The sequence below is a fragment of the Phragmites australis genome, chromosome 5, assembly GCF_958298935.1.
Source record: "Phragmites australis chromosome 5, lpPhrAust1.1, whole genome shotgun sequence".
Lineage (NCBI taxonomy): Eukaryota > Viridiplantae > Streptophyta > Magnoliopsida > Poales > Poaceae > Phragmites > Phragmites australis.
In genome coordinates this window covers 32,420,582-32,564,760 of record NC_084925.1, presented here as the reverse complement: position 1 = coordinate 32,564,760, position 144,179 = coordinate 32,420,582, and the positions used below count along the sequence as shown (strand labels likewise).

Genomic DNA, 144,179 nt, shown 5'->3' with positions numbered 1-144,179 from the left:
AAACGGGTAAAAATCCATTTGTAATTAATATAGCCACAAACGGTTTTCTTACACACCCGTCTATGATTAAGACTAATCACAGACGGTTTTCTTAAACACCCGTCTGTGGGGTTTCCACTAAAAAACAAAAAAAACTCTGTTCGAGAAGACACTTGTTTAATGTTCGCTTCGACTATATGACAAATTCAGATGACACTCCACTGTATATGATACTCCACTATATATGACTATGATTTAGAGAAGGAAAACACCGTGATACTGATTTAGAGGAACATAGAAACTCATAACACTCTGTACGACTTTCCTATGGTGCTCTTGATGTACAGGCTCATCTGGATGTTCTACTAAATCTGCTTCTCCTCCATGGTCAGGTTACCGACCGCAACGCCATGCAAATATTGAAAGAACTTAATTAAGCTGAAACTTGACCATCGCTTTCGTCTCGTTCACCTTGGCTTCCAGGGTCTCCTAATGAGTAATCAAAGTTGGGAACTTGCCTGAAATGCCAACATAGAGCAATTCATTAGCAGGACCGTATGGGCAGCAAAAGCATTTATATTATAGCAACCAATTTATGTAAGTAATCAGGTAACACCTTAAAAAAGAAAGGCATGATACTTGCCTGTCGAATAAGATTATTCAGACGTATTTTCTAGATTTCCTCTTCCTCTGCAATCCATGATTTGGAGATGTAAACCAGCAAATCAGTAATGATTTGACTAATAATCAAATAAGAACCAGAAAAGACGAAAATTGGAATTAAAATTGAAGCAATGATGATGCTACTTTAAAATGGGATGGTATTCTTGTTCTAATGTAATCATTTCTTGGTTCGCACAGAGTATTGTGAACCCATAATCAAGTTGGAAATAGCATGCTAATGTTCTATAATTCAGAATTCTATACTATATCTTCCAAGTGAGATTTCAGGCATACCTTCTAAAATTAGAGCTGCAGCTTCAATCTACATTTTGTTCTGAAATCAATAATCAATTCTGCAATTCATCATCAATCTCCAGAACAATTTGAAGTATATGCCTACAAAAGAATACGGCAATTATAAGAATATACCTACAAGTGAGATTTTTGCTATGCATGTTGTTGTTGTATTGAACAAAGACTAGCTGTTTGAGGTGCTCACAAGTTCCTGGAGCTATTGCAGTAGCAGAAGTACAATTGAACTTGAAGGCATCCAGCAGTACAAGACATATCGAATTGAACTATCAAAGGGCAAAGAAGTCCAGCAGGCAGCAGTGCAGCGTTAGCATGATAGCATCCAGCAGCCTGCAGTAAGCAATCAGCATTAGCATTAGGAGTACAAGACATACTGTCTACTAACAGAGGCACGGGCGCAGGGCACAAGCACTGAAGCACAAGACAGAACAAATCGATTGATCGAATCGAAGATTCATTGATTCAAAGGCACAAGCACAAGCCTGTCAATGCCTTGGCCCTCTTCATTATGCAATTCTAGAACAAATGTACTACAACTACAAGATATGTCCTGTACAAGATGCAAAATGAATCAAATCAGATTCCAATTTCAATCGAATTGTATTGCTGCCTATTGGACAAGAGAGGGATGGTTGGATGGGGAGAATTGGATAAAGTCATAAAGAGCAACAGTACCTGAGCAGGCAGCGGTGGCCTGGCAGAGTGACCTTCGGCAGGTGATGGCGGCGACCTGCTAGCTTCTGCTGCTGGCCTCTCACGCCACCCAGGACTTGCTCACGCCATCAGCCCGTCACCGCGGCCGCTAGGCTAGGGCGCAGCTGCGCCTGCTGCCGTGCCTCCTGCGTTGACGCGCACTCCACCTTCAGTTCCATCTGTAGCTCGCGCGACGCCTACTCCGGGGCATCCTTTTCTGGCAGCTGTGCTACGCACGCCAGCGGCAAGCTTGACCATGGGCAACGAGCTCGCACCACCGCCATCACCTCCCACCACGCTGCGAGGAGTCTCCCGTGCCTGCACCTGTGCCTTCGTGGGGTTCCGCCTCCATGGATCAGTCGCGTGGAGATCTGGCGGAGGGGCGGGGAGGGTGGCTCGGTGAAGTGTCATGACCCAGAGGACAGGGGAAGCAACGATCAGGATGAGGTGATAACCCTTTGAGCTGGTGATGGACGGCGCACAACTAAGCACCCGGTGTTGGATGATTAACAGTGTCTTAGCGTGCCAATTTCAATTCAGTTTCTGTTATTTTAGTTAATCAGTCGGATTATGGTTAATATGTGATTAGCTTAAGCATAATTAAGTTGTAATCGGATTGGATGTGTATAACCAACTGAGAAAGAGATGGGGAGGGGGATATTTCAGACTGGCTGTATGAACTTTTCATCCAAGTAGTACTAGTTCATCGTTCTTCCTCCCTAAAATTCATCGGATTTGATTGTTCTATGTTTGAATCCATTAGACTCCAGTAGTGTATGATAATTGGTATCAGATTCTAGCGGTTCTCAGCCAAATTAGCAGCAGATTCATTCTTGGTGAAGGTTATCCGGTAGCTGTCCGGGTGTAAAATCCCTGGAACCGAGGTTGAATCGGAGCTTGCGGTGGTCACAGCGAGTGAGTGATTGGATTCAGATGAAGGTTGTGCGGCTCGTCCGTGTGTAAAATCCCCAAGTCGATCTCTAATCCAGACGGCGGTAGACCATCGGCAGAGAGTGGCAGCAGCACATCGGGGCGGAGCGGCGACTTGGCGAAGAGGTCAATGGTGGCTGGGCGAAGTGGACTTGGCGTCGGTGGACTGGGGATAATATATAGGCTAGGGTTTTGTGATGTTGGGCTTTGATGGGCTGAGAGATAATGGGCTGGCAGGGACATAGTATGGACGGTTTTAAAAGAAAAACTGTCCCTGACTTCCAAGCATATCACAAATACTTATTTTAAAAAACCGTCTGTGTTATATCACAGACGGATATTAATATAAAACTTTCTGTAGCAATCAAGTATCATAGATGATTTTTGAGGTTCTCATGTATCACATACATTTTTTTGTAAGAAACCTATCTGTGGCAATCTAGTTATAGATGGTTTTCAAAAAGCCATCTGTGACATGTTTTCTGAGATAAGTCTTTTTGTAGTAGTGAAGGTTGAACATGGAATTGTAATAGGAGCTGTGACATACACAGTGGCATATACGGTACACGATCGTTATAACCTATCTATGTACCGCTTCATGCCCGATGTGCCCTCTGGCGTTTCCTCTCCCTCTCCGCCTCACGGGCCTCCGCCATCATACAGTTATGATCCTCCCTCATCTTGTGTTGCTCCTTCTAAATGCGTTAGCGCGTAGCCTCCCTTCTCTCGTCGGCTTCCATTTCATGGAAGCGTCTCTAAGCGGCCCAGTGTTGAGTGTGAAGGAGAAACACATCTGCTTGCGACTGCTAAGTATCCAGCCACTGTAAGAAGTCACATAGTGGTGGTGAAGACTGCAACGGATACCAAAATGTTCAGTGGTAAATCTCAATTGTATTTGAAGTAGTTTGGCCATATGTGATTACCTAACGGTGGGAGCCAACATTGGTGCTTCCCCAGGGTGGATCGTACTCGTAGTTGCAGCACATGAAGAACCTCCTTCAGTAGGTGTCAGAGAACTTAGAGGACTTCATGACCCTACAAAGGTCTCCACACTAGCACATGGGCACTTCAACCCCAACAAGCATAGTATCTGACAACTATTTCTTGGAGTAAGGATCGGACGTCATTGTAGCAGGAATTATGGAGGTTGAGGCTAGTGGTTTGGTTCTACATGTGGCTAGGAGATCATCTATTTATATTGCAGTTTCAAGTTGGTGCATGGACTAAGTCCACGGAAATTAGCCCTGGGAAAGCAGTTGATTCTGCTGTAAGGAGTGGTCATGTCAACTGAAAAAACTATTTCTGAAAAGCCTACATCTGAAAAGGCTAGGTCTGAAAAAGCTAGGTCTGAAAAGGCTACTGCTGAAAAGGCTACTTTTGAAAAGGATAGGTTCAAAATAGCTAGGTCTAAAAAGGCTACTTTTGAAAAGGCTACCATTCAATCGAGTACAAGTTTATTAATGTTACGAGTTCTATTACAAGCCATCAATTTTATTAGCATGGTTGGATGTCTGTGGGTAACACAAAGTTGACGGTAATATTGCACTAATGCAGATAGGGAAAGGCTTCTACTGGGTGGATTGGGGATATCTCCCCCTTCTTTGATGTGCCGCTTCACGCTCAACCTTTTCTTGATGATGCAGGAGTGCTTCATGCCTTTGTAGTTCTTCATCACGCCACTGAAGTTCCTCGTCATGTCGCTTGCGTTCTAGTTCTTGGTGTTGATGTTCTTGTTGGCGCTCGTGCCATGCCTCCTGCCGCAGCCGTGATTCCTCCATCCTAATCTCATACTCTCGTTTGGTTTCAGCCTCTCTAATGTAGCTTGATGTTAGAAGTGCTCTAGTCAATGTGTAGTTGGGAGGTGTGGACGAAGTGTAAAAGAGAGACGCACCATGAAATCATCATCAAGCTTAGGACACATGAAGAACCTCCTACCAAAAGTCTTGACCTTGAAATACGTCGACATTAGAGCTCAGTTGCCACACCTGCACAATAGATGCTCATGCCATTATGGCACTCCCATGGGTGGTTCCTCCAGGGATCCATGATGAACTGTTTTGAGACGACAAGAGTAAACAATTAGCAAGCGAAATGATGGAATGTGTGATACAAAAATAGTTGCAGTATGCCAAGTCCTTTCAGATGAAAAGACAAGTCTTATATGGCGCAACCAAAACAATTAGGCCATGGTAAAATGAGCTATGTTGCTACCATGCATCTATAAAAGGCTCATGTATCTTGAAACTGAAGCCATAGCGACCAATGAATGCTAGGAGAGGGAGGGGGCGAGGAAGAAGGGGGGAGAGGCAACTAGCGGTGAGATGGGATGGTTTGTTTGGTCCAACAGAGTATGACGAGCCTCTCTAAAACTGCCCATTGAAAGATAAGAGTGATTTTCATCCTCCAAGTCACCTAACAATTTACGACCACCCAAATGAGCTGTGGCTCAAGTGTTCCCATGGCTATGACTGCGATGACATATAGGCCCAGGACCCACATGTGATCCTCACACTGATGGTATTTTTCAACTTTTACAACTTTTGTGATGGTACCCAACAACTTTTTTTGAAACATTCTAGATTATGACCTCCACATTTCTCTAGCCCTCGGACGACAACCCCAACAATTGTCAATACACGAGATGGGTCGATCCTCCTATTTTGCAGCAGATCCAAGATTACATCCACCACCTGCAAGACCACATCTTTGACTTACAGATGGAGGTGGAGAATATGATAGGTCCTCCTATAATACACCTTGAGGGCCCTATTGTATGCATCAATACACGATGCCCTTGCCCATGTCACAAGAGGGACGCTCCTCCTTCTCCTCCTACTCCATCAGTGCAATATGGTGGTGTAGCATATTGGGACTCACGAGGCTCCTCGCAATACATTCTAACTCAATACAATTTGAATCACTATCAAGACACCGTTGTTATTTGTGTATCGTATGTTCGATATGCGCCCTTTTACATTCCCTAAGGCATGTTAGCAGAAACTCCGGTACACCATTAGGTGTATCATACATGCCATTGTACCTTAGGTCGATGTGTTTATTGTGATTGTTATGGAATGCTCGTGGTATGACTCTATGGTCTAAATAGTATCACAAAACAAAAACATGGTAGATACAAGATATTATGACACTGACAATAACATAGTAGCATGAACATAGATAATTAAGGTACTACAAAGTCATAGCCAATAAGTACATAGAGCGGCACAATATCCTAAAGATTAGGTCCCCTCTTGGGGATGACCCACCAGGTCTCACCTCCCACGGAACCATGCGCCTCTGCACTCTCACATGGTGCACTGAGTATGTCAGCACGTTCGGTGGAATGATCGGTAGCGTAGGCTGTCCAGCGGGCGGTGGAGTCATGTAGTTGTCCTGAGTGCCTTGTGACCCAGTAAGTGGTGCACCAGGTAGCAGTGACACATCGAGCTTGTCCCCCTAGCCGAAGATATAGTTGTACCCAGGGACCTGAGTACTGTCCCTGATGAGTTGCTCCATGTAGCTCGCCTGCACATCTACGTCCCCAAGATCCTCAATCGCTGCACATGGAAGAACGAAAAAAACATGTTAGCACTGATAAAGCATGAGTTATGAAAAAATTGCTTAATCATGAAGTGAGTGTCGTACATGAAGTAGGGATGCGAGAAGGGGAAGGACCCGCATCCATAAAGGAAAGCTATGTCGACCCACTACCGGCGTAGAAGTGGTCACTAGAACCAGTGAATGCTGGCCTCGATGCTACGACGCCATAGTGGGGGTCACTAGCGCTGAAGCACCAGCGCTGAAGAAAGAGTGCCTCGTTGAGGTGTCGCTATAGTGCGGGTCACTGCTGTCGGTGAAAGACTGCCTCACCAAGCCACCACCATAGTAGGGGTTAGCAGACGGGGTGAAAGACGGCTGGGAGGGCTTGGCGAAGGTCAGATGTACTAGTGGCTGCGGAGGGGCATTGAACATGGCAAAGGGGCATGACAGGAGAGGAGACGGCTCTCATGGTCCCGTCAAAATGTCTGAGGAGGCCCTGCTACTAAACAACCTGATCACATGCATCTGCCGGTAGATCCGGCCGAGTGTCGTGCTCAGCTTGCCCTTGGGTATGCCGAGGCCACAATCCAACCGCTCTAGGTTCATCTGTGCCTCGACCCCAATCTGGCGTAGTATGTCCTTCTGCAAAAAAAAAAATTATTTGAGTAGACAAATGTTTTGGTACCTATAATTGTAGTAAATGACAAGTCGCGTACTGCTCTACATACTCAAGTGAACATGCTTCGTCCCTGTGCATCGGGTACATGTCGCTCACGTTTGCCACTTGCGACGGAGGCTCGGTCGGTGTGTACGTGACCTAGATCTACATGCAAGCCATGAACCAAGCCAAGTACTCGATGTACTTATCATCTGAGTGGGGCTAGTCCTCGTCCACGACGTCCACAATAACCTAGTCCCATTTTAGGACACATGGCTGCGCACGTGTCACAAACGTTCTCGTAGTAGAGCCCCCTTGCAGGTCAACCTGCATAAACATAAGCACATGACATATGGTTCAACAATGACAAAGCAGAAGAGCTAAGTACAATGTTACACACTTGTGTATGTTACTGAGCACCATCCTAGTGAGCGGGAGCAGGAACACCTAGAACCCACCGAACGTAGATATCGCACACGAGGGTGCACCGCGTCAGCCAATACTCCTGGTCTAGTGTGCGCAGCACAGAAAGTCCAAGTGAGGCGTGTAGAAGTACCTCCTCCTCCATGTACAGCCTCCACCTGACATCGTGCACCATCAACTCGTCGAACTAGTGAACGAAGTTCGGGTAAGTGTTGTGGGTCTGCACACTAGCCAAGTCAATTGTGCAACAAAACTAAGTTAGAGAAACATAATAATAGAAGGATTTAACAAAAACATGCAAATTTCTTAGCTCTTACCCGACATCAACACCACAAAGAGCCCATGGATGGGTCATTGACGCCATCGGCAGGAAGCTGGTACATGTTGTGGTCGACAAAGGGCCTTCCAATGGTGAACTACTCATAGGACCACAGTTGCAGCAGTAGCGGACACCCGGTGAGGATCGTGTTTGCATCGATCTTCATGCTGGCATCACACAGGTCCTAGTATGTTGCAGGTAGCACAGCTGAAGCCCAGCTCTACTGCAAGACCTCCCTCGATCCGGTGTCCGCAACCTCTTTGGTGTAGGGGATCATGCTCTGCGAGATCGTGTTGTTGTGGGGCTCGGTGAACAGGATCCACCCAAACAACCATAGCAGGTATGTCTCCAAGTGGCAGAAGATATCATCATCGCCTGATAGTGGGTGGATGTTGTTCGCCTGTCAATGAAGAAAGATTACAAATAAGTTCATTGGTTAGTAACATAAATGACATGACAAAATAGTATAAGTGGAGTGTACCACAAACTGAACAAAAAAGGCCTTCATTGGGCCATGCTTCTCCGACCCCCAAAAAGGCCTAAAGGGGCCTAGGCCATCCCTCTGGTGAACGACAGAGAAGCGGGCAAGCAACTCGTCATGCCCGCCACGCCCACGTCCCTCGCACCAACAGCAACACCCGCATAAGGCAGGCCCAGCAGCAGGGAGAGGTCCTCAAGCGTGGGTGTCATCTCGTTGCGCGGGAGGTGGAAGGTGTGCGTCTCAAGATGCCACCTATCCATAAGGGCCATGAGTAGGGCCCTGTTGTAGCTGAAGCATGTGGCTGACTTAGCGGCCCCCATCAACACTTCCACCTCCACCATCTGACACAGTGGAAGAAGCCCTACAGCATGCAACCTGCAAATAAAAAACATTTAGAGAAGCATTGTGACAACAAGCCGTAGACAACATTACATTGAAATGATACAAACATCGGGATACAGCGAGCGTCAACCCTCATGAGCTCATCCGACACATGGGGTCATAGTAACAGGAGGTCATCACCTTGCATGGTAGTGAGTTACGAATGGTGCCTCACGTCAAGGTGAGGGTCAAGCAGCTCTAAGTGCTCCATACCCGCAAGTTCAAAAGTTATTTATAGTTTGATAAGCAAAACAAATACAAAGTAACAAGTAAGAGTGCACCATATGACATGAGAGATTAAATTGTTCAATGCGTACACAAGTATGTTAACGTAGTCCCATAATACATTCCACATGATGCAACGTACTCGCCGACAATAACAATCACAACTAAACATAATACAATATCAAACATAATAATAGTCTCACTACTACAATAGCAAGCTACAATGTTACAAAAATAAATATCCATCACACCGTGAATTACAACATGAATCAAACTCAATGAGTTGATGATGCCATCGATTGATGAGAACGAGGACATCTCACGTCTGCAGCTGAGCCAAAAGGACCTGCTTCAGTGGGGTTAACATTTGACACACCTACGGTGCATGTCTTGAAAGTGTGCCCTATTTTGTTGCACTTGCTGCACCATTTAATGTGACGGCTGACTTCTACTTCGTCTATGTCATTACGAATCCTTGTCGTCCTGCGCCATCCCATCTTCTGCTTCATCTTCTTGGGATCAAAGATGAACACACAATCAGGCCCAAGATCCTTCATGAAAGAACCATAAATCCTGAAACCATAGACCTCATGGTTCCAAGTGTTGAACAAAGCTTCCTTCTTGAAGTAGTCTGTGATGTACCTTTTGAGTTCGCATTATCATCACAGCACACATGGCAATCACATGTGAGAATGGCATATGCTGTAGCATCGACTTGTAGTAGTTGCAAACGCACATGTCATCGAAGAGGGAGCACTCTTTGATAACTCTCTCATGCTTGCCCCCCTTCGTCCTTTGTCCCTACAAAGAACTTTGTATCTGTGCTGTGCAATTCCTATGATCTTCACCCAGTGAATCTTTGCCTTCTGCATCTTGTCTTCCATGTACTTAGTCATCTTTATCCCATAAATCAGATGAGCATCATTTAGCACCGGCTAAGCTAATGAATAACGTTATCTAAAATACTTGCAGGTTCCTTGAAGTATGAACTCTACAATCCCAACTAGCGGCAAACCTCTCACACATTTTATCACCCAGTTCTACACCTCCACTAAATTTATAGTCATAATGCTATACCTAGCCCCATTTATGTCATAGATCAAAGCCCACTTCTACTTCGGCTCATTCTCAATCCATTCGCTAAATGACCTAGTAGATGACCCGGTCCTCCGCTTTATGCTAGCTTCATTATCTGTAGGCAGGGACACAAGAGCTACTGGTTCGTCCTCTGGTCCCCTCACTGGAATCCATGCATGCTCCTGTGTTTGCATCTTCATCAACTCATCTAGTGTCTTCGAAAGTGCATCAAATGTCTGTTGCTGATTCTGACCGCACAACTTTTTGAACATGTTCATGAGGTTCTTTTTCTTGAATTATTAGAAGAAGTTTGCACCCAAATGCCTCATGCACCACCAACACTGCAGATCTGGCCACACAGGACCCATCATACCACCTCCGCATTCTGTAGATCCTGAATAGCCTTGAGCATCCATGCATGCCGATCATATATAAGGCACATGCCCGGCCAAGCAGCCACAATTATCATCTTGACACGATACAAGAATCAATACTAACTGTTGGTGTTCTCACTCTCCACAAATGCAAAGGCCAACAATAGCACTTGGTTGTTCCTATCAACCCCAATAGTAGTCAGAATCTGACCCTTGTACATGCTGGTAAGGAAAGTGCCATCGATGTAGAGGACATGCCGACATTGCTCAAAATCTTTGATACATGGTCCTAAGGCAAAAAACTTTGCTTCATGATATACTTGCTAGGTTTAGACAACAATGGGTACTTATCAAAGTCGTAATATGTTCCCAGGTTCTTTCGAGCAACGTCTGCAGCAAACGTGGAATATTGTCATATGACTCTTTGTAGGTCCGAAACCTCATCTCAATTGCCTTCATCTTCGCCCTCCATGCCTTGTTGTAGCTGATAGTGTACTTGTACTCCTCCCCAATTATCCTGATTACGGACCATGATTCGTAGGTCATGTTGTTCACAATTTGGGCGTACATCACATTGGCAACAAAGGCTGATGTGATGTTCCTGTGGCTGGGCTCAAGTTCGTCTAGCGTGGAAGTGTAGTCCACCATAATCGATATCTCCTAGTACTCAACCCACTTCTCATTGAAGCTGTGCACCCGCCACGGGCAACCCTCCTTCATGCACTTCACATCGTATTCCTTCTTGCTTGACTTCACAACATAAAACTACCATCAAAGCGATGTCACCAATTGACTCACAATATCCTTCATGGCCTGGCTGGTAGGGTACCTAGCCCTCTCGGCCACCTCATTCTACGTATACTCCCAAGGCACTTGATTCTCCACATTCACCATAAGGTTGTTAAAGCTCGGATTGTTCTAGTCTGCAGGAATAGGAACATCATCCTCATCATTTAACATGTCATACTTAGGAGCTTCGCCAGCCCCAAGATCATTCCACTCCATCTGTTCAATTAGAGAAGTGATTCATTCCCCCCTCGTCTACCTCACTGGTGGGTTCAATCAGATCAATCGATGACTGTCCAGCATCCCATTCGTCATCCTCATCACACTCTTCCTCACCACTCTCCTCCTCTATGTACCCCCCACACTGCATCTTCCCAACTCCCTCCTTATTCTTTCATTGCACAAGCAACATAGGTGGTCAACCTCTTTCCACTACAACCTACAGGTACCTCCTCCATACGTACTTTCCTTAAGCAGGTACACCTTTCAGTACACACCATCTCTTCAATAGTTACCCACAATGCTAATGGTCATCTCTTGAACCTCAGGGTCTATTTTAAAACCCCGCATCAACCAGTTGTACAAATGCTCGACACTCTTCTACATAAGTCTAGAAATACTCTTGTCGATTGACTCAAAGACCGACAATACTACCCCTCCTGATCCATAAAATATTTCACTGTCCCCATAAAAAATCCTAAACTGTACTTATCTGACATACCTACCAACCATCGACATAAAACCCTACCATTATTCCGACAAAACAAGAATAAATATATGTAAAGTGACATCTACAATATTGCAACATGGATCAAAAATATGGTACAACATTTTCTCTACATTGCAAAAAAAAAGTCCCCAGGTCACTACATCTAAAACCTCTAAATACTACATCTATTACCTACATTCTATCTAAACTATGTTTAAATCCGACATCTAATACCTAACCTATGTCAAAATACTATATCTAATTGCTAACATATGCCTACAGACTAGATCTAATTGCTAAACTATGTCTAACCCTAGCTCTAAACCTAGATATACATTCTAACCTATGCCTAAACCCTAGATCTAACATTTAACCTATGTCAAAACCTACCACTAGTGGCTATCCTACCAGGTTTGTAAAAAAACCAAATGAGCTATGACGTTAGACCGGGCGCACAATGCTCTTTTTATATTGAAAAGGTCTCACCCGTTCAACGGACGACACCTTTTTGGTGGGCCCATGAGGGCGTGTAGCAACGAAGATGTCGCCCGTTGAATGGGTGAGACCTTTGGTGTCGCCCATTCAACGGGAGAGACCTTGACGTGGCCTCTAGGTCTGTGGCCTTAATTAATTCGGGCCGATTTGACCATGGGGCCCATAAGGTCTCACCTGTTCAATGAGTGACACCTTGCTCTCGCCCATTCAATGGGCGACAGTAGCCTATTCATGCAAATTTTTTAAACAAGCATGTAATTTTGATAATAATAATAATAATAATAAATAAATATATAAAATTTCATGCGGCGCTGCATGTCACGTCTTTGCTCGCGGGGCACGTATGTACTCGACTGCCACATGAATGATACGCAGTCCCCCAGCCACCTTTGGTCAGTGTAGCTTGGAAAGTAGTTGTTCTTCTGGAGTTCGCACTACTACAAAATACATTTTCCTTGTCCCATATCACTATCGGATAACTAAAAACTAGCAGTAATACAATTATCACTGTCGGTTGTAAGAAAATACCATCACTGCATGTATTGATAGTATCACTGTTGGTTTTTATTATGAACCAGCAATAAAACTCGGTCCTCACCCCACCCGATCGTTCCACACCCGCACCCTGCCTCAAAAATATCTAAGTGTCCACTCAAGCACCCCCCCTCTCTCTCATCCTCATTTCTCATCTCACTCTCTCCTCTCTCTCTCTCGTCAGTACCAAGAGCACATAAATCCATGGCTGATGAGCCCATGGCTCCCTCGTATACACGCATGGTGAATCTGTTCCTTATTGTTCATATTTCCTTCGTAGAGAATAAAATACTACTAAGTTTTGTATTATTTTGTTGCTTAGGAACATGGGAGAAGCAGCACAACCTTACCCGTATGTCACCCCTCCAAAGCCAAGTCTATTCGGACTCGAAGTTAAGCTCTAGTCATGGTCGAAGTCGAAGTCGAGTTCCAGGACAACACATCAGTAAAACGGGCATAACTCTCTCATACGAAGTCTATTTTAGGCAATCTTGGACATTTTGGAAAGCTTACGACAAGCCATTTCCAATGGATATGAGATCAACCAAATATTCCTTATAGTTTAGTCAGATTCAAAGAAATAAGGTGCTATGCCACTGTTTTGGACCTAGTTAGGTCTTGTAATCATGTCGGGGTCGGAGTCCAGGTTGTGCACGCCTCTTTCCATGATCGCACAACCCTAGGTCGACATCCTCACGTCCCCTCTATATATACATAGTAGCCGTCATAGTTTAGGCTTGGGTTTACTTAGATTATTCTGTTTTATACAGTTTTGTCGCTTGTTCGGTTTGTAGAATCCCAACTCGAGTACTTCATTGGTAATTAGCAATATTCAGATTGCATCTATCTGTTCTTGCTTGTGTTCTCGATTTGCTTGCAGGAAAAGCCTTCTTGGCAAGGTCAACCGCGTCTTGGCACGGTTGATAACCATGGAGGTGTAGTGGTTGCGAGGGTTCTTGATTTGTTCTGTTCGGAGCCTTTGGATCATCAACGTCGAAGCTCCACCAATCGACTTATCATATTACCTTTCGGAAGATCAGGCAAACGTGCATCAAATGGTATCAGAGCCTCGATTGCCTGTTAGGTAATCTCAGTTATCCCCTTTTTATTTCGTCATTTTCCATTATCTAAAGTTCAGAAAATTACCCCACAAAAATATTTAGATCTTAGTTTTCTGCTATCCAAAACACTTTGACCCTTTCGCAATTTTGTTTTCAGTGTTCGCGTTGTTAAGTTTGAGTCCATCGTCGATGTCTTTGTTGTTGGTCGAGTCATCATGTTCTTGTTTCTAGCATCTAGTCTTTGCTAATTTAGTCATCAAGTTACTCGGCTTGCCCTAGTCTGCTATAGCCGAGATTGTGTCTCTACTCGAGTTCGACCACTAGTCGAGTCGACCATCAACTCGTGTTCGACCACTAGTCACTTTAACCATCTACTCAAGCTCAATCACTAGTCGAGTCGACCATCTACTCAGGTTCGACCACTAGCTGTTTCGACCATCTACTCGGGTTCGATCACTAGTTGTTTCGACCAACTACTTGAGCTCGATCACTAGTCGAGTCGATCATCTACTCTGGTTCGACCACTAGTTGTTTTGACCATCTACTCGAGTTCGATCACTAGTTGCTCCGACCACCTAGTCAATCCGACGAGTCACTCCGACCAACCACTCGGGTCCGACCACCCAATTATCGCGACCACCTAGTCGGATTCACCCACCTTCTCGGATCCGACCACCATAGCCAAAACAGAGGTAGCTAAAGTTTAGAGAGAGAGAGAGAGAGAGAGTATCTTTTAATTACCTTTATACCCTGCTCTCCAGAAAAAGTTTGTGACCCACGTACCTCATTGGTCTTAGAAAAGACAGTAGAAGAGTTTTGAGTTTGTGTCACATTAGCAAAAAAAAAGCAAGCAATAAGCAAAGAGTGCAAAAAAATAAGAAGCAAAGAGTGCAAAAAAGAGAGAATCAGTTTGCATTGCAAATTTTGTTCCATTGTGCTTGTGTCTGTTATAGTTTTTGGCTTGCTTGAGCTAGTTCTAGGAATGTGTTCAGGCCAGCAACTGTAACGAGTATTGTGGACTTTTATTTTGCTTTACTAATCTGATTTCAATTATTGCTATTCCTTGCTACTAAATATTGCATGTCCAAGCTACACCTTCTCTCGATCAGAACGATTTCTCCCCTTGCAACTACTTCACTCGCACTCGATAAGGTATCACGAACCAGCCATTGGTTGTGCCAACTGCAGTGATTGATAAGAACACTTACAAGAGCGTGGTAAGACACTTGAGAGTGTGTATTCCACTTCAATCTCCACCACGTAGTAGTCGATAGGGATAATAAGTTTTTGTTGTCTCTTGTTTTCTAGTAACCCTGGCAGGTGAAGCATCGGATGTTGATGAGGACATCACTCCCTCGGATACATACAATGATCCTCCATTGAACTTTCAAGGTCCAATCACAAGAGCTCGCGCACGACAATTAAATTTAGAGGTGAGCTCGTTCCTAAGCAACTCTTTATATAATTTTGAGAATAGATTACTACCTAATGATTATGTGTTGTTTAGGAATCATGGAGAGGACAAGGAAACACATAGAGGAAGGCTTGGAGGCGTGGAGGAGCAGCTAGGACGTCCAACAACAGCAGGAGGTCCAGTCCAACTCGAGTCCGAATCAGCCTCGGCCTCCAGGACCAGCGATCAATAAAACGGACGCCCAGGACGCATCCGGACTCTGTTTTCGACGATTCACATATGGTTGGAAAGATAATTTCATAAGGAAACCAATGGAGTTGGTTTGAGGTCCAAATTCCTTCTGAGTCAACGGGAAACGTCGAAACAAGTCAGCGTCCAGAATCTGTCCCGGTGCTGTGTCCGTTTTTGGTCCGTTGGGCCATGTATCGTGTTGGAGTCCATTAGGGACGCGTCTAGGGGTCCTTGGCCGACCCTAATCCTTTATATACAGTAGCCGCCGCCCTAATTAGGGTTGGATTTTGCTTAGATTATTCTGTCAAGAACAGTTTCGCCGTTTCGTCGGTTTGTGAGACCCCAACTCGTGAGATTAATCATTCATCTGCAATTTGGTTGCATTCTTCCTTGTTCTTGCTTGTGTTCTTCGATTCGCAGGCAAGGATTTTAGCCTTCTTGGCGAGGTCAACCGTGCAACGCCGGTTGATAACCAGAGGAGACGTGGTGCTGCGATTGCGGGGTTTCGGATCGTGTTGTTCGGAAGCCGGATCGACTTGTGTCTCGTTTCCACCAAATCGAGAGTTACCAGAACCTTTCGGAAGATCGGGAACCCTTGTTCATATTAAGTGGTATTCAGAGCAACAGGTATACCGTCAGGTTCATATCTACCCTTAGTTTCGAGTGTTTTCGCCTTCGTTCCATAGTCCACTGCCATATCATTTTTTTTTCCTGTCCTACAACCCTTCCGCGCCTTTAGCTTTTGCATATTTCAGTTTCAGAGTTCGTCGTGTTGAGTTTGTGTCCTGGTCAAGGTCTTGTTGCTGGTTAGGTCGTGTTAGAGTCCAGTTCGAGTGTTTTCCCCCACCGTTTCCATCAAACCCTAGCCTCCGTCGCATATTTTCCCCACTTTCTTCCCGTTTTGTCCTCTAATTCGGAGTCGTTTCTCAAATCGGGCATAACTTTCGCATACGAACTCCGTTTTCAGAAAAGTCATAGAGTTTTTCGCATCGAAACAGCGTTTCGGATCCGTTCGTCCCCGCTTCGTCGGGTTCGGCGAAATCAGAATTCCCAAATTCGCCTCCGAAGTTTGAGTTTTCAATTTCCAAATATTTTTCTCATTTTACGGCTGAACTTTAGAAAATTCTACAGGCCACGTCTTTCACTTGTTTAAGCTCAAATTTTCTGTGGTTCCCTCTTGTGTGCTCCTAAGTGAAAAAAAAATATCAAAAAAATAAAAAGAAAAAGTCGAATTTTCCCAAAAAAACAACGACAGCCCAAAAAAATAGAAAAAAGAGAGGGGCAAAAGAGGAACAATATCTAGAGGAGCACATAGAGAAGGGCAAAGTGAGCTGTGTTAGCGTGTGCTGTTTAGTTCTTTGTTTCTGTTGCTCTTGCTATCCATCATACTTGTTTCTCCACCTTGTTTAACACACATACTTGGTACTTGCAACACTTTAGGCCAGCAACGAGAACAAGTACTTGGGACTATAATTCAGCATTACTATCTGTTTCTGATTTGTGTTCCACATATACATATTTGTTCTCTTTATGTGCCTTCCAAGCCCCACAGATTCTTCTGAACAGCACTGGTTTGCATCCCTGCAATCGCTCGCACGCCTTCCAGGTATCCTTTGCTTTGCTGGTAAGAACCCTGGTAAGAGCTTGGTAAGGTGTCTACCTTTGCTGATCTTGATTGAGAGGCACCACTCCACCTTTGTAGTACGATTATTAGGGATAACCTTCACTGTTTGTTGTTGTGTTTGTTTCCACAATGTCAGTTGAAGGAGATAAAACGCTAAAGGACTTCAAGGAGTGTGTCAGCCAAGAGCAGCTACAAGCTGTTGTAGACAATGCTCAGAAGGAGATGAGGGAGACAGTCATCAAGGCTGTCACTGAAGCGATAATTGAGATGAAACTCGCAAACGCGGTTGAGCGGGTGGACAAACGGTTATCCGAGCTCACCGACAGGGTAAATGCTTTGGAAAACCGTCCTGTGCACAACGAAGATGTGAATGGAAGCAACACCGGTGATGAGTTGTATGATGACGATGTTAATGTTGATCCAGCGGTGACATTGCAAAACAGATTACGGCGTCGTCTTCGCACTAACACCACAGGTATGGGTGGCGTTCCACATCACCACCACCATCGAGGTATGTATAATCGAGCTCCTGAAGATCCTTATGCTAAGGTTAAATTTACTATACCTTCTTTTTCGGGACATTATGATGCTGAGGGATATCTTGATTGGGAGATGACAGTAGAGCAAAAATTTAGTGCCCATCAAGTACCTGAACAACATAGAGTTAGACAAGCCACTAGTGAGTTTAAAGATTTTGCTATTATTTGGTGGACTGGTTTAGCTGCAGATGGTGCCACACCTCGTACATGGGAAGAGCTTAAGGTTGCTATGAGTGATAGATTTGTTCCCCCATCTTATCATAGAGACTTGCGTAAGAAATTGATGCGTTTAGAACAGGGAGATAAATTTGTGCAGGATTATTATGGTGAGCTTCAAAAGGGCTTGATGCGTTGTGGCATAGTAGAGGGAAACGAAGATTCTATTTGTCGATTTTATTCGGGTTTGAGACGTGAAATCCAGGATATTATTGATTATAAAGAATTTAACAATGTCAACCAGTTGTTTCAGTTTGCTATGCTTGCAGAGAAGGAGTTGCAGGGGCGTGAGCAGCAGGGCAAGTACAAGGCCAGCACCACATACACGCCGCGCACAGGACCATCCTTTGGGCTGTCCAAACCATCCACTTACAGGGCTCCCTCACCAGCGAGCAAGCAACAAGCAGCTACGGCACCAAATCCTGTCACTACACGACCTTCAGGCTCAGGTAAAAATTCTGTTTTGCAGGGACCTTCCAAGAGTGCTTCCTCTGTTGCATCAACGGGACGCACCTCTGGCATTCAATGCCGTCGCTGCCATGGATTCGGTCATGTGCAGAAGGATTGCCCAAGTCAGCGGGCATACATTGCCACGGAAGATGGGTACATCAACGCCTCTGACATTGAAGAAGAAGAAGAACCAGTTGTTGAGGAGAGCAACGAAATCTTGGGCAGTGATGACACAACGACCTATAGGAGCATCATTGTGCAGCGGGCGCTCAGCACAAAGGTACAACAACCAGAGAAGCTGCAACGCCATAACTTGTTCCAGATTTTCTTCGTCATCCAAAATCGGCGAGCACGTGTCATCATCGATGGAGGTAGTTGTAATAATTTGGTGAGTTCAGATTTGGTCATGAAGCTTGGCTTGACCACACGCCAACACCCCCATCCATATAATCTTCAGTGGTTTAATGATGCTGGAAAAGCTAAGGTAACACAAACTTGCAGAGTTTCTTTTTCCATTGGTTCCTATGCTGATTATGTTGACTGTGATGTGGTACCTATGGAAGCTTGCTCACTTTTATTGGGTCGACCTTGGGAATTTGATAATGATGCTATACACCATGGTAGAAGTAATACATATACTTTTATGCATAAAGGAAAGAAAATTACTTTGGTTCCTATGACCCCTGCTGAAATTGTACAAGCTGATAAAGAACGAGCTGCTAATTTGCGTGATACTAAATCTGAAAATCAGCAAGTTGCTAATTCTCTTTACCCACCTAAAAAGGATAAGTCTACACCTAGTTCTAAGGTAGAGGGCATAAAATTGAAGGGTGGTGTTATGCTTGCACTAAAAAGTGACCTTGCTGAAATTTCTAATAATGATATTTGCTACACCTTGGTTTGCAAACGAGTTTTGTATTCGCTTAATGATGTTATTAGTTCGATACCTCCTGCTGCCACTAACCTTTTGCAGGAGTATGAGGATATTTTTCCAGCTGAGATACCCCCGGGACTGCCACCTATGAGAGGGATAGAGCATCAAATCGATTTGATCCCGGGAGCAACATTGCCAAATCGTGCTGCGTATCGAACCAATCCCGAGGAGACTAAGGAAATTCAGCAGCAAGTCCAAGAGCTTTTGGACCGCGGGTATGTACGTGAGAGCCTTAGTCCTTGTGCTATTCCTATGATTTTGGTTCCTAAGAAAGATGGTACTTGGCGTATGTGTGTTGATTGTAGAGCCATCAATAACATTACTATTCGATATCGCCATCCTATTCCTAGACTTGATGATATGCTTGATGAGTTGTGTGGCTCTGTAATTTTTACAAAGATCGACTTGCGTAGTGGTTACCAACAAATTAGAATGAAACTTGGAGATGAATGGAAAACAGCTTTCAAAACTAAATTCGGATTATATGAGTGGTTAGTAATGCCTTTTGGTTTAACTAATGCACCTAGCACTTTCATGCGTTTGATGAATGAGGTTTTAAGAGCTTTTATTGGACGATTTGTGGTGGTTTACTTTGATGATATATTGATTTATAGCAAGTCTTTGGATGAACATATGGATCACTTACGTGCTGTTTTTAATGCTTTACGTGATGCACGTTTATTTGGTAACCTTGAGAAGTGCATCTTTTGCACGGATCGAGTCTCTTTTCTTGGCTATGTTATTACTCCACAGGGAATTGAGGTGGATGAGATGAAAATTGAAGCCATAAAGTGTTGGCCGGTGCCCCAAAACATCAAACAGGTGAGAAGTTTTCTTGGACTTGCAGGTTTTTATCGTCGTTTCGTGAAGGATTTTAGCGCCATTGCTGCCCCCTTACACGAGTTGACAAAGAAAGGTGTGGTGTTCCATTGGGGTAAGGCACAAGAGGAGTCCTTTGACACTTTGAAGGACAAGCTTACACACGCGCCATTGCTGCAACTTCCAAATTTTGGTAAGACCTTTGAGCTAGAATGTGATGCTAGTGGAGTTGGCATTGGAGGTGTTTTGATGCAAGAAGGTAAGCCCGTTGCATACTTTAGCGAAAAATTGCATGGCCCTGTTCTTAATTACTCTACGTATGATAAGGAATTGTATGCACTTGTATGTTCTTTAGAGACGTGGCGTCATTATTTGTGGCCTAAAGAATTTGTTATACATTCAGATCATGAATCGCTTAAGTATCTTCGTTCTCAAAATAATCTGAATCGTAGACATGCTAAGTGGGTTGAATTTATTGAATCTTTTCCTTATGTTATCAAACACAAGAAAGGGAAGGATAATATAATTGCTGATGCTTTGTCTAGACGATATGCTTTGTTGTCCCAACTTGATTATAGAATTTTTGGACTTGACTCAATAAAAGAACAATATGTGCTTGATCCTGATTTTAAAGATGTATTGCTGAACTGTAAAGAGGGACGTACATGGAACAAGTTTGTGATCAATGATGGATTTGTGTTTAGAGCTAACCGTCTATGCATTCCAGTTGGTTCCGTTCGTCTTTTGTTGTTGCAGGAAGCACATGGAGGAGGATTGATGGGACATTTTGGTGCTAAGAAGACGGAGGATATATTGGCCACACATTTCTTTTGGCCAAAGATGAGGAGAGATGTTGAGCGGTTCGTGGCACGCTGTACCACATGTCAAAAGGCTAAGTCTCGCTTGAATCCACATGGTTTGTATATGCCTCTTCCTGTTCCTTCTATTCCTTGGGCAGATATTTCGATGGACTTTGTTTTGGGATTGCCTAGGACTAAGAGGGGGAGGGATAGCATTTTTGTTGTTGTGGATCGTTTTTCTAAGATGGCACATTTTATACCTTGTCATAAAAGTGATGATGCCGTTTATATTGCTGACCTCTTTTTCAAAGAGATTGTTCGCTTGCATGGTATGCCTTCTACTATTGTTTCAGATCGCGACGCTAAATTTTTGAGTCACTTTTGGCGCACTCTATGGAATAAGTTGGGTACAAAACTATTGTTTTCTACTACTTGCCACCCACAAACTGATGGCCAAACGGAGGTAGTGAACCGCACTTTGGGTACCATGTTGAGAGCTATTTTGAAGAAAAATTTGAAGACGTGGGAAGAATGTTTGCCCCACGTGGAGTTTGCTTATAATCGGGCAACACATTCTACCACCAAGGTAAGTCCTTTTCAGGTAGTATATGGTTTTACCCCTCGCGCTCCTATTGATCTTTTGCCTTTACCTACCACTGAAAGAACACATAGTGATGCTAGTGCACGTGCTGATTTTATTCGTAAGTTGCATGAAACAACTAAAATAAATATCGAAAAGATGAATGAAAAGTATAGAATTGCTGGTAGTGAAGGTAGGAAAGAAGTCAAACTTGAACCGGGTGATTTAGTGTGGTTACATTTAAGAAAAGATAGGTTTCCAGAGCTGCGTAAGTCTAAATTAATGCCAAGAGCTGCTGATCCTTATAAGATAATTGAGAAAATAAATGATAATGCATATAAACTTGAGTTGCCACCCGAGTTCGGGGTTAGTCCTTCTTTTAACATTGCAGATTTGAAACCTTACTTGGGAGCCGATGATGAGCTTGAGTCGAGGACAACTCCAATTCAAGAGGGGGAGGATGATGAGGACATCACTCCCTCGGATACATACAATGATCCTCCATTGAACTTTCAAGGTCCAATCACAAGAGCTCGCGCACGACAATTAAATTTAGAGGTGAGCTCGTTCCTAAGCAACTCTTTATATAATTTTGAGAATAGATTACTACCTAATGATTATGTGTTGTTTAGGAATCATGGAGAGGACAAGGAAACACATAGAGGAAGGCTTGGAGGCGTGGAGGAGCAGCTAGGACGTCCAACAACAGCAGGAGGTCCAGTCCAAATCGAGTCCGAATCAGCCTCGGCCTCCAGGACCAGCGATCAATAAAACGGACGCCCAGGACGCATCCGGACTCTGTTTTCGACGATTCACATATGGTTGGAAAGATAATTTCATAAGGAAACCAATGGAGTTGGTTTGAGGTCCAAATTCCTTCTGAGTCAACGGGAAACGTCGAAACAAGTCAGCATCCAGAATCTGTCCCGGTGCTGCGTCACCGTTTTTGGTCCGTTGGGCCATGTATCGTGTTGGAGTCCATTAGGGACGCGTCTAGGGGTCCTTGGCCGACCCTAATCCTTTATATACAGTAGCCGCCGCCCTAATTAGGGTTGGGTTTTGCTTAGATTATTCTGTCAAGAACAGTTTCGCCGTTTCGTCGGTTTGTGAGACCCCAACTCGTGAGATTAATCATTCATCTGCAATTTGGTTGCATTCTTCCTTGTTCTTGCTTGTGTTCTTCGATTCGCAGGCAAGGATTTTAGCCTTCTTGGCGAGGTCAACCGTGCAACGCCGGTTGATAACCAGAGGAGACGTGGTGCTGCGATTGCGGGGTTTCGGATCGTGTTGTTCGGAAGCCGGATCGACTTGTGTCTCGTTTCCACCAAATCGAGAGTTACCAGAACCTTTCGGAAGATCGGGAACCCTTGTTCATATTAGATGTGCAAGAGTGTGTTTTGAGGGAAGAACTTGCTATGTTGTTGGATAAGCACCACTTTGCTCTTAATGACAACATCGATAGGATGTTTGCGGAAACAAATAATACATTGCAGCGACTCAATGAGAGTATTTCAATGCTCAATGCACGCTTTGATTGAGTGGTTAATCAGCCACCAAACCAAGGACTTGTGGATCCTCATGGAGCAACTCATGAACAAGAGGTTGTCGATGATAATGAAATGCGCAACTGCGATGTATTTGATGCCCGACCAAGGAACCGATTGAACTTCAACTGTCAAGGTATGAGAGGTAATAATGTTCAGCAACGCAATGCATGTGTTAATGATGATCCATTTGCTAATGTCAAGTTTACCATACCATCTTTTGCGGGTGCTTATGATGCTGAAAAGTATCTCAATTGGAAGATAACGGTAGAACAAAAATTTAATGCTCATTTAGTTCCTGAAGTGCATAGAGTTAGACAAGCCACTACCGAGTTCAAAGGTTTTGCCATCTATTGGTGGAATAAAATATGCAAAGGAGGGTTAGAACCTACTACATAGGATGGTTTAAAGGTAGCTATGAGAAAAAGATTTGTTCCTCAAACACATGCACCTATTTGTAAAGATGAATATCGTTCTTGTGAGGAGCAACCCTTTGTTGTACCTCCTCCTGTGTCTAACCTTTTGCAGGACAATGTGCATAATCAAGAGAATGAGGATGTGAAGGAAAGCATTAGTGCTTTAGAAGCGGAAAATCACATGAACATCATTGCACAACAAGTGCTAAGCGCTCAAATGGAGAGGGCGGAACAAAATCAGCAACACAATTTAGTTCAGACTCAGTTTGTGGTGATGGAGAGATGTTGTCGAGTCATCATTGATGGAGAGAGTTGCAAGAACCTTGCAAGCTCTGAGATGGTCGAGGAGCTTGGCTTGTCCATGCAGCCACATCCGCATCCTTACTGCATCAAGTGGATCAATTCATGTGGTAAGTTAAAGGTAAATAAAATTGTCAGAGTATAATTCTCACTTGGTAATTATCGTGGTAGTGCAGATTTTAATGTAGTGCCTATGCAAGCATGTGCTTTGTTGCTAGGTGTTTTGTGCCATGTGAGAGATAATACATACAAGATCAAACATAAGGGTAGAAAATTTAAATTGACACCTATGACTCATGCTGAAATTTTGCAAGATGAACTAAAAAGGGCGAAGATTAAACATAATGAGACATCGAGTCATAAGAAGAATATCCCTGATGTTGCAATTAAATCCGAGATGTTGCAAAAAGAGATGAAAACAAATGCATGTGATGATTTTCTTTGCAAAGAACAAAATGAAGTTCAACCACCTTTTGCTTTGCCTCTTGTTAGAAATAATGTTTTGCAGAATGAACTACAAGAATCAAAGGAGGCCACCTTGCTGAAATTTTCATCTCCATGTGCTGAAAAAGAGATACCTGAAAATGAGAGAAAAGTGCTTGAGCAAGAATCTGAAAATCAGCAAGTCTGTGTGATGTTTACCACTAAATCTGACCTTGCTGAAATTGTTGATAATGAGCTGCCATGCTATGCTTTGAAATGCGAAAAATCCTTACTTCCAATGGAGGATATTTCTAGTTCTTTGTCTCCTGCTATCACTAACCTTTTGCAGGGTAGCAAAATCAACAAAGCAATGGATGAAGAGAAGAAGAAGTTACTTGAGAGCCCCACCACCACTGCTACATCTTCTCCCATAGGTCGTAATATCCTTTCCTCACCTCCTTCTTATGATGGTTTTGGTGCCGAGGAGTACATTGATTGGGAAATAGCGATACATAAATTGTTTGCCCAATGCCGAATGTGTGAAAAGAGGAAGATTAGGAATGCCGCTTGTGTTTTAACTTAGTTGTGCATCCATTTGGTGAAATAATTTGTGTGCATCTAAAAAGGTTTCACAAACTTGGAAAGAGATGAAAATTCTTATGAGACAAATATTTATTACTCAATCTCATGCATCTATTTGTAAAGAAGAAGGGCATCTTTCGGAGGAGGAAACTCTTGTTTCCCCTCCACCTATGACTAATATTTTGCAGCAAAAAGCGAACAAACAAGAGAAGGAAAATGAGAAGAATAGCAAGGAGAAAGAGGAGACACCTGCTGCTCCATGCATGTTACAAAGAGGTATAAATCCTAATACACCTATATCAACTGAGGAAGAAAACAAAGGTAATAAACAAGGTGCTACACTCACACAAGGTGAGGAATACTTTGATGAGTTGAAATTGCCCACTACACATGCTATTGCAGAGCAACCATTAGTGGACCATATTGTTGTTTTACCTTAGATGTTTTGTTTGTTGTTCCTTATGATAAAGAAGAGTTGTGTGGTAATGCTTTACTTATATCACAACCACAACTTGTGCATGAATGTGTTAACTCTGTTTTACAAATGAATAGTTGTTCTGAAATTAAACGTGTTCAATGCATTGCTAGTGAGAAAGAAGAGCTAAAATTGTTATCTTCCCTAAATACTTTAGGTTATATTGAATTTGATGTTCTTTGTGATCTAAATAGTTTAGAAGAGAAATTAGAACTTAATTCTGATTTGCCATGTTTGTCACAAAATATCTTTCTTGTTATTCGTAGATACAGTGATAAATTAGAATATATGGTGCATCGAGTTTATATTTGTTCAAATCTGAAATATTCTGCTATTGTGCCTGAAAGTGAACATTTAGAGGATTACAGTTGCAATATTAATGTCATGTCCAGTTTTTCTAGTCCTATTTGCAACCCACTGAGTACTTCAAAGGAATAGGAGTGTTGTTGGATGCTGCCATGCACCACAACTATTGCTTCACCTTTCTTTGTACAGAAGATACAAATTGATACTAGGCATGGCAACTTCTTTTAAAGAAGGGGAGCAAGAAAATATCACTTCTTTTAAAGAAGGGGAGAAAGAAGTGATACATGCATACATTGTACCAATGATATTTACTATGGCCAACGATGATTAGGTACAATCGTTTCAAAGAGAATTACAATTGTTTGATAAAGAACTTAGGATATTGCATAACGAGAGTTTCTTGCGCATTTTGCTTTGTGTAGAAGTTTATGAACAAGACAATGCTATACGCAAACTGAGGATGGTTTGTTGTAAATAAGGGGAGTATGATGAGCCCATGACTCCCTCGGATACACGCATGGTGAATTCGTTCCTTATTGTTCATATTTTCTTCGTAGAGAATAAAATACTACTAAGTTTTTTTTTGGTGTTATGCTACTTAGGAATATGGAAGAAGCACCACAACCTTACCCGAACGTCACCCCTCAAAGGGCAAGACTACTCGAACTCGAAGTTAAGCTCTGGTCGTGGTCACGGTCGAAGTCGAAGTCGTGGTAGTGGTCATGGTCGAGTTCCAGGATAGCACATCAATAAAATGGACATAACTCTCTCATACGAAATCCGTTTTAGGAAATCTTGGATATTCTGGAAAGCTTACGATGAGCCCTTTCCAATGGATATGAGATCGACCAAATATTCCTTATAGTTTAGTCAAAGTCAAAGAAATAAGGTATTGCACTACCATTTTGGACCTAGTTGTGTCTTGTAATCGTGTCACGGTCGGGGTCCAGGTTATGCACGCCTCTTTCCATGGTCGCCCAACCCTAGGTTGACATCCTCACATCACCTCTATATATACACAGTAGTTGTCATAGTCTAGGCTCGAGTTTTGCTTAGATTAGTCTGTTTTATACAGTTTTGTCACTTGTTCGGTTTGTAGAACCCCAACTCAAGTACTTCATTGGTAATTCACAATATTCAGATTGCATCTACCTGTTCTTGTTTGTGTTCATGATTCGCTTGCAGGAAAAATCTTCTTGGTGAGGTCAACTACGTCTTGGCACGGTTGATAACCACAGAGTAGTGGTGTAGTGGTTGCGAGGGTTCTTGATCTGTTCTGTTCGAAGCTTTTGGATCATCAACATCAAAGCTCCACCAATTGACTTATCATATTACCTTTTGGAAGATCGGACAAACGCGCATCAATGGCGGTGACCGAATCCTCCACGAATCCACAGAGGAGTTCAATAGCAGTGGCAGAGGGGACGAGACGGCATCGGCGCCGTAGTCGGTGAACACGTGCACGGACACCACGACGTGGGAGGAGGGAGGGGATATGGCAATCAGTGGGCAAGGCGTCGAGCTGGACAAGAAGGCAAGGAAGAGGCCGATGACGAGTGGGCAAGATATGATTCTCTTTAATGATGTCATTCATCTCTTAGACCTGGTTGAGGTTCCTCTAAAAGGAAGACCATGTACCTAGAGTACTACGCAAGATCAAGCCCTCCTAGAAAGAATTGATTGGGTTTTCACTTGCAGCAATTGGACCCTCTCCTTTCCTAATACTTTGCCTTTCCCTCTGGCCCGTTTAACTTCAAATCATGTACCTTACGTAGTTCAAATGGAGACCACTATCCCGAGATCACCAATCTTCTGTTTTGAGAACTTTTGGACTAAATTTGAAGATTTCTTGCCCATAGTGGAATATTTTTGGAGCCTGCCTTGTTTCAGAGCCAATGTAGCTTCTCTCCTTTCGGCAAAATTCAAGGTGCTTAGGAGAGGATTAAAAGCTTGGAGCAGAGAACTGTCAAAACTAAACAGACTTATTAGGAATTGCAGCATCGTATTGGCAATGTTGGATGGACTTGAGGATCAAAGGCCTCTCTCTCTTATGGAAAGAAATTTTAGAAAGCAACTAAAAATCCATCTCTTAAACCTACTAGAGGCCAAGAGAATATATTGGAAACAAAGAGCTACAATCAGATGGGTTTGCTTTGGTGATGAAAACACTAAGCTTTTTCAAGCTGTTGCTTCTCAAACCTATCCCATAAATTATATTGCTCAATTGCGTTTGGATGATGGGACTATAGTGGTCAATCATGAGCATAAAGCTGCTGCTCTTTGGAACTCCTTAAAGGACAGATTGGGTCAATCTGAATACAATGTCATGCACTTTGATCTAGATGATTTTATACAGCCAGTTCCCATGCCTGACATGGATGCACCTTTTCCCACTAATGATATAAACAACATTGTGAAGCTTTTGCCTCATGACAAAGCCCCTAGCCCTGATGGTTTTAATGGCCTTTTCTTGAAAAAATGTTGGTCCATCATCAAGCAAGATTGTTACAAGTTATGCTTTGACTTTCATGAAGGCAATCTTGACTAAAGAGCATCAATGGCTCCTTCATCACCTTAGTGCCAAAGAAAGCAAATCCTGAATCTGTAAATGATCACGGACCCATTTCCTTGCTTAATGGCCCTCTCAAGTTATTGACTAAACTACAGCTAATCTGTTGCAGTCGGTAATGAAGCAGTCAGTACATGAGAATCAATATGGATTCATCAAATCCAGAACAATCCAAGATTGCCTTTATTGGGTCTTTCAGTATTTGTACCTTTGCCATAACTCCAAGAGGGAAATTGTAGTGCTTAAGCTGGATTTTGAAAAAGCCTTTGACAAGGTACATGTCACGTCCCAAATTCTTAATAACATATTTAAGCAAAATCATGATTCTTAAGCATTTTGTTTAATTTTGCGTAACGGTAATTCGGAACACTAATGCACTTTATTTAAAATTATTTGGATAAGAGAAAGAAAATTGGGAGAGAAAAGAATAGAAATTGCATTGAAAATACCCATTTTTTCTAACATGTGAGCCCCACAAGTGGCCCCACCATCCCACCCACCAAATGGGGCAGCCCCACCTGCTCCCTCTCTCTCCTCCCTCACTCCCCACGCCCTCACCCAGCAGCTGCTGCAGAAGCAGCTCCCTCTCTCCCTTTCCCACTTAAGCACTCTCTTTTTTCTCCCAAAATCCGAGCTCAAGCGGAGGATTCAAGGTATGCATGTGGTACAATTGCATTCTCTAGCTCATGAGCTACTCATCTATTCAATCTTTTTCATTTTTGTGGAGGCATCGAGTAGTTCTTGAAGTTCTTGGCGTTCTTAAGCTTTTTGGAGCAAAAATGGAGTTTTGGTCAAAAAATGAGCTCTAGAGTCATGTTGATAGTTGATGAGTAAGTTTCAGGACCCTTGGACTGCCCCTGACATGTTCCCTTTAGGCTTGGAAAGGATCACAACTCGAATCAACCAAAAATCCACTTGAGAACAGCTTTTCTGGGCTGACCCAGATATTCCAGACTCACCCGGAGACTCCGGGTTCAGCAGAAATTGTCCGTTGAATTGTGTTCAAAAGTGGTTAGGGTTTAGGATACGAGATTGGTCTAGAGTCCTTTGGATGGGGCATATGCACGTTTTTGTAGCACAGATTTGTAAAGTGAGTCAAATCACCCGAGGGGAAAAGTCGTGAAGAACCCAAGTCTGTATCACTCGGATAATCCGATCAAACCTAGAGATTTCGGGTAGTTACATTATCGATTAGCCGAGAGCTTCGTTTGGAGCCTCACTCGGAGTGTTCGGCACATCCTGGATAGTCCGGACCAACCCGGAGGTTCCGGGTTAAGTTAGAGTAGTGGCTAACCGAGAGCCTCACTGGAGAATGGGCCGGCTAGATGTTCTGGATTCACCCGGATACTCTGGGCCAGTCAAATAAAAAGCGGCAACCGAGCACCTCTTCCGGAAGTTCACCCGGAGGGTCCGAGCCCGGATACTCCGAACCAATCTGGATACTCCGGATGGCTGTTATTTTTCGGATTTCGTTTAGATCGTTTAGTATTGCGTTGATTCGCATATCTTATACTTCTAGCATGTGTTAAGCTTTGTGGCATACCTTTTTGAACTTCATTCATACTCATTTGCATTGCACGCGTTGATCCTTTTTAGAGATCACCGATCCGTCGATCCCGGAGGCCGAGGGTGATCTTGAGGTGCCCCACCTATTTGAGCCAGTGCATCAAGGCAAGCAAGTAAGAATATTGATCCCTCTTGTGTAATTGGATAAATTTAAAATTGACGAAACATGATTAAGTATGTATGCATGTTTAGTGAGTCAGTGTCGGGTACCAATGGGTAGAACCTATGCCGATTGCATTCTTCTACTTTGAATACTTGTGTAATTACATTCCTTGTAGCCTTGAGATGTTGTCAATGTCTAGGTATGGGTTGACTTACATGCTTAGCCATGCTTAGGTCATTCGGTAGAAGTCGAACGACGGCTCATCCCATTGTTCGCGAGCATATGACCTTCTTATGATTACATACACTTGTTGAAGTTGAGATGGTTGTATGAGTGATGAGTATGAGACGAGGTGTGGGTGGTGCTAGGAGGTGTTTTGTCCTGCCCGGATGTGGAGTTCCCCTGGGTAGGTCGGTAGAGAAAACCGGACACCGTAGACCACTTTGTGCCGGTTAAGCACCGATCGTCGGTGTTGTTGGCTTTAGCACTTACCTTACTCACCACATGTCGCTCTAATGGTAAGGCGAGCCGAATACCTTCGCAGCTGTGGCTTTTTGGGTGTGGACATCGACGGTGTGAGGGGGCGGGCTTATAGCGGTACTAGTTTGCTCCCGGTGTAGTTCTAGTACCGCCGCGCTGAGCGATGCATGATCCAAAAGGTTGGGGCTGGTTGGGAAAAGTTGTCACGAGTACCCCGCTTGTGTGCACTGCGGCTAGTGGCACAAGCCAAATGGTCCTCGTGTCGTATGAGTCTAGAAGTATCCCCCTATAGGGTGTATAAACAGTTTGAACTGCCGCGCTCTCGATTATGAGCATGCTTCTATCCATCTGCATCGGTCGTAGAGTTTCGAGTATGGTTTGTGGTTTGGTATGTGGGAGATGGTAATGTTGGTTCTTGTTACTTATTGATACTCATGTTGGTTACAGTTTCATTTGTTCAGTTGTTAGTTGCAGGGTAGTTTTCATATGTTTTGGTTAAGTTTCAGTCGCTCACACATATGTCTAGGATGCTTAGTGCATATATTTTACCTAACTTGTGGTTCATCCTTGCTAATGATCAATGCATAATTCTTGGAGTCAAGCTATGTATATGTGCTTTGTATGGTTTAAATCTTGCGAGTACCTTCGTACTCATGCCTGCACTTTCAGGTTCTCCTGCTGCTGGAGAAGAGGCTGCTTTTGGCTACTTCGTGCCTGCCGATCCTGGTGGCAGGCAAGAGTAGTGCATCCTACTCTGAAGGTGGAGTGTTGAGATAGTGCCTAAGGGCATGTGGGGCCATTCTCTTTTATTGTTTACAAGTTTAACTTTTCGCTACGTAGTTCTTTTGTGGTTAGGAGTTGAGGGGTTTTGTCTCCTCTTAGCTCACTTTTGTTCTAAATTGTTGAAATTAGTTGCATGCTTAATACTTGTAATATATATTTATTACTCGCTCTTTATTAAGCTATGTTGTGATGTACATATTGGAAGGCATGTGTTTTGATTCTTGGGTACAAAACACGTGTCGGGACTACCGAGATAATATTCTGGTTAATCATCGAGGTTGTGGTTATGAATAATGATCCTCCTGGTGATTAATTAAAATATTATTTGGACGGTTCCCCACAGTACAACATCATGTAATTCTGAGAATTTTGTCCCACAAAGGTTTCTCAGCAAGATAGATTGGGTGGATTCAGAGTATTACATCTTTAGGGACCTCGTAGGTTTTGTCGAATGGGGTCCCAGGCAAGACCATTCACTGTAAACATGGAGTAAGGCAGGGTGACCCCTTGTCACCTCTTTTGTTTGTATTGGTAGCTGGCCTCTTGCAATCTTTGGTTAATGAAGCTCTTCACAGAGGAATCATCAGTTTACCTTTGGAGTCTTCCTATGGGTAGGATTATCCCATTGTTCAGTATGCAGATGATACCCTAGTCATTATGCTAGCCATTGCCTCTCAGTTGTTCTTCCTCAAGGGCCTTTTGCATACTTTTGCAATCTCGACTGGACTCAAGGTCAATTTTACCAAGTCCTTCTTGGTGCCGATCAATATTTCTGGTGACAAGGCAAGCACTTGGCTGCAACCCTTGGTTGTTAGGTTGCCTCCATGCCTTTCACATACCTGGGTTTGCCGTTAGGTACCACTAGGCCTGCCATTGATGAATACATACCGCTTCTAAACAGAATGGAGCATAGACTCATGGGCTTTACTCCATTTGCTTCCTATGCTGGTAGACTTACTATGAATAACTCGGTGCTCTCCTCTCTGCCGACTTGAATCATGTGCACCTTCAAAATTCCTGCAGCAGTAATAGAGCAGATTGACAAGTATCGTCACTATTGTCTCTGGAGAGGCTCTGATCTTAATAAGAAAGGTAATTGCTTGGCAGCATGGAAGAAGGTATGTCATCCGAGAAAACAGGGTGGTCTTGGTATAATTAATCTGAGAGTGCAAAATAAGGCTTTGCTCCTTAAGCATTTGCATAATTTTTTTAACAAGGCTGATGTTCCATGGGTCAAGTAGATTGGCAAGCTCACTATTCTGCAATGCTTGCTCCACAAGCTTGTAGTTCTCGAGGTTGCTTTTGGTGGCGAGATTTGTGTCAGATATTTGATGACTTTAGAGGTTTGGCTCATGCACAAGCAGTAGAAGGTGACACGATACTCTTCTGGAAGGATACTAGAGATTTTGGCTGCTTGTACATCACGTACCGCATCTTTTTTCCTTTGCGAAGGAGCCAAACTGTTTGGTATCTAGATTCATGCATCTATTGCCAGATATGCCTGGACTTTTTCACCTGCCCCTATCTGCAATGGCATCCTCTCAGTTAATAGAGCTGCTTGATCAACTTCAGACTTGGCCGTGGCAGGCAGATAGTCATGATAAATGGAAGTATTTATGGGGATCCGGTGACTTTACATCTAAAATACCCTATGATCATTTGCTGGGTATGACAGAATGTGCTCCCCCTTTGGCTGGTTATGGAAGAGCGGCTGTCAACCAAAGCATAACGTCTTTTTCTGGCTCCTCTTAAATGATCGACTCAACACAAGAAACCTCCTTCGCCATAAGCACTTTGCTATTCCTTCAGTTTTCTGCGTCTTATGCTCATCAACTTCTGAAGAGACAGTTAAGCACCTCTTTTTGGTTACCCTTTCACTCAACTTTGTTGGACGGCTCTTCGTTTTTTCTGGGATCAATCATTATCTTTGGTAGAAATTGTGCAAGAATAGCGACAGCATTTTGTTTTCCCATGCTACATGGAGGTTGTGATTATTGCCTGTTGGTGCATATGGACACACCGAAATAGCATCATTTTTTATGGTGGAGTGCTCAGTTTCCCCTTGTGGAAAAAAGAGTTTAAAGAAGTTTTTACTATCACTACGTACAGAGCCAAACCTTCTCTTAAGGATGATGTGGGCTCTTGGCTATCTAGTTTGTAGCTTGCATAGGCTTGCTTTTTTCTTTTCTTTTCTTTTGCTCTGTCAACTTTGTAAAACTCCTGGTTTTACTTAATAAAGCACAGTAGGGGAATCCCTTCCTATTTCATTTCAAAAGGGGTGCCGCCACCAGCGCCACAGCCACGGGACCACGGCGGCGGCTAGATCCTCCATGGCGGTGACCTCCCCGGCAGCACGATGCGCCACCAGCCAAGCATGGCAGTAGGGTTGAGCTACCTGGAGTTCGCACACCTGCTCGGTCGTGCTGCAAGCTCTAGCGCTGACAGCTCACACCTTCATCAGCGTCATCCCCTCCACGGCTAGATCCACAGTGGCGAGCTCCTCCACTGATGGATTCACTGCAGCGACCTCCTGAGCTGCTTTGTGGAGTGGCTTTTTTCAAAAAAAATTCTCTGAAAAAGGCATCATTGCCGGTTGAAAACTCAACACTGATAGTGCACAACTATCACTGCCAAGTGTTCACTGTCAGTTTTAAAATAGACAGTAATGCTGATTTTGAACTGACAGTAATGATATGTTCTATAGTAGTGTCATGTCAAACATCTTTACCGGTGCAGACCACGCTGACCCGATTGATGTGAGGTAGTTGCTCGATTGACAGCGAGTGGTTGGCCAGTTGCGCACACGTCCAGCCTCGTGAGCTAGCAGGCAGGCGCATCGTGTGATCAAGTAATTCACCGTAGTCCGTAGAGGTGTTTTCCATCCAGGTTGAGTTTCTTGACGTAGCGCAGACACACAATGAGGCTAAGATGGGGGTAATGGTAGTGCCAGTGATCTCGTTGGACATCTATATCTACTAGCATCTGCACATATATTTTACACACATGTAATCAATTTGAAAATAACAATCGAAGTAAAATAATATAGCATAACAAAAGAGAGATTTACAAACATGAAATTCGCAACATAATCATATAATTTCAGGAGGGAGGAGAATGGCAAGTACCTGAACAGGAGGGTTGAGGAGACCGTATCGTTTAGAGTTAGCCATCCGTAGCAACATTGTGAGGAGGATCAAGATGGTGACAAATTTGTGAGGGGATAAAAATAATTCTTACATAGTACATTGGTGTAAAGATAATACGACGGAGGCGACCTCCAAGCTAGATGGCGGTGGAGGCGACCTCCGTGGTAGATGGTGGTACGGGCGGCGGCGCACCCTCTTCAGAAATGGTGGAGGCCCACACGTCTCCTCCACCGCCGTCTATCATAGAGGCTACCTCCGTCGTGCTATCTTTACACCAAAGTACTATATGAGAATTGTTTTCATCCCCTCAAAAATCAGTCACCATCTTGATCCTCCTCATAGCGTTACTACGGACGGCCAACTCTGGACAATACGGTCCCCTCCACCCTTCTGTCCAGGTACTCATTATTCTCCTCCCTTGTAACATCCTAAATTTTCAATTTTTGTAATAGTTTAAAATTTTGCTAGAATTAAATAGGGGTTTTAAATTTTTGTTTAAATAGAAAGAAATTAATTTCCAAATTTAATTTGCCATAGGTTATATTTGTTTTTGATGCATTCATGCTGAAGTAGTTGCAATAGATTTTTTTTGTGTGGGAAAATATTTGCAAAAAATCGCTAGAAGGCGCTCGTTTAAAATCTCCTTTGAAAATGGTTCAAAAATAAAATAAAAAGCTTTTCCTAAATTCCTAAACCCTCCCGAGCCGTTTTTCTTCCCTAAGCCCAACCCAAACTCTGTTTCTCCCTTCTCCTTCTCTTCTCATGACCCGGCCCCAGCGTTTCTCCCACCCTCTCCCCGCTTGCGCCTCGGCCCGGCTGTTTTCCCAGGTTCCCGACCTCTCCCGCGCCCTGGGCCGAGCCCACCGGCTGAGCCGACCATTTTCCCCGCACGAGCTGCTACCTCCCACCGGCATGCGGGCCTGGCTCAAGCCACTGGACCGAGCTGTCTCCCCTTCTTCCTTCTCCCGTCTAGCATGATCCCCTCCGCGCCGGCTGCGCAATCCTAAGCCTCCCCGCCACCTCCCTCGCTCGGTAACGGCCGGATCCGAGAGCCTTATTGCCCATCACTACTCCCCCCATCAATCCATCCTTCAATCCCACCTTCAAACCAGCTCAATAATCTTGAATCGGATGAGTTATCTCCATAGGCACCGCCAGCTGTTTCTCTTCGAGCATTGGCTGCTCCGCTCACCCTCGTGCATATTTAAGCCGCCCTCCTCCTTCACACAAACTCTCACCCTGTGTCACACCCGGCTTTAACAGACAAAACCAGATGCGGCTTATGTGTGCCCAAGATGTTCAACACACATAAGGACGTCACAGGTGAAGTAACAAAAGCAATACTTTTATAGAATAAATGTTAAACTCTTACAGCAATTGACATATATTATCTTCTATGAAGATATTTGCAGCGGAATAGAAGCACTGGAGCCCAACAACACCGCATGCAACCGACCGGGAGACACGCGCCTAGAACGTCACAACCTCGTCTTGATAGTCTTCAACATCTTCACTCACTGAGCAGCAGCACACATGTCGCATAGCATAGGGAAAATAGCAAGTGTGAGCATATGATGCGCTCAGCAAGTGTAGGAAAAATAATGATATGCAGGCTTATATCAAGGATAGGCTAACACATGATATATTTGCGTAAATGCGAGTGAAAAGACATTTAGATTCAAAAAGCATTAAACAATTATTAAGTGAATGTAACCCATACAATCCAACACCCAGTATACAAGGCTCCCCACCTTGCATACCATAACCATCTAGTACTCCCTGTACTATAACAAAAACCACAACCATCTAGTACTCCTTGTACCAGAACCATATCCACAACCATCTAGTACTCCATGTACCAAAACCATAACCACAACACATAATCACAACCCATAATCACAACCTATAACCACAACCAAATCCATAACCACAACCCACTAATCATGTGAGGATCCAAGTCTCTCATAACCGTGAGCACGGCTGTTATAACAGTTTTTACACTCTACAGAGGTTGTCCAGCTTTCCCCACAATTCGTGATTTCCATGTTGCCGTGTTAGCTAGACACTTAACACACGCCAGTGGTGTCGATCGGAAAGTCACTTCAAAGCCGTTATAAAGTTTCATCCAGTATGTGCATGCCCGTTAGGTTTCACCACCGTCAAAGTGACATTCACACCACCCAGAAGCCCCCTTTTGCGCCTTGTAGCTCCAGAAAGTTTTCACCCTTCCCTTCCACTACACATCTCATACCACTAACCAAATGGTTCTGGCCTTTGCCATCCCCACACAACCACCCTTCCGTTTGGCACGCACAAGACTGGAATCCACTAATTAATAGGCTAGGCATGTCCCATACCAGGTCTCGTGGTTGGTACGATACTTCTTGGGTTGTCGCTCCACGAACCGGTCCTTAGTTAGGTCACTTGAGCAAACACTAAACCAACAACATAACCACGACAACCACCAATACCACTTTGTTCAAGGCCTAAGGTTTCATGTTGCTAGACCATTAACACATAAACGACCATTGTTGCATAAGTTCATTAATCAAGTATATGACACTTCTCAATATCCCAAAAGCATGGCTAAGCAATCTACCCACCAAAGGTACTTAACCATTAACCATCTAAGTTCCAAGGGATGATAAGGGAAAATCTAGGGAAAACCCTAATATAGGTGACTACCCATCATATTGACACACACTGCATGCAATTTGGTAAAACAAAACAATTTAAATCGTAGGTTCAAGATGATCAAGGACACTTGCCTTTTACCCAATGCTGCTCACTGTTGTCAAAATCTTAGTCTTTAAGTCCCTCGAACCGCTTCAGAACGTTATCGACTAATCGCGAGAACTACCGACAAACAACACAAAGCAAACACTAAGAACAACATACCAAACATAATCAAAACACTTTAAAAATACAATAGTTGGATATGGATGATTTTTGAAACATTTAGACGCAAGAATCGCCTAAATCGGAGTTAAGATGAAAAGAGAACAACTTTTGAGAGATGGATTAAACTGAAAAGGAAATGCTGATTTTTCGGAACTATCTTCCTATAGGAAAGGCTTTATTCACAATCACTGTGTCAGGCTTGACAACATCATTCCGCAAGATTCAACAAGTGTAGGACAGAGCAGACTTCGCTGACTAGGCTAAGGAGAATGATGTGGCGCTGACTTGGCATGCTATGCAAGTACCATCTTGGACTAAAGAAGAGATACGCTGAGATCTAGTATGGTTGGTTTTGGAAGGGGTCATCCGAGGTAGCGGCAAAACAGCGATGACTGCTTCTAGGTTTGGGGGTGACCGCGAACAGATTCCGAAACGAAGATGCTCGTGTTCCAGGAGATTGACTATGAAATTTGAGAAACCGTTTGAATAGAGATGTTCATATTTCCCGAAAACACAATGCTATGGCATAGTTTTGGGTAGATCATCCACTGAGAGGAAGAACGATCAGCATAGATGAGACGGTGATGGCTGCGACATGCTGTGGTTGGCAATGGCGTCCTGGTCGTGTCGCTGCATAAACGTGGATGGGCTCCTAGGGTCACCTACAAGACCCCATGAGACACGCCGTGACGTGGTTGGTGCATCCATACGGCTTTCGGATTGACAGGGAACGCAAATGCAAATTCAGTGCGCGCGCAGAATGCGTCCAGAAACCGGACAGCGGGTATGTCAACCTTGATTTCGATAGTTTGGCTGCTCTATTGGTCAAGCTGGTTGGTGAGGGTGTGAGGAACATCATGGGACATGCACCAGTGAAAGGGCTTGGTTATTTGACCTCTGGTCGGTTGGGAATGTCGATGCCAATCGGCTACAGCGCGGCTGTCCGCGACAGCGACGACCGTGGCGGCGTAGATCGGGCTTTGGCTGGGGCTAGAGATTGGCTAGGAACTTAGTAAGATGCTAAAACAGTAGTAAGGGAGGAGAAGAAGGGGTCCTCATCTTGCTTTGATGGTCGAGGAAGGAGGACTCGTAGAGAAGACGACATAGCGTATCACGGGCGGCAGCGGCGGCGGCTCCAGCGACGCACGGGCATGGCTGCAGCGACTTCTAGGGCTTAGGGGCATGGAATAGGGGTAGGAGAGGGCATGCAACTCATATATATAGGGCTAGAGGCGGCTGGATGAGGTAGAGTCCAAACCGAACATGAATCAGATTCAAGTTCGAGTCGGTTACGATTTCCTTTTTCGCAGCTCTCTATTCCGAAGATGATATCTCCATCGTCCGGACTCCAAATTGGACGTTTCTTGATTCTAAATTATAGTACTCAAAAATATCTACAACTTTGGTAGTCATTGGAACTTCTGAAAGCGTCATTTTGATTTCTCAAAATGAGCCACAAGTTAAACTGTTTGAACTCAGACTTATCTGCGCGGTACTGATTTCGGGGGCCATAACTCCTAGCTCTATTATCCAAAAGTGGACATTCATAGGTTCAAATCGAAGCTCTCGACGAGAACTACAACTTTGGTATTGTCAATATTTGTCTTTGAGGCCGTTTTGAACTCCGAAACTTCATGGAAAGATGTGGCTGTCCAGGAATCCGCGAAAATTTGCAGATTTCGTGGATCCTTTGTTGGGCCATCTAGAAGAATTGGCTAAGGGTTTGGACTTGAGCAAGATTGAGCCCAAAGACACTTTAGGTATATCTAGGGTTTAGAAAAGAAACTTTTGCAGAGAAATTTGAATATGATTTGAATTTGAATTGAGTTTGGAGTGAATTTAAGATAAACGAAAAATGAGGTTGATCAAGAATAAGAGTAGATAAGGAATTTGAATTTGTATTTGGGTAGAATTTGAGAAAGATGAGAGATTGGCTTTAAACAAGGATGTGGATAAGATTTGAATTGAACTAGAGAAGGATTAAGTAAAATCAAGGATTGAATAGATGATGAATTCAAAGATTTTGAATTCCAACCATTGACATCCTTAACTTATTCACTACTGAGTTTTGTAAAAACCTTTTAAAAATCTATTTCACTCAAAACACCAAAGAGAAAGAAAAGAAAAGAACTCTAAAACATTTACTTGGCTCCTAACAAAACTCAGCATGCAATGCACACAAAAATAATAACCTATATTGATTGATTAATTAAGAAAATAGGTTTTAAACCTATACCACTAGTGAAACTATTCAATAATCTTGGAAAATTTTAGAAATTTGAGAAATCTAAAAATCAGGGTGTTACACCCTGCTACAGTTTTGTTCGATTCTGGTGCTACACATTCTTTCATATCATCTCAGTTTGTGACTACATATAAATTGCTAAGAGCATTAATGAAAAATCGGGTCCTAGTTAGTTCTCATGGAGGAGAAATGGAGTCAAGGCATGTATGCCCTAAAATAAGTATATGCATAAGGGGGTAGATTTTCTTGCACACCTTATCGTTCTAGAATCCAAGGGAATTGATATCATATTGGGAATGGACTCGTTGACCAAGTACAATAGAATCATTGGATGTGCCACGAAGATAGTACAATTGACACACACAGATGGTACCAAGGTGGAGTTCCAAGCCGCGACGGAGTCAGCTATCAACGCCAGTCTCAACAAGGCTAATGCAGTAGAAGATAGCAAAGTGATCAGTGAATTTCCAGACGTCTTCCCGAAGGATTTGCCAGGTATGCCACCCGAACGTGAAATTGAGTTCGTCATTGAGTTAGTACCTAGAATGGCTCCTATATATAGAATGGATGCCAAATAGCTGGCTAAGCTCAAGGAGCAAATCCAAGAGCTACTAGACAAAGGGTTTATCTGCCCCAGTTCTTTACCCTGTGGAGCCCCAGTTATCTTCATACCAAAAAAGGATGGAACACAAAGGATGTGTATAAATTATCGAGCCCCTAATGAAGTAACTATCAAGAACAAATACCCCCTACCCCGCATTGAATATCTGTTTGACCAGTTGAAAGGAGCATGTGTGTTTTCCAAGATCGACCTTCGGTCTGGGTATCATTAGCTAAAGATTCGCGCCTCAGATATTCCAAAGACCGCGTTCGTTACTCGATGTGGTATGTACGAGTACACAGTAATGTATTTCGGATTGACAAATGCTCCAGCCTACTTTATGTATTTGATGAATAAAGTCTTTATGGAGTTTTTGGACAAGTTCAATGTGGTATTTATTGACGACATCCTGGTTTTCTCCAAGAAGAAAGAAGAGCATGAGGAACCCCTAAGGTTGGTACTGCAGAAGCTCAAAGAGAACCAGTCGTATGCCAAGTTGAGTAAGTGTGAGTTCTTGTTGAAGGAAGTTCCCTTCCTATGTCACATTATATTAGGAGGAGGTGTGTCTATGGACCCATCCAAAGTTAGGGATGTTCTAAACTAGAAACCACCGTAGAATATTTCAGAGATCCATAGTTTCTTGGGTCTAGCAAGATATTACCGTAGGTTCATATAAGGTTTCTCCAAGATAGCAAAGCCAATGACGGAACAGCTGGAGAAAGGAGCAGCAAGTGGACAGCCGCTAGAGAAGCTAGTTTCAATGAGTTAAAGAAAATATTAACCTCAGCTCCTGTACTGATCATGCCTGACATCCAAAAGCTGTTCTGAGTGTATTGTGATGCGTCTAATCAAGGTTTAGGATGTGCGCTTATGCAAGAGAGTCATGTGGTAGCATATGCATCCAGGCAGTTAAGGAAGCATGAGGAGAACTACCCGATACATGACTTGGAGCTAGCCGCAGTAGTGAATGCACTCAAGATCTGGAGACACTACCTGATAGGTCAAAGGTGTGAGATCTATTCAGACCATAAGAGCTTGAAGTATATCTTCACTCAACCAGATCTTAATCTCAAACAATGCAGATGGTTAGAACTTATCAAGGACTACAATTTGAGAATCAACTACCACCCAGGAAAGGCAAATGTAGTAGCTGATGGTTTAAGCAGAAAATCTCAGGTCAATGCTATAACTCTCCAAGAGATGAGTCCCGAACTATGCAAGGAATTTGAGAAGTTGAATTTGGAAATGGTGTGTAACACCGAGATAGTTGCAATAGAAATAGACTCAACACTTGAACAAGATATAAGGAAGGGTCAGCTGGAGGATGAAAAGATCTTGAAAATTAAGCAACTTATCAAATTTGGTAAAGCCCCGGATTTCACTGAAGATGAGCAAGGTACAGTGTGGTACAAGCATAAAATTTGTGTTCCAGATGTGAAGGCTATTCGGGATACAATTTTGAGGGAAGCTCATGATTCAACATATTGCATTCACCCAGGGAGTACCAAGATGTATTAAGACCTTAAAGATTAGTACGAAATGAAACGTGTAATGGCAGAATTCGTGGCTTTGTGTGATATCTGTCAGCGAGTCAAAGCCGAGCATCAGAGACTAGCAGGACTGTTACAACAATTAAAAGTATCCAAGTGGAAGTGAAAAGAAATTAGCATGGATTTCATAGTGGGCCTACCTTGAACCCAGTCAGGATATGATTCCATATGGGTCATAATCGATTGGTTGACAGAAGTAGCTCACTTCATTCCAGTCAAGAAAACCTATCAAGGTCCAAAACTAGTTGAGTTATATATGTCCAGGATTGTGTATCTACATGGAGTACATAAGATAATTATATCTGAACGTGGTAGTCAGTTTACTTCATGGTTCCGGCAACGCTTACATGAATCTATGGATACAAGGTTGAACTTCAGCTCAGCATATCACCCGCAGACTGATGGTCAGACAGAAAGGGTAAATCAAATCCTTGAAGACATGTTAAGAGCATGTGCTCTAAAGAAAAGTAACAGTTGGGACAAGAACCTATTGTATGTAGAGTTCTCGTACAATAACAGTTATCAAGCTAGCCACAAGATGTCTCCTATTGAAGCCTTATATGGAAGAAAGTGTACAACCCTACTGTTCTAGAACCAAACTGGGGAAAGCCAAGTTTTCAGTCCAGAAGTTCTAAGAGAAGCAGAAAGACAAGTACAAGAGATTAGAGATAATCTGAAAACTGCTCAATCAAGACAAAAGAGCTATACGGATCACCGACGCCAAGAGTTGACCTTCACAGTGGAAGACTTTTTGTTTCTCAAGGTGTCACCTATAAGAGATCTACACGGATTCAAGGTCAAGGGCAAGCTTTCACCTCGGTATATTGGTCCGTACAAAATACTGGAAAGACGAGGAGAAGTAGCTTACCAGCTTGAGTTACCACCTCAACTCTCGGGAGTACATGATGTTTTCCAAGTGTCCCAGTTTAAAAATTGTTTGAGAGTTCCCAAAGAGTAGCTACCGGAAGAAGAACTGGATGTGCGAGAAGATCTCCCTTACTCAGAATATCAGATCAAGATTCTTGAGATGTCGGAACGGGTTACTGGAAATAGGCGAGTTCGTATGTGCAAAGTACAATGGAAGCATCACTCAGAAGAGGAAGCCATTTGGGAAAGTGATGATGATCTGAAGGTAGAGCTTCCCCATCTCTTCTCCGGTCCTTCTGAATCTCGAAGGCGAGATTCAACCTAGGGGGGGTAGCTTTGTAACACCCTAAATTTCCAATTTTTGCAATAGTTTAAAATTTTGCTAGAATTAAATAGGAGTTGTAAATTTTTATTCAAATAGAAAGAAATTAATTTCTAATTTAATTTGCCATAGGTTATAATTGTGCTTGACACGTTCATGTTGTAGTAGTTGCAATAGGTTTTTATGTGTGGGAAAATGTTTGCAAAAACTCGAAAGAAGGCACTCGTTTAAAATCTCTTTTGAAAATAGTTCAAAAATAAAATGAAATACTTTTCCTAAATTCCTAAACCCTCCCGGGCCATTTTCCTTCCCTAAGCCCAACCCAAACTCTCTTTCCCCCCTCTCCTTCTCTTCTCTTGGCCCGGCCTGAGCTGTTTCTCCCTCCCTCTCCCCGCTTGGTCCTTAGCCCGGCTGTTTTCCCGCATTCCCGGCCTCTCCCACGCCCTGGGCTGAGCACACTGGCCGAGCCGGCCATTTTCCCCGCGCGAACTGCTGCCTCCCACCAGCATGCGGGCCCAACTCAATCCGTGCAGAGCCATCGGACCGAGCTGGCTCCCCTTCTTCCTTTTCCCTCTCTGCTTGATCCCCTCCGTGATGGCTACGCAATCTCGAGCCCCCCCGCCACCTCCCTTGCTCGGTAACGGTCGGATCCTAGGGCCTTAATGCCCATCACTACTCCCACGATCAATCCATCTTTCAATCCCGCCTTCAAACCCCTCAATCAATCTCAAATCGATCGAGTTATGGCCATAAGCACCGCCGGTTGTTTCTCTTTGAGCCTCGGCCACTCCGCTCTCCCCTGCGCATATTTAAGCCACCCTCCTCCTTCACAACGAGGTTCTGCACCCCTCACACCCGCTCATGCCCCGTTCTCTCACCCGAAGTGTCATTGCCGTCAACTTCTTCCCCATCACCGGTGAGTTGCTCCACCGCGTTAATTCTCCGCCGTCGAGCTCTCCCTGACCAAGCCGACCCCCTCACCGTGTGTGCAAGTGCTCGAGGACCCTGTAGCGCCAGACTTCGGCATTTCTCCACCACCAGAATCCACCCGCATCTAGCTTGAGGTCCACCGGCCACCCTTCGTCATCGCCGGTCGTCCACCGCCCGTCTCCGCCGTCGAGGACACCATGGTGAGACTCCCCGTGCTCCCCTCTCCCTTTCGCACCACTTCCCATTGCTAACGGAGCCTGGACACTATTTTTCGTGCCACTCCGGTGAGCCTCCGGTCGTGCACCACCGTTAACCGGTCGTGATCCCTGTGCAGCGCCGCCGCACGAGTTCAAACCCCTCCCCCCCACCATCTCTGACCATCTGATCTTGAGCGAATGTCTCAGATCGCGTACCCCTTCATCTTGGTGTAATCGGTCCACCGTGGACCATGGACCGGCCCTCTGGCTGTGGTCCTTGGGTCCATGGGTTTTTCAACAGAAAAATAAATCGGTTTTGGTTTATGATGTTAGCATGCGCAATAAAAAGGATTTTTAGTATAAAAAGAAATCTAGAAATTCTCTGGAATTAGGTATATTTGCAGATAAAACCCTAGAACTTCTAACGCTCATGACTTTTTGCTCATAGCTCCAATTTGGGTGATTTTCATGCTCAAATTCTCGTAGAGTCATGTAGAATCTTTTATATGGTTTTTACTATGTTTTAATACTGTTTGGTGTACTGTTCTTAGTAGTTTCTCTTGTGTGCTTTTTCAGTGTGCCATTTAGGAGGTGAGCAATTCGTTAACCTGAAAAACCAAGCTTTTGCAGACTTCGAGCAACCCTCCGCTGAAGGCAAGTAGCCTTAAACATTTTATACTCCGCAGAGTTTGCACACTTTACCCACAAGTTATTATCAACTCTTTTGCCAGTACTCATCGGTACCTTACACACTTCTGAGGTGTGCATCGAGAGATCACTACAAGGCCGTTACAAAGCTCCCGCCGACCCGAAGCACCCATTGAGGTTTCACCGCTAACAGTGATTCTATCACTGCAGAAGCCCCCTCTTGTGCCATTCAACCGTCCATTTCTGCCCACAGAATCAGCGGGGTGGCTAATTAATTGGCTAGGCCATACCCATATAAGCCTCATGGTTGCGCTGTTCAGTCAGGATACATGCTTCAAGAACCAGTCCTTAGGATCTCACATAGGAACAACCACAAACCACATGTGCATTTCCCGCACACGTGCATTCCCGCACCATCATCACACAACCATCCTGTTAGGATTCCGACACCATGTTGCTACAAAATTACCATACCCGGTTCATGTTGCATAATTATTAGTCAAATTTAACATTTACCCCAACCATGACAGCAACTATCATATCTACCATTCATTTCCCATGACTCATCAACAACGACAAGGATATTCATACAAAAATCTAGTAAACCCTAATCATAGGCTTTCATTTTAGACAAGTATGCAATGAAGGATAAATAACTACATATACACCCTAAAATAGGAGCAGCTGATCGATCAGCCGTGCTCACGGTCAAGAGCGGCTTGGACTTCTTCTTGATAAGCTGGGCCGTTAGCGCGGTGGGAATGGGCTTCCTAAAAAGCGAGCCCCGGCCTGGGTCAGCATAGAAATGATTTCAAACGAAAGATAAAAATCGGTTGGTGGTTTTCTGGTCCTCCGTAGGTACTTGTGGCTCGGGATCTTGTCCCCCTGGTGCGAAAGTTTCCTTCCCTAAAAAGCCCAGCCGAGCCGCACCGTAGTCGAGCCGCCCCGCCGGACCGAGCCAGCTCCCCTTCTTCCTCCTCCACCAGCTTTAATCCCCTCCGCTGGCCACCATGATTCCCGCGCCTCCCAGTCACACCCCAAAATTCCGATTTTGGGTTGTGAGCATTTTAAAACAATAAAATAACATTTTTCCTGGAATTTGAAAGCTTTTCCAAAATAAATTTAGAGTTTAAAAAGAATTTGTTTTGTGTGATGAAAAATGTATTTATAACATATTAGAATAGGTTAAGGAATTTCAAGGTTGGATAAATCCTTGTTCCATTTTTCCCTTATCATCCAAAAATCCTATGTGGACAATCTCATCTCATGTCCTTTTTGATCCAACCCAATGTGCAATGCCTGTCCTCAATGTTTTCTCTCTAGCCTGTGGCTACAGACCAGCAACATGCCATCAACCTTGCATCACGTTGGATTGCTAGCAGGACAGCCCACATATGTGCTAAAGCTAGCCCAAACCAGCTCACTTGCATGTGCATGTACCTGATCATTTCCACCCACCTCCAAACGACATCGTCCATTCACCTGGCAGCCATGGCCGTCCAGCTGCCCATCTCCATGGCACTTGACCTCCCCTCTCTCCCCATCATTTCTTCATTCAATCCCCCACATCAATCCAATCTTTATACCCCACAATTCAAGATCAAAAACTGCTGCTCTAAATGTCTCTAATGGCCATAATGGCAATTGAAGCTGGCTGCCAGTTACTCCTCGTCGCCAGTTTCGTCTTATCACTAAAATTCGGAGTTCAAGATGGCCTCAAATGCAAAGCTTGATAATACCAAAGTTGTAGGACTCGTCAGATGCTTCGATTTGCACCTATGGAAGTCCCTATTTGGATAATGGAGCTAGGAGTTATGGACACCGAAATCAGTGCTGCACAGATTGGTCTGAGTTCAAACGGTTTATTTTGTGATGCATTTTTGGAAATTAAGATGGCGTTTCTAGAAATTCCAATGAATACCAAAGTTGTAGATCTTTTTGAGTACTACAATATAGAATTCAAAAACGTCCAATTTGGAGTTAGTACAGTGAAGATATCATCCTCCAACCGAGCTGTCGATTTCATCTTCCTGCACCAGTTCGCTTCATCTTCCTGCACCAGTTCGCTTCATCTTCCAACTCCGGACTCTTCCTCTCCCCCTTCATGTCCAGCAGCACCCAGGATATAAATAGGAGCTCCACACCCTCCCTTGCCCCTTCCCATTCCTCCCAAAACCCTAGCAGCCACTGCCATCCTGCACGGGTGTCGTTCGCTGTCACAGACAGCAATGTTGTCGCCGATTGGCATCCGCGTTTCCAGCGATCTGTCTAGCCAAATACCTTGATATTTTGCCAAGATGTACCCCATGTTGTCCCCCACCACGTCCCAAGATAGTTTGTCCAGACGAGGACAGATGACGCTGGGATCTACGTCCTCATCTGTGCTGCTCTATGTCTGGTCGCGTCCAGGGTGCGAACTGAAGAATCCATCGGCGTTCCTGATGATCCAGCGAAGATCCAGCCAAGCCACCCATTTCACCATGCAAAATGTCGAGGGAACATCAAGATCTCTAAAGGGCTCGACCATATCTTCATCGGCACTATGGGAACGTGAGCTCGAATTCCAGAGTCTCCGCGAATTCTTCTTCACCGATCATCGTAGCAAGCTGAGGACCCCGGACCAACCCCTTCCCCTCCTCCTTTGCACTGCATGGATGCCATTTATGATCCCTAACCGAACCCCAACCCCGACCAAGGCCCGATCTATGTCGCCATGATCGTCGCCGTCGTGAACAGACGCACCGTTGCGGAGGGAATCGGTGTTCCCCGACTGATCAGAGGTCGGATCACCGTGCCCTATGACCAGCACGTGTCCCTAGATGTTCCCCATGCATTCACCAACCAGATCAACTATTAGAGCCCTGACACCACTGGAATCCACGTCGGCGTTGCTGCTGCCCCAGTCTGGAGTTCAGATCACGTTCCCCAGTGAACTAGCACTCCAATTCATGAGTCATTTTTCTGAGACGTACCTCTACTAGTCGTGTACATCTTAACAAATCGGTTTGTCCATAGCTACAACAGAGCCTCCATTCTCGACGTTGCAATCCCTGCTGCCCAGTGTTTGACACGTCCTGCACACCTAGAACATCAGCCACGTTCTCTGGCAAAACGGAGCTCCAATCACCAATCCCTTTCATCAGGATGTGCCCCTGGTCGTCCTCAACAACCCCTAGAAGTAGTTCGGCCAGAAGAGCATCGACGCCAATGATGTTGTGGTCGCTGCGCCGCTACCCCCATGTCTGTAAGTGTTCTGCACGTGCACCTGGAATGCATTCGCATTCGCATTCACTGACAATCCAGGAGCCATTTGGATGCACCGACTGCGTCACGGTGTGATACATCACATCTTCTATGTGGACTCATGAGGGTTCCCTCGGATCTGCAGCGACGCCACCAGGAACGCAATCCCAATTTCCAACATCATTGCACAATCTTGCCTCCACCCTAGCATTGTGTTCCTTATACGTATGAAGCTCTGTGTTCAAGTACTTTCATTGAATTCATAATCTTTCTTTAGGAACGTGCACATATTCTTCGATGCGTCTATGCGCGGACACCATCGAAGCTGAGAACGTTCATCTCTGTTTTACCAGTACCTCGAAACTTCTCTAACAAGACCAACCATAAAACCGAGCTTGTCTTCTCGCATTCTACACCCGTGCTCTCCTTGATTTGTTGAAACACCATTGCTGCCCAACGTCAACATCAATGATCGCCACCGCTGTTTCCATCTAATCGTGCACCTCACCGCCTTTAGCTCGCCGATACGCGTGTGCTTCTATACCTCGGGTCAACCTGAGCCCTCCATGAGTTCATGGCTGCGCAGCAACTCCGTTTGCACCATCTCCATCAACCTCAGACCTTTCCCCCACCAGCGATGCCAAGATCCCACCGCCGGTTGACTCCTCCATGACAAACTCCCCTGCTCTGCTCTCTGATCTCGCTCTCTTGGTGAGAATCCCAAATAACCCCTCCAGAGATCCTTTATTTCTATCTTTACTTTCCTGTTTATGATGTTTACATGTTAGCCCATGCCTTCTAAGTTAATTATGTTCCAGCCCTTATTATTCAAATAAAATACATCTATTCAAATCTTGTTCGGCGAATTTCATTCAAATCCAAGCAACACTCTATGAATTTGCCTAAATCTCGTATCCTATCCAGCCATAGAGTTTTTTATGATGTGATTCTTCTATTTGATGTATTGTCCTTAGTTATTTGTGTTTTCTCTTTTTTCGGTTGTTCCTACGAGTAGACGACTATGTTCCGAAGCAGTACGAGGATCTCCAAGACCAACAGTTTAGAAATCCATGATCTACAAAGTCACAACTTTGAGATATGCCTAAACTGAGTTTACAAATATCACTGAGCAGCAACCAGGAAAGTGTCCTTGAACATCGTGCACCTATTTTAGGACTTTTATATTAATTGTTTATCATTATTGCATGCTTGTCTAATTTGAAATCCCATGATTAGGGTTTACTAGATTTTGTATGATTATCCTTGTCGCCGTTGATGAATCATGGGAAATGAAGGGTAGATATGCTAGTTGCTGTCATGGTTTGGGCAAATGTTAATCTTGACTAATGTTTATGCAACAAGAATCGAGTATGGTAATCTTGTAGCAACATGGTATAAGGATCCTAACTGGATGGTTGGTTAGAGGTGGTGCTACACAACAGGTTTGTGGTTGTTCCTGTGTGGGATCCTATGGACTGGTCCTTGAAGCATGTGACCAGGCTAAACCGCAACCATCCACAGGGCCTATATGGGTACAGCTTGGCCAATTAATTAGCCACCCCTCCGGTTATGTGAGCACCATTGGACAGTTGAGTGTTTCAAGAGGGAGCTTCTGCAGTGATGTAATCATCTATTAGCGTTGAAACCTTAGTGGGTGCTTGCGGGTTGGCGGGAGCTTTGTAAAGGCCTTGTAGTGATCTCTTGGCGCACACCTCAGAAGTGTGTAAGTGTTTGGCCGGTATGGCAACATGGAGACTATCACCTGGTAATGCGGGTGATGAAAATCACAACCCGTGGGGAAAGATGGGCAAACTCTGCAGAGTATTAAACTGATCGATTAGCCATGCTCACAGTCAAGAGCGGTTTGGACTTCTTCTTTATTAGTTGGGATCAGGATTCTGGGATGGATGATCGGGTAGCCAGATAATGGGATTACCTGGTGAGTTTTGGTAGCCAGATATGGAATATCTGGTGAGTTTGGTAGTCGGATGAAATCCAATGAGCTATTCTTCTTGTTTAAGTACACTTAGTAAATAGGATGCCTGTTTCTCGAAGTTATAAGTTAAGTTGCTTAGTGCAGTAAACCAGTGTCTAACCTTTTCTTGACTTAAGTCCTCATGTCATACTTTCCTACACTTGCGGAGTACAATACGTACCCACACTTGCTATTTCCAATAATAAATGCTGCTCAGTTGGAGAAGACTACAAGGAGATCAAGGAAGCTGAAGGCCATAATGAAGATGGAGCATCCTAGGTCGCATTGCCCGCAGTCGATTGCCAGTGGTATGCCCAGAAGCTTTAATTGAGTTCCCTCTTGTTCTTTCGCTGCTGTTTAAAAACTCTGGTATCTATTTCAATGAAGTTGTTTTGTTCGATATAGAACTGTATATCACTGATAATGTCACCGCATGTATGATGAAACTGATCCTAGCATACATGTGGAATGCACCTGGTTATTTTTTTGAAAAAACCCAGCGTGACACTCCCCACGCCCTCTCTCCTCCCCATAACGGTCAGATCCACGGCATTAAGCACCATCAAGTCCCCTTACCTGTTTCCCCTCTTCATTACCGAATCAATGTGAAAACCACCGGCCATAATGGCCATGGACACCAGCCGTTTCTCTCTGTTGCCCGGCCGCTCCACTTCATCCCACGCCTATCGAAGCAACCCTACACCTTCGTGGCGAGGTTCCACACCCCAGCTACCCTCTCATGCTCCATTCTCTCACCCGTAGCGCCATCATCGCCCGTGTCTTCTCCATCTCCGATGAGGATGCGCCACCACTGCCTTTCTTCGCGTTTGCGCTGTCTCCGGCCGAACTAACCCCCTCTTCAGCACTGCAGGTTCCTTCAAAGTCAATCCCGTGGGTCCTCATCGATGTTCGGCCACCAGAACCCCTTTCCCTGATGCCGCACCGACCACCGCCGCCACCATCACCGTCGCCCAGCCGCCTCGCCCCCGCTCCAACACCATTTACCCTAGGGGTGAGCTCGCCGTCGCCCCCTCTCCGTGTTCCGCTGCTTGTCAGAGCTTCCCAGACACCGGAGCTCTGTTTCGGTTGCCTCTCCGGCCGCTCGCCGCCATGCCGAGCTCCGCCGGTGCTGCCAGTCCACGTTGGACCCGTGGACCGAAGCTTTTCTCTCGGTTCACAGTCCATAGGCCTGGTCCACCCTCCTTTTTCCTATTTAAAAATATTTCAAAATTGATTTATGACATCAGGTTGCAAAATAAACAAGATTTCAGTATAAAAATTAATTGGTTTACTCTCTGAAATTAAGTAAAATTTGTAAAAAAGCCCCTAGAATTTTAAATACTCATGACTTTTTGCTTGTACCTCCGATTTGGGCGATTTTCACGCTGAAATTCTCATAGAGTTTTGTAGAATCTTTTTATAGGGTCTTTACCTAGTTTTATTACTATTTGGCATACTGTTCTTAGCAGTTTCTCTTGTGTGCCTTTTCAGTGTGCCGACTAGGAGGTGAGCAGTTCCTGAACCTGCAAGACCAAGCTTTTGAAGATTTTGAGCAACCCTCCGCTGAAGGAAAGTATCCTTGAACATTTTGCTCATATTTTTAGGGTGAATATGTAGTTATTATTCCTTCATTGCATGCTTATCTAAAATGAAAGCCTATGATTAGGGTTTACTTGATTTTGGTATGATTATCCTTGTCGCCGTTGATGAATCATGTGAAATGAAGGGTAGATATGCTAATTGCTATCATGGTTGGGGTAAATATTAAATTTGACTAATAATTATGCAACATGAACCGGGTATGGTAATTTTGGTAGCAACATGGTGTAGGGATCCTATCCGGATGGTTGTGTGATGATGGTGCGGGAATGTACGTGTGTGGGAAATTCACAGTTGATTTGTGGTTGTTTCTATGTTTGATCCTAAGGATCGGTTCTTGAACATGTAACCAAGTTAAACCGCACAAATACAAGGCTTATATGGGTACGGCCTGATCAATTAATTAGCCACCCCTATGATTCTGTGGGCACCATTGGACGGTTGAATGGTACAAGAGGAGGCTTCTACAGTGATAGAATCATTGTTAGCAGTGAAAACTTAGTGGGTGCCTACAAGTTGGTGGGACCTTTGTAAAGGCCTTGTAGTGAGACCCCAACTCCACACCCCAGAAGTGTGAAGTAAACAGAAATCACGACTCATAAGGAAAGCTGTGCACACTCTACAGAGTATCAAACTGATCGATTAGCCGTGCTCACAGTCAAGAGTGAGCTTGGACTTCTTCTTGATTAGTTAGGATCAGGATTTTAGTCGGTTGGGTAACCGGGTGATGGAATTACCTGGTGAGTCTTGGTAGTCGTATGGAATCCGATGAGCTGTTCTTCTTGATATAGTTGTGTCTTCACATTTGGTAAATAAGATGCCTGCTATTGGAGTTATAGGTCAATGTTGCGTAGTGCAGTAAACCAATGTCTAGCCTTTTCTTGACTCAAGCCTCATAGCATGATTTCCCTACACTTTAGGAGTACATTATGTACTCACACCCGTTGCTCCCTTTCTTGCATTCTTCTGCTGTTCAGAAGCTGTCAATGAAGCTGCATACTTCAATGGAGATGACTTCGACCTGGAGCTCCTTTTCTAGGCTGGTGTGCCCCTGGTTGACGCATGTGGAAGATGGAAGACCCACTGGCGCTGGAGTTTTCTTTTCCACTGTGTTTTTCTTTTAGACCCTCGGGTCCTTTGGATGACGTTATTGTAATAATGGCACTGTGATGATATACTAATGATGTAACGCATGTATGAAACTTGATCTTGGCATACATGTGTTATACCTGGTTTTGTCCCTTTAAAACCGGGTGTCACAAGAAATATCCTCGTGGATTTAGTCCAAGAATGCAACGATTTCATCTTGTACCTTCAAGGTAGATAGTCTTGTTATTAATTTCCTGTTAATACATGCAGGGCATATAAAATCTTCATGATTCGGGAAATTATTTACATTTATGCCATGACCTTGTGAGTTAGTAATTATGTTCCTCATTATTCTAAGACCAGGGTGACCTAATCTATCATGTCATATGGAGAATAATTTTGCACTACGAAACACAGTCTTCAAGGTAGTGAACACTTCAGGTACTTTAATGCGAGTTTAATACAAGTCACTGCTCATAGAGGAAAGTTTTTCTAGTATTCTCACTTCACTATCACGCTTAGTGATGAGTAGGTTGTCCCTACCATCTTGTTCACCAGTTTCTACATGGAAACCGTTAGCGCGAATATCTTTAAAACTCAGGAGATTTCTTGTGGATTTAGGGTATAGCAATGCTTCTTCAATGTACAAAGTAGTTCCCATCGGTAATATGATTGTGACTCTTTCAGAACCTACTATGCACTTATCACTACCACTGATAGTCATCACTTTTTCAGAGCTATTTCTAATAGACTAAAAATACACATTTTCTCTTAAGATAGTGTTTATGGTTCCACTATCCACAATACATACTTCCTCCATGCGGACGTCACACATATTCTACAAATAAAGCTTTCAATCATTTACATGCGAGGAAGTAGCAACATGACTAAATGCTTTATTAACTATCAAACTTATTATTTGCAGCTAAGCTTGCTCTTCTAGAGTTTAGATTTATTAATTCAATCCTCCTAAATTCAGCAAGTAAATAGCTAACTACTCTAATTCTAGATAGAGGATGAAAAATATCCGGCCACTTCATCTATAATGGCTTTCTTTTCCGCTTCATCCTTCATGACATCTTCTATGGCAATGGAGGAGGGCAAAGTAGAGGTCTCTGCATCCTTCATTAGGAGGTCTTTTACTGCCAGTGTTGGGAGCATCATCAACTTTCATGTGAGATGTTTCCCTTTCAATTGTTGCTGCTTTGTCCACTTCCATCCCCACTACAATGGTAAGGTGTGCTTCTAGCTACTCCTTTTTCTTCTTCCGGTATTCTTTCACAACATACTTTGGTGCTTTGCGGATTCAGGACCAATGGCCCCAAACACTGCACTTATAGCATGTCTGGTTCTGCTCACGATATGGCTTGACTTATTTTTTTTTGTCTTGCCATTATCATCACCAGGCTTGACCTTGTCTACCACCACTTTCCTTCCTCTCTTCCCCCGCTTCTTATTGCGGTTCTTCCGTGCTTTGAAAGAGCTGTGATTAACTTCTAGGCCACTACTCTTTCCTTGCGGCTGGGATAAGAAGTTCTTGTTTATGACTTCTTCATGAACTTCATGAAGTTGCAACATGTCAATCAGTTCAGAATACTTCTTGTATTTTGATTGGTGGTGATTACGCGCCGATTCTGCCACATTCAGATGAAAAGTGGAGAGAGTCTTCTCAATTTTCCCCGTTTCTGTCATCTCTTTCCCACAGAGATATAGAAGTGTGAAAATGCAGTGCAGCGCGGAGTTGTAATCTTTGACATGCTTGTAGTCACAGAAACGGAGCCGGACCTATTCTTGCTCTGCAAGAGGCTTGATTGTGTACTTAAGGTGCTCAAAACGCTCCTACAGTGCGTCCTATAGTGCCTTAGTGTTGGTTATTTCCATATACTCATCCTTCAAAGTGGGGAAGAGATGGTGACAGAGAAAATGAAGTGCCTAATCATTCTCATCCTCCAAGGGAACCATTGCACTACTTGTTCCAAGGCTAACAGCAGCACGGAGCCTTTTGCCCTCAGTACAATCTGAACATCCAACGTCCAAGTGAGATAGTTGCAGCCATCTTCACTAAGCTCAGCGAACTCCTTGTTCCTAATGCCAGCCATCTACATATTTAAATGACACAAGTATTACTACTAGTAAAGTTGCATCATCCTACCAAATGGGATTACTGTAAATTCTTTTGATATTTTCTATGCTATTATATGAATTTTACTAAATTTAAACGCATAACATGCAATTTAAACAGTAAAAATAATAATAACATAATTAAATACTACATAATTGCTACAACAGATATAAAATTCAAATTCAAGAGGTATTTCTATGCAAAAATAGAGCCTCTGGATAATTTTCAGAACAACCAGGGGCCTACATGCAAGAGGACAGGGACTGCGCTCAAATAAATGAAAATCCTGGGAGCTAAAAGTAAAATTTCTGATTTTTTTTCTTTTTTATTTCCATCGGTTTTCATCCATTATTAGGTTGGCCTGCTAACTTGGGTCGGCCCAGCCCATTGGCCCATGTGCCATATATACAAGGGGCAGCTAGGATTTAGAAACCCTAGCCGCCACCCAGACCGGCAGCTTGCTGAGGGCGACGGTCGAGCCGAGGTGGCGTGACGGCCATCGGCCCACGGTTGGCAAAGAATCCTCCTTCCGGAGGGACCCGGCACTCAAGACAGTCGGCACAGCCCGGCGGCGGCTAAGCCAAAGGGCAGTGCGGCGGCCATCAACGGTGCGAGACGGGCGCACGGTTAGCGACAGCTCGGCCGCTTGTGAGCGGGGCGGTATTGCTACAGGGGTTGCGGCGGTGCGGTGGCCCGTGGTGGCAGCATGCCTTCAAGCTGGCGGCACGGAGCGCCTCTGGGGGGGCAGTTCGGCAGCAGATGAGCGTATAGACAGGTAATGGCACGGCTGGTGGTGTGCTACAGGCGACCGGCGTGGCAGGCGGTGGCTCTGGTGGCCCTGTGGCGCAGCGAAGCAAGAAGGTCGCCAGCTTCCGTGCCAACGGTGTGGCATGCAATTTTTTTTCTTTCAATCTATGGCAATGGTGTTCGAGCCACCGCGTTCTTGTGTAAGGGGTGGCCGCCGACTCCCGGTCGGTGGCGTGGTGGCGGCTGCGGGCCGCACCAGATCAGCTACGTACTCATACTATTCATGTTGCTATTTAGGCTACTGTTCATGCGATGTACAGGTCTGACGCAAAAACAGTAGTAGCGAGAAGACATACCGAACCGGTCGTACCTTTCAATTCTTGCGAATGAGACGATCTGATTCCCCCAATAACATTTCGCTAGCTTGGTCTCTAGCAGAGCTTCGTGTTGATAACATATTGAGGAACCACTGCTACCGGTGTAGTACAGAGATTCCTCTAGAAAACAATCATAAAAAGGAGATCCCTCTAGAAAATAATCATACGAAGGAGATACAATGTAAGGGAAAATATTTCTCTTTATTTCATCTGTATGTTCTACAATAGGGGTTTTACCCCTATATTTATATGCCAAAAACTCTAAAAGATAGAATCGAATCTTTCAAGAGATCGAGACAGGTCCACATTCAGTTGTAAAACTCTTAAGTTTCCTAACAAAAGCTAGATTCATGTGTTGATTTTATACTTAGCTTGTCGATCCTGATGATGCTTCCGCTAAAACACTTACATATTTCACGTGAATGAAACAAATATGCAGTTGCTAGTAGATCGAAAAGAAACACAATGAACAAATGAAGACATGGAATGTCGTCCTATAGTCCCGTCAGAAAATCCGAGATATATACGAACCAAATTCTATATGAATTTATGCAGCAATCAACCGCGCAAAACATGACGCTAGACGTCCGTGGTAAGCTAACTGTAATATTAGGCTGTCAAGGAATTTGGTCATCTCGTTTTTTGCAAAAAAGGGCTTCGGCCCTTATACAAAACGGACTTGTCATATTCATCCAATGTTGGCTGGCAATGTTGACACAAGCCACCGACATATCTGACAGTTTGCATGATTTAAACACCACTGAAGCGAAAACACAAGACACACCAACTTTTAATAATCACAAACGATTTTTCACGAAGCAGAGGTGACAGCAACACGTACAGAGGAAACGGACAATAACACAAGCACACCAACATGCACAAGAATACAAGATGAGCAAGTAGCACCGAGGCACTCTGTCCCCTAGTGCATGCCACCGTGGCGCCTCACTCATGCAGAGTAGCGTACGTCACGTAGCTGGAGTAGTCCCTGCCCTTTCTCTCCTCCGGCGTCGCCGCGTTCTTGGCAGCTGCGGCGGGGCACGTCACTTGAGTGCTCGCCACCGGGCATGTCTTCGGCTGGCTCAGGAACGACGCGCACTCCGCCAGCCGCCTCTGGTTGGCGTATCCCGGAATGCAGTTGTTCTTCACGTCCAGCACGCCTTCTTTGATCAGCGCCGCGCACGCCGGCCCGACGGAGGTGAAGTAGTTGCCGGACAGCGTGAGGTTGGCGAGGCGGCCGGCCGGCCCGGCGAGCTTGCAGAGCGCGTCGGGCACCTCTCCGTAGAGGCGGTTTCCGGCCAGGTTGAGCTGCTCGACGCTGCTGAGGCAAGAGAAGGATGACGGAACCGGACCGGTGAGCTGGTTCATGCCGGCGTCGATCACGGCCGCCTTGGTGAGCATGCCGAGCTCGTGAGGGAGGCAGCCGGAGAGCTGGTTGTTGAGGAGGAGCACCTCGAGGAGGGAGTCTTGCAGGTGCCCGATTGATGGTGGGATTGGCCCGGTGAGCTTGTTGTTGGCGAGAGCGAGGTAGCTCAACTTGGAGGAGCCAATATTCGCTGGAAGTGGGCCCGATAATCCATAGTTGTATAGGAGGAGCGCCGGCTTAGCATTCATGGCATCGACAGTAACTACTTCCTTCTGAGTGTTGCTTTTGACGAGTAATATAAAGCGGCAGAATGTATTGATGCAAATGTAGAGCAATTGTTTGTTTGTTATGCCATCTGCTTGCTGATCATATAATGGAGGATGTTGGGTCGTCTTGTAAGATTCTGGACGAGCAGAGCCTGCAATTACCGCAGCAGCTAAAAAGAGCAGCACGACGAGGCTCTGTCTGAAGGGAAACCTAAAGTGGTTATCCGAGCCCATCTCGGGTTCTATTGAGGCAACAGACAGCCTTGCGTTTTGTAAATTGAGTAGTAGTCCCCGGCACAACAACGGTATATATAGGGTTCTTCGACGACACGACAAGCTAGAGGTGACAGGGGATTCGCAATAATTGACAACAATGTTGCTTATTAGCTACCGATGACTTAAGCATAGCTAAACATATATTGAGAATTTAAAGACTTGACTTCTAACTATCACTCTTCGGGTGCTTCACTCACGAACAATTCCTGTTCACCCTCGGGTTCAACCTCGTGACTCTCGGGAACATCATTCTCTAAAGAATTAAAAAGGGTGCATCACAAATAAGCATGAATGAAATGCCATGAGAGATGCTCCAAAAATGCAAGCAAAATGGTTCATGTGTAATGCACGGTGCCATGGATACAATGCAATAAGAATGCTCACTTTTGATATATATTTATTAATCTAAGTATGAATTTTCCAAGTAAATCAAGCTTAATTAACCATAGTCATTAAAGGCATGCTAAACATGTACAGCGTGTAAGAAGATATTTTTCATAGGCAGTTCAAATCAAAAGAATACCAAAAAAATAGTTTCATCAATTTTAAACATGTCATGAATTAATGATGAATTAATGAAGTTGACAATAGGTAATATAAAACTACTGTATATTAGTATCCTATACGTATCCAAATCCCTTAGGGTTTCCTGTATTATCAGAGCATACATTTGTGCCTGGAAAAAAAATCACTAGACGTATGAAAACTACCCGTATGTACCAGAGTATGTCACAAATATGGAAATTTATCTCTAAGGATAACAGACTCCTATTTGGGAAGGAGTCCAAGAGCCACAAGGTAGCCCCCATATATATGCAGAGGCAGGGGACCTTGTGGGGGACAAGTCCATTGAAGTCCAACAAACAAGCCCCAAGCCTACAGGAGCCTAAGCCCTCAAACGTTCTGTATACGTGATCTACATCAACATCTTGCCAAGACTACACACAAGGAGCCCCTCGTAGGTTTTGATTCATCTAGGCTAGCCAACACCCCTCCCCCTTGTAATATTGTCTCAAAGATCGTAGGGCTATTATCCTTCGAGAGGTCTGAACCTGTATAAATCTCTGTGTTCTGAAGTGTGATTCAGCTACAAGGAGTATCCCCTACATCCTTCACGTATTTGTAAAATTGGCGATTCATAAATTGTCGACAGCTAGCGCCATCCGTAGGGATCATGACCAACAACGTTGAATCTTTATCACGCAATATGTTGCTAACTCCACTTAAGTCTTCACCAAGAACTGGCTTCTCGGATAAGGGTTCTATGACAACTTTACCCTCTCGACTGACAAGGATTCGATAGTCGATCAGGTGGATCTAGGGGATGATCTTATTGGCAATGATTTAGCAATAAGGTAAGTCATTTCATGGATCAATGTGCTAAAGACTACGGCATTGAGCCCGAATCGCTCGATGACCAAGATGATCATGCAAACGACGTTCGCCACAAGTTGAGATCTTCCCCTGCGGCTTTCGACAACATGGATTGTCAAAGAACCTATCTGGAGGCATCCTTTGATGATCTAGCCATCAAGACCAAAACAAAGGAAGATCTTATCTCCTACAATAGAAAGGTTGCAATACGCTTTGCAGCTTGACTTCCTGGCCACAAACAATGTAGCCGAGTATGAGAGTCTGCTCGTTGGTCTTCAAGTAGCTTCTACGCTTGGTATCCGCCGCCTTCTAGTGAAAGGGGATTCATAATTGGTGGTGAAACAAGTTAGCAAGGAGTACCAAATCTCAAACAAGACCATGACAGATTACCTTGCGGATGTGACAAAGCTAGAAAAGAAATTCATCGAACTTGAGGTCAGATACAGCCTGAGAAAGGATAATTATCTTGCCGATAGTCTTGCCCAACTAGCCTCCTCATGATCTCTAGGACAATCTGGGATCTTCATAGAAACACTCTCGAAGCCGTTCGTGAAATCTACAGATGACACGGATGAAGGAGTGGTGGTCTACGAGACCTATAACCAACTGAGGGGCTCACCAAGAATCGACGCTCCCAAAGGAGTTGTGGGGGAACTCGTAGCTCTGCTCGAGTACGAGGATGCATGGATGGATCCAATCCATAAGTTTCTTCAAGATCAAGCTATTCTCGAAGACGATGCACTATCTAAGCAGATTTTCCGTCAATCTAGGATATATACTTTGGTGGATGGTGTTCTCCATCGCAGAGACACCCACAGAGTATTCATGAGGTGCATATCTCAGAAGCAGCGTAGAGAACTACTCAAGTAAATCCATGGAGGAGTGTGTGGAGCTTACGCTTCCTTCCGAACTCTGGTCGAAAAGGCATTCAGACAAGGTTTTTATTAGCCTACGGTTCTCCATGATGCAAGCGAGATGGTTAAAGACACACCAACTGCCAATTCCACAGTGGGCGTGTGTACCAACCCTTCCAAGCCTTACAGACGATCTCATTATCATGGCCATTCGTGAATTAGGGGCTGAATATTCTGGGGCCCTTCCCAGTAGCACCTGGGGGCTTCAAGTTCCTTTTCGTCTTCTTCAGTATCTCTACTAAGAAATGACATAACCGAATATCAAATTCCTCTGGAGCTACTATGACCAAGACATCCGACAAAGAACCCTCTAAGCCAGGAACCTAGTTCTATGACCTGTTTAGAGCCAACGTAACATCAATAAGCTATCCCAAAGTGGGAGGGTCTCTACACAGTGATCGAGTCTACTTGCCCCGGGTCTCTTAGCAATGGAGGATGGATGAGTCTTCAAATAATTCTTGGAACGGCGACCAACTCCAAAAGTTTTATGTTTAAGTACTAAGAGTAAGTTTATATTAGTAAATGTTCATATTTTCCGTAAGGTCGCTTGAATCTCTTTGTGTTCTTTTTTGTCTTCACTAAAACTAAATGTCTGGCACCTGTAAGATGGGTACACCGGCGGTAAGCCGCAATCCGGGTACCTTTACCTATCGTGCGCACCCGGATAAGCCCGGACAAGGTCACACGGGAATTGACTTCAGGAAACAAGAGTTTCTATGACAAGGGGGGAAGTATGAGAATTCAATTTTTTTCTCTTACCCCGGTCGGCTAATTCATAATGTCCGGATGGTAGTTTTTTTAATCTTATTATCTTTGACTGCCTATCTGAGTTTTCTTCCCAGATAACTAGACGGGGCTAGATGAGTACAATATACCAAGAGCTAACGATAACATATTGTCTGTATGCTAAAGCGACTTCCTTTGCATGGAGATGATGTTATAAGTTACGAACTCACGGGATGTGACAAAGGCTCCTTATCGTGTCCTCGAGTGTCTAGGGGCTACAACACCTCCCACTCATGTCCGACCTAGGGTTGACCTGATTAGTAATGAAGTCATCCTACCCAAGTCGGAGGATGAAGCGAGTAGCACTAAACATGTTAGGTTGTCGCTATCTCCTCGGTATCGAGTTCCCAAGAAGTCCTACCGCTTTCATTTCACTACTACAGAATATGTCATAAGTAGCATCCTATCAGTGTCGATTGTGAAAAATGCTACTGAAGACGTATTAGTGCCGGTTGTTAAACTCCTGCGTGCGAACAATGGCTGAGGCACTACGAACCGGCACTGAAAAGTCACTATCAGTGCCGGTTCGTAGCTGGAACCGGCACTGATAGTGACTTTTCAGTGCCGGTTCATGCCACAACTGGCACTGATAATGAAGGGACTATCAGTGCCAGTTCGTGTCACGAACCGCCACTGATAGTTGATGTGACAGCTGATTTTTTGATATTCATAACTTTTCATACGGTGTTGGATGGAGATAAACTTTATATGAAAATTATAGCTTTCGATGAGATCTATAACTTTGTAGTTGACCACTTTTTCATTTAAATTAATTTAGATGCCGAAATAATCATGACAAACTTTCGGCAGGATGGGTCAAAAGAAAAATATCTCGTAGTGCTATCAGTAATGAGAGATAGGTGAGATGGTAAGAAACGTACGCGCGAGGGAGGAGGTTGTGGCTTCGAATCCAACGGAACGCACATGCGTGAAAAAAACGCGACTATGGCCTGCGCTTGTGGGGTAGCTCGAGCCTCGGTCGCTGGTTGGTTGCAAGAAAAAATCCTCTTTTTTTGCTTCGAAACGTCAATTTTTGGAGCCAACTATCAGTGCCGGTTCTAGTTATGAACCATCACCGATAGACTAATGGCGACGGCACTGATGGCATGTTATGTCGTTGTGTTTACATTATTTTTTATTTTTTACTAACAAAAGAATAAGTTTCTATTCCCAAGCAAAGTATATAGAAGAAAGCCTAAGTGCCCTTGATGATTTTCCAACTGGCCACCGTTGCGGTTCCGAGTACTACTCGGAGCTATGATCTTCTGTGCCAGGGTCCCATCGTATTTTATGTTCGAGATCTCTTTCAACGCAGGCGGGGGCTGTTGATACGAAATCCTGGGAGAGCTGGTGCACGACACTGACAAATGCGCTTAGTTTCCAAACTTTATCGTCATCTTTTGTCAAGAAAGATTCTTTTCACCACTACACAAAATTTCTGCTACGACGATTCAAATTTCAAACCCGGTCAGCAAAGAGTCTTTTCTCCCCGTCCTTTCAAAAGGTTGGATAACTCGGAATTCCTACTTGGATGGAATACTTACTCGGGGGCTCACATGAGTGCCTTTTAAGGTATTTGCAGTCCCGACTAGATGACCTAAAGTTTCCCAAATCCTGGCTAGACGTACCATCCAATCCGAGGATCCAAGTTACTCAAAGATGCAGTCCATCAAAATGTCTCTCTTTACTGGACTAAATTTTGATCCGTTGAAGTCTCAATTCACGTACTGGTGAGGGGCTTGACGATGGGTAGTATAAAACTACCGCATATTAGTATCATATAAATATCAAGATCCCCTAGGGTTTCCTGTATTTTCGGAGCATATGTCCGTGCCTAGGAAAGAAATCCCTAGACGTATGGAAATTGCTCGCAGCTACCAAGGTATCTCGTAGATATGAAAGTTTATCTCTAAGGATAACAGAATCTAACTCAGGAAGGAGTCCAGGAGCCATACATCAACCCCCATATATATACAGAGTCAGGGGACCCTACGGTGGACAAGTCCATTGAAGTCCAACAAACAAGCCCCAAGCCTACGGGAGCCTCAAGCCCTTAAGCCTTCTATATACATGATCTACATCGACATGTCGCCGAGACTACACGTAAGGAGCCCCTCGACTAGGTTTAGATCCATCTAGGCTAGCCAAGACCCCCTTCTAACATTGTCTTAAAGATCAATACAAGACTATAGGATGTAGGGCTATTATCCTTCAAGAGGTCTGGACCTGTATAAATCTCTGTGTTCTGGAGTGTGATTCGGCTACAGAGAGTATCCCTTACATCCTTCATGTATTCGTAAGATCGGTGGTTCACAAATCATTGATAAAAGTTTTAGCATAATTAATTCATTTAAGGAATTTCTATAGATATTTCATGAGTTTAGGAATTTTTAACAGGTAGGGCACAATATTAAGAAATAAAAAAAAGCACAACTTTTGGAGTAACCTACGATTTTCTATGCATTTTATGAGTTATAACAATTTTAAAATGTACAACAGTAGGGGTCCGGGTTGACCACGGTCTCACCGATCTAACAGTGATTAGACCATTGAGGAAGTGCCATCTGACCCCATTCAAATAGTGTCAGCGGTCAGGTCACGCAACTACGATCGTACTATTGGGTGCAATGGCCAACGGTGACGATTCCGATTGCCACTTCGGCCGAGGCTAGTAGAAATACACTCTGCATGACAATGCGGTTCCATTTGACTTGGTTTCATTGACATGCACAAAGTCGGGATCTTGGCTGACGGTGGAGCAGTGACATGGTGGTGGAGCTTGGTCGGTGGCGCTTCAGTAGGGGGGAGAGAGAGCACGGGAGGGGAGTAGAGGCAGTCAGTGAGGCTCACTGGAGCCTGTGCGATCTTGCCAGGGATTTGACTGACTCGGAGCTGGCTCGCGGGAGAGGGAGAGCACATATCATGAGGACACCACTCATTTGGATATAACCCTCTAAAGATAATGTTTTAGTTGTTGCATCTATATCATTATAAGATCCTATGATTAAGCTCATGTACGTCGATTGAATCATGAGGTGAGACTATTCTTCACTGTCCATGTTAATATTTGTGAGGATATGATGCTACTAAATTCTTATGATGTCTTATTACTTAGGAATATGGGAGCAATACCCACAACACCATCACCAGTCTGCCGTTGTTTGTTGATGGATCTCTTATTGGCACCAAGTCCCACCGGCTACCTCCACACTAAGTTGGTGGAATTTTCGAATGATGTCATCATCTCTACATGACCACGACTTCAAGTTGCCCTCAAATCATACATAGAGTTCGGTTTGACATTAGAAGATAAAATCATATTAAAATGGTCATATCAACCTCGTACAAAGTTCAATGGAGGCATTTTTTACTCTTTGGAAAGTTTAGGACCACCCATTTTCAATGGCTCTGGTCCCTTAGCCAAATTCATTATGGGTCAGTCAGAATCATCAAAGGAATCTACCGCATCACTATTTTGGGCCACGTTGGGCCTTGTAAGTGAGTTGGTGTCCAATCCCAGATTATGTGCGCCCCCTTTGGCCACATACAACCCTAGCACGACCCTCTCGCGTCCCTCCCTCTTATATATTTAGTAGCTGCTGACTTAGCATTATTGGGTTTTGCTTAGATGACATCTATACACATTGCTTGTGAGATTTCGCTTTTGTACAGGACCAAACTTGTATACACATTGGTTTGTGGAACCCGAACTTTGAGTGTATAATCCTATTCCTAATTTTTAGATTTCTTTTTCTATGTTCTTGCTTTTGTTCTTTGTACACTTGCAGGGATTTAGTTTTATTGGCGAGATCAACCGTGTTCGTGCTTGGTTGATAACCAACAGAACGATTCCGCTGCTAATATCTTTGAATAACCTAGAAGCTTGATTAGTTGTATTCTATGTTTGGGTAATAGGGAAGCGTAGCCCTAACTTGAAGAAAGAAGCAAAGTGTGCAAGAAAACCCTAGTTTGCGTAGTGTTCTATAAAATGTGTATAACTTAGGCTATCCTTTGGATCTTGGTGTCTTCTCTTGCCGTGATCCCTTCTTTTTACAGTCCCCCAAGCCAACCTTGGCTTGGAATCAAGAACTCCAAGTTGAAACCGACTCAGATCATGCCTAGAGGTCAGACCATGCCTCACAACTATGGTAAGACCTCTAGCCCCAACGGTCAAACCGCCAACCTTGAAAACAGAGACTTCTATAGCCAACATGCGTCCATTGGTTAGACTGGCCCGCTGACGGTCAGATCGACCAGTGCGAGCAGAGAGTTTCTAGCCGATCACCTGACTCAACTTGCGCCTCCATTGCACGTAGCCTCCATACGCATTGTTATCTAGCCTAAAGGTCCTACATAACATTCTTGATTACTTGAACCTCAATTCCACTCTAAACCTAGTTTTGATCCCATCATCAACCACACGTTCGCCCTCAAGCAATACCTACACATGAAAAACTGAAAAAACATACATACAAAAACAAGTTATTCTCAATCTTCTCAATTTTACTCAAGACCGGTCCATAAAATACTACTCATATAAGTATATTGCATCCAGCACAACTACGCTAACTGAAGTGTATAAACCAATCATGCTACATGAGCATACTAAACAACATCTAAACAACACATGAACATCATCATAATATCATTATGCTAAATCACTTTGCTTTACCAATTTCATCACTCATGATCTCACACATATGGTTGAGATTATATTATTGTGTGGTGCCTGTAATTTTTTTTTTTGGCATCATTTGAAAGGTGCGTTATCTTTGTTAGATTTGCCCTTTTGTTATTTGTTCTTCAAATTTTTAATTGTTGAGATAATCCAACAATATTAGTAATTAGGGGGATTGGAGATGCTAAAAATGCTCATCCGATCCTTTCAGCAATCGCGATCGTGTCCTTCTAAGTACTTCTTTCACATGTGTGGGGTTGCTCGCTTCCTGTAGGTGCCTTGTGAAAATGCTAAATGGTATTTCAATATTGTTGTCTCTATATCAGACACGTGGATTTCACAAGCACGCGTACTAGTTCAAGAAAGAATTTGCCTTGGTTATTTATAGAACAAAAGGCAAATACTTTCCAGAAATAGAATCATGGAGACATAGCTCTGTAATTTTGTTTACCTTTTAATTTTTGCCTTTGTGCATTTGTATATCTTTATTTTAATATATTATATCCAGTAAGGTTGTCCTTAAAAAAAAGCTAATATAGGTATCAGTAAATAGATCTAATAGAGTTTTAGCTGTAGACTTTTATCTGATCTGATTAATCGCCTCCATTATAACCTGGATGCACAAAAATAAATGATATATATCTTTATCTTTTTCTCTCAAAAAATGAGAGAATTTTTATCTTAATTTTTTAGGATTATTATGGTGCATTGAATACTACATGTTGCTTTGATATATATTAAGATATATGAAAATAATTGGTTGTTATCAATGCCATGGATGTACATATGAATCGGACGCCTGTTAACTGCGCACACACTCTAGTCGTGCCATGGATCTGTATAGAATTCTGCGACACCCTGCTAGTTTCAATAATGAGTTACATAGGTTTGATTCATCCATAAATCTATTGTATAATAAGAGAGCAGGTGAGCTGAGATGGCTCCAGAGGCCTGCTCTCAGGGGAGCAACCTGGGCAGACTCGGTCCTGACATTTCAGTGGTCCGAGGTGAGATTAAAAATGAGATTTTATTATTAAATATAAATCGTTCAGATCTAATTTTTTCAATTTATTTTTAGACCGATATACATAGTATACATATACTTATAGGGTCTTTGGATTTTAGGGGTCCGGGGTGGTCGCACCACTCGACCTCCCTCCGGACCGGCCCTAGACCTGGGTTCAAGCCCCCAGCGCTCCCACGAGGCGCCTATGCAGTACCTAAGCAGCTGTGTAGGTATGAGTCTCCGCTTTGAAAAAAAAAAAGATGATCAACCCTCTACGGTCACTAAGAAAATAACAAATAGGCTGAAAATTCTCACAAAAAGCAAAACAACTAGCCCTTAATTTTGGTGGACTTGTGTGACACCTTGCTAGTTTCAATAATGAGTTACAAAGGTTTGATTCATTCGTAAATGTATTGTATAATAATAGGAGATGATCAACCCTCTACGGTCACTAAGAAAATAAGAAATAGGCTGGAAATGCTCACAAAAAGGAAAACAACTAGCCATTGATTTTGGTGGACCCTGATTAAGATTGGGTCACAGACATATACTCAGGTCTAGCGGTATACTATTTTTTTTATATATATTTCCATTCAATGGTAGACCACACTAATCAGCTATTCTCATATGACGCGCACTTCACTTTCTATATCTGCCGTACGTTGTCTCGATGTCACGCATCTTCATGGCTGCTTCTCTCATGTTGATTCGGTCACTAGGGAATTGACGCGTACAAGAAAGTCCCACTTGTAGTAGAGACGACAGGCATTGGTAGACTGCATTTTCTGGCACAATTTTTTCTTGAGTGCAAGCCCTGTATTCTTCTTGGACAGAAGCATCGGTGACATGTAATATCTGTTCTGGGTAGTACTTCTCCACGAAGCTCACAATGTTAAGCCCGTCAAGAAACATAGGATCTGTTGGTCTTTTGCCAGTTGACATCTCTAGAAGTAAAACTCCAAAACTGTAGACATCACCACAAGTCGATGCTTGGCGAACTCCAGCATACTCTGAAGATAATTAAGATGTATGATGGCCAGGGAAACAAAAAAAAAAGCTGTTGATAATATGTAACACTTGAGCAAATAAAACACAAACTATACATACCTGGAGCTATATACCCTATAGTTCCCTTCACAGCAATCGAGTTACTGTCACGCGAAGCTTCGGCTGAGGCCAACTTAGAATCGAGGTAGAACCTTGCAATGCCGAAGTCTCCTAAATGAGCATTCATGTCGGCATCTAGGAGGATATTACTTGGCTTCACATCACAATGAATAATGGATCTACCACTGTCATGGTGCAAATACTCCAGTGCATCTGCTATGTTAACAGCAATGCTTATTCTTTGAGATAACCTTAGACGATTTGTATCTTTCCTGTCCCCCTTGTGATGCAGCCATGTGTCTAAGTTCCCGTTAGGCATGTATTCATAAATTAGAGCCTTGAAAGGATTGCCTTGGGCGTCTAACGTGGAACATACTGTTATGATATCAAGAAGGTTTCGATGCTGAATGCTTCTTAACGCTTGACATTCGGACAGGAAACTTCTCTCTGCACCTCGCATCTCAAGGTCAAGAACCTTCACAGCCACCTCCAATTTAGATAGGACTAACTTCCCTCTGTATACGGAACCATAGCTTCCCTTTCCAACTAGGTTAGACTCAGAGAAGTTCCCTGTGGCTTGAACTAAATCTTCATAAGAAACTTTTGGGAAATGCTCACCCAACGATAGCGATGACACATGCCTACTTCTTGGGATCTTCTTTTCGAGGAGTATAAAATATATCAACAATATGAGTGACATGAAGCCAAATATTGGGATCAATACTCTGATCAAGTAGTATTGCCTTCTTGCTCTCGGAGAGACATGATGACATGAGGGCATATGTAGATATGGTTCTCCTCCACAGAGGTCCCAGTTGCCATTGAGTGAGACAGCTGTAGCATTTTCAAATACTCCACTTATTGGAACTTCTCCTTCGAGATGATTGTAAGACAGGTCAAGCTGAGCTAGAAAATGGAGATTACCAAGTTCTATTGGGATGGAGCCTGACAAATTGTTGTGTGATAGATTGAGCAAGACCAGGCCCTTTATTGTGCCAAAAGACCTTGAAATGTTTCCTGTGAGAAGGTTATTGTCCATTTTGATGGTTTGCAAGCCTTGGCATTCACGTATAGTGCTAGGAATTTCTCCGGAAAGCTTATTTGAAGAAAGATGTAGTTCAGCTAGTTGTTTGAGATTACTAACCTCTGGAGGTATTGGACCTTCTAAATTATTGTAAGATAACGCACATGTGGTCATTGTGGTGACACTAAAAACCTCTATAGGTATGTTACCTTGCAATTTGTTATAACTAAGGTTTAACTGGAGAAGTGGAAGATTTCTGATGCTGGTGGGTATGGAACCTTCAAATCCATTTTGGGACAGAACAAGCTTTGTCAACCGAAGGTTACCAATGGAAGATGGAATCGGGCCAATGAACTTGTTTGCATCAAGATTTAAACCTTGTAAATTTGTAAGGCTTCCGACCCATTCTTCAATTGAACCAGTGAAATTGTTCTTACTTAAGTCCAGTGTATTTAAACCTATAAGTTTCCCTATGCTCGAGGGAACTGTTCCTGATAAGTTGTTTGTACTTAAGTCTAGTTTTTGAAGACCGGTGGGCAGCTTACCTATTGAATCTGGTAAGACTCCTTGTAACTGGTTGTTGAATAGTGAGAGCGCCTGCAGAAGTCTGCAACTGCTCAATGCCTCTAGGAATTCCCAGTTTTGATTATCTTCTGCTCCAAGATTGTTTGTCTGAAGATTTAGATAGTTCAGATATACAAGCTTGCCAAAAGTACTAGGAATTTGGCCAGTAAAGTAATTTTCCGATAAATCTATGATTTCTAGGCTTTTTGCATTGCCAAATGAAGCAGGGATTTGACCTTCAAAAATGTTATGGTGAACGTCAAGCATTACAAGATTAGAGAGGGCGTCACCAATGTTAGATGGAAGTTCTTTGCCTAACATATTCGAGTGCAAGTCTAATACTTGAAGAGAAGTCAGATTAGGCAAGGTAGATGGGATGCTACCTGAAAGCCTATTTTCAAAAAGGAACAATGCTGCAGTATGAGGGAGTTCCCAAAGCTCATCAGGAATGTTTCCTTTAAGTTTGTTTGTATACAAAAGGAGAAATCCTAAGTTGGTAATGTTCTTGAGGGTTAGCGGTATGGTCCCGGTGAGATTATTGGAACCAAGGTTTAAAACTTGAAGATTGGAAAGGAAACCTATATTGCGGGGGATGGCACCCACTAGCATGTTTCCAGAGAGATCGAGTGTTGAAAGATTTGAACAATTTGTAAGTGTATCAGGAATAATCCCCTGTAGTAAGTTATTTTTCAGAACAAGAATTTTCAATTGTTGGAGTTGATGAAGAGGAGGTATCTGACCGAAGAGGTTGTTAACGGAGAGGTCGAGTGTATTAAGGAACGTTAGGTTTCCTAGGGAAGTGGTGACTGAGCCAGACAAGCTTTGACCAGTGAGGTTGAGCCCCGAGACGCGCCATGGTCGCGTCTGGGTGCATGTGACATACTTCCACCTACAATAGTGGGTGTCGGTGTTCCAAGAACTCAAGGCCTCATTAGGATCGTTGGTGATGTCTTGTTTGAAATCGAGCAGTGAGTGCAGATCCGTGCTGTTATCATGAACACAATAGACGTTTTCAGCTCCATAGCACAGGAGCAGCAATGCCAATAGTATAAGCATGGCGAGTTTTCCCAGCTGCTTGGAGAGACACACAAGGCACATGACACCTGAAAAATATAAAGCATAAACTTGGTGGCATACTATATACGGCATGTTCAATACTGGAACTACGTCGTGCGTATACTCTATAGCGCGAGCCTGTCCAATTCACCTACGAATATCCGTGCAATACATGTGCTTGTCAGTTACTTAAAAGAAAGGAAGAATTTTGTCAATTGTTCACACTTTAGTCCCAGCAATTAATATTGGCAAGCATGGCTGAATTACAGCAAGTAACAAGCTAAAATGGTCTGCTAATCAGGAGGAGAGAGAGAATAGGGTACCTCTGCTCGGCTGGAGCGCAGAATACAGCAGCCTTTTCGATCTCCTTGGTTTTGCCGGGTGTTGTACTGGTGTGTGAACTGTGAGCTTTGAGTTGGATACTCACTCAGCTAGTTCAGGCCCCAGGGTTTTAAAAACAATTTAACAGCGCCATTACATCCACATACTTGCATTGTCACTCACGCTTTATCTTAGCTTGACCGCCATTAGCGAAGACCCTGAGTCCGTCAAACCTACCAGTTAGCTACTGCCACTTTTCTTTTAGCTACTGCCACTTGCGTTGTCTCTCTCTTTTCTTTTCAGCTTCCATCTCCTGAGCTGGACAAGATTGTTGCGGCATGTCCAGCCTCAAATCCCAGAGTTCTACTTCCTGTCCAGCTCCTTACTTTTCAGCAGGAACCGGACAGAGAAATTCTGCGCTGATGTGACACTTCTCTTGTGCGGTTTCGATTCTGACAAAATTCAGCTCGTGGAATGGTCTACCGGTTCAAGATTCTCGTATCCAAATCCGATTTGGGTATTTGTGATGATCGCGCTTCCAGAATGTATTGTGTGGGCATGATTCGTTCGTAGTTTTTCTTTGACAGGGTAGCGGGTCATGTGAACTTGTATCTATCCGATCTGGACAAGAATATATAGTCTGTACAGTGCCGTGCTTCACACGGTAATGGTGAGTATGATTTCAATTAGAAAAATATCTAGCCAAACAATTAGTTCTATGAAGGGTAAAATATATGCGCACTTCACTTTTTATATATATAACCGGCTCATTTGAACACGAGACAAATATAAGATGTTCTCCAAAGAGTCAAATACACTGTCTTTCGGTAATATTTCAAAGTTTAAAATCTCAAGTTTAAACTCTACTAAATTTCTATAGCTTGTTTAATTTACGAGTTTCGTGAACCGAGCAGTTCACCCAACAACAACGTTTATATTGGAAAACGCACGCAATATATACTTTCCCACTTGTCAAGTCTAAGTTCCGCGGACGTGCGTATAGCACGGTGGTTGAGGCTCCACGTGCGAGCTTTGCCAACGGGGGCTCTAGTCCCCATCTCACGTACCCTTGTAGTGGTCTCCAACGAAGACCAGGTATGGAGGCCTTAGTCTAAATTTTTTTTAAAAAAAAGTCTAAGTTCCCTCTAGCTTACAACATGGACTCGAAGCGGACTAAAAAAATTCTCTTAAACTGGGTTGCCTAGGTCTCAAATTTAGAATTTTTTTTTGTCTCTGATAGCATATTAAGTTTCAGTATAGCAATGGGTTCACTCAAACGACTATGTTACAGATAAAATGATTAGTTCAAAAGGTTTTATTTTTAGCTTCTGTCATTAAAATTCATCAGCTAGAGTTTTATACAGTTCTATATTACTTTAAGGTTTTGTTTGGTCCGAGGTTAATGGGTGGGTTAGGAGGGGTTAAGAAAATCCAATCAAAGCCTTCAGCACATCTAAATTAACCCAGTGTTATACTGACCATCAACGTGTTAGCTTTGGCTAACCCACCATTCAAAAAAAACTTGGGCTAACTCATCACTTTTTTATTGCTAACCTAGTTTAACGCACCTAAATTAACCAACTAGTAACCAAAACAATATCTAGGATCAAGTTAACCAAGCAAAGCTTAGGTTAGCTAACATGTTTTTATCGTCACCAATTTTGCTATTTTTCAAATGCTTTAAACCCATTTTTTTATTGAATCACTATCCTTGGCCTTTGGATCCTCAGGGGAAAAAATCTGCATATAGGCGCTGAAGTGGTTGGCGTATACTATGGGCCTAGAATGGTGATTGAAAATAAGTTAATTCCTAATACTTGAAAAATAATCACACTCTAGTAAACACGACTTTTACTGTTTTATTCTTTTGATGCATCTGCTTGTACCACTTGTCAGTTAACCCATCTTCAGAATCAAACCTAGTAAATTGGTCATCAGAAGATTGATGGTACAAGTGCATGCACAGCAGAGCCATGTCGGCTCCGCATGGATCGGAAGTACCAAAAGGGTTAGATCCTGCAAATTTAGTCCGGTATAGGTTAGTATTAAAATATTATATTAAAATAGGTTTAAAAGGGGGAAAGAGAAAATACCCACCTACCAGTCACTCTAAGTTGCAAATACCACCCTACAATTAAAATAGTGCATTTATCCCCAGAAAGTATAATCATGTTGCAAAATGCCTCTTAGGGTTCTAACTTGATGTAATATCAAAATATTTACTGTGTTATGACGTCGAATGCTCCAAGTAGGCTGCCAGCATAAAGAGATAGGGATGAAGATGGGTATAACCACGCGTTAAAATCTATTGGATCAAATTTGACATTGCAATTCCCTCTACAAATCAGACAAAACGAGAAGTCTTCTAGGTCCGAATATGTTGTCAAACCCTCCCATATTGCATCCTTTATATGTTGGTAGACTATACAGGATACTTGAGTTCACGTCACAACAAATATATAGATACGGAGTCAAGCAAGAACCATGAGGGAATATTTTTCACTAGAGTTAAACTTGTAGGGTGCTAAATACAACTATTTTACTTGTAAGGGGTAATTGCAACTTAAAGTGATTTGTAGGGGGTATATCTAATTTTCTCTTAAAAAAATTATGTACAAAGCCACTGCAAATAGCTTGTCCCCGTTGCCGATTCCGCAAACCGCAAGAAGCCCGCACAAAACCGTTGCAGGGAGAACAAGCACCGAGACCTACCGAACGAATGGCAAAATTCCAGCTGCTGCTCGCTGTACTCGTACGTGCACGTGCGCGTGTACTACTATACTCATCCGCAAAACTCGAGCGGCCAGCCGAGGCTAGCGACACAATTCACGGGCCTCCGGACGGCATGGGATCGAACGGACGCAATCATTGTACGCATGAGCACATGCAACACTGCCGTCGTGTGCAGGCAGGGCCGGCGCCCGACGATGTTTGGCTTGTCTCCCAATCGATCCATGTGTGCTATGTCCTATGGTTCACCTAACTGTTTGGATGGCCTCAGAAAGGTCTGAAACTGAGACCACCAATGATTCACAGATCTAGTGAGAACGGACTCAAATTGAGAGGCAGATCGCGTTGTGTGTACTGAGAAATAAATCACCGAATGATTCAAGAATATATCTAGTGTAAGTAACGCATGTCTTTCTTTGTGAGCACTTACTTGTATTTGTAGCTTCTGAATCCGTTGTCATATGACTAAACAGATAAACAGATCCTAATCATTCGTAGATTGAAGCACAAGTTATATTGGAAGTGACGAGTTTTCACGTACTAGGTTTATGAAATTCAGATCATCATTTTGGCAGCAGTTGGAAAGAGGAATGAGACCTTAGATCAGTGAGTTTTAAGTCACTTGTTGACTAGTATACTGGGGTAGGGATAGTTCTTTGAAGTTTAAAACTCAAACACCAAACTCAGTTAAAATGTCTTCTTAGGGTTTGTTTGGGGTCGCCTTCAAGGATCCTCGACGCCCCTGACTCTGTCGGCCTACGTACGTAGGCTCTTGGCCTCCATACCCCTCCAGAACTCTGAGGCTCCGGAGCTGCCCCGAAGACCACGGCCTCAGGAGCCTGTCGACCACGGAGCTTGTGGAGCCCCGAAAGACCAATGGCCCTTGGAGTCATCGGTCCTTCCAAAAGATCAGCTAGAGGGGGGCTCACCGGCCGCCCTCCACTTGCAGTGAGTCTGATCAGCCACCGACCTAACACAGGATAGTGCGACACCGTAATAAGCAACCAGCAGCTAGGGCCACTCGCCGTAATAACCACTACCACTAGTCATAGTGATATTTTACGGGGCTAGCCCTATACTCTGGTTGTACAGTAAGGACTTGTATCTCTACCAACTCCGTAGGAGTATGTTTGTACATTTACACTTTGAATATCAGTATATATACTGACCCTTCGCCATCAAGCCAAGGGCAGAGCAAGATTTTCCTTATTCCTCATGGTGTTCACTTCCTCTCTACTTCTCCTCCAAGCTTGAGCCATTCCTGTGGATCTCGCCGCATCTTGTACATGGAAGACATTTTCTTTCACCAACAACTGGCGCCGTCTGTGGGGAGAGAATATGTGTAGAAGCACAAGGAGAGGTAGGATGCCACCAAAGAAGAAGACTACTAAGGCAGCGGCACAAGCAGCCAACTCCCAGGCCACACCTGTGTGAAAGTCCGCATGGCTACCGCAACCAAGCTCATGCTATGCCGACGCCAGCCCCTTGGCTGGCCGAAATGAGGGCTCTGTGGCCACCACTGATCCGGCCACAACCTTGGATGTGGCTGACGCTAGGGGCCCCTTCGTTTCAGGGGCCCTTCAGCAGCAGCACAGCGAGGACCTTGTTGTGTCCCAAGGGGTTGCGGCTGAGGCCACAGCTGTACAAGCTGCCGTAGCCAACTAGCGAGCACACGTGGTGGCCCTCCAGGCTCAGCTAGAGGAACTACAGGAGGCCCTACGGGTCGTGCAGCTGCCTGACAACATGACCGTTGTAGCACTCGTGATGGCTAACATTGTACTAGCCCAGGCTCCGGAGGCCAGCAAGGGCTTCATCGTCATGACTCATCGCCACCACGCGCCACCCGCGGCCAACCAACAGGTGGCCGATCCCCGGGCCCATAGATGTGAGGCTCCACTCATCAACTCCTACTCCCCCCTTCAGGCGGACCTGCAGGTCGTACCCTTCCTGAACGGGTTACGAACCCCTAAGCTGCCCAAGTCTAAAGGTGATTCGGACCCGGATGAGTTCACTCACGCGTACTCCCTCGCCATCGAGGCCAACGGATGGGGGCAGGCCATCATGGCCAAGTGCTTTCCTCTCGCTCTAGAAGGAGTAACCCTTAGATTGTTCTGGGCACTAGAGCCAGGATCTATTTACGCCTGGGCTCAGCTCAGGGACGCCTTCTGTAACAACTTCCAGGGCACCTTCGTCGAGCCAGTGACCTCTGGGAACCTATATGTCGTTAAGCAACAACCGGGTGAGACCCTCCGGCAATACATCCGGAGGTTTGTCCAAACCAAGGCCTAGGTAAAGGGCATTTCGGAGTCGTTGGTCATTGACGCTGCTACCCAAGGTCTGGCCTCCGGGCCTCTTTTCGATCAACTGCATCGATGCCCGATGCGCTCGGTCAGCGCCCTCATGTGCAAGTTCGAAGAATACGCGCGTGTGGAGCGGAGGAAGAGCAGCTTCGCTGGGAGGTCATGCATATCACCACGGCCCCCTGTGTCGAGCCAGAGAGACCAACCTCACAAGCGGGGTCCTCGCATGCCCCGCCACCTTCATCGACAAAAAGGGGCTCCGAGGAGACCGAGGGCTCTGGGGCGCGTAGGCCCCGGCAACAGCAACGGCGCGGCGTCCACAACATCGCTCAAGCTCGAGGGGCCCCAAACTCACCCCATCTTATGGGGCGTGGCTAGGGGCGCTCTGAAACCCTCCCCAAGCAGTAGTGCACCCCGGGCCGAGATCCAGAAGGATACTGGTGCACCTTGCACAGGGCAAGACGTGCTCACAACACCGAAGACTGCCGGACCCTCATCACCTTCTGAGAGGAATAACTCGAAAGGCAAGCATCATGCACGGCGGGGGATAGGGTCGGCAACGAGCAGCACAGGAGTCGTAGGCTGGTGGCTGGCCGCCAGATTGATCACCCGGTCATGCAGAACCCTCCTCCACTAGCTCTGCCTCTTCCGCCTCTGCCACCCACATTACAGCATGTCAACTAGGGGGACCGTTTTAGGCAGGTGTTACTGGCCATAACAGGAGGGGGAGCCTCTGGCAGCTCCTCGAATCAGCAGCAGCGAGATTATGCGCATGACGTCCACCATGTTGGGGCCATCAGCATCCACCACCAAGTCCCCGGATGGGCCGAAGCCCCTGTAACCTTCACCCACGATGACGCTATGGGAGTAAACTTCCCCCATACCGACACGCTAGTCATCACGGCCAACATCACTGAAGTCAAAGTCTGAAGGGTGCTAATCGACGGAGGGAGCTCCGCAAATATCCTCTACGTACATGCATTCAACTAGCTCCGCATTACACGGAGTCGGCTCTCTCCAGCTCGGAGGCCCCTTCAGGGGTACAATGGGCCCCCCTTAATGCCCTGGGCCCGATAGAGCTTACAGTCACCTTCGATGAAGGCCCCGCCATGCAGATCAAGATGATCACCTTCGATGTCGTAGGCATGCCCTACACCTATAACATCATCCTAGGTTGGGGTACCCTGAACAAGTTCGGAGCAGTCTCCCATCACAATTACCTCTACATGAAGATGCCTGGGCCCCAAGTGCTGATCTCCATATACGATGATCAACACTTGGCTAGGCGCATCGAGTTTGGGCACCCTACCCGACTTGATAGCCGCCACTTGCATAATGTGGCTAAAGGCCCCCTCGAAGACCCCACTCCGACATGCCTCAAGCACCAGGTTCCTCCGAAGCCACAGCCAGAGAGGGACGTCAAGCACGTCCCTTTGGGTGCAGGGAATTCTGAACAAACCTTCCTAATTGGTGCAGACCTCACTCTGAAGCAGGAAGCCCAGCTCCTAACCATCCTAATGGACAACTCTGATGTATGTGCATGGTCTCCATAGGACCTCCCCGAAGTTAAATGCCACATCATTGAGCATGCCCTTCGAGTTGACCCGTGAGCCCAGCCTGTACGTTAGGGGCTCCGCAAGCTGTCCACTGAGCGACCAGAGGCTGAGAAGAAGGAAGTCCAGAAACTGTTGGAAGCCGGCGTCATCTAGGAAGTCATCCACTCGTAGTGGCTATCAAACCCCATCCTGGTCAAGAAGCCTAATGGGAAGTGGCGCATACGCACGGCTTCACGGCGCTCAACAAGGCCTGCCCTCAAGACCCATACCCGCTCCCTCGCATATACCAGTTGGTGGACTCCACAGCTGGTTGTGAATTGTTGAGCTTCCTAGACGCATACTCTGGGTACCACCAAGTGTGGATGGTCGCTAAAGATGAAGGCAAAACCAGCTTCATTACCTCCTTCAGGGTGTACTGCTACATTCAGATGCCTTTTGGCCTCCGGAATGCCGGTGCCACCTCCTCCTGCCTGGTTCGAAAAACCCTGAAACAACAGTTAGGCCGCAACGTGGAGGCCTACATCGATGACATAGTTGTTAAAAGCAAGCTTGAAGCAGACCGCACAGCCGACCTTCAAGAAACCTTCAATAGCTTCCGGGCTGCCAGCGTGCGGCTCAACCCAGAGAAGTGCGTCTTTGGTGCCAAAGCCGGAAGGTTGCTAGGGTACCTCATCTCCAGGCGAGGCATCGAGGCTAACCCCGGCAAAATCCATGCCATCACGGAAATGGCACCCCCTACCAACTCGAAGGGGGTCCAGCGCTTGGCCGATCGCCTAGCAGCCCTCAGCCGCTTCATTGCCAAGTCCGCCAAACACAACCTTCCATTCTTCAAAACAATGAGGGGCTCTGACCCATTCACATGGATGGCAGAATTCCAGGACACCTTCGAGGCCCTCAAGGCCCACCTTTCTGATCTCAAAATGCTCCCTATACCCTTTCCTGGCGAGGGGCTCCTCTTATACCTATCTGCCTCCACCTCCACTTTAAGTGTCGTACTCGTATCGGAGGAGGAGGGGGAAAGCTGCTCTACTGTGAGGGTGGTTTACAACATTTTGAAGGCTCTAGCTGGAGCCAAGACGCGTTATACGTAGCTTGAAAAGGTGGCATATACCATTGCGATGGCCTCCCGCAAGCTCTGGCACTACTTCCTTACCCACGACATCACCGTATCAACCTCATACCCTCTAGGCGACATGTTCCGCAATCGGGGAGGCAACGGGACTCATAGGCAAATGGGCGGTGGAACTAGACCCTTCGCGGTGAAATTTGTGGCCCGTGCGGTCATCAAGTCACAAGTCCTAGATGACTTTCTCGTTGAGTAGACTCCCCTGTCTGTAGGGCCCCCGGAGACCCCTCCTTGAGTTATATGGATAGTATACGCTGACGGAGCATATGGGTCCAACAACGTGGCGGTCGGAGCCATCCTCATCTCCTCAGCTAGCCAGCAGGCGACATTCGCAACTCGCTTGGAATTCAAGGCAACTAGCAATATCACTGAGTACGAGGCTATCCTCCTGGGGCTCTGCAAGGCTCGAGCCTTAGGAGCCACCAGAATTATCATCAAAATAGACTCTCAGGTTGTTGCCAGGCATGTTGATAAAAGCTTCTAGGTTCGGCATCCAGAGCTATTGAAGTACCTCGAAGCCATCCGCAAAGTCAAAGGGTTCTTCCAGGGCATCTCAGTGCGAAGCATACCCCACACAAGCAACCACCAAGCATACGCCTTGGCAAAAGCCGTCGCTCAAAGCGGAGTTCTCTCATCGGGGGCCTTCTTCGAAGTGCTCCACAAGTCAGCAACAGGTACCTCCGACGAGACCGCCGCCACCATCCTACCCATTGGACCTCCTGACTGGAGGGCCTCCCTCTTTTCCTTCCTAAAGGAAATAGAGGAGCCCGACGATCTGGTCGAGCTCAGTCATATTAAACAGTGCTAGGGGCTACCTCCTGGTTGACGAATCCCTTTACAAGACCGGAGTCTGCAGCCCCCTCCTTTGCTATGTCTCCAAGGAATAGGGGGCGACCTCCTAAGAGAGATTCACGAAGGGCTCTGTGATAGTTACCTCGCGCCCCGCACCCTCGCAGGCAAGGAACTCCGCCAGGGGCTATATTGGCCCACTATCATGACCAACACCGAGGAACTCGTCCGCACCTGCCAAGGATGCCAGTGGATGGGACGCCAAAGCCATCGTCCTCCGACCCTATTGTAGCCAATCGCTCCCTTCTGGCCCTTGGCACGTTGGGGAATGGACTTAATTCGACCATTCCCTTGCACCATGTGGAACCTCTGATATGCAGTTGTGGCCTTGGAGTACTTCTCCAAATGGATCAAGGCCGAGCCCCTTACGGCGATTACATCCAAAAATGTCCAGAAATTCTTCTGGAAGAACATAATATGCCATTTCGGCTTCCCACGACACCTCACCATTGACAATGGGATGCAGTTCAACTCCAGCCCATTTCGGGAATTCTACACCGACCTCGTCATCAAGATGTGCTTAGTCACGGTTCATCACCCATAGTCCAACGGGGTATTCGAGCGTGCCAATAGCAACATCCTCTCAGGACTAAACCGGCGCCTCATCAACCTCGCTAAAGGCCTATGGATTTGAAGAGCTCCCAAAGGTGTTGTGGTCCCTCTGCACCACAATCACCTGCCCCACTGGGTTTACCCCCTTCCGCCTTCTATTCGACGACGAACCCATGACTCCAACAGAGATCAAGGGACTCTCCCTCCGGGTTCAGCTACTAAAGACCACCGGAGAAAGAGAAGTATCCCTCAACCTTGCTGAGGGCACGAGGCTTCATGTTGTCTGGAACCACAACCGCTACATCACCAAAACCAAGGCTTGCTATAATCCTAAGGTCTCACCGCAAACCTTCAAGCCCGGAGACCTAGTCCTCCGAAGTGTGCTGGCTCCAGGAAAGCTCTGAAACAAATGGGAAGGCCCCTACCTCATCCTCGGGTCTAACAGGCTAGGCTCCTATCGCTTAGTAGACACGGACGAGGCCCCCCTAGGGCACACTTGGAACGCGGAAGCACTCCATAGATATTACATGTAAACAAGGAACTAGCGAAGCCTCGCCAGTGTATCGGCTAGGAAAAGGCATCTTGGTATAATTTGCTGTGGTTTTTGTTTTGTGCTTTTGTTCCTCGGAGCCGCTTGAAAAGCTAAGAGTACAGAGGGGTGACTTGCGGAGCAAGCCCCTTTTGAATAAAAAACCTATTGGCTGAATGATTGTGATGAATCTTTGGCTATCTTATATTGATCATTGTTGTCTCTTTTATATATATATATATATATATATATATATATATATATATATATATATAAGAGACAACAGGTTTTTTATTCAAAAAAGCCAACATGTTTTTTATTCAAAAGGGGCTTGCTCTGCAAGTCACCCCTCCGCACTCTTGGCTTTTCAAGAAGCTCTGAGGAACAAAAGCACAAAACAAAAAACCACAACGAATTACAAGGTACTAAGGGCGGCGCAGGCGCTTCAGATGCGGCGCCCCACCTCTGAGGCCGATGCAGTAGTGGGCCCTGTCGGAGGACAAGGAGGAACTGGGAGACACCTCCTTGGCCCCCTCTTTCACCTTCTCCCCATCCTTCTCCTCCTCGTCGATCTCCTAATCAAGAAGATACCAGTCGATCTCCTCTTCGTCATCAGAGAGGTCGATGATCTCAACTAGAGTAGTCGCTCAGACTAGAGATTGAGATGGAGCGGCAGGAGGCGGTCCCCTCTGCGACGGAAGCATGATGGTTGTAGGCTCCAGTCTAGCAAGCAGGGTCCTGTGATCACCTGCCCCCGACGGCAACACGGCTAGCGAGACCGGCACCGGCATCGATGGCAGTTCGACCGAAACCGGAGGAGACGCCATGCGAGACAAAAGCTGAGTGGCAAAAAGAAACCTTATCCAGCGCAGAGGCAACCGAGTCGCAAGACAAGGCACTGCTTATAAAGCTAGGTCACGACGACTCCCATTCCAACTCAGGAGCACGCACACAAATTCCCCGATTTTGGCGCACATGTCTCATCGTAGTTATTGCCCAACTTACTTTCGGAGCATACAGAGGTAGTAAGCCCCAGGAGCCAAACGAAAGTAGTTCCTCTAGCATAATGTCACTCGTGGCATGGTCACTTACGTATAGGGCCCACGATGAGTTGGCCCGCATATCAGCGACCACGACACGATGACAACACGACAGACCAATCGTACTACAGTCAGACGCACTGTAACGGTCAACCTTCGAGGACTTGCTGACGGAGCAACGACAGTCCCCCATGTGTTAAGAATAGCTGTCTGACCTAGTCATATCTCCTGCTTCAATTAGCTTGAGTCTTAAGACAGACCCTCCGTAATACACATCGAGATCAAACATCCTCCGCCACCTCGAAGCTATCAGCCTTGGTCACGTTGAGGTCCAAACCCTCCGCAATACATGTCAAGGTCAAAGATCCTCCACCACCTCGAAGGCATTAGTCTTGGTCGCATCGAGGTCCAAACCCTCTGCAATACACATCGAGGTCAAACATCCTCCACCACCTCGAGGGCATCGTCCTTGGTCACATCGAGGTCGAAACCCTCTGTGATACACGTTGAGGTCAAACACCCTCTGCCACCGCGAAGGCTCCTTCCATACCTAATGCACCTAAATGTTCCCATAGTGGCACCTTGCCGCTAATGACTGCACAGTGCGAGGGGGCTGGGGAAGGGGAAACTTCTGGAGCATAGGTGCAAGCAAAAGACGAGGAATAAAATCAACACATTACTGTATTGTTCATGTATCATATGTACAGAAGTTACACTTGCCGATATGCCTTACAGTCAATCTAGGCCTAACAAGTGTGCTAGGCCACCGTGTCTCCCCGAAGTACGATGAGATGAGGAGGACTGGCTCCGACTTCTAGAGCCACCGACCCCACTCGAAGACCTATACCGATGCATGGAGCGATGACGTGGGTAACCCGGGTGTGAAGACCTGTTAAAAATAGAATCCCCTTGAGTCCAAGGAGCTGAAGGTTTTGCCTGGAAAGGGTACGAGTCAAAGGCCGTAAAATTCAGCTATTCTGACCACGACGATGCCCCCATGGTTTCCGCATTCTCCATCTTGATTCATTCCAAGACGTCCATGAGGATATACTATGGCATCGTTCTGTCAAGGTCCCATGGGACAATGAAGCGCCGAGAGTTACGCAGACCAGTGGCCTAAAAAACACTCCACCACTCGTCCTTCCACGTAAAACATGCCTCCGGGGCAGACCCGGAGGGGTCCTCTGGCTCCTCCTTCACCAAGACATCGGCGGCCACCCTTGTGTCCACGTGTCCTTGAGAATCGCGAGGAAGGACAAAGTACTCCCGTTGTGAAGAAGGCAACGTAGACCCAAAGGATTGGGACGTCCGGGGCCCCCTCCGGAAGTGGCGGCCCGAGCACTTGGGATGATTCCAGCTGTTTCAGATCGCCTGGCATATCAATAGAGTAAATGGACAAGACGAAAGGAAGCATAGCTCCGCTAAAAGATTAGCCAGCAAAGTCAGGACAAATGAAGCAGGAATACCGGACTAACATGATAGGTCTCCGGACCCCGCGAAAATATAAGAGAAACCAAAAATAACATATGGGAAGCCTACTCAGAATTACACCTCCTGCGGCAAGTGCCGCGAGGCGTCACCCACACGAGGGGGTCGCAGCTGCGAAGTGGCATTCGGTTGAGGAGGCAACCCAAAGACATCCAGTTGAGGCATCAATCCACCTGAGGAGACGTCGGGATGCGAAGCCTAAACCCCCGCTGAAGAATCCGAGCGAGGAACTCCTCGGGCATTTGACCCCATGCGATCTGCTATGAATCGTAGAGTCACTGGCCATACTTCGTTCAAACGCCCCAGCGGAAGCCATCCATAGCTGTGTGGACCTCTGCTAGAGGCGCCTCGAGCCGGATGGACTCCACCACAGAGTCGGGGACTGGATGCCCCAGCACTCCGAGTTGGCTGCACCCGGCGAGATGCAGCAGCGCCAGCTGAAGCACCAAGGCCACGTGGACGCTGGAGCTGGCGAAGGCCTCGGCGACGCTGGGCGCTACCCTGGTGGCAGATTGGAGCCAGCGAAGTGTCAGACGCAGGTTGTTCGATCCGGATGGCAATAGTGGGCCCCGAGCCCCAAGGCCCCCTAAAGCCTTCTAGATGGCCTGGGCCGCCTCTGTCGCAGCTCGGCCAACCCTTGGCTTTCGGTGCACCATGTGTCCTCCGCGACTCGAGCAACCCTCTTCTCTCACTAAGCCTCAACCACCACAATCCAGAGATCATAGGCCTCGCCTTTCGCGGCAACGCGGCCCACGATGGCAGCATTGATGGCTTCCTCTGCAACACAGCAAGCATCGACAGCTGCCTAAGACACCTCCTCTGCAGCACGGCACGCTTCAGAGGCCTCCTAAGCCACCTCCTCCGCACACTTCCGGCGTGTCACCTCTTCCTGTAGATGGCCCTCCACGGTCTCTGCTCGCTTCACGGCTTCCGCCAAGGCATGACCGAGCCTGACTGCCTCGTTGAGAGCCTCATCGTGGGCTGCCGTGAGGGCTCGGTGCTACAAACACTCCAACGCCTCCACCAGGAGTAGTTGCTATCAAATGCAGCGAAGGAAGGGTGAGGTTAGCAACCAAAGGATTACAACCACAAAGGGTTCCTTACAACAAACATACTTTTCAGGCCATCACCCCAAGACGCGCCGCCACCTCCTCCGAAGGCCTCTAAGCCAGAGACCGCTCGATCTTCCCGCCTTTAAGGAAAGATGAGGCAGAAGCGAAGACACTCAACGCCTCCAGGAAGAGTGCAAAGTCGCTTGAGGTCAAGGCCTCGAAGGTCAGACCCCACTCCAGAGGCACGGAGACAGTCACCATGGAGGGTCCCGTACCCCTATCTCTGGCCGCGACGGCCAAGTCCTGATCCACGGCAATCACCCGAGGCGGTGAGGCCCTGGCCTCCGGTTTGATGTCCTCGAGCCCCCTGGGGGAGTCACCAAGACTTTAGGTGGAGCCAAATCCTCCGGGGAAGGGGCCTAGGCCAAGTCCGTGTCATCGGCCCCTGCAAACAAGAAGGCGCGAAGGTCAGGACCCTTAGCCATAAGTGCAGCAAGGAAAAAGGGAATTATGGCCCCACCTGCGCCAATGGTCGCGGTTACCACTAGACTCGTCATGTCCACATCATCAAAAGGGTTAAGGACCCCCCATGATACAAAGTCATCAAGGGAGACCTCGTCCCCTCCTCCTCTCTGGCTGTGGCCGACCAGGTCTGGACGGGCTAAAGCCCCCTCGGGGCCTCCACCTCCTATCCAGGTCTTGTCTTCAGGCACACCACCTGTGGCTCTGGAGCCCTAGGCGAGCCTTCAGTGGTTCGCCGCATCCGACTCCGTCTCAGATGACCCAGCCACCGAGCTAGTGCATGAGCCTGCTAGGATGAGAGGAATCTGAGCCCAGAGTGTAACCACGGAGCCCACGGTGCTAGCGGCAAAACTCACACACTTTTTGGTGGCTCAGGGCTCTGCCGGATCATGCCATGCTGGAGCCGCCAGTTCGAGGTGGGAGCAGATCTGGTTATAATGCTCCTAGCTCCTTGTGATGTTCCCACTCTGTGATGGTAGGTTGACCAAGGAACTTGTCCATGATTTCGACGGCTTCGTCCAACTCGAGGCACCGCTCTGGAAAAAAAGGGAGAAGGTGTCTCATGTCTGCGGATTTGAAGCTGGGCAGCGGAGAGGACTCACCGGAGTCGATGGCGAGTCTGGAGTATGCATTCGGCTCACCTTTGCCTCCCTCACCTTGCTCGAAGGCATGGTCCTAACCCGCCTAAAGGGGCCGAAGGTGCAGCATTGTGAACTCTTCCTTGAGGCCGCGCATGCTCATCCTTTGTGCCACCCGCCTGAGGCCCACCACCCTTGAGGCCAGCTAGGCCTCAGGCATATCCACTACTGAGGTCCGGACGTACTAGATCTCTTGGTTGGTATAGCGGAGAGGGGACCCAGAGCCCACATCATAGTAAAACCACCCCTCGGCCACCCGGTATACCATCACTCGTTGATGGCCTTTTCTTGGAACACGCCATTGTACTCCTGCCGAAGCTGAAAGTTCACGCTGGCAAAGCTGAGGGCCCTCTTCTCCCCACCCTCCATTCAAAGCTTCGGCTGATAGCTCGCCTCATGAATAGCGGCAAAAAACTTTGCCCGTCCCTTGCAACCCTCCACCCGCATGGCCCACTCGAAGATGGCCAGACGAGCAATGATGTTGGCCAAGAGCTGGGGGAGCTCCACAAAAAAGTGCTGAAGCACCTCTTTGAGAAGTGGCACGGCTGGGAATCCGAGGCCAGCATCAAAGAAAGCCTCGAAAACCACAGTCTCGTGGCTCTGTGGCATCGGGATCACCTCCCCCTGTGGAACACGCGCAACCGACCTGGAGATCTTCCCCTCCTTGACCATTCAATCGAGCTCAGCCATGGTGACTGTCAACGCTCCCAACGCGATGGTCTGGTGGGGGTACTTCCTGCTGGTGCGGTGGAACTCCACGCTCGGCTGCGGTCCAGGCCGCGGTGGAGGATTCACCACCGCCCTGGATCCCGTCGGTCCACTGGCATCAACGGCCCCGCCTACTGTGGACCCACTTGCGCCACCGGCGGTGGCAGCGGCCGTCAACGCGGCAGCAGGGTCCCCCGATGACGCATGGTCCCTTAGCGGGGAACTAGCTCCACCGCGGACGCCGAAGCAAGCCATGATGTCCCAAGTATGCGGCGTGGAGTGCCTAATGACCAAGGAGGCTGCAAAGGCTAGGACCAGTGGGCGCGGGCGTAAGAGCTTGTGCAACAAAAAGCAGAGGTGCCAGATAAGGACAGCTCTCAGCCAAGGCCCCCGCTTTATAGATCAGGGGATGGGTTGTTGCCTCTCGCGGCGCGTATGCACGTCCTACCTCCTTTCCCCATGATCATGGGGAGGCGAATTCGCTCCCCACGACCCTCCAATGCCGAGGCGCCATGCGTCCTACTACCACTTGGCAAGACGTGACTACACCACTAATCGCAGACCATATTTCATGTCTCCTATCACAGGTGTCGTCAGAGGTTAAGCTCAACCATTGGACTATTCCTTGGTGAAAAAAACTCAAGACAACCGGAGGCCCACAGGCTATCTGGCCACGGAGCCAAGGGTCGTCGGAGGCCCTGCTCCAAGAGTCGCGAGGCCATTCACTTCGTTGGCCGCCCTCTCGAGGGGCTGCTGTTGGGGGTCGCATTCAAGGACCCCTGATGCCCCTGACTCTGTCAGCCTACGTACGTAGGCTCTTGACCTCCGTACCCCTCCGGAATCGTGAGGCTCCGAAGCTGCCCCGAAGGCCATGGCCTTAGGAGCCTACTAACCTCGGAGCTTGTGGAGCCCTGAAAGACCAATGGCCCCCAAAGCCATCGGTCCCTCCAAAAGATCAGCTAGAGGGGGACCCACCAGCCGCCCTCCACTTGCAGTGAAACGACCGGCATTTAATGCCGGTCTGATCAACCATCGACCTAACACAGGATAGGGATGGTTCTTCTTTTTCTTAAAGGATGGTTCTTCCTTATTTTTTTTTTTTTAAAAGTAGTTCTTCAAAGTTTCAAACTCGGATATCAAACTCTGTTAAAAATTTCGTAAGGGACTGTTACATCTTTTTATCACTTATTTTACGTTGTTCTTTATTTCTGCCAAGTTTGTGGCTGAATTTCGTGAGGTGGTACAATACTTCAGGAATTCTCCTTAACTCCCTTCCGAAACCCATGTAACAGTTGTATTTATTTGACATGATTTTTTTTAACTATTTAACCGACATGATTTTCGTAATTGCAAAAAAAAAAACAACTTGATTTTCACATGTTTGTGAAAATCGGTAGTTGTAGCAGGAGTGCAGGACTGCGGGACTTGGTGCAGCCCTGGAATACAGCGTGCATCTATTCAAGTGTACTAATCCTGTGTGTTGTATTTGCAACAGCCATGCCCGCCACCAAATTGGAATCTCATCTACTACCAGTCAAATGAGCAGAAGATTTACAATTTTAAAGAGCAAATTGGACAAAGTCAGTACAGAGAGCTTGCCCTCCACTGCCAGAATCTCCAACTTGGGAGAAACGTTGGGCAGAAGGAACGACGACGAATAGTGAGGTTACATACGGTGCCCACGGCCGGCTACTGTACCCGTAGGCGCACGTGAACGCACAACGCATCGCCAGGACTCTAGTGGTCGGTCGCGACTCGCGACACATTCTTTCACGGGCCTCCCGGCGGCAAGGGGACGAGGTCGCAGCAATGGTTCCATGCGTGAATGAGGTTGTGTAGTGCCGTCTTGCGCAGGGGCGGCCGCGCAGCGGTGTTTGGCTGGGCTCATCGCGAAACGGTGAGCGATCCATGTGCGCCAGCGCCCTGGCCTCAACTGTTTGGATGGTCTCAAAAAAGCTCGAGCAGAGACGACTGGTTCACCAATAATGGTGGTATCGTGTCTGGGAGCATCCAAAAGACAGCTCCGTTAGGAGGAGCTGGAAAGGGTCGTCACAACCGCTGGAATCAAATCGATCGATCACAATTCACATTTGGTGTAGTTCAGAAATCCGTGGATGGAGCCACTGGGTGCTATGCTTAACTCGACAATGCGAACTCGAGGCCTAGTAATCTCCCAATTCCTACGGTGGATTTCTTTTGGGTAGTTGGACATGGTAGTAGCGCAATGCTACCATCCGATTGACCAGTCCGAGGAAAATTCTCCAGCAGTAGCACCAGTTCGGGGAGCTCGCTGTATGGAGCGCAAGCAAAAAGATCCTTCACGTCGGACGGCCCAGCAATCGGGTGCTGTACTACTGTGGGCCATATACGGCCCAGTAAATGGAGGCGATCGGCCCGCGATCACAGGTATGTTTTTCCTTTTTCCTTTTTGCTAATCCTTGTTATTAATTCACTATTTTGTAAAGGAAGATTAAATTGTAATATTTTGTGTCTTATATATGAATTCAATAATTTAAATTAATTTATTCAAAAAAAAATTCAAAGCTAGTTCAATAATTTGGTTTGGCATGCTCAATTTTTATGAATTTTTTTGAAACACCTCTCGTATACATTCAACATTTTTTTAAACTCAATTCAACAATTTATGAAACCAAATTCAACAATTTATATTTTATTTTTCGAAACAAGATTTTAAAAATATTGAAATAGTATATCAGAATTGTTGAAATAGAGTATTAGATTTGTTGATTTTTTTCAAGAATTCAAAAAATATTGAAAATATATGTTCATATCAGATCTCATTTTTGTTGAATTAATTATGAACATCAACATGGTTCAAACATATTTAAAAATGGATAAATGTTTAACCAACTAGAATCTGACATGTGTCCTCCAACCCATCCGACTCATGCCCACAGACCCGCTCCGCGCTCGTGCCTGCCCACCTGCACCCGCTTGAATTTTTATTATATATTTTTTAATATTTGCAAAATTACATACCTATTTCAAAATTTAATAAGAATTGGCTACTGTCGTCTATTCATCGGACGAGAGCAAGGTCTCGCCCCATGAATGGGCGACATCTTATGGACCCCACTAAATCTCCGGACAGAATTGAATAATGACGGTGACCTGGCGGCCGCGTGTACATTTCGTCCGTTCACCGGGCAAGACCTTGCTCTCACCCAGTGAACGAACAAGATCTCCCTCGCAGTGCCCCCCCCCCCAATGGGCTCACCCAAAAGGTGTCACCCCCTGTTCGGGCGAGACCTTTTGGATATAAAATGCGGCCGCGCCGCCCCTGCCGAGAGAGGGGGGGAGGGAGAAGAGACCGCTGAGAGGGAGAGGAGAGGAGAGGAGGAGAAAGGATGGGAGGGAGGGGAAATTGAAGGCGAAACCCTACCGGAGGAAAAATGTATGCTTTTTATCCATTTTTTTCTTTTACAAATCTGGTAGGATAGCCACTAGTGCTAGGTTTTAACACAAGTAAGAGGTTAGATCTAGGGTATATTCTAAGGACATTCTAATAACAAGGCAGGAGGCTGAGCTTCAAAAGCGTGAGGAAGACATACAAAGGGGTGAAGCACTCCTGCGCCAGCAAAAAGAGGCCGAGCTCGAAGCAGCACATCAACGAAGGGGGAGACATCCAGATCCACCCAGTAGAAACATTTTCCTATCCACATCAATGTAATCTTACCTCAACTTTGTGCTTACCCACAGACATGCAACCGTGATAATAAAATTGACAGCTTGTACTAACTCTGGTAACATTAGTAAACATGTACTCCATTTTCAGACCTAGCCATCTCAGACCTAGCCTTTTCATACATGCTATTTTCAGAAGTAGCCTTTTCAGAAATAGCCTTCTCATCAGTAGCATTTTCAGATCTAAGCTTTTCAGAAGTAGCTTTTTCAGAAGCAACCTTTTCAGATCTAGCCTTTTCAGACGTAGGCTTTTTAGAACTAGCCTTTTCAATTGATATGACCAATCCTTACTGCAGAATCAACTACTTTCCCAGGACCGATTTCCATGGACTTAGTCCATGTACCAACACGAATTCGCTGTATAAATAGATGATCTCAGCCACATGTAGAACCAAACCACCAGCCTCAACCTCCACAACTCCGACAAAAATGGTGTCCGATTCTTTCCCCAAGAAATACATACCGGATACTATGCCTTATAAGGTCGAATTGCCCATGTGCTGGTGTGGAGATATTTGTAGGGTGATGAAGTCCTCTGAATTCTCCTACACCTATGGAAGCAGGTTTTCATAAGCCACAACTACAAGTATGATTCACCCCAGGGAAGCACAAATGTTGGCTCATGCTGTCAGGTAATAACTTCTGGCTAAACTACTCCAAAAACAACTAAGATTTACGACTCAATATTTTGATCTTATTTGCAGTCACCGTCACCACTATGTGACTTCTTACAATGACTAGATACTGAGCAATCAGAAGCAGATGTGTTTCTCCTTCACATTGAGCATCACACCGTTTGGAGACGTTTCTATGAGATGGAAGCTGACGAAAGAAGAGAGGCTACATGCAAGCACATTCAAGAGGAGCAGTAGAAGATAAGAGAGGAGCATAATCGTATGATGGTGGAGGCCCGTGAGGTGGAGAGGGAGAGGAAGTGCAAGAGGGTACGTTGGGCACGCAAGGCATGACCATAAGCAGCGAGAAAGAGAAAGTACCCACGTTGCACTCAGTAGACCAGATGTTGTAATCTTGTTGTTTATATTCCATAAGGTATGTTAGGTTTAGACGTGGTACATGTTTGATCGTGTACCGTACATACCACTGTGTACGTTGCAGCTCCCATTAAAATCACTGTGTTCAAACTTCCGTTTCTGTCAACTCCGGGTATGTAAAATATCGCACAAACATCTAATGCCACTGGACAAATCGACAAAAAAAAACCTGAGTACGGGCACTTATTCTGCCACAAAAAAAATTAAATTTGGGCACAACCATATGTTTCCCGTTCATTGGGCGACATCTTACTGCCGCTCTATGATTGGGCAACATAAAGATATTGCCCAACTACTGGGCAAGATCAAGGTGTCACCTGTTCATCGGGCAAGAGCAAGATCTCATCCCATAAACGGGCGACACCTTCAGTCACGTTAGCCTATCACGTCAAGGTGCCGCCCGTTCATGGGACAAGACTTTACTCTCGCTCGATGAACGAGCGACAATAGCCTATTCCTACTAAATTTTGAAACAGACATATAATTTTACAAATATTATATATATATATATATATATATATAAAATTTCCACCTGCTTCTCCATGAATTGTAGCAATACTAGAGGCCCAGCGTGAATCTCAAACACCGATCCACATCGAAGCACTTTTTGGACGCGCACATGTATATGTTTTCACCAATTCGGCCTTCATACAATATGAATTGTGAATTAAGGATTCCCAGCCCACCATGGGTGGGCTTTCTGAGGACAATCAGGATAAACAAGGGTTGGATCTAGTTGGCCTGTTCAGCAAGCCTATTCATGCTGCATGTTGCAGCCAGCAACCTAGCAGGGTACGAGCGCAAGACATGAATGATCCAAACCAGTCATAGTGTCATGGCCCATCCAACCGGCCGACCTGTTCGGCCCTGCCAATGAACGGCTGAGCCGGGCACATACGCATAGCTGCGACATGGCAAGCCTTCCACGGTTCCACCGTGTAGTTGCGGAAGGCACTCTGCGCATGAAGGCGCGGTGGGAGGCAGCTACAGCCGAAGCATGACGTCCGACGGCGCACGGTCCAGCACACAGCGGATTGGCAGCCGCATGAACGATATGCAAAGGATCTCATTCGTCCCTACTCTTCGAAGTGAAATTGTAGGTGATATTTGTAGCTTCGGATTTGGGCGAAGGGATATGGATTCAATCTGCTTTTAGCTAGGCTCCAGACTTGCAGTTGGATTAGGCGATTAGCAATCCATGTAACCTATTATATGCATTATGTGTGTAGTGATGGCAACAACGAGCTATCTAAAAAACTACCTAGTACTGTAGTCACAAAACCCATCAAAGCGATCTAAGATTAGGGATAGCAATTTAACTCGATTACCTGTGGGTTAATACCCTAATAGAGTCGGGTATGTTCCAAATTTGCTACCCGTGGGTACGTTCGTGGACGAAAAACTTTGCCCGACAGGTATATGGGCACGGGTATGGGTAAGACCTTCCCGTACCCGTAGCACCCGTTTACCCATCTAAACATATGACATGTGGGCCCAGTTCATCGGTCCCACTCATGAGCCTATCACCCATTCATCCCATTTGCCCATCACCCCTGATCCCTTATCCTTGGCGCCATCCTCCAGGCTCCAGCGCTCACCCACCCAATGGCCAGCCACCACCTCAATTCTCCTTCCTCCATCCGCTGCACAAGAGCCTTGCCAGCCCATCGCCTAAGAGCCTCGCCGCCCGAGATCCTCACCGCCCTAGAGCCCTGATCACAACCGGTGATGCCGGATCCCTTCTCGTGACCGTTGCCTAAGATCCCCACCGCCCCACCACATGAGAGCACATTCACCCCGTCGCTTCAGATCCCCACCGCCCTGTCACCGGAGATACTCGCCGCCCCGCCGCCCGAGATCCCCACCACCTCGCCACCTGAGATCCCCATAGCCTCGTAGCCTGAGAGCACAGCTGCCTTGCCGCCTTGTCATCTGAGAGCCCCATCACCCGAGATCCTCGCTGCTACCGCTTGAGATCCCCACATCACCAGAGAACCGCTGCCCGAGATCCCCACCACCGGCGACGCTCGATTCCCGATCCGCTCTCACTCACGAGACACCCTATTTCCCGGTCTGGTGGGTAAACGGGTATGCCCGCGGGCAACGGGTACCCGCGGGTGATGAGTTTGTTCTCGGCTCTTTGCCCATGGTTGCCCACTGGTATGCCTGTGGGTGGAAAAAAATGGCGGGTACGGGTACGGGGAGCACTATCCGTATTCGCCATATCCAATTTCCATCCTTATCTGAGATACTTTGTCAAATCCTTGATGCTTTATCAAAGACTTATTTCCAAATGTTTTTTTCGAAAGGACAGCAAGAGCACTGCCCATTTTTTCATAGAAGAAGAGAAATGACCAAGTTTATAAGGAAAAATCGGCCCAAAAACCTCACAACTGCGCGGTTTAAATGAAAACCGGTAGGCAACCCCGAGACGGCAATACGACCTCAACTCGAAACAGATGCCTACACCAAAAGGCGCAACCAGACAACAAACAGGTCCAACCCAGCTCAACTCGTGTGCTAACCAACCAAATGACTATCTCCTTCACAACTCGGTCAGCAGAGCTCTGCTCCCATGCCGCCACACCACAACTCGGTCGGCAGAGCCTTGCTCCCACGCCGCATCTCTCTGTCACACAAGTCGGCAGCGCATCACTTCGGAGGAGCGCACATTGGAACAAATTGCTGTCGAGAAGCGCCAATAAAGAATGAAGAGCCGCCGTGAATCAAGAACATAGGGGAAAACCTACAGAAAACTGACAGCTCAAATCGAACCCGACCAAGTCGCCACTAAGCCGATGGCCACCGTAACGCGAGAACTGCACCTCCAGAGCGAAGCCTCCAAGGAGGACGCGATGTTGAGTCACCACTGCCGCCCATTCGGTTGCCTGAACCAGGTTTTCACCCAGAAGGTCCAGGGGAGGGGAGTGGGAAGACGCCTTGACAACACCTCCAAGAAGGAGAACGACACCCGAGGGCGTCGCCGACTCCCACTTCCCGCCCCTCGCGCAGGTCCAGCCTGCGCAAGGGCCATGCCCAAAGTAGCAACAACGCAGCCACCTTGCAACCACGCTATCCCACGATCATCCCAGCATCACGAAGCTCCCCACGGGTCCAACCTGCAGAAGAGGGGGAGGTCGAGCAAGGGGAGGAGAAATGCAAACGCCAGGCGCCGAGACCGACATGGTGCCGCCGCCACCTGACGCAACACCACCACCTCGCAACCGTACCGTCTCATGGCCATCCCAGCGTCACGAAGCTCCCTACAGGCCTAACCTGCAGAAGAGGAGGCCGGGCAAGGGGAGGAGCAACGCAAACGCCAAGAGCCAGGACCGGCACGGTGCCATCACCACCGGATGCCAGGCAGAGTAGCAGAAGGAGGGGTGACCACCGCCGAAGGTACCATGCAGGTGGACCCACCAAAGGCAATAGGCCGCCTCCCACCGCTACCAGCACCAACGACAGAGCGAGCTGGAGGCCCCGCACCACCGGGCGCGCAGAAGCAGGTCGCCGTGCTGCCGCCCCCCCCCCCTTGGCGCTCACACGAAGCGCAACAGCCATGCCACCCAGCAGCACAACGCCCTGCAGCGCCAAACGAGCTGCCCCGCGTCAACGGCCATACCCACGATGGTAGCTTCGCAACACGCCCACGCAACTAGGGCAAGCATGTCAGGACAACCCGGATCCAGCTGTGAGCAAAACAAGGACGCACGCGGTGACCAGCACCGCCGCGGCCATGCCCCATGCGACACGTGCAACCTGGGCGAAGCAACGGAGCTAGCGCAGCGCTGCGGCCAGGCACGAGGCCAGCAGGATAGCATCGCGTGTGCATCGCATGGAACCCGGAGAGACAGCCCTGCGGGAGAGGGTGCAGATCCACCCAATGGGAGACCCGATCCGGCCAGGCCGGGGTAGATCCAGCGAGAGGACCACGGCTCGGTAAGCCCCACATGACGGAGAAGAACCATCCAACAGGGGAGGAGAAAAGGAGGGGAAAAGAGAGGGGGGGGGGTCACAGCCGCCGGAACAGGGCGCCGATGGCGACGGCGTCCGGGCGAGATGCGGCAGGGGGGGACGCTAGACGGTGGAGGTGAGTCGCCCTGAGGGGGACAACATGAGGCATAGATAAACGACTTGTATCCCACCACATATAGCTTCCTAGCAGGGGTGCAGGGCAGCTCATCAATTTCAGCATGCCACTCGTTGCTAATCTCATCTTTATGATTATTGGCTACTGTGTTGACAGAAAAACTAAGCTAATATCCAAGATCCATGGCATGTTGTAAATCCATCTAGCAAAGAAGAACTTGCTCGTCCTTGATCGCTCGAACATATGATCTTCTGATTGAGTGCAAGTTGATGGCTACTTCTCTCATGTTCATTCGTTCTCTTGGGGATAGATGCGTGCAAGAAAGAGCAACTTGCACGAGAGACAGCAAGCATCGATGCGCCTCATTTTTTGATTCCACCGCTGCTTGGATAAAGCCCTTGCATTCTTCTCGGAGATGGACATCAATAATATGTAACAATTTATCTGGAAAGTTCCTCTCCACAAAACTAACCATGGTGAGTTCATCCTCAAACATAGAATCGGTTGGTCTTTTGCCTATTATCATCTCCAAAAGTACTATTCCAAAACTGTAAACATCCCTACAGGTTGATGCATGAATACTTTGAGCATACTCTGAAAATAAACATAAAACCGCTGATTAGTTCAATCTAAAGTCAAAATATTCATGTGCATAACAGATTGCCTTTTACAAATACAGGATTTGACAATAACCTATATATATATATATATATATATATATATATATATATATATATATATATATATAGTACCTGGAGCGATGTATCCGATAGTTCCGGTCACAGCGACTGAATTATTAGGACCAGCATGTCCAACTTTTGTTGACCTAGCATCAAGAACTAGACTTGCAATGCCAAAGTCTCCCAAATGGGCATTCGTATCATCATCAAGAAGGATATTAGATGGTTTCAGATTACAATGGACAATAGGCCTTCCACAGTCATGGTGTAAGTAGGCCAATGCATCAGCTATGCCAACAGCTATGTTCATTCTTTGAACTAAGCCCAAACATTTTGTAGGTAAACCAGCACGTCTGTGATGCAACCATGTGTCCAAATTCCCATTTTGCATGAACTCATAAATAAGTGCTTTGAAATCCTTACCTGTATGGTCTATTGTTGAACATGCACTTAGGATAGAAAGAAGGTTCCGGTGACGGATTCTTCTCAACACCTCACATTCTGATACGAAACTTTTGTCTGCATACCTCATCTCAAGGTCAAAAACCTTAATAGCCACTTGCATTTTAGCTTGAGTCAAATTTCCATTGTAAACTGATCCATAGCTTCCTCTCCCTATTAGGTTTGACTCGGAGAAGTTTCCAGTAGCTTGGGCTACGTCCTTGTAAGAAACTTTAGGGAATTGCTTACCAAAAGAAGGTAGCAATAAGTATGGTCCTCTTGATGTCTTGTTCCCATGGATTATAATGTAAATGAACACTATGAGTAACATGAACCCAAATATTGGGATCAATATTTTGACCATGTAGTTTACGATTTCTACTTTCCTTCTACATACAACATGGCATGGGGGCATATGCAAATCCATGGCTCCTCCACACAGTCCCCGGTTGCCATCGAGTAAAACAATTGTAGCATTATCAAATATACCACCGTTTGGTATTTCTCCTTGGAAATTATTGTAAGATAGGTCTAGTTTAGTGAGAGACTCTAGATCATTTAGACAAGTTGGCATGGGGCCTGATAAATTGTTATGGGAAAGATTGAGCATGCTCAAGCTCTTTAGATTGCTGAAGGTAATTGGAATGTTTCCTGTAAGAAAATTTTGGTCTATTCGAATGGTGTATATCTGTTGAAACTGGCCCAAAGTTTCAGGAATTTCTCCACTAAATTTGTTTGCTGAAAGGTCTAGTTCAATGAGTTGTCTAAAGTTACCAAACTCAGCAGGTATGCTTCCTTGGAAACTGTTATAGCTAAGGTTCAACATCAATATTGGTTTAAGGTCCCAAGCTAGGTGGCACAAAACCAGTGAGTTTATTGTTGCAAGAGAGAGAAATATCAACTGTGTAAGATCGCTAATGGAAGGTGGAATTGTCCCAATGAAGTTGTTCGATCGGAGATTTAAATGTTGCAGATTCGTCAGCTTTCCGATCCAGTCTTTGAATTGTACCCGTAAGATTGTTGAAATCTAGTGCGAGGCGAATTAAACCATTCAATTTTTTTATACTTGGGGGGACTATTCCTGATAGGTTGTTTCCGCCCATTTGTAGATATGTAAGATTGGTGGACACATTAGCAATCGAATTTGGTATGGCTCCCTGTAGCTGATTATTCGACAACGAAAGTAAATATAGAGAACTACAATTTGTCAGGGCATGGAAGAATTCCCAGCTTTCACTATCCCTTGCTTCAAGATTGTTTCCCGCAAGGTTTAGATAATTCAGCTGTAAAAGCTACCCAAAAGAGCTTGGGATTGGGCCGGTGAAATGATTCATTGATAGATCTATTCTTTCTAGACCTGACAGATTGCCTAGGGAAGCTGGAATGTGACCCTCAAAATAGTTGGCTCCCAAGTACAATAACCGGAGATTAGGAAGGGCATCACCAATGTTAGATGGTAATGTGTTGCCTAGCATATTGCTCGCCAAGGATAATATCTGAAGAGAAGATATATTAGATAGAGTTTGTAGGATTCCACCTGATAGGTTATTTTGGTCTAGGTACAACAGCACTATGTTTGACATTTGCCAAACCTCGCGGGGAATTCTTCCATTGAGTTGATTTTGTGCAAGACCGAGTATTTGTAAAGTAGTGATGTTTCCGAGGGCCACCGGGATGCCCCCGGTGAGATCATTACTGTCAAGGACGATATCTTCTAGCTTGGTAAGAAAACCTATTCTTTGAGGAATAACACCCGTGAGGTTGTTTACAGACAGATTTAGGTGGGCTAAGTTGGAACAGTTTGTTAGTGCGTCAGGAATAACGCCGTGCAAAAGGTTGCTTCCCAGATAAAGAGTTTTCAGGTGTTGGAGTCTGTTAAGAATAGGTATGAGACCTAGAAACCTATTAGAAGATAGATCAAGCGTGTTAAGGAAGGTCAGGTTTCCAAGAGAGGATGAGATTTGGCCAGCCAAGTTTTGTCCGGTTAGGTTGAGCTCCGTGACGCGCCATGGTCGTGTTGAGCTGCAGTTCACACCATTCCATCGACAGAAGTGGGTATCGGGGTTCCAATTGCTCAAGGCTCCTTTTGGATCACTGGTGATGCCCCGTTTGAATTCTAGCAGTGAGTGAAAATCTTCGTTGTTCTCATGAACTGCAGAGCAATGGACGTTGCCAATTCCATGACAAAGCAGCAGCAACAACAGTACTATAAGCACTGCGAGTTTCGCCGGCTGCTTGGAGTGACACATGAGGCACTTAATCATCACCTGCAAAAATAAAAGCATAAACTTGGCGCGTGTATTACTAGTGGAACTAAGTTGCGTTCATGCTGTGATCAGAGCTATGAGCAAGCTTACAATCCTCTCGAATTCTTCTAAAGCGTGCAAATATAATGTGTGTATCTTCTAAGAGTGTTAGTCAATTTTTTTTCTTTTTCAGAAACGGAAGGTGGACACCCCCATTCTATTGAGAACCCTGACAGAGTTACAGAAATTAACAAGCTAAAGCGGATAATTAAGTAGGAGCACTAGAGAGAGAGAAGGGTACCTTTGCTCTGCCGGCAGGCTTTTTGATCTGCTTTGTTTTGCTTGGTAGTGCGTGTTTGAACTGTGAGCTTTAAGTTGGATGCTCAGCTGGTTGAGGCCCTAAGGGGTTTAAAAACACTTTTACAGCGGTGTTGCATCCACACATTTGCATTGTCAGTTCACGCCTTATCCTAGCTTAACCGCCGCTGCAGCGAAGACCCCGAGTCCGTCAAACTCACCAGTTACCGCCACCATTCAGTTTCCATCTCCACCCAGCGGCCAGCGCCGCCGTCGCTTTTTGAGCTGGTCAAGGTTGTTGCGGCGTGTCTAGCCTCGAACCCCAGACTACTTTTCAGCAGGACAAGAGATATTCTAGGATGATGTGCGACCTGTCTCGTGTGGTTTCGATGCTACAAAACTGAGCTCGTGGAATGGTGTACCGGTACAAAATTCTCGTTTCCAAATCAGATTTTTTTTTTTTGGTGTGTGTGATGATCGTGCTTCCAGAATGTGTTGTGTGGACATAATTCGTTCATAGATATTCTTGGATAGGGTAGCGGGTCAAGTCAACTTGTATGTATCCGACCTGGATAAGAATAGTGTGTACAATGCCGTGTTTCGCACGATTTTTGCAAATGGTGAATATGGTTCGAATTAGATAAATATCTAGCGAAACAACTTCTTGTATGAAGAGGTGAAATGCACACGCTTCACTTTTTATGTAAAAAATGCTCATTTCAGCTTGAGATAAATATAAGATATCCCCAAAGAGTCAAATACACGGTCTTCGGGGTGTTTTTTCTGAAGTTTAAATTTTTTTTAATTCAAACTCTGATAAATTTGTATAGCATGTTTTATTCACAAGTTCTGTACACCGAGTAGTTCACCCAACTAAGATTCTATTAAAAAAACCTAGGCAATATGCTTTAACACTCCTCACATCTGAAACATGGTCTTGAAGTGGACCACATTCGGTTAGCTAGGTCTCAAATTCAGAATTTGTGTCTCTAATATCATGTTAAGTTTCAGAATTTGTGCATTCAAAAGATGATTATGGATAAAATGATTAGTTCAGATGGTTTTATATTTTATATCTGTAATAAAAAATTCAGGAGCCTCAGCCTTATACAGTTCTACATATATTTACTTAATTCAGGGCCTATAAATAGGCTGGGGCGTGGTTGGTGCAGACCCAATAACAAAGAAATGTTGATTCAAAATAAGTTAGTTCAAGTGCTTCAAAAATAATCACACCCTTATCTAACATGACTTTTACATGCCGGTGCAGTGGTTTCACTAAGTAGTCGGGTACACCTGGAATGCAGCACTCCTCTTGGGCATCTGCTTGTACATCCGGACGTACCACTTGCTAGCTACCCTATCTTCGGAATCAAACCTAGTAATCTGATCATCAAACGATGGACAGTACTAGAGAGCAGATTGTACAGAGCCAGTACAAACAGCTTGTCTTGTTGTCCCCATTACCGATCCGGCGGACCGCAAGAAGCCCGCACAAAACAGTCGTGGAGAGAAACACCGAGCCCTACGCCCCTACCGTCTAGATGATGTTCACTGTACTCTCGTACGTGAGCGCACATCTCGTCCGCAAAACTAGAGCTGGCGGCCAGTCGATGCTCGCGACACGATTCACTGGCCTCCGGCTGGCGGCATGCATGGGATCAAACTAACACATTCAGTGTTGGCTGGTCCAGCACCAAGCCAATGGATCTGGGTGTTTTATGTCCTCTGGTGCGTGACCTAACTGGTTGGATACTTGGATGGCCTCGGAAAGGTTTGAATGGTGACCGCCAATGAATCACTGATAATGGTGATACCATTGCAGGGAGCTCGGAAGGGTTATTATTCATCACAACCACTGGAATCAAAATTGAGAGATTGATCGGTGTGTACTAAGAATAGATCACCAATTATTCAAGAATATATCGTATGGTAACATATACCACCCATATCTTTCTTTGTGAGCACAAACTTACACTTGTAGCTTTCGAATCCGGTGTCATACGACTAAACGGACCTAATCATTCTTACATCGAACCAAAAGTTATATGCTGGAGGATTCATTAAAAAACAATTATGTTAGAATTGAGTTTCACTTGGTAGGTTTGAAATGATTTGTTTAGTTCATCGTTCTGGCAGCAGTTGGAAAGGGAATGGAACCTTAGATGAGTGAGTTTTAAAATCACTTGTTTGGTTAGTATATTGGGATAGGGATAGTTCTTCCTTTTTCGTAAGGGACTGTTACATCTTTTTATCACTTGTTTTGTTGAAATTTCGTGAGGTGGTACAGTACTTCAGGAATTCTCCTTAACTCCTTTACGAAATCCATGTAACAGTCATATTTAACCGACTTGATTTTTTTAACTAATTAACCGACATGATCTTTGTAATTGCAAAATTAAAAACAATGTGATTTTCACATGTTTGTGAAATCGGTGGTTGTAGCAGGACTGCGGGACTTGGTGCAGCCCCTGGAATACAACGTGCACCTATTCAATCGTGCTAATCCTGCGTGTTGTATTTGCAACAGCCATGCCCACCACCAATTGGAATCTCATCTACCAGTCAAATGAGCAGAAGATCTACAGTACTAAAGAGCAAATTAGACAAAGTGAGTACAGAGAGCTTGCCCCCCACTGCCAGAATCTCCAGCTTCGGAGAAACCGTTGGGCAGAAGAAACGACGACGAATAGCGAGGTTACGTAGTGGATCTATCTAGAAATAATGTTGAAAAAAAAAATTACGGTGTTATGATATTTGGCGTTGTGGTTGAATAACACGGTAGTTACCATGTATGATCTTTCAAGTTAAAAATAAAAGATTGGTAGTACGACGTAAAATATAATGGTGCCGTGCTATTCAACAATAATGTCAAATGTTGTGCAAAATAATGTATTTTAAAAAATTATTTTCACATAGCTCTATTGATAAAATATGTAAAAGAAGGTCAAAATATAAAAATTCCACCAGCCCGCTAGAGTCCTGGGGATGGGTTGTGCGGTCACATGCGCGTACAAGTACGGTGGCCGGCTGTCGGTTGGTTGGGGCTCGCGACACGGTCCTTCACGGACCTCCCAGCGGCAAGGGAACGAGGTCGAAGCAATAATTGAACACATGAGTGAGGCGACGCCGTCCGTGTGTGCATTGCCGTCTTGCGCAGGGGCGGGCGCGCAACGGCCTTTGGCTCTTATCCATGTGCGCACCTATGTCCTTTGGTCCCTGACCAAACTGTTTGGATGGGCTACAAGAGACCACTAGTTCACCAATAATGGCAGCACCATGCCGGGGGCATCCAAAGGACAGCTTCGTTAGTCGGAGACCGAAAGGGTCATCACAAGGGTTTGAAAATGTGTAGGTTACCGCTTGGAATACGCGGTAACCGGCCCTCTTGGTCCGGCTCAATTTTGTAATGCGACCGGTAACTGAATTTGAATTAAAAAATTCAAATCAATTTTAAAAAAACTCAAAAAATCTATAAAAAAATTCCATAAAAAACTAGAGGGAATTCTAAGAGTATATGTGCAAAGTATTTTAAAAAAATGTTGTTTGCAGCACCAAATAGGCGATCAAAGTGAGGTACTCTGTTAAATGGGCTGAGATGCAGTAAAGGCTTAAACGGGCCGAATGCACAATAAACGTGGCCTTGTTCCAGATTCCAGCCTTCCACCAAGAGGAAAACATCCTCACGACTAGGATCCTTGTTCTCAAAGATACCTCCTCCTCTGGCACCAGCGACAAGGGGAAAACGACAACCGATCAAGAGGCCGAAGGGTTTCTTCGATCCAAGAGATCGCCCTCGCCATCCGACTCACCGCCCCTCAAGCGCACGCGGGGAAAAAGTCAACTGGTACCAAAATCGAGTCCTTAAATGATCACTTGTCTAGCTGCTATACTGATTATCGAGCATATGCCAACTGACGTTCGGTCTGTATGGGTGGCCTTCTTATAGGGAACAACTAGAGCCCCCCCTCAATTGCCTCCTCGAGTGACCGCCGCGCCTGATGAGTTGGTAGAAGATGTAACTCGTATCAAGTTATCTCCCCTTATGTTGGTCATTTTTCTAAGGATTTGCTCGACAAGTCCAGAATGATGATGAGTCATTATGGGCGGGTTTTCAACAGGCAATGGCTTCCTTAGCTTTATCAGACTCCCAGGTCATCCCTTCGACACAACCAGTCCTAGCTGCTGGTATGATGAAGAAGAAAATAACAATCACGATGCGGAGGTCGAACATCCTTTCATGAATTCCGATCGCCAAAAGGTTTGACTTGAATATTTGTCTTGACTTGTGGCCTTCCTTTCCCTTCCTCATCCTATTAATTGCAAACCGTCACACCCGGAGATGTTGAAGGAACAGACTACAGGTGGATCGGCCAGTCAGCTGGTTCTGGTCTCTCCTGTCATGTCGCCTCCGCTTCCTCGAGTGGAAAATCATCATCCCATGGAAGCACCCGAAACAAGACTACAGCCCAACAAAGCTGAGACCCTGACATCGACCCCAACTGACGATCCTTGGGCGGGCGATAGAGGTTCTCATTAAGGCTACAACTGCCTAGGTAGCAGTCGCCAAAGGTCAGTATTCGGAGATCGACCACACCAGCTGTCAGAAGGAACAGGATGCGCTGCTTGCCGCTAGCCAAGAAAGAATTGACGGTTAGTCTACCCACAGATCACTAGTATGTGATTCAAACATCGGGCAACTGATGATAATTGTCTTTGTCTGCTTTCTTAGCTCTGGAATCCTTCTTAAAGGACAAAAGTGTTGTTCTTAATGAGGCAATGAAAGTTATCGAGAAGAAGGACAACTACCTGGAAAACCTCAGAAGCGCTTTGAAGAAAGAGAAAACTAATCGAGAGACCATGGCTGCCGAACGGGACAGTACCGTCACATCGCTTCAGAAGTTGAGGGACCAGACCCTTGACTGCATGAACCAGTCGGCTTCCATCAGCGCCAAAACATTGCTTGGTCTCCTCAAGAGCTACAACCCCAAACTCGACACTTCGGTGGTGACGGAGGGGTTCAAATGTCCTGCAGAGGAGGTAGCAAACATCATTCAAAGCATCAAGCCTCTAATCCCTACCTTTGTCGAGTCCTTAGCGCTCAGGTTGCCTGATGAGGAAAGTGAGGATAGTCTTTCTAGCTGATTTTCTATGGTTCTTGACTCGAAACACTTGAAACTCGATCCGTGGTCTGGGAATGTCTGTAAACACTACTAATATTTTGCTTGTCTAATATGCTTTTGTTACTATTCCCTTGTTGATGAAATAGAGTTAGAATAAGTAGATGCAATACTGATTAGTATGTGTTATATCTATCCTCGAAACTTGCTGATTGAATATTAGTTGATACCTGAAAACTCAACTAGACATATTATTAGATGCATCGGATCTCGAGTAAGCACTCGAAGTAGCCGAAAGAATAATGAACAGAAAACTAGTATGAAACTAAGAAAAAGAGACAACATGATGGTTTTTTGCAAACTTTTAGCCAGCTTGCCTATCTGACCAGCGTGCGAACATGAACTCGATAGAGAACACACATGGGACCGACTAGAACTTCAGAACCTTGTGAGCCGTTAGGCGTGATATGTCTGGCAATCTCTAATGCCATTATGTCTTATGAGGTGTAGTTATCCGTCATCGACCCAACACATGCCTCCGTTGGTTCTATCCAATGTAGCCAACACATAGCCAAATAAACTTTTGCAAAAAATATGTATTTATGAAATATGGTATTATTATGTAGCTCCCGACTCTCTGGTTAAGGAGAAAATTTCTCAATCAGAGAATAAGAAAGAACATACATGTACCATCGAAAATATATGATGTAGCCCCTGACTCTCTGCTCGATGATTGGATCGAGTTGAGAGTTAAGCCACAGCATCAAAAGTATGCGATGTAGCCCCCAACTCTCTATTTGATATGATAAGCAAGACATAGAGTAGAGTTGTAGTATCAAAAGATACCCGACGTGCCCCCTAACTCTTTGCTCAATAACTGGATCGAGTAGAAAGTAGAGCATAAACGCTGATATTAAATAATGTAATTTATAGCTTTTTAGTTACATGATAATTAAACAGAGAGTGAAGTGTAAGCATAAAAAATATATGATGTAGCCCCCGGCTCTCTGCTCGATGATTGGATCGAGTGGAGAGTAGAGCATAAGTATTAAAAAAATACGTGATGTAGCCCCTGACTCTCTGTTTGATGTGATAATCAAGACAAAGAGTAGAGCGTAAGCATCGACTTATTGTTATCGACCACATGCTTGAAGGCATAAACCTACAAGCGTATGGATGCAACTATGATATGGTTATCAAATGAATTCGAACAGTCGGGTAGGTGAACATTAAAAACCCACTCCCATTCGTGCTTGTTTTCACCGCAACCTTTGATTTGACATGCCATAATAATGCAGCATCCCTCTACACAAATATTGGACACGCCATAATGCCTTGGTGACATCTCGGCTTCTGCTCGACGCATCAGCCTACGGAAGCCGTGCACCCTAGAACTCCTCGGAATTTCAACCGTCGTTATCAGATCTTGACAGCTCCAAACCTTTCCATTCGACCCGTTCCCGCGACTATAAATAGAAGGGACACTGAGCCATTCGTTTTCACCCCAATCTCCTTCCGTTCTTCCCTATGCATTGCTCAGTAGCACTCGTAGAACTTGAAAGCATGGCCTTCACTCCACTGTCGTTTCCCGAGCAATGTCCAGAAACCGAAGAAGTATGATCTCTCACCCCATGGCCTCTCGCCATGGTTCCATCATGAGTCATCATCGTTTCCTCTGACGAGGAGGAATCGAGTGAGAGGCCTAAGAGAAGAGGAAATAGAATGTCCATCGGAGATCGTCAACCCTTCACCTGACACCTTTGGCGCTTCCTCGACACCAATGCCATGGAGCGAGTGGCACAGGAGCCGGTGACGCGGGCTGCGCAAGAGGGACGAAGACAGTGAAGATCTCGATGCGATCATCTACCAGGTCGTCGACGAGGTGTTCGGCAATGGAGCCCCCGAACCTCTGGTGGTGAAGAAAGCGCGGTCATCATCTTCGTCAACAGTTGTCAGATCGTCTTTGCGGCCCACAGAGGGTCCTTCGGCATCGCCGGCGCCGGTCAACAGCTCCAGCGTGGGCAGGGTCTTCGCCTCGGCTACTCTCCCTGGCACATATGCTAGTCGGCGGCTGGTCCCTAGGGCGATCATCTGATGCCCCAAGGAGGAGAAGAAGAGGTTCCTCGACTCGTTCGAAGGAAAGTAGAAACTTCACTGTGTGCAAGAGCTAAATGAATCTTTTATGTCAACTTTGCACTAGCCACACAGGTCAGAAGGAGCAGAAAAAGTATGTAATAGACTCGTAATCTGACTGAATGTAATCGAATTACCTTCAAGTTACCTTATCTATAAATGAAACTGTCGGAGTTGGTCGATGTTCCATGAGTTTTTGAGTACTTCACCGTTTGGAGTAGATAATCGCACTGATCCAGGTCAAGTGACTTTGACTACTACATAGGGTCCTTCCCACTTAGACGATAACTTATGGCGCCTGGCCTATTTCTGCACCTTACGTAGGAAAAGGTCCCCTGCAGTGTGTTTCCAGGACTGGACCTTTTGGCTGTGATATCTACACAACGCCTGTTGATACTTAGCCACTCGTATGGACACTCGATCATGATATTCCTCGAGTAGATTGATATCGTCCACTCGCAACTGCTCCTGCCCCTCTTCCGAGTAACATTCCACTCGAGGCAATCCAAACTGCAACTCAGTTGGGAGTATTGCTTCTGCTCCGTAAACCAAGAAGAAAGGAGTTTCACCTGTGGCCCTGTTAGTCGAGGTGCGAACAGCCCATAGTACTGAGGGAAGTTCTTTCGCCCAACATTTCGAGTAGGCTTTCAACCTATCTAAAACCCGAGTCTTAGTACCCTACAAGACTATACCATTGGCGCGCTCAACCTGATCATTACTTTGAGGGGGAGCTACTAAAGCGAAACAAGTTTTGATGCCGAATTCTTCACAGAATGCAGTAAAGGTTTCGCTTCTGAACTGACTACTGTTATCTATAATTATCCTATGCGGGATGCCGTATCGAGTAATTATGCTCCTCATGAACTTCTTAGCCGCTTCTATGGTTATTTTTCCCACGAGTTCGACCTCGATTCACTTAGTGAATGTGTTGATAGCCACTGATAGGAACTTATAACCACCTTGGGCCCTTGGGAACGGTCTCATGATATCCAAGCCCCAGACGGATAAAAGCCAAGAAAGATGAATTGTTTGTAGGGCTTGGTGTGGTCGAGTGGTCTGCCTTCCAAAAAATTGGCAGCTTTCGCACTTTTTGACCAGCTCGAAAGCATCCTGGAGGACAGTCGGCTAATAGAATCCTTGACGGAAAACCTTTCCAACCAAGGTGTGGAAAGACGTATGATTACAACACGTGCCTCCATGGTTATCAAGAAATATATTATTGCCCTCTTCCTGAGTGATGCACTTCATCAAGATTCCGTTACTCTCCTTTCGGTAGAGCTTTTCGTCTACCAGAGCGTATTGCTTGGACTTACGATCAATTTTCTCTACAGCCGCATCATCATCAAGGATCTCTCGACCTTCGAGATAGGCTCAGAATGGGGTCATCCAAGTCAGCTCACGTTCAAGTAGTGCCGCTTCTATGTCTGCTGGTTCTACCTCACTGACCTGACCAGACTACTGGCCAAGTTGGGCAGCATCTGTACTCGAGGCTATCGAGACAGATGGTTTGAGGAGTTTCTTGACAAAGACTCCCACATGTGTTGGAGATCAAGACGAAGTGAGCCTGGCGAGTCCATCGGTGGTGGAGTCATCGACTCTCCGAATGTGCGTGACTTCTAGCCCTTCGAACTTTTGCTTGAGCTTTTGTACCTTGTTCAGATAAGATGTCATGTTATCGTCTAAGCACTGGTACTCCTTTTGCACTTGGTTTACGACTAGCTGTGAGTCCCCTTTCATGAGTAGTCGCCTGATTTCAAGTGATGCAGAGATGCAGAATCCATTTACCAGTCTTCCGTATTTTGCAACATTGTTGGAAGCTTTAAATTCTAATTGAATGGTGTACCTGATTTCGTCACTCATTGGAGATTTGAGCACGATGCCAGCCCCCGAACCTTGAATCATGAGCGATCCATCAAAGAAGATCGTCCGATGGTCCTCAGCCACGTTTGGCTTTGTTTCTTCAACATTTGTCCACTCGGCGATGAATTTTGCTAGTACTCTCAACTTAACGCTTGTGCGCGGTGCATAGTCCACGTCAAAGTCATTGAGCTCGACCACCCATTGCGCGATTCGTCCAGTAGCCTCCCTATTGTGTATAACATCCTTCAACGGATATGTCATCACGACGGTGACCTCATGCGGTTGGAAATAATGTCGTAGCTTCTGGAAAGACATCAAGACTGCATACAGCAACTTCTGCACTTGCAGGTATCATAGCTTAGCATCATGTAGGACTTCGCTCAGGTAGTAAACTGATTTCTGGATTTTAGCCTTCTTCTTGGGACATTCCTGTTCGACCACCAGGACTGTGCTTATAACTTGTGGGGTATCTGCAATGTACAAAAAGATGTCTTTTCGTTAGGTGGGGTTAGAATTAACGGAGACGATAAATACCTTTTGAAGTCTTGAAAGGCCCTCTTCGCATCTTCCGTCCACTCAAATCGGTCTTGTTTCTTCAGCAGCTTAAAGAAAGGCATCCCTCGCTCGCCGATCTTGGAGAAGAATTGACTAAGGGCTGCTATGCATCCTGTCAATTTCTAAACTTCCTTTACTGTTCGAGGTGACCGCATCTGGTCCAAAGCCTCGATTTTGCCCGAATTGGCCTCAATGCCACGACTTGACACTAGGAAACTGAGAAGCTAGCCAGACGGGACGCTGAATGTGCACTTCTCAAGGTTAAGCATCATACGATACTTCCTAAGATTGTCAAATATTTCCTTAAGGTCGTCAATCAATGCATCTTTGGTTCTAGATTTAACTATAATATCACCGACATAAGCTTCAACGTTGCACCCAATTTGGGGCTATAAACAATTTTGATTACACCGTTGATAAGTAGCACCAGCGCTCTTCAAATCGAAAGGTATCTTTACCTAGCAAAATACACCAAAGGGAGTAATAAAAGTAGTTTTTTCTTCGTTCTCTACCCCATGCTAATTTGGTGATACCCCGAATAGGCATATAGAAAATACAGCAATGCACAACTTGTCATAGAATCGACAATCTGGTCGATACGAGAAAGAGAAAAAGGATCATTGGGACAAGCTTTGGTGAGGTCGGTGAAGTTGACGCACATTCTCCACTTGACATTGGCTTTCTTTATGAGGATAGGATTCGCGACCCATGTGGGATGACGAACCTCTCGAATGAAGCCACCATTAGGAGTTTGCCGACCTCCTCCTGGATGGCTTGTTTTCTGTCCTCCGCGAATCTTCACTGCTTCTGCACCACAGGTTTGGTGCCGGGTTCCACAGCTAGCCTATGCTCAATCACATCTCTAGGGACCCTGAGTATATCAGACGGTTGCTATGTAAACACATGTTGGTTTGCCCAGAGAAAATTGATGAGCTTGAGTTCCTATTTGGGATCAAGGTCGACCCATATCTTGACCGTCTTGGTAGGTTCAGACATGTCGAGGGACACTACCTTGACACCACCACCAGCCTTTTTGTCCTTGGAGGCATCATTTGTCTTACCTTTGGCGACGGCGTCGAACTTGGAGGCATCAGTGAGGCTCACAAGCTTGGAGTCCTTGACCTTGGTGGTGGCTTGATGCTTCTAAAGCTTAGACTTCGTGCCTCTTGAGGCAGCTCCCGTTCGGCAAAAGTGTTCGACCATATCTAGGCTCTGCTTGTCGCATTTGACCGCTACACGTTGATCTCCCTTAATGGTTATAACCTCTTTAGGGCCTAGGATCTTGAGCACCTGGTACACATAGTGCACTACGGCTATGATCCTGCCTAGCATTGGGCAGTCTAGGATCACATTATACGTCGTTTAGAAGTCCGCAACATCAAAGGTCAGTTTCTCTGTGCAGAAGTTGTCAAGCTCGCCGAACGTGACAGGCAACTCGATCCAGCCAAGGGGCATGGTCGATGAGTTTAGAGTTATACCGTGGAAAGGCTCAGCTCTTGCCTTGAGCTCCGACCTTTGGATTCCCATCTTGTCTAACGTTTTGGCGAAGATAAGGTTGAGCGAGCTACCCCCATCGACCAAGGTTCTAAAGACCTTGATGTTAAGGATAGTAGGTTGTACCACAACCGGATACTGACTTGGGTGTGGAATTGCGGCTGGATGATCAGCTTGATCAAATTATGTCGAAACTTCCTACCACTTGAGGTATCGGGGAGGCCTAGTGAGAGCTAGGTTGACCTCCCTTTCGACTGCCTTGTATTGCCTCTACGAGGCGAATCATTCGAAGATGTGTGCCAAGTTATGGTTGGCCCCACGGAATTCGGGTTCGTCATTCTTAGCATCTAGTTTGGCCTATTAGCTATGATAATCTGCAATAGCAACCTTAAGCTTACCTTCGAGCTTCTTATTGATAATGTAACACTCGTCAAAGCCGTGCCAGTTGGTCCGATGGATGGGACACCACTTCCCACCACCACAGCTTAGGCCCCTGTTATCCCTGGTGTTGCGCGACTTGCTCCTATCAACCGCGACTATGGTCATGTCTGGACCCATGCGCTTATCACCAGGTTTGTTCTTCTTCCCCTCATTCTTTGAATACTCGGGCTTGTCCTTACCAGACTGAGGGTTTTTGGTGTGCGCCTGGGCTTTAGCACGCTTTGCACATTTGTCAGCCAGCTCGAAGAGTTCTTTGACCGTATAGATCTTCCGGGTAGCCAGCTTTTCGACCAGATCTTTGTCCTTGCCACCTCCCTTAAAGGTGATGATGACTGACCCGTCAGATATGTCCAGGATCGTATTATGTATGTCACTGAACCTCTGGATGAAAACCTGAAGAGATTCTTCCTTGCCTTGGTTCAACTGACGGAGATCGTCTTCTGTTCTCGAGCGCTTGAACATACCCTAAAAGTTGGCGATGAACTAAGCCTTCATCTCGGCCCACGACCAGATTGAGCTGGGTGGTAGGTTCAACCACCAGGACCTTGCAGGTCCATTGAGGGTGGTTAGTAGGTACTTAGCCATCACCTTTTTGTCACCACCAGCTACGCAAATAACAGTGGTGTAGATCTATAACCACTTGTTGGGGTTGATCTTCCCATTGTACTTCTGGATCGGACACGCTTTGAAATTCTTGGGCCACCATATCGACCGAAGCTCAGGTGCGAAGGCTTTGTAGCCTCCATTGAATTCTTCATGAGGAGATGGGGGAGGACTGCCACGCATGTTCCTTCGGACAGGGGAGTCACGTCAATCGTCTCATCTCGGAGATCTGCGGTTGTTATAATGATGATCATCCTCACAGGGTTCCTCACAGCAGTTGTCTATCATTTTCCATAGAATGGGCCTATCATGAGGGATGCGGTTCCTCAAGTCTTCCTGGCTTCTACGCCTTTGGATAGGGCGGCTACAGTTTGGCCCGCAAAGCTGTGCTCGAGCTCGACCACCCGAGCTTCCCATTTGCGATCCCTCAACTTGGGGATGTTCGCATCCGTGGCTCTTCGAACCAGCGCCTTGCCGGTTGGGATGTCTAGAGTCGCTAGGGTTGCTTACTCGAGCAGCCTGGATTTGAGCCGCATCAAGCAGAGTTTTGAGCTGATTGACCATCAGGGTTAAAGGATTTGTTGGATCCAACTCGGGAAAGGATATTAGAATCATATGAGCACCCTGGACATTGGCTTCTGGAGTACTAAAAACACCGCTGCCAAGGCTCAGCTGTGGTTAACTCGACTTTTGGCCTGCATAAATGTTGACCTGTCACCCTACGTCCACGTGGAAGGGCAACAGTCAACCTATCACCCTTCCATCGAGTGACATATCGCGGTGTAAAAACCACGCCTGGCTACTTGTTGTGCTTGCTCGGGTGGATCATGTTCACCGCCACCCATGGTAACTCAGTCTCGAAGATCTTGATCATATACACCCGGGAGAAAGCTGATGTCGTACTAGGAGAGGTCCCCCAGTATAGTTAGGCTTCTCATTGTGCTTGTTGCGACCTACAGGGGTCTGTGTGAGGCATGCACGAAGACGGCTACGGATGTCAACTTCTACGACTGTCCGTTTCTTCACGCCACGCAATCGTCATGGGCCAGCACCAAGACGCACAGGGCGTACCCAGATTTCACAGCCTAGTTCAACGAGCTTTTGGTTGGGATGTTAGGTGAACCCCGTACACCTACACGGACATAGCTAGGCATGCCCCGTATGGACTGTCTTCGTTGTGCACGCGGGACAACGAGTTCTGGCTGGCACTAATCCGGATGAGCCATATGGTAGCAGCTTCTCCAGGCCGTCTTACATGGCACCAGGTGACTACTATGGCGGTATCTCCCTCCAGGCCGTCTTACACTCCTCCCGATGAGGCCGTCCTTAACTTATCTCTGTCAAGAATACATAATAAACTTCATTACTTCCGTATTTGTGCTAACATGTTTTGCTCTGTAAACCACATGCAGATTATGATGACATCATGGCGTCAATGGAGTACCTGGAGTAGGTCATCATGGAGAGCACGGCGGATACCTCAGCTGGCTTTGACACCTTCCTTGGCTCTAGTCGTATGAAGTAAAAGATAGGGCCCTTCCAGCTTGGCGGATCTCCTCTCGTAGGCGTACAGTCAACCTAGGAGGACTACGCGATGCCAGCTCCCACCGACTGGCCTTCACAGACCATCGTCCTGCCCGACCCGCTCATGTACTCAACGTACCATCTTAGAGCATGGGACCGCATGTAGCCACAACCTTTTGAGCATGGGGGATCATCCCCAAGTGAGGACGCATTTAGGGATTAGTTGATGGACTACATTGTGTGTATCATATATTAGGGACATATCATTCTACTATGTTACTATCCTACTATGTTATTCTACATTTCCGCTTATTCATTTATGATTCGCTTTCCATTTTTTACTTGGTATAATAACTCAACGCACCACGGGTTCTACACAACAATCGTAACTTTCTCGAATAAAGAACATATATGATGGCATGTATGGACAATATGGTACACTTTCCTACTAACCAAGCCATGTACCACCTCTAAACCTGACATGCCTTAGGAAATGTAAACAATCCAATTACAGCCGCTACTCTACTAAGTGCAACGTGGGTACTTTTTGTCGAAGATGAATTCCTGACAATATATTTGATATTGAACAGGGGTACATTCGAGATCATGGATTGAGTAGGAAACAAGATACGCGATGTTGACAGGTTCGAACCCCTAGCGCAGAGTAATACCCTACGTCTTGTATGGATGATGTTGTATATGTATCTATCTTGAATACAAGCAATGTGGCTAGACCTATTACAATAGAGCAGATTGAATCTAAACTAATCTAGGGTTGAAGTCGACGAGTATCTCCGATTGGTAGGGTCTTGGTGCTGCTTGTGTTGAGTTGTGTAGGAGTTGGTTCTCCTGGGGTCTAGGTCCCCACCTTATATAGGGGTCCTGGTACTATCCTGTATCCAACCGTAGTCAATAGGGAGTTATTTGTCTTGTCGACCAAGGTAAGGCAGCTGAATCCAACCTGGATACTAGTCATACTCAAGTCAGTTAACCCGATCAAGACCTTCCTAATATAGGTTTTTAAATCCCTAAGTATATCGGGTCCCGCAGATTCGGGTCCGTAATATTCAGAGTTATCAAACGTGTGTACATTGTATCCTGTTTGCATATGGTAAACTCATTATGCATATATACCCTATAGTTAGATATTCGACACTTTCTCTTCCTTGCAGCATCTAGTCTAGCTTCTTGCGCACAACGTGTCCTCTCGCGCTTCCTCTCCCTCTCCATGTCATGGACCTCCTCGTCCCAGTGGGCCTGCCTCTCTCAGCTTCCTCTACTCCTCTTGCATACGTTTGTGTTTAGCCTCCCTACTCTCGTCCGCTTCCATTTGTTTAAATCGTCTCCATGCCGCCCGATGCTCATTGTGTAGGAGGAACACATCTGCTTGCGATTGCTCAGTATCCATCAATTGTAAGAACTCATAGAGAGGTGGTGGAGACTACCAACGGAGACAAGAATGATCAGTGGTAAATGACAGATAGTTATAATACAGTTTGGCCACAAGGGTGTACCTAGTGGTAACCACTAGGGAGGTTACCCTCCAGTAGGTCGCACTCGTAGTTCGGACACATGAAGAACCTCCTTCTGAAGGTGTTCGAGAAGTCGTTAGGCTTCTCCGGTCTACATAGGTCTCCACATAAGAACATCGTCACTTCCACCCGAACAGGCGTAGGAACCAGCCGGAACCAGCCTATATTTTTTGGGAGGGGATCGAAGGCTATTATAGGGGGAGTAGGAGGGCTTGAGGCGATTGGTTTCGTTCTACATGTGGACTCCTACACTCCTATTTATACATAAAATATGTAGTGGTTCACGGACTAAATCTACGAAAAATAGCTGGGAAAATGAATTATTCCTCTCTCTATAGTGGTCATGTTATCTGAAAGGACTACACCCAAAAAGTCTATATCTGAAAAGTTTAGATCTGAAAAGATTAACGTTTGCAAAAGGCTATGTTTGAAAAGGCTAACGTTTCTTAAAAATAAGTGCAATTACATCTCTTTTTTATTGGTCAGTTACTTAATAATAGTTTTGTTAATCATTTCATATTTATCAAAAAATCTAAAAAATATTAACATATCGTCCGCAGGTTGCACGACATGTTTACACTGGCAGGCCACGTCAACCTGTCGCCTGTTCAGTGTCTAGGTTTGAAATATTTCAAAACGTGCATATATATTTGAATTTTTTTTAATACGAAAAGTATAAAAACAAAAAATCTCCAAATAAGAGCGGGGCAGTCATAAGTGACTCAGCCCAAAGTAAAATATGAACAGCCTAGCCAACCGAGAGCATTCGGCCTTTGGCCGAGGAACGGCACAGTAGCGATGTGGCTCCGCGCATGCAGGTGCGGCGGCACATCGTCTGAGAGCGGAGCGGAGCGACGCACAGCCCAGCACGCGGCCGACCAGCTGCTGCACGAGCGGTGTGGGAAGGATCTCATTAGCCCTTACGCTTTGAAGCGATTGGTTGGTGGTAAATTCCAATTGGCATTTCGATGAGGGGTCTGAGCCGATTTTAGCTAGGTTGCAGATTTCCAGTTAGATTAGTAGTGTCGCTCCATATATTCTGTCTGATTTGCGGATTATGTGTGTTAATCGCCATGACGAATTGTATAAATAAATCACTAAGTATTACAGTCACACAAGACACTACCCATCAAAGCGGTTGAGATACATTATCAAATCATTTATGCTTTACCAAATTCCGTTTTCCAAATGTTTGAAAACCAAATCTTAGCATGAACTAGTAGTACACAACCTGCCTGCCCACCACATATAGCTTTCTAACATGATAGTTCATCAATTTCAGCATGCTACTCTTGACTAATTTACCATCTTTATGCCTATTGCATTCCAAGACAACCTAAGCTAATTACACAAGCTCTAGTGAAGCATGGATTGCTCTTGCTTAATCGAAGCATGGATTGCAAGTTACTGGCTACTTCTCTCATGTTCACTAGAAAATAGCGCGCCCCCATCACCGAGGATGACCGGTGATGGGTTGACTTATTCCATTTATCAACCAAATAAGTAGGTTAGGTATAAGGCACTAAGGCAGTGCTAGATCATTTTATTTCTCAATGGAATACCCTAAGTGTGATTAGGGTTTAAGGTAGTGATAGATAATCTCATTTCTCAACCAAATTGCTTAAGTGTGATTACCATTGAAGAACATTACCATTGAAGAACGATATGCCTAAGGCAGATGGTTGAGTTGGTTGATATTTACTATTTCCTTTAAACAAATATATCAACCATTTCCTTTAAACAAATATTGTGGTTAGCTTTTGATGTATGCTCCAAAGCCAAATAGTAAATGTCAACCAAGTCAAGCATCTTAGCCTTAAAATGCATATTAATGAATGGCTAATGTAAAGCAAGTTGAGGACAAGGCAGATTAAAATACAAATTAATGAATGGCTGATGTAATGAACCTTTGCTTTCAATCTGATCTGCTAGCACGAAAATAAACAGTAGAGGAAATAAAGGATGGAAGGGAAGAGGAGGAAGTTCACCGCATAGTGAGAAGGATGACAATTACCTTGTCGGATGTCACGTGCATCGCATTGCCATCTTCATCGACAACAGCAAGTACTTGCCAATTCAACATGATTTTTCAGATACAAAATGGAGTGAGTAGCAAATGGGGTTTTCCACTACATTATTTGTGCACAATTGTATAGAGCGTTTGGTTCCAATCATTTGTTGAGCAGTTATTTGGATAAATTTCTAAAAAGTCAAATCTCAAATCTGAGATCATTTTTTTGTTGATCTGCAACTATTGAATAAACTCTTAAGGAGTAACATGTCCCATTCTTGTGCAACTGAACATTGTTTGTGTGTGTAATAGCTCAGTAAACAAAAAGAATGAACATAAAAATATGACGAAATGCATTTGAGACAGCTGAGCATATATTGAAACAAAAAATGTATGCAAGTTTTATCTGAATTTTTTTTTTCTTGAACACGCCTGCGCATCTTTATATTAGATAGGGAAAAAAGACGGGTCCATACAAGAAAACCTCCAAAGGGAGGCACACACACCCTCACACTCACACAAAGGTCACACACACCTTCACACTCACACAAAGGACACCCACACACTAGTTAAGCCAAAGCTCAGCTAAACCTTTAGCGCCTGCAGAACACCATAAAGAGATTTCTTCTCTAATTTCTCGAATGACTTCTTGCGACCGAGGGGGTTTTCCATTGAAAACACAATCATTGCGGTGTTTCCATAGCCACCAAGCCCCAAGAATGACAAGAGAACCGAAGCCTTTCCCACATCTTTTCTCCACTCGATGATAAGCCTAACGCCACCATTCAGAGAAGATAGTATGCTCACTGGATGGTGCGAGATGTTGTAGGTTCACATGAGAGAAAAGCTCAAACCAAACTTCCCTTGCAAGAACACAATCAGTCAAGATATGCTGCGCAGTTTCGTCATCTTGATCACAAAAGGGACCCCGGACCGGATGAGGCAACCCTCGACGCGCCAAACGATCCGATGTCCAACAACGATTGCGAATAGCCAACCATATAAAGAATTTGCACCGTAAAGGTGCCCACGAACGCCATAGCCTCTTCCAAGGTTAAAAAGAAATGGCACCAGTGAAGAAGGCCCTGTATGCCGATTTGGAAGAGAATTGCTCGGAAGAGGTATGCTTCCAGTAATGAACATCCTCCCTATCAGGGATCAGAACCACCTCCTCCAAAATATCCCAAAGATGTAGATAATCCATTATGACTTGAACCGAAAGAGCTCCATGAATATCCCTGATCCAAGTCCGGTTTAACAAGGCTTGTGCCACAGTTCGCCGGTTCAAAAATCTTTTAGGAACTGCTGCAACCAAAGCAGGAGCAAGATCAAGTAAAGGTTGACCATGAATCCACCGATCAGTCCAGAATAGAGTATTCTCACCATTCCCAATCTGAGTTGTGATCGAAATGGCAAACATGGCCAGCGTGTTAGCATGGAAAGTAAGCTGCAAGCCATGCCAGGGACGATCCGGATCTGTTTTTTGAAACCATAACCACCTCATGCGAAGAGCCCAGCCAAGAATTTCTAAGTTATGAATCCCAAGTCCTCCAAGATCAATAGGCTGGCAAACTTTATCCCATGCCACAAGACAATTGCCACTATTTACCTTCTCGCGACCCTTCCATAGGAAGGCCCTTCTTTTCTTATCAATTGCCCGAACCACCCATTTCGGAAAGTCAATAGCAATGAGAACATAGATGGGGATGGCTGTGAGAACCATACGAACCAAAATAGTCCTTCCAGCTTTATTGAGAAGCGCTGCCTTCCATCCCGGCAACCTGTCCGCCACCTTCTCAACCAAAGGAAGCAGGTCCCAGCTTCTCAGCCTTCTATCTGACAGAGGCAGACCAAGATAACGACAAGGAAAAAAGGTTATGGGGCAAGGAAGAGCAGCCTCAACCGTATCCATCACACCCATGTCACAATGAATGGGAATAACCAAAGATTTCTACAGGTTAGTATGCAAACCAGCAGCATTACCAAAGAGATCAAGCAATGACTTGGTGAGACACATCTCCTCTTGAGTTGGCCGAATAAAGAGAACAACATCGTCCGCATAAAGAGAAAGCCTATGCCTTGGAGCTCTGTTGGATAGGGGTTTGAACAGCCACAACTCGCCAGCCTTTGAGATCATGCTATTTAACACATCCATCACAATGATAAACAACATTGGCGAAAGAGGATCCCCCTGGCGAAGTCCACGACGGTGCTTGATCACCTCACTGGGCTGGCCATTAAGAAGAACCCAGGTGGTAGCTGAGGACAGTAGGTGAGAAGTTAGATTACACCAAGGCCGGCCAAACCCCAAGTAGCTTAGCACCTCCAGAAGAAAAGACCACGAAACCGAGTCGAAAGCCTTTGAGATATCAAGTTTAAGGAGTAACCGTGGATTCTTTTGACGGTGAAGGAGCTTCACAGTTTGTTGAACCAAGACAAAACTGTCATGAATACATCGACCTCGAACAAAAGCATTTTGATTTGGAGACACCAGGGAGGAAAGCCGAGGGGCAAGACGGTTAGCCATGAGTTTCGCAATCAATTTAGCAAAACTATGGATGAGACTTATTGGTCTAAAATCCTTTGCTTCAATGGCATCAGCCTTCTTTGGAAGAAGAGTCCAGAAAGCGGCATTAAGCAACCCCAATTTTCATCCATCTCCTTGGTGCAGAACCAACAGGGCAGCCATGAAATCAGCCTTGATCGTTCCCCAGCAACAACGATAAAATAGACCGGTATAGCCATCAGGACCTGGGGCCTTGTCTGCCGGCAACTGTTTAATAGTATCGGCAACTGTTTAATAGTATCCCACACCTCATTCTCAGAAAATGGCTCATCAAACGAAGATAAATCAACCGGCTCTCTATGGAAGAAGTCAAGATTGAGAGTGGTAGCTCTTGGAATGGCCGACCCTAGCAGCCCATCAAAGAAATCATGAATGACTCGAAGTTTATCTTCCTGTGAAGTCACTATGTGATTCCCATGCTGCAGCTTAGCAATGAACTTCTTCTTTGATCTGTATGCATCTTAGAGATGAAAGAAAGAGGTGTTAGCATCCCCCTCTTGCAGCCAACCGATGCGAGAACGCAGCCGAGCCATGGTTCGTTCAAAAGAGGCAAGCCCGAGAGATTGCCGCTTCAACTCACCACGCAGCCACCTCTTACCAGAAGATAGACCACGAGAATCCTGCACAATCTCAAGACGATGCAGAATTTCCTTAGCAAGCTGCAATTGCTTCTTGATGTGACCAACTTGCCGATGACTCCATGACTGTAATGCCCTGGCCAGCCTCTTCAGTTTGAGAGAAAAGAGCTCAAGAGGGCAAGAAACATCAACAGAATGCTCCCAAGAAGTAGCCACAGTATCATGGAAACCAGGTAACTTCAGCCAAAAACTCTCGAAATGAAATCTTCTTTTCCCCTTAACATTATCTCTTAGCCCAAGAGTGAGGGGACAATGATCTGACATCTTAGTGGCATTGCTTTGAAGGAGACAATCGGGGAATAGCATCTCCCAATCTGAAGTACACAAAACACGATCCAGCTTGACAAGCGTAGGAGCCTCCCGCTCATTAGACCACGTATAGCGACGACCAATCAAAGGCACTTCCTTCAGCTCAAGATCATCCACGAAACGATGGAAACGTCCCAGCATTGCCCTATTGATATTAGAATTATTCTTGTCTTCGGATCGATATATAAGATTGAAATCCCCCACAGCTGCCCATGGGCCAATGTAATGATCTCTGACCTCTAAGCTCTTGCAAGAAAAGGATTTTTTTCACAATCCCGCTGGGGACCATACACGCCCGTGAGCCACCAAATCTGCTACTCAGATTGCTTAATATATATGCTCACTGAATGACTATCAACACAGTGAGCTTCGACCTCAACAACATGTCCTTTCCAAGCCAAGAGGATGCCACCCCTAGTTTCAATAGCCAGAAGAAAAACAAAGCAGTCAAAGTCAGAACCCAAGATGGAGAAGACATCCCAATTAGATATATATGCCAGCTTTGCTTCTTGTAGACACACGATATCCGGACGACCATCATTAACCATCCCTCGAACAGCATCTCGCCGCGCCTTAGAGTTGAGGCCGCGGGCGTTCCAAAACAAGATGTTGGATATATCCATTAAAAGATGAAGAAAATTGCGACCGGTTGTGACACAAAGGTCAACAACTAGGCAGTGGTTATGAGCCCCGCCGGCCGCACCAATACATCTGACGGTGCAACCCAGCCAAAAAGAGCTGCATGAGCCGTGATCTGAGAATGGCTAAGCGGCGCGCTAAAGGCCCGAGCGTACTCCTCCAAAGCATTAGGATTAAATTGCTCTCGATCACCCAAGAAACCCAGAGTACGCATAACATGCACCAAAGCCTGGGAGGTAGACAGGGTGCCACGACGCCGGTTCGCGATGCGACCACTTCGCCTACGGACAAAATCATCCGGCAAGGATTCATGTCTTCTCTTGGGCATGGCAGGAGGGGAAAGCAGAGCTGAGGTAAGCCTCGACATGTTGGCGAGAAAGACCTGTGCGGCGCGCTAAAGGCCCGAGCGTACTCCTCCAAAGCATTAGGATTAAATTGCTCTCGATCACCCAAGAAACCCAGAGTACGCATAACATGCACCAAAGCCTGGGAGGTAGACAGGGTGCCACGACGCCGGTTCGCGATGCGACCACTTCGCCTACGGACAAAATCATCCGGCAAGGATTCATGTCTTCTCTTGGGCATGGCAGGAGGGGAAAGCAGAGCTGAGGTAAGCCTCGACATGTTGGCGAGAAAGACCTGTGCAACCCTCCCCCGCCAATCCGGAGAGCCATTCAAGGAGACCACAGGCTGGCCCTGCGTCTCGGGCATGACTGGCCCAGCTCGGGCACGCGGGCGTCTGGAGTACACCCGAATCGCCGAGAGTGACACAAGCGAGGAACCCGACACCAGACCGCTAGGCATGCAAGGCCTTCGCGAAGCTTGGGGCATCTCAGAAGCAGCAGCGTCCACGTCAGACCTCGCGACGGGCTCCAAGAAGGGACTTGAGACGGGATCTGGGCCAGGAGACAACCCAAAGGCAGGCACGGTAGGCACCAGAGTTGCGGCCGGGGCCGAGGAATCCATACAGTCAAGGAAACCAGGATCCACCTCGAGGCCCGCACGACCAGCGACAACGTCATCAAAACATTTCTCCGTGCACGACTCATCGGACGAAGCAACGAGCAAAAGGGGGGTGCTCAGGGAAACGGGAGCATCCTGGCCATCAATAATGACACGATCTTTGAACGAGATTACCGCCACCATGCATGGGGAACTCCCAGAAAATGGCGCGCGGGAGCAAGTTGGATCCAGCAGTAAAGATGGCGCGGGAACATCAATCTCGAGAATAGATTGAAAGCAAACATCCTCCCCCGCATTGACACCAGCGGCGTCTTGGGACAAGAAAGCTACCCGACCAGGTTCAATGGCATTAGAGACCAAAGGGTGAATTCATTTCACCGACTGCATGGACTGGGACCCCGTGTCGACATCAAGGGGGAATGAATGGCCACCGCCTGGCTCGTCCCGAGGTTGACAGGGCCCAGCCGAGCAAGAACAGATGACCGAGGAGCGCCACCATAAGGGCCATCGGCGGCGGAAGAACACCGTGAGAGGAAGAACTCGACAACGGATCCGCTCGCCGACGATGCCACTTCGCGTTGCCGGAGTCATCGTTTCCAGAGCTTGGAGGAGAATCATCCGGGCAAACGAGGACCGCAGCCATAATGATCTCAACGGAATATTCCAAGAACTTCTTCACCGGCAGGCAATCTTCAGACTCAACCACTGATGGCTCAACGATGGCAAGCATCATAGAAGGTGGGAAAATCCCTGGGCAGCGAGTCCAAGCACGAAGCCGGAAGGAAGACAAATCAGAACGATCTGTAGTGGAAGGATGAAGTTGTTGAATCCAACAAAAAGGATTAAGCAAATGTTCAGCTGTCGCCAGTTCCCAAGCGTGCGCCGGTAGACCATGAAGCTCCAGCTCGACCAGGAAAGGCAAGGAGCTGCCAACTGAATGAGCATGTCGCAACCAACGCTTAATGGACAGAGTGAAGAACGACGTAACAACTAGCCGACCTCCATTGGTGACCGCCTCCACCGTTGACACGTCCGGCAAGAGAAGGATGAAGTCTTCCGGATTAGAACGGTGGATGACCAAGGAGTCGGCAGCAAGGTTGAATTTGTGTGCAATTTCAGCCACCGCGTCACTTGGAGAGACCATCGATCTGGTTCCGATGATCGTGACAAAAACCGACGCCGAAGGTCTGCCTCGGCCTTCACGATGCTTTCGGACCTGTCCAGCACGCAACAAACCGAGGCAGAGTTGTTGATGGTGGCCGTCGCGAATGCCGTCATCTCCAGCCTAGCCGGAGAGAGCTCACGCGGGCCAGAACCATCCCAAGAAGGTGAGGGTGGTGGCAGATGCTGAATGGTAGATGCTCCGACGCTCAAGCGACGACGCCTGCGCGAACGACGACACGGACGGCTACCGCTTCCGCCATGATCGGAGCCAGCCTCCGAAACACCCCCTGCCAAAGAACCACTAGCAGAAATTGCAAAAAACCGTGACACTGAGACGGCAGAAGACGACGAAGCGGCGCTCAACGAGAGCCGACTCCAAACGGACCTCGGGGGCACATACGCCAAAGGCGAAGCAAGCAAGGATGTCGGTGCATGAACGCACTCGAAGGCATGATGACCGAGAGACTTGCAACGGAAGCATCGGGTGCTTCGCCAACACTGCGCCACACGATGGCTTAGGGAAAAACAGTTGAAACATTTCCCTTCCAGATCCATGGGGACGGGGTTACGAGGGCGACGAGGCTGGCGATGGCGGGAACGACGAGCGTGCCGGCCCTCGACAAGCATCCAGCCCCTCGCGCCGGTAGAGGACACCGGGGCAGAGGAAGGAAACACACCATGAAGGGCGGTGGACATCGGATAGGGAGGAGGGCCCGGCTGTCGAGGCACCCAACGATGAGAGACACAACGAGCATGAGGCACGGGCGCCAACGATAGAGCAGGACTGGGGAGCATGGCCACTATCGAAGACTCCACCGCAGAAGGAGACGAAGACAACACCATGTCGCGATAGGATGGGCGAGCAGAGGGAGACCTACCAAAGGGGAGGCCAACAGACCCAGGAGAGTCGTCCCACCAACGAACCTCCTTCGAACGTCCTGTGGGGAGAAAAGGTTGAACCGCCGGAGACAGCAGGGAAGCCGGCGTCTTGGAGGATTGGGAAGCCGGTCTTGGAGAGGACGAGGCGAGGGGGGTGGCCGCCGGGCCCGGAGTGGGAGCCGGCTCAGATGTGTGCATCTTTTTCCAAATCGATGAAGAGTGAAATTTATCTGAAAAATATGAGAGCTAGTAACTGAGAATACTTTGGACAATTTGTGAAAAAGCAAAAATAAGGGACAATTCATGTATCCTAGAAAGTTGTTATTTATTTAGCAACTGAGATATATTAACAGTTTGGGTTATGAGCACTTGGTGATTTTGAGCAGCAGCAATAAGAAAGCTATCTAGTTGAGCCGCACGAAATCAAATAAATAAAAGCTTAGTGATGCTGATTTGGTACTTGGTGACAAATGGTTTCATTGAAAAATCAGTAAAATGTCTGCAACTTGTGAATGAGAAGAAAAGATGACAAGTAAGGCTCAATTTGAGGATTGTACTGAATTAGTCGAACATGCTATATGTTTACTATCTTAAGAAGAAAAAGGGAGCCATTGAAAAATGGTCATCTATTATGAATTTTTAGAGTGAGCACTGGAGCCGCATGTGTGCCATACTTAAAAAATAATGAGAGGAGCTGTGCATATATTTGATAGTAGTTGAAGCTGTATTCTGGGTAAAGAACAGTGTATATATCAATGTTTGCTCATGTTCTCATTTCAGTATAAACATTATCCTTGCTCATGTTCTCATTTCAGTATAAACATTATCCGTAAAAATGACATGTACAGGGAGACACTTGGGAGAGGATGGAGAAAATATCTATTTGTGGCTGGAGACACTTAAGAAATAGATATTAATTTGAATTTACACCTGGCGTAGAGGCAGACAGATAAAGGGGGCATCCGATCACTTAAACTGAGCTGATACTATCATTGTTACAAGCAGGTACCTTTTTAAGACTACATTTTTCATTTCTTGGACACAACAAATAAGATATGATAAAAGGGGGCATCAGATATGATCTCATTTAAGATTGCAAGCAGAGATCATATTATTAACTTCACCTCTATCAAAAAAAAAAGCCCCAATCTAGCTGCTCGTATGTGCCACAAATCAGATCAAAAAAATAATATAGACACGGGATACAATTTTATTTGTTTGCAAATCATAGACATGGAATAAAATTGAAGAAAAACTGCTACATGTTATGTTTCAAGCACTAAAAATAGGACAATTCACAAGCAAGTAGTATCATCACATTTGACAAATATTTGTAGCTTGTGCATAATTTCCAAAGGTTCAAATGCATGAGTTCAGATATGCAGGCATGGTAACTGCTTTTATTTAAGTTCATGTTCTGCCAGTTCCAAGAAGAGTGCATAGATAGAAAAATTATTTAGACTTTAGTTGCTTATACATAATATACTCAAAGCTGGTAAGAAAATGCTGATTTTATAAAAGCTATTGGAAGCAGGTTCAAAACAGATAATCTGAATGTAGACATGACTAATTGAACATGCGGTTAGATAAATAAAATTTTCAAGATTACCACAGAGAAGGACTTTGAAAGTTAAATGGTAAATGTGTTTTTTTTGTTTATTGTATCTATTAAAAATAAGAGAGAAGGACTTTGAAAGTTAAATGGTAAATGTGTTTTTTTTTTTGTTTATTGTATCTATTAAAAATAAGACAATAGGTACGTACTTGGAGAATAAGACAACTGAGCTCACAATGTTGGTTTGATCGATCTTGATAAAGGAGACAAATCTTGTTAACTGATGAAGAAGAAACAATGTTCTGGTAGTGCAAGCCTGCAAGGTGGTGCCAATCTCTGGCCTGCAAATAAAAAAGCAATATATTAGTTGCAAATCTGCAATTGTAATAGAGCCATTAGCACTCAAATGTGAATTGACACCTATTCCCAAAATTGCACTGAGCTGCAACAAAAGTACATGTTGTATCTCGTAATCAACTATTCTGCAAAGTACCCTACACTTATGCTCAATAGCTATAAGCAAAATAAGAGCGCAACACTTGCAAGCGCTCACAAGCACACACACTTGATCAAATCAGTGAGAGAGGGCAGTAGTGCAAATCCATCTGCTACCACTTGGCCATCCTCCTCCCACAAGCAGGTTGCTCCTCTTGCTCCTAACCTTTAGCTTTTGATCGATTCTTTTGATAATAATAGAATTTACTGAAGCACCATGACAAAAAATTATTGGTACAGCGACATTTCATATTTGTGGGAGAACTGAAGCAGCTGCAAATGAAATAGCACTCGCTGCCAATTTCTGTAGATCTCCAAGCATGTAGCTTCCTCGGCAATTTAATGATATAACTTGGTCAGAGTTCAGATTCATAATAAAAAACAGTCAACACTCAGCACCCTCAGTTTGTAACCTGTGTAGGCTTAAAACTTTTAAATGTACATTTTTTTAACCACCATCTCTGTCAAATTCAAGCAGATCTTGAAATGCATTATAAGTATAGCATGGTTTGTCCTTTAAGAAATCAAAGCATGACTTCTGAGTGACAGATCTGATCTGACATTTTACTTGATGTGGCACATGGGCAAAGTCTATTTAGTACTCTAGAGCAGATATTGAGTCATAGTGATCACCCATGCTTCAAGTTCTGAATGTTATTTCAGTTATTATTCTTTGCTCTTGGGTTGCAAGTGGTACATAGATATATACACTGAATTGAATTCAACATGGCTGAGCTTCTGGGTGTATTTAATTCAATGCCGTTGCAGATTTGTTGGAGGATTAGGGGTAGGTGTCACACCCCAAAAACCCCAACCTAGATATCGAGCATGCATATGCACCATGACATCATAATTCATGTTTTTGGTTTTTGTTTTATGTGTTCCAAAAACTTTTTGAAAAGGTTATGTCGTTAAACACCTCGCTTTTTCCACCTACATTATGAGTTGGAATTGTTTGAAGGTAGCTAGATAGCCCAAAACTATTTAGGAAGGAAAGGGAGAAAAATTGGTAGAAAAGGGAAAAGGGAGGGAGAACTTTTACATGTGGGTTAGCCCGTGGTTTGACCGGACCTACCCGTGGTCTGACCGCCAGGGCTCAGAGCGGCAACTAAAGCCCAATCGACCACCTCTCACTCGTTCACTCCTTCCCCCACCCGAGAGAGAGAGAGAGAGAGAGAGAGAGAGAGAGAGGATCCTTCACCATTCCTCCACCTCGAGCTCAACAGAAGCTGAAGCTTGAAGGAGAAGGTCGCCCATGAGTTCCCCACGTCGTCTTCGAGCTCATCCCCAAGCACCCCCTTCGTCGGAGCAAGCCTCAAGCTTTTCTTCCACCTCTAGACCAATTGGAGCACCCCGAAGTCGATCTCCACATCAGAGTTTCCCTGGAGCCAGCTAACCCTCAAGAAAGCTTCCTCACACCAAGTTGAAGCTCCCCAACCCCTTTCCCCTCGTTTCCCCTGAGTTTCCCCCACTCCCCATAACCATAGAACCGAGGTCCATCTAGATATGGACGTTGATCCATGGGGTCCAAGCTCTTGGCTCCATGTATGTCGCTCAAACCACCTAAAATGGATCCCTCTAATTACATAGAGCATTTAGGTGCCGGCCTTTGAATGTACTTGATGTAGCTTAGAGGGGGGGGGGGTGAATAGTCGATATATGAAATTTAAAACTTCGTAGCAGATTACAGTGTCCGGATACTTCTGGTCAACCCGGAGACTCCGGGTTATACAGACCCGGATACTCCGAGTGAACTCAGATAGTCCGGCCTGAACAGGAAATCAAAAACTAAGAACCTTTAAGCAAATCTACTTTAGCCAATGAGTTACCACAAGTTCTAATAGATGTCTAAAGATCTATTGACCAACAACCTGCAACTACATGCTCACAAGCAAGTAGATAGGGGCAAATCGTCTAAAATTAACTAGAACAAGAAAGTATGCAAAAAAGTAAAGAAGATAAGAATTTGTATCCCAAAGTTTGGCCACTCCACAAAGAAGTGCCTACGTCTCCGTTGAGGAGCTCACAAAGAGCCGATTCTCTTTCAACCCTATCCTCACCTAAGCGACTACCAAGATCAAGCTAGGGTTGCTTACTCAAATTGTTAGGGTAATACAAACTTCCTGGGGCACTCCATAAGCTTGGGTGCTCTCCGGGCGACGTCTAACTGTCTAGGAGCACAAGGCTCCAAAAGTAAAGAACGCGGATCGATAGCTTGGCGATGAACTCAAGTGCTCAAGATTGGATTTAAGCTCACTAGCTTTTAGTCTCACTCTCCCAACCCTACTCTCCAAATCTTCCAAGATTTAATACTTTAGAGGAGTTAGGAGGGCTATTGAATGGCTATGAATGAGTTTGTCCACGAGTTGTTTAGCAGCAAATGAAGGAGGGGGTGATGCGTATTTATACTTTTCCCCTCAAAAACTAGCCGTTACTGTGCTTTTTGAACTGACCCGGAGTATCCGGGTCAACCCAGAGACTCCGGGTTGGCACAAATCGCACAACCACGAGTCTGTCCGGAACCCAACCTGGAGGGTCCGGATGAACACAGAACCCGGAGTATCCGTGTCAACCCGGAGGGTCCGGGTGAAACTTTTAGACTCTAACCAAGACTCTCTGTCGGAGTGTAGTTCGGAGACTTCGGTCACCCGGAGTATCCGGGTCAACCCGGAGACTCCGGGTTAAAACATTAAACCCATCCCGAGAGCCCGGCTCGGAGCTCTACCCGGAGACTCCAGGCTACTGTCCAGAATCCGGAGTATCCGGTCCAACCCGAAGACTTCAGGTTCAGACAAAAAGCAGCACTTTCCTGGTGTTTGCGGATTATTGTATCTCTCAATTTTTTTTGTTCTGAAAGGATACTTGAGCATTGAGACACCATCAAAACTATCAATACACGTCCCTCTTGATAGAACGACATTCCTAAACTCAAATTCAAAAATAAAGTGAATTAAAACCTATTGAGTAACTACTTGCTGCTTCTCTTTTCTTTTGAGGGACGTCAACATTGTTTAACTTCTCCATCAAGACTAAAACCTATTCATAATCATAATAAACATGTTAGTCCCTTAATCGTTTGTCACCAATTAGTCAAAACCCATATATGGGGCCTAGATGCATTTTTAGCCTTGGCCAAAGGTGTCACTGGAATCATCACCGGTGAGCTCGCTAAGTGCCATCGGCCAAGCACAGCGGTCTGACAGCGTCTCATAGTGGTCTGACCGTCGTTCCTGGAGTCGGACCGTCCCTCGGGCCGGTCTGACCGCCAAGTATCAAACCGAGGCACTTCCCAGGAGTCTGACCACCTTTCCCCATGATCTGACCATCACTCCCAGTGGTTTGACCACCTATATTGGCGGTCTGACCACGGTCAACTCAGACAGACTCGTTTTAGTGCAGTTTACAATTTTATTGAAACTTGTAAACTTCATAATAAATTCTTTATAGATTCAAAAATTGTGAAACCAATTTTGCTGCTTTCATAATAATGTCCTCTAACTATTAAAAATATCTAGAGTCATGAAATAATTAATTAAGTTTATGAGATAAATTGATCATGTTAAAGCTTCATTAATTCACTATTAATTCATTACAAGTCCAAATTTGGTGAAACCAATTTTGATAGTCTTCTTATAATATGTGCTAACTAGGAAAAATATTTTCATGACATGTCATGTTGCATCTTGTTTATGATCATGTATCATAAAGCATAATTTATGGCATTTTATCATGCTTATTGAGATGCACTTTCTCTCTTTTAGTGATTGACGAATCAGAGAATGACGGGGTTTCTTGAGAAGAATTGTGTGGTTGATATTGATTGTGAACCAGAGCACTAAGGCAAGCATCGATGTATATTTCTCCTATATTTTGGTGAATTATCGGTCAACTTGTTAGATATTGCTATGTGTCGTAATTGCATATTTAGCTAGTTGATGTCGGGAAGTAGGTAACCCCTATCTTGTTGCATATGTTCCTACCTTGGTATATCGTTGATCTTCATCCTTGTAACTTGGGGATAACTATGTTAATGTTCAACTTAAAATTATTCGAAATGCTTAGCAATGCCTAGCTCACCGGCAGAAGTCGAGTGGTGGAACGTTTCATCGTTCGTGAGCTATAGGTTTAATTATTTTCACGATGAAAATAATGTTGAAATGTTAAGATGTGGGCGGTGTTAGGGGCAGGTCGGGAGATGAACTCGGATGCCATAGACCGCTGTTTAATTCACCTATCGTATATGATTATGTTCTTGTGGTCATGATAGGATAGTTTAAGTGTTAAGTTATGCAGGTGTTTATATGTTAAGTTGTAGGTTGAATTGTTTTTCGCATAATTCATTCTAACCTTGTGGTATATTCCTTGCTAACTTATCCAAATGCATTATCTTTGAAGTCAAAAATATATATACCCATACGAGTAAGATTTGTGAGTACCTTCGTACTCATCGTGCTTTGTTGATTGTTTTGCAGGAAAACTTTAGAAGCTAACTACTTGTACCCCATCGAGAGCGGTGTGGTGATGAGTAGCTACCATACTAATACTAATCCCGGTCGGTTGCCTTGTGGGCAAATGGCATCATCGGTCTTCATTTTCTTTTAGATGTTTATTCCGCTACGATATATGTATATTTACGCTAGATGATACTTGTCTTTTGTTATTTTATCAACTTGTAATCACTTGAATTCTTCTTTTATCACGATGTTGTGATGTACATGTTGGTGGAGAGATGTGTGGATAATAGTTCTCCTGAGAATTATCAAAACACACATATTAGGACTGCTGGGATTGGATTCGTTTTAATCATTTAGAGACTACGATTGTTGTGATAAGATGTGGGTTAGCACGTGGCGTGTCGAGAGACGGATGTGTGCTACCTCTTATCTTATTAAATGATCGCTCAATTTGAGTAATTTGAATACAATTTGGGCAGATCCTTACAGTAGGTCACCTTTTTTATTCCATTTTTTGTCAGACTGGAAAAGCCAGTCGATGTGCTTGAGGTCGATATTGGGCTAGCAATGGGCATTGCTGGGACTAAGGTAATTTTCCATATGGATAATTAGTTATGTCATTTTCCTTTTCTCAGAAAAGTTTTTCTTAACCAATGTTTTTCTTCGCAATCATTACACGTACATTCTATATACATACACAATGCGATCAAGCTCTGATATTTCTGAGGGTTACTGCAGGTAATAAACTTTCATTTGATTTTATTGTTCATTTACTTAAGTTAGAGGTCAAAAATTTTAATTGCAGGAGACTGCCTTATCTCCTCTTCCTGAATTCTTACTTATTCTTCAGTGTAATCCTGAATCTGATGCATGGAAATGTAAATGTCAAGACTGATTTCGGTGATGTAAATGTCAAGACTAATTTCAGTGATGTAAATGTCAAGACTGATTTTGGTGCACTGCCTGTTTGCGAAAATGCAGACATCGAGATGACAAAGAAGCTGCTCGACGCTGGTCGTGGTGAAGCTCAACGGCACATTGTGAAGAGCGAGTAATCAGTGAGAACTATATGTCAGAGTGAAACCCATATGTTGTTGCTCTTGAGATCTTCATGGTTGTAGACATATTTGTTAATTTTAAATTCCACCTTTGCAGCCAATCATTACATATCATCTACATAAGATTATAATAATTTAGACAAATTATCTATGCATTGAAATAAATTAGACTTAAAGCTCTTAAATTTGATATCACCATCTGTTATAATGTTGGTAAATATAGATTTACAAAACACCAAATGTGCCGATTTGCATTTTTGCTTACAAGTAACATCTTCATATTTCAGGATAAATGTATTTCCCTTTCAGAGACTAGAAAGGGACATCTTCACCTGCATGCAAGAACTTGTTATACAGTGAATTTTACTTATTTAATTTAAGCGTTTGTTGGGCGCTTTCGAAATTAAGCTGGCACTTAGATGGTCTATTTGTTTGCTGGAACAGTGAACTGTGCAGTTTTCTTTTTCTGAAATTCAGTCCGGTTTTGCTAGAAAAGAGAGTTCAGTGTTGTTTTCTGAATATGCAAGCATACAATTGTTTTCCATAGGCACATTTCTAGGTAAAAGCATGCTATTGAACAATAATAGTTTTCCAGTTCTTTCAGAGCAGAAATTAATTGAATATTTTTTTATTTCTTCTAGTAGGTAACTTGTGGTGGTACTGAAGACAATTCTGACTTTTTGGAATCAACAAGCACTCTAGGTTCCAATAAGTATGATTAACTATATCATTATATGCTAAAGAACAAATTACCTATATTATAATATAATAATTGCAGACTTAAACATTTACTATTGGCTATATCAAATTTAATGTCGCTATATTTCGTATCTTATTTTGTATCTAAACATGTAATATATTAAACACACTTTAATATCTACTACTACTTTCATTACATAATTTACCGTGCTTTATTCAATAATTAAGCATTATCACACACGGGGACTGCAACGTGCATGAACTCATAAATTAGAGTGTACGATGGCGTTTTGGCGTAAGTGCGCATTTCATATTTATTATATTTTTTAATGTATATGTGGGAGCATATACATAGCATATATATATATAAGAGGAAAAAGGGAGAAGAGAAAGAAAAATAGAAGGGGATTGCTTTCTCTTCGGTTGGCCTGGCCCAGGCCCGTTCTTTCTCCCCCTCTTGCCACTGGGGCTGGCCCATGACCCCCCCCCCTTCTTTATCTTCGGGATGGGAGAGCTCGAGCCGGCCCACCTTGGCTTCTTTTCCCCTGGTCGCCTCCCTCACGCCGGCCCGAGCTCGTGCCCTTCCTCTCTTTTCCTTCCCCGCACCTGAACTCATGTGCTTCTTCTCCACTCGGATGCGCCGCCCCTCTCTCACGCAGCGCTGACCTCTCTCTGGCTTGGCCGCGCCGCTGTTTATCTCCTGGGCCCAGCCGCCCAACCGTATGTGCTTTCTTTTCCTCCTCCTTCTCTGCTCTGTGGACCGCCGACGCCTTATCCCCATCTCCAACCATGTTCGATCGGGACTCCTCCCCCAAATCCTAACCAACCTCGATCTTTATCTCTTCCCGGGGAACCCTAGCCGCCCCTATATAAGGGGAAGGGAACAGGTGCGGGCGGAGATTAATTGGAAGACTCGTGGCCGAGTGTTGTCTTCGCCACCACCGCCGATTCACGATCGCCGTTCGCCAATTGTCGTCCTGCCGCCGAGATGGTGAAGCTCGGTCCTCTCGCTCGCACAAGTGAGTCTGATCGTGCCATGCGTGTTTGATCTCCCTTGTCTTGTTATTCCTTCGATCGTTGCTATGTTGGGTGCGGTCATGTTGCCCCAGCCAGTCATCGTGCCGTCGCCGTCGATCTCGCCGCTCGTATGCGTGTTGTTGTGCTTATGCTATGCCCGTCCGTCAGTGCGTTTCTCCTCCCCTGTACCCGTATGCGTGCCGTTGTGCTTATGCTATGCCCGGCCGCCGACGTGTGTTTCCTCTCTATGCCCATCGTGTTCATGTCCGAGCCCGGCCGTCACGCCATCGAGTTCACATCTGCTCCAGCCACAACGCTGCGCTCCGGCCGTGCCGTGGTGGCTTCATGCCCCTTTGTGTTGTGTGCCTCGTGCCGACGCGTTGTATGCTGCCCGGCCGTGTACACGTGCCTATGATGCGTTGCTCGCCGATGTGTTTGCTGGCCAGACGTGCTCGCCGTTGCGGTCTTTGTTTCTTGGCCGATGTATTTGCCGGCCAGGCGTGCTCGCCGTTGCATGTTCCTGGTCGATGTGTTTACCGGCCGGTGTGGTGTGCTTGTGTGCTGAAGCCTGGCCACTGTGACCTCTCTTTCTCTATTGGGGTTGCGATCGTGTCGCCGTTGTGCTCGTTCTGGAGCCCAGTCACCGTGATCCCTCTCTGTTCTGGGCTCGGGTGGAGTGTGTGTATTCTCTACTGCCTCCTCTCAGCCTGACTATTGTGTTATGGCATGTGGCCAATGTATGGCCTGTTGGTCTGGCCTGATTTGCCTGTAGTCGTATTCTTGTTGCCGGATGACGTGTTCTTGGCTCCTGAGGTGATGAGGCCAATTCAGTTCCATGGCCCATTGTTGCGCCTTATTGCTGTTATGTCATCTGTGATGGTTAAATTGAAGCTCATAAAGGCTGAATTGGGTAGAGCCTTTGTTGTTCAGTGTTCTCTGTGCTATTTGATGGTGACAATGCTCAGATGGAGTTGATCAATTCACAGTGGCAATTGCCTTGCTTGATGATGACTTGGGCCAACAGTGTTGTTAAGGCCTATGGATGCTGTTGCTGCTGCTTATTTGATGGTGGGCAATCTTATGCTGCCCCCTACTCACCTTGCTGCCTACTGAAACATTGGTCATGCTGTTGCCGATTGAATCATTCTACTGCTGTGGGAGATGACATATACCTCCCCTCCATGATATTTATGAGCAATCAGCAGTGAGAAATGTGATAACCCTTGCCATCGGGGCCTGTGGCCTGTGTGGCTTTTGCCTTCGTGGCTGTTGCCTGTTGCTTTCGGTGGACCAATGAAGTTTCATACTGAGGTCCGAGAGAGTTAGTGAACTAAGTACGGCGCTGAGCTCTTAGTCGTAGCCTAGCTATTGCATCAGTTGAAGCTACGCGTCGTGCTGTACTGCTAACTCACCTATGTTGCCTTTACACTATGCCAAGGTCAATATCGATCGATGATGCCCCGGGTTGCCTATGGTCAATGAGACAGCTTTGCAGACTCAGAGACAACCTCGAGACGACGACCACCAGCGTAGCTTAATCGGAGGTAGCTCGAAGGCGTAATTAACCGGAGTTGCTTCGCGAAGCCTCGGGAACCAAGAAGATATAATCATCGGATCATCGTGTGCGTTGTGGAGTAACATGTTATAATCTGAGAAATCATGTACTTTATGAATTCGATAATAAATGAATAAAGGTCATGTTCCCGTTACATCGTTCTCCTTTACTTCATATACCTTGCGAAACTGGTACGACCGTTTTTATTACTTTTCAAGTTTATAAACTTTGACACAAGTTTCTGTTCGGGAAACAAAGAGCTTTGAAATCATTACCTCTATTGTCTATAGCTGAACATGCAGTTAGGATAGGAGAAGGTTCTGATGATAAATGCTTCTCAACACCTCACATGTAGCTAGTGGTCCTCTAGTCATGTGGTCATCTGATCCTCTGTATTTCCAGAACAGATATAGAAGGATCCATATCATATACAAATATTAGGTAATTTTGTTATTCACCAAAAAGTCTTGTTGTACATTTGTACACTAATTATTTAAAAAAAGAAAAAATGAACAACATAATGGATTGAGACTTCAAAACGTTCTCGGGGATCAGAGCATAAAGAATCCTACATACCCATTGCTAACTCTCAGTGCCGCAGCTCCACAGTTCCAGTTAAACAAGTAGCTCTAGCTAGCATACTTAGGCTCTATTTCACTGAGCTCTAGCTCCCAGCTCCACATCAGATATATAGTTTGTATACTAAAATAAAGTAGTTTAAACATATATTTTTAGTTTAAAATAAAAACAAGATAGCTCATACAAACACCTTTAGTGTATCTATAGTTCTAGTACCACAAACTTTTAGAACTAAAAAATCTAACTTCAAAAAATTTTAAAGTTGAAGCTCTCTCAAATAGACTCTTAGATTTCCGTACAAGACATGACGTCTTGATTGCATGCATCTTGGTGGCTATTTGTCTCATGTTCATTCGTTCTGTTGGCAATGCGTGGGTACAAGAAAGCGCGACCTGCAACAGAGACGCCACGCATTGGGTGAACACATTTTCTGTTACCATCTTTTGTTGAGAAAAGTCATTGTATTCATCTATGAGATGAGGATCAATGACTTGTAACATTTGTTCTGGAAAGCTGCTCTCCACGAAGTTGACGATGTCAAGTCCATCCTTGAACATAGGATGTGTTGGTCTTTTGCCTGTCAGCATCTCCAATAGCACTATTCCAAAACTATACACATCCCCAGAAGTTGATGCATGGCCTCCGCCCGCGTACTCTAAAGAGGCATGTATGTCAAACGTGAAGTTATGCAGAAGTATAGTGTTGTATTAGATAAAATAAAGGTTATACAGAATCACCATACCTGGAGGAATATATCCTATAGTACCTTTCAAACCGATTATACTGATTGAGCATGTTGATGTTGACGAGGAATCAGCATAAAACCTTGCAATACCGAAATCTCCCAAAAGAGCGGTCATATAAACATCTAGAAGGATGTTACTAGGCTTCAAGTCACAATGAACAGTGGGCCTTCCACAGTCATGATGCAAATAGTCCAATGCATCAGCTATGTTTACGGCTATGCTTATTCTTTGGGTTAGGCCTAGACGCTTATTTAGAGCTTTACCCTCTCCATTGGGATGCAACCATGTGTCCAGATTCCCGTTAGGCATGTACTCATAAACTAAAGCTTTGAAATCATCGCCGTTGTTATTGATTGACGAGCATGCAGTTATGATGGGGAGAAGATTCCGATGCTGAATGCTTCTCAGTACTTCACATTCTGACATGAAGCTTCTCTCTGCACCTTGCATCTCAAGGTTGAAAACCTTCACGGCCACCTCCATTTTGTCTTCCTTTAACTTTCCTCTATAGACTGAACCATAGCTTCCTCTCCCAACAAGGTTAGATTCTGAGAAGTTCCTTGTGGCTTGATCTAGAAACTCTAAGAAAATCCTGGCCAAAAGAAGTCAGTGATATATTTTTTTGGGGGATCTTCTTCACAAGGAGTAAAAGGTAGATCAACAATACGAGTGACATGAAGCCAAATATGGGAATCAACACTCAAACCAAGTAATATTGTTTTCCAATTCTATGAGAAACAGTTGGGCATGAGGGCATATGGAGAATGACAGCTCCTCCGCAGAGTCCCTGATTTCCATAGAGTGAAACAACGGTAGGATCTGCTAACACTCCATTTTGTGGTAATTCTCCTTGGAGATTATTGTATGAAAGATCTAGCTTGTTGAGGATTGATAGATAATTGAGGGTTATAGGGATGCTCCCCGACAAATTATTATGGGAAAGGTTGAGTAAGATCAAGCCCTTTATGTCACCTAATGACGCCGGAATGTTTCCTATGAGAAAATTTTGGTCCATTTGTATTGTTACTAAGTTTTGGCATTGCCCCAGACCATAAGGAATTTCCCCAATAAACTTGTTTGATGAAAGGTCTAGTTGAATGAGTTGTTTAAGATTTCCAACCCATATAGGTATGTTACCCTGGAAGTTATTGTAGCTGAGGTTCAGCACTGAGAGCTGTACAAGGTTTTCAATACTGAGAGGTATGGGACCTTCGAATTCATTTCTATGGGACCTTCGAATTCATTTCTATCTAGAAAGAGCAATGTCAACTGAGCAAGGTAGCCGATGGAGGATGGAATTGAACCGGTAAAGTTGTTGCCGCTGAGAAATAGACCTTGTAGGTTTTTTAGCTTTCCAATCCATTCTTCAGCTGCACCACTCAAATTGTTCTCATCTAGTCCCAGTTCAATCAGGTTATGAAGGTTCCCTATGGTAGGGGGGACTATCCCTGTTAATTCGTTTATGCCGAATAACAGTTTTTCAAGGGTGGTGGATAAGGTACCAACCGAATCTGGTATATCTCCCTGCAGCCGGTTATCATAGAGTGAGAGAACGGTTAGAGAACGACAGTTTCTCAAAGCATGTAAGAATTCCCAGCTTTGCCTATCCTCTGCTTCAAGCTTGTTCCTTTCAAGGTTTAGCTGTTTTAGGCTAGAAAGCTTTTCCAAAGAAGCAGGAACTAGGCCTGTGAAACTGTTTCCTGATAAGTCTATCACCTGCAGCCCTGAAGCATTGCCTAGGGAAGTTGGGATTTGACCTACGAACGTGTTGCCTCCCAATGTTAGACGTTGGAGACTAGGGAGGGCATCCCCAATGTTAGATGGCAAAACCTTGCTTAGCTTATTGAACTCCAAACCTAGAATTTTGAGACGAGACATATTAATCGATTGAGGGATTTCACCTGAAAGGCTATTATTACCGAGTGTCAAAGCCACCATATTGGATGATTGCCAAATCCCATGGGGAATGCTTCCTTCGAGTTGATTTTCTATAATACCGCATAAGTACAAGCTGGTGAGGTTTGAGAAGGTAGGAGGGATGATCCCGGTGAGATTATTATGGTCAAGAATCAAAACTCCTAGATTGGAAAGGGAGCCTATTTTAAGAGGAATGGTACCAGAGAACTGGTTGTGAGAGAGGTCAAGATTCTCTAGTTTGGAACAATTTGTAAGTGTATCAGGAATATTCTCCTCAAGTGAGTTCCCATTCAGATAAGAGGAGGTAACTCGCCAAAGAAGCTGTTAATGGACAGATCAACCACACTAAGGAACGTTAGGTTTGCAAGAGAGTAGCTGATTTGGCCTTCTAAACTTTGGCCCGTAAGGTTGAGCCCGGAGACGCGCCATGGTCGGGTCTGGGTGCATGTGACATACTTCCACCTACAATAGTGGGTATTGGTGTTCCAAGAGCTCAAGGCCCCATTAGGATCCCTGGTGATACCCTGCTTGAAATCGAGCAGTGAGTGCAGGTCCGTGTTGTTCTCATGAACGCAATAGACGTTTCCAACTCCATAGCACAGGAGCAGCAACGCTAATAGTATAAGCATGGCGAGATTCGCCAGCTGTTTGGAGAGACACATAAGGCACTTGTCACCTGCAAAATATAAAGAATAAACTTGGTGGCATACTATATATTGCATGTTCACTACTGGAGCTACGTCGTGCGCATATTCTATAGCTGGCTAGAACGAGGTAGCTTGCAAGTTCCTTTCGAGAAATCAACAAGCGCAAGCCTGTCGAATTCGCCTACGATATACCCGTGCAATACATGTGCTTGTCAGTTACTTAAAAGAAAGGAAGAATTTTGTCAATTCAATTGCTCACACTTCAGTCCCAGCATAATATTGGCAAGCATGGCTGAGTTACAGCAACTAACAAGCTGAAATGGTCTGTTAAGTAGGAGCACTAATCAGGAGAAGAGAGAGAGAGAGAGAGAGAGAGAGAGAGAGAGAGAGAGAGAGAGAGAGAGAGAGAGAGAGAGAGAGTAGGGTACCTCTACTCGGCTGGAGCGCAGAATACAGCAGCCTTTTCGTTCTCCTTGGTTTTGCCGGGTGGTGTACTGGTGTGTGAACTGTGAGCTTCGAGTTGGATACTCATCTGGTTCAGGCCCCAGGAAACAGTTTTACAACGCCATTACATCCACACACTTGCATTTTCACTCACGCCTTATCTTAGCTTGACCGCCATTAGCGAAGACCCTGAGTCCATCAAACTTACCAGTTAGTTACTGCCACTTTTTTTTTAGCTACTGCCACTTGCGTTATCTCTCTCTTTTCTTTTAGCTTCCATCTCCTGAGCTGGACAAGATTGTTGCGGCATGTCCAGCCTCGAATCCCAGAGTTCTACTTCTTGTCCAGCTCCTTACTTTTCAGCAGGAAGCGGACAGAGAAATTCTGCGCTGATGTGACACTTGTCTTGTTCGGTTTCGATTCTGTCAAAAATCAGCTCGTGGAATGGTCTACTGGTACAAGATTCTCGTATCCAAATCCGATTTGGTTCTTTGTGATGAGCGCAATTCCAGAATGTATTGTGTGGGCATAATTCGTTCGTAGTTTTTCATTGACAGCGTAGCGGGTCAAGTCAACTTGTATCTATCTAGTTTGGACAAGAATATATAGTCTGTACAGTGCCGTGCTTCACACGGTAATGGTGAGTATGGTTTGAATTGGAAAAAATATCTAGCCAAACAATTATTTCTATGAAGGGTAAAATATATGCGCACTACACTTTTTATATATAAAAACCGCTCATTTGAGCATGAGACAAATATAAGATGTTCTCTGAAGAGTCAAATACACGATCTTTAGGTAATATTTTAAAGTTTAAACTCTACTAAATTTCTATAGCTTGCTTAATTTACGAGTTTGGTGAGCCGAGTAGTTCACCCAACAACAACGATTATATTGGAAAACACAGGCAATATATACTTTACCACTCCTCTAAGTCTAAGTTCCCTCAAGCTAACAACATGGACGAAGCGGACTCAAAAAACTTTTTCCTCTTAAACTGGGTTACCTAGGTTTCAAATTTGGAATTTTTGACTCTGATAGCATATTAAATTCACGTATACCCAAAAGATTAAGTTCCAGATAAAATGTTTAGTTCAAAAGGTTTATTTTTAGTTTCTGTCATTAAAATTCAGTGGTCAGAGTTTTATACAGTTCTATATTAATTCAAGGTTTTGTTTGGTCAGAGGTTAATGGGTGGGTTAGGCGGGGTTAATAAAATCCAATCAAAGCCTTCAGCACCTCTAAACTTTAACCCAGTGTTATACTGACCCATCAACGTGTTAGCTTGGGCTAACCCACCATTCAAAGAAAAACTTGGGCTAACCTATCATTTTTTATTGCTAACCTAGTTTAACGCACCTAATTTAACCAAATAGTAACTTGGCTAACTATTGGTTAGTTTGCCAAAAACAATATCTAGGATCAAGTTAGCCAAGCTTTTTTTATATAACAGAATAAATTATTATCCCAGCCTCTGCATCAAAAGATGCATATAATCAATCATTATTATACTGTCAAAAAACATGACACTCTGACAAAAAGGATACACAAAAATCCTCGGAAGACACAAAGGATAAGCTAAAGACTCAAACACAAATTCAGTTGCTAAACTTCCACCCATGCTAGCCAAGCTAAGCTTAGGTTAGCTAGCATGTTTTTATCGTCACCAATTTTGCTATTTCTCAAATTCTTTAAACCAATTTTTTTTATTGAATTACTATCCTAGGCCTTTGGATCCTCAGGGAAAATAATCTACATATAGGCGCTGAAGTGGTTGACGTAGACTGTGGGCCTAGAATGGTGATTGAAAATAAGTTAATTCCTAATACTTGAAAAATAATCAACTATAATAAATAGGACTTTTACTGTTTTATTCTTCTGGGGTATCTGATTATACCACTTGCCAGTTAACCCATCTTCAGAATCAAACCCAGTAAATCGGTCATCAGAAGATCGACGGTACAAGTGCATGCGGTGCGACAGCCAGAGCCATGTCTGCTCCACGTGGATCAGACGTGACCATAAGGTTAGATGCTGCAAATGTAGTCTAGTACGGATTAATATTAAAATATTATATTAAAATGGGTTAAAATGGGAAAAATACAACTATCCTCCTACAAGTCACTCCAAATTATAAATAGCACCGTATAAGTAAAATAGTTACATATTACCCGACAAGTATAATCCCGTCGTGAAATAACTCCTTAAAGCTCTAACTTAATGATATAAAATATTTGTTGTGATATGACCTCGAGTACTCGATGTAGGTTGTCCGCACGAAGAGGTAGGGATGAAGACGGGTATAACCGCGCATTAAAGTCTATTAGATCAAATCTGTCATTACAATTCCCTCCTAAATCAGACTAGACGAGAAGTCTTCTAGTCCAAATACGTTGTCAAACCCTCTCATATTGCATCCTTACGGAACACTCGAGTTCAGATCACAACAAATATATCCATATTGAGACATGCAAGAACCACGAGGAGGGATTTTACACTAGGGTTAAACTCGTATATTGCGGAATACAACTATTTTATTTATAGAAGAGTAATTACAACTTGAAGTGACTTGTAGGGGCCTAAGAGGTATATACAATTTTCTCTTAAAAAATTATGTACAATTGTACAGAGCCACTGCAGATAGCTTGTCTCAATTGTCGATTCCGTGAACCGCAACCGTAAGAAGCCTGCACAAAACTGTTACAGAGACACTATTATAAAAACCCATATATATATATATATATATATATATATATATCTCGTCTCATCACTACTGATTTCTTACGAGCTGACAGTGATGAACTATCATTATCGGTTCGTATCAAGGACCGACACTAAAAGTCCATCCTAAAAGAACCGATAATGATAATTAACTATCACTACCGATTCTAGCTATAAACCAATAGTGATAGTATTATTGTTGGTCTTTCTTATGAACCGGTAGTGAAACTTGACTAATCACTACCGGTTGTAACCACAAACCAGTAGTGATAGTACATCAAATATCACCGTCGACAATAATAATAGATGATAGCTTATCTTAAAGAATTCATAACTTTTTCATATGAAGTCCGATGATAATAAATTACAGCCCTTGACGAGATCTACAACTTATAAAGTTGACCATTTTTTATTAGAAGCCATATAGATGCACATACACATGGTCAGCCATGCTCGACGCTCGTTCTTGCTGTGGTCAGTCGTGCCCGTGTTACGTGTGTTCATATTTTTTTATTTAACTCTCGATTTTATCTGGGAGTATAAGAGTGGTCTAAAAATTCTAAACATTTTTATGAGAAAACTATAGCTCACTAGTAACCTATTTTAATTGGTTTGATCAAAAAATCCTTAGCCAATATTTAATTAAAATTCTAAAAAAAAACTACTTTTATAACTTCTAAAAAATTTTAATGCCTCAAATAAATTTCCAAAAATCAGAGAATAAATTTTTAATAGTGGGTGTCCAAAATGGACACTAAAGTTGGTGGGTTTGTGATAGTTTACCCTAAGTATTAGTGGGTCTGTGAAATTTACTCACAAATAAACGTATAAAGATTGTTGAAGGAAATCACACACTTAACCACAAACTAAATTGTTGGATCTAGTGTAAAACTAATCGGAGTGATTGAAAAAGACACACACAGGGTCACAAAGTTAAAAACTGCAAATTCAAATAATCATAATAATTTTCAGAAAACAAGGATCAAGAGGAAATGATATTTTAGTGTCATCACTAGCACATCTGTGATGGGATAGTAATGACAAATCGTGCGAGCTGAGAGATCTCGGGTTCGAGTGTCACAAACCACACGCGCGCATATATTGAACGAAAAATCACGTTAAGTGTGTGGTCGACTGAGCGGACGTGCATGGTCCCATGGTCGTTTCGGGTGGTCGACTGAGCAGAAGTGTGTGGTCAACCGAGTGCTCGTGTATGGTCTCGTGGTTGTTTTGGGTGGACTTTTCTCTTTTTTTCTGAAAAATAGCAACACTGCCGGCTAAAACCAGCAGCAAGTAGTGATGCTCTGGAATCACTGTTGGCTCAAAGGCACTTTTAATGCCCGTTCCAGCACCGACAGTGATAGTTCATTGCCCACTACCAGTTGAAAACCCAACAGTAAAAATAATTTACCAATCGATAATAAAATCCTATTATGTAGTAGTGAGAGAACAAGCAAAATTCCAGCTGTTTGCTGCTGTACGCGTACATGCACGTGAGCGTACTACTATACTCATCCACAAAACTCTAGCGGCCAACCGAGGCTAGCGACACAATTCACGGGCCTCCGCTCGGCATGCATCGGATCGAACGAACGCAATCAGTGTAGGCATGAGCACACATGAACACTGCCATTTTGTGCAAGCCGGGGCGGGCGCCCGACGGTGTTGGTTGGTCTCAGAACGAAGCCAATGAATCTAGGTGTTTTATGTCCTCTTGTGCGTGACCTAACCGGTTGGATACTTGGATGGTCTCGAAAAGGCTTGAATGGTGACCACCAATGATTCACTGATAATGATGGTACCATTTCAGGGAGCTCGGAAGGGTCATTATTCATCACAATCAATTCACTGATAACTGTGGTACCGTTGCAGGGAGCTTAGAAGGGTCATTATTTATCACAACCACTGGAATCAAAATTGAGAGATCGATCGGGGTGTACTGAGCATAGATCATTGATTATTCAAAAATACATCGTGTGGTAACGTATACCGCGAATGCCTTTCTTTGTGAGCACAAACTTGCGCTTGTAGCTTTTGAATCCGGTGTCATATGACTAAACAGACCTAATCATTCATACATCGAACCAAAAGTTGTGCTGGAGGATTCGTTAAAAAAACAATTATATTAGAAGTGAGTTTCATTTGGTAGGATTGAAATAATTTCTTCAGTTCATCGTTCTGGCAGCAGTTGGAAAGGGACTGGAACCTTAGATGAGTGAGTTTTTAAACTCACTTGTTTGGTTAGTATATTGGGATATATAGGGATAGCTCTTCTTTTTTTTAAAAAAAAAGGATAGTTCTTCCTTATTTTTTTTAAAAAAAGTAGTTCTTCAAAGTTTAAAACTCAGATATCATACTCTGTTAAAAATTTCGTAAGGGACTGTTACACTATTTTATCACTTAATTTACGTTGTTCTTTATTTCTGCCAAGTTTGTGGTTGAATTTCGTGAGGTGGTACAATACTTCAGGAATTCTCCTTAACTCCCTTCTCAAACCCATGTAACAGTTGTATTTATCTGACATGATTTTTTTAACTATTTAACCGACATGATTTTCGTAATTGCAAAAAAAAAACGTGATTTTCACATATTTGTGAGATCGGTGATTGCAGCAGGAGTGCAGGACTGCGGGACTTGGCACAGCCCCTGAAATACAGCGTGCACGGTGCACCTATTCAATTGTACTAATCCTGCGTGTGATATTTCCAACAACCATACCCGCCACCAAATTGGTATCTCATCTATTACCAGGAAAATGAGCAGAAGATCTACAATTTTAAAGAGCAAATTGGACAAAGTCAGTACAGAGAGCTTGCCCTCCACTGCCAGAATCTCCAACTTGGGAGAAACGTTGGGCAGAAGGAACGACGATGAATAGCGAGGTTACATACGGTGCCCACGGCCGGCCACTGTACCCGTAGGCGCACGTGAACGCACAACGCATCGCCGACTCTAGTGGTCGGTCGCGACTCGCGACACATTCTTTCACGGGCCTCCCGGCGGCAAGGGGACGAGGTCGCAGCAATGGTTCCACGCGTGAATAAGGTTGTGTAGTGCCGTCTTGCGCAGGGGCGGCCGCGCAGCGGTGTTTGGCTGGGCTCATCGCGAAACGGTGAGCGATCCATGTGCGCCAGCGCCCTGGCCTCAACTGTTTGGATGGTCTCAAAAAAGCTCGAGCGGAGATGACTAGTTCACCAATAGTGGTATCGTGTCGGGGAGCATCCAAAATACAGCTCCGTTAGGAGGAGCTGGAAAGGGTGGTCACAACCGCTGGAATCAAATCGATCGATCACAATTCACAGTTGGTGTAGTTCAGAAATCCGTGGATGGAGCCACTGGGTGCTATGCTTGTTTCTAGTGAGAATGCGAACTCGAGGCCTAGTAATCTCCCAATTCCTACGGTGGATTTCTTTTGGGTAGTTGGACATGGTAGTAGCGCAATGCTACCATCCGATTGACCAGCCCGAGGAAAATTCTCCAGCAGTAGCACCAGTTCGGGGAGCTCGCTGTATGGAGCGCGAGCAAAAAGATCCTTCACGTCGGACGGCCCAGCAATCGGGTGCTGTACTACTGTGGGCCATAGACGGCCCAGTAAATGGAGGCGATCGGCCCGCGATCACAGGTATGTTTTTTCTTTTTCCTTTTTGCTAATCCTTGTTATTAATTCACTATTTTGTAAAGGAAGATTAAATTGTAATATTTGTGTCTTCTATATGAATTCAATAATTTAAAGTAATTGATTCAACAATTTTTCAAAGCTAGTTCGATAATTTGGTTTGGCATGCTCAAATTTTTATGAATTTTTTTGAAACACCTCTCGTATACATTCAACATTTTTTTAAAACTCAATTCAACAATTTATGAAACCAAATTCAACAATTTATATTTTAATTTTCGAAACAACATTTTAAAAATATTAAAATATTATATCAGAATTGTTGAAATAGAGTATTAGATTTGTTGATTTTTTTTCAAGAATTCAAAAAATATTGAAAATATATGTTCATATCAGATCTCATTTTTGTTGCATTAATTATGAACACCAACATGGTTCAAACGGATTTAAAATGGATAAATGGTTTAAGAGAAAATTATATTTGAAGTTTGAGGTACAAACTAATCTCCAATCCTCTTCAACCAACTAGAATCTGACATGTGTCCTCCAACCC

The 144,179-nt window shown here is 45.0% G+C and overlaps 6 protein-coding genes and 2 long non-coding RNA genes across 10 annotated transcripts; 1 reads left to right on the top strand and 7 right to left on the bottom strand.

Moving 5' to 3' along the window:
* Positions 1-616: 616 nt before the first annotated feature.
* On the bottom strand, positions 617-2,050 carry LOC133917591 (uncharacterized). Its single transcript, XR_009909698.1, has 4 exons — positions 1,630-2,050; positions 1,142-1,284; positions 937-1,038; positions 617-669 (listed from the first exon to the last, which is right to left on the bottom strand). It is a non-coding gene; the product is annotated as an uncharacterized LOC133917591 (long non-coding RNA).
* Positions 2,051-50,148: 48,098 nt separating this feature from the next.
* On the bottom strand, positions 50,149-50,604 carry LOC133917995 (uncharacterized). Its single transcript, XM_062361788.1, has one exon. It carries the CDS (start codon positions 50,602-50,604, stop codon positions 50,149-50,151), a length of 456 nt encoding a protein of 151 aa, XP_062217772.1.
* A 5,672-nt stretch (positions 50,605-56,276) lies between these two features.
* On the bottom strand, positions 56,277-57,013 carry LOC133919307 (uncharacterized protein At4g06744-like). The gene has a single exon (XM_062363673.1). It carries the CDS (start codon positions 56,965-56,967, stop codon positions 56,299-56,301), a length of 669 nt encoding a protein of 222 aa, XP_062219657.1. The 5' UTR covers positions 56,968-57,013; the 3' UTR covers positions 56,277-56,298.
* A 32-nt stretch (positions 57,014-57,045) lies between these two features.
* Positions 57,046-124,292, bottom strand: LOC133919306 (uncharacterized). 2 transcript variants are annotated; one of them, XM_062363672.1, is made up of 3 exons: positions 124,099-124,292; positions 123,888-124,019; positions 120,777-122,353 (listed from the first exon to the last, which is right to left on the bottom strand). In XM_062363672.1, the coding sequence occupies exon 3, from the start codon at positions 122,319-122,321 to the stop codon at positions 121,071-121,073; it is 1,251 nt and encodes a 416-aa protein (XP_062219656.1). In that variant the 5' UTR covers positions 122,322-122,353; positions 123,888-124,019; positions 124,099-124,292; the 3' UTR covers positions 120,777-121,070. The 2 variants fall into 2 exon arrangements, 1 of the variants encoding a protein (XP_062219656.1); XR_009909915.1 differs by lacking the exon at positions 120,777-122,353 and adding an exon at positions 57,046-57,514 and having other exon boundaries at positions 123,888-124,292.
* LOC133919305 (receptor kinase-like protein Xa21) lies at positions 66,371-70,494 on the bottom strand. The gene is made up of 3 exons (XM_062363670.1): positions 70,094-70,494; positions 67,127-69,817; positions 66,371-67,029 (listed from the first exon to the last, which is right to left on the bottom strand). Exons 2-3 carry the CDS (start codon positions 69,810-69,812, stop codon positions 66,659-66,661), a joined length of 3,057 nt encoding a protein of 1,018 aa, XP_062219654.1. The 5' UTR covers positions 69,813-69,817; positions 70,094-70,494; the 3' UTR covers positions 66,371-66,658.
* LOC133919304 (receptor kinase-like protein Xa21) lies at positions 94,139-96,217 on the bottom strand. The gene is made up of 3 exons (XM_062363669.1): positions 96,074-96,217; positions 94,781-96,002; positions 94,139-94,622 (listed from the first exon to the last, which is right to left on the bottom strand). Exons 2-3 carry the CDS (start codon positions 95,973-95,975, stop codon positions 94,231-94,233), a joined length of 1,587 nt encoding a protein of 528 aa, XP_062219653.1. The 5' UTR covers positions 95,976-96,002; positions 96,074-96,217; the 3' UTR covers positions 94,139-94,230.
* Positions 124,293-128,342: 4,050 nt separating the features above from the next.
* On the top strand, positions 128,343-130,301 carry LOC133919303 (uncharacterized). The gene is made up of 2 exons (XR_009909914.1): positions 128,343-129,365; positions 129,609-130,301. It is a non-coding gene; the product is annotated as an uncharacterized LOC133919303 (long non-coding RNA).
* Positions 130,302-133,383: 3,082 nt separating this feature from the next.
* LOC133919301 (receptor kinase-like protein Xa21) lies at positions 133,384-137,382 on the bottom strand. 2 transcript variants are annotated; one of them, XM_062363667.1, is made up of 3 exons: positions 137,274-137,382; positions 134,278-134,853; positions 133,384-134,190 (listed from the first exon to the last, which is right to left on the bottom strand). In XM_062363667.1, exons 2-3 carry the CDS (start codon positions 134,762-134,764, stop codon positions 133,745-133,747), a joined length of 933 nt encoding a protein of 310 aa, XP_062219651.1. In that variant the 5' UTR covers positions 134,765-134,853; positions 137,274-137,382; the 3' UTR covers positions 133,384-133,744. The 2 variants fall into 2 exon arrangements, with proteins under 2 accessions (XP_062219651.1, XP_062219652.1); XM_062363668.1 differs by lacking the exon at positions 137,274-137,382 and having other exon boundaries at positions 134,278-134,873.
* Positions 137,383-144,179: the final 6,797 nt, after the last annotated feature.

Bases quoted from the DNA above. Each gene is read 5' to 3' on its own strand.
- LOC133917995 (XM_062361788.1), bottom strand. From the start codon at position 50,604: ATGGACTGTGAACCGAGAGAAAAGCTTCGGTCCACGGGTCCAACGTGG.
- LOC133919307 (XM_062363673.1), bottom strand. From the start codon at position 56,967: ATGAATGCTAAGCCGGCGCTCCTCCTATACAACTATGGATTATCGGGC.
- LOC133919305 (XM_062363670.1), bottom strand. From the start codon at position 69,812: ATGTGCCTTGTGTGTCTCTCCAAGCAGCTGGGAAAACTCGCCATGCTT. The intron at 67,030-67,126 runs GTATGTATAGTT...AATTATCTTCAG, and splicing joins TATAGGGTATATAGCTCCAG to AGTATGCTGGAGTTCGCCAA.
- LOC133919304 (XM_062363669.1), bottom strand. From the start codon at position 95,975: ATGTTGAACCTTAGCTATAACAGTTTCCAAGGAAGCATACCTGCTGAG. The intron at 94,623-94,780 runs GTACTATATATA...GTTTATTTTCAG, and splicing joins TATCGGATACATCGCTCCAG to AGTATGCTCAAAGTATTCAT.
- LOC133919306 (XM_062363672.1), bottom strand. From the start codon at position 122,321: ATGCACACATCTGAGCCGGCTCCCACTCCGGGCCCGGCGGCCACCCCC.
- LOC133919301 (XM_062363667.1), bottom strand. From the start codon at position 134,764: ATGGAGGTGGCCGTGAAGGTTTTCAACCTTGAGATGCAAGGTGCAGAG. The intron at 134,191-134,277 runs GTATGGTGATTC...ATGCCTCTTTAG, and splicing joins TATAGGATATATTCCTCCAG to AGTACGCGGGCGGAGGCCAT.